This window comes from Lichenostomus cassidix, chromosome 1, assembly GCF_008360975.1.
Source record: "Lichenostomus cassidix isolate B80296 chromosome 1, HeHo_3.0, whole genome shotgun sequence".
NCBI classification, from domain to species: Eukaryota; Metazoa; Chordata; class Aves; order Passeriformes; family Meliphagidae; genus Lichenostomus; species Lichenostomus cassidix.
Window position 1 is genome coordinate 4,033,009 of NC_139479.1, and position 134,326 is coordinate 4,167,334.

A 134,326-nucleotide genomic window follows, 5' to 3' on the forward strand; every position below is an offset into this window, starting at 1 on the left:
TGAAGTGAGTTGAGTTCTCCAGACAAAAAATAATGCATCTGTCAGATCATCTCCAGAGGGAAAATGAACACATTTATGTTGCCTTTTATCCACTGATGGGATTTTGTCATTAACAGCTATCCCAAAAAGCAACTTCAACCCATAAACCGAAGAGACACATATCTTGGGGCTTCACCAAGAGGATTCCAGTCAAATTTGGACTCTGTTTGCTCCATTTTACAAAACAAAGCCAAACGGATTGGTTCAAAGCAAGCACAGAACGATCTGTTCCAGGAGAAGAATCCCACAAACTGCCTTATTATCCTTCAGCTTTTCATCAGTGGAGGCTCTGCTCCTTCCCTCCCCGGCTCTGAATGGCATGCAGAGCAAACACAGCCCATAGTTTAGCCCTTACTCAAACCATCCCGGCATCTGCTATGAAAGGCTGGCCATGGAATGTGGCTTCTCCAATACAGCCAAGGGCAGGACATCACCTTTGAAGCCACGACAGTAATTTCAGCACAAGAGGTGGCTTGGAATACAGAGAATGCATTAAAAATGCTCTTTCTTACCACAGAGTTGGGGAAAACTGGGGCAGGAGGTGTGTTTGCCTTGATTTGAGCAGAAGGGAGAGCAAACTCACCATGAAATGTTATTGTGAGGGTGACAGCCCTGATCCTGACTGGTAGAAATAAGTGAAAAATGGAATGGTTTATGAATTCTCACCCACAAGCAGAATCATTGGGAAACCCAACCCTGCTCAACTCCCAGTTAGTCTGAGGTGAGAATTGGCTGTGGATGACAGGAATTATTCTGCTTAAATCATGGTGCCCATGAATTAGAAATGTTTTTGCAACTGTTTTGGATAGGTGAAGAATTACCTGAAGATCTCTCACAAGTTCCTATGCAACAAAGAGCACTAAGTGAATTTTACAAGAAAACTATGTGAAATACTTTTTGAGATAGTATAGTTAAATTTTTTATGAACTATCTTTCCAGGGACAATAAACAACTTTTTTTTTTTTATTTGTAACAGTTTCTTCCTCCATATCACAGGCATGAAGAGCAACATGTTCATAAAACCACAGTGGATTACTGAAGGTAACCTAAAACCAAAATAGAAGCATGGAGAAGACAAGACAGCTTTGGCAGGAAATCAAGTGACAGCAACATAGAATTAAGTGTTTTTAAAAACCGAACAGACACCAGTAAATATTGCAGTAACATTTAATTAACTCACTCCAACACAGAGACAATTACATCAACTCCAAAAATGCAGAACATTTTGCAGTATTCACAACACAAACCAGGCCCTGAGTTTTCACCCACCATCTCATAATTGAAAAGTCTGTCTAGACTAATTGAGTGAATGCTCCTCATTCTTTGGGGCAGGGATGTGTCTGTTCATGTGTTTCTGTTGGTTTATTTCTCTGTATATTTTCACCTTGTCCCCTCCCTTCTGCTCCTGCAGGGAATTCCAACAGAAACAGGAAGGCTGCACAGTGATTAAACTGAATTAAGTGTCAGGATTATGTGACATGGGGGAACTAAACCAGAATTAGCCTTTGCCCACAAAAAATCCACCCCTGGGAGTGAAAGTGGGCTGCACATTGCATTTTCTGTGATATGAAATGGGTCATTCAGCAGCACACTGTCAGCAGTCCAAATTCCAAGTGCTCCTCTCAGTTCCCAAAAATCTGAGCTTTAGTTCCTCTGCTGTGCTGGCACAGCTTTGTAAGGCTGCACGTGGAATTTGGGACAAGGAATTTCAGCCAAATCAAACACTGGGCACAGGAAATGGAAATAGGTGAAACAGGTGACACTCCTTAGCTTGATAATTACAATTGATTAGAATGTAAACATCATTCAGGCAATTTAAAGAAAAATATATACATTTTAAAACCCCATTTGATTTAGGCTCACCTGGTTTTAGTCACTCTCATCTTAGCAGAGTGGGTTGAACGAAAATGCTGAGAATTCTGTGTGCAGAGCAGAGCATTCCCACAAGGAGTTAATGCATTTTAAATTCATACCCCGGTGTATTTCACAATAGCTCCCTGAGGGAGACAAGCCCTTATTTCCTCGGAAGGGCTTGAAACAGGATCTGAGGAATCCAAGGTCCTGTGTGTATGGAAACACAGGCACAGAACGGTGAGTCAACTAAAATACTGAGCTAGACATGGAAATCCACTTCACTCCTCAGTCAGAGCAACCATATGGGGCTTAAACCCATTTAAATCCATTTGTTGGCACCAAAACTTTGAGTGTTTCACCAGAACTTTCTTAAATTTTCTTTCTATGCAACCAGGAGAGAAGTTTTTGGGGCTTTTGCCTGAGTCAGGAGCTTCACCTGTGGGGAAAGTGAACCTGACAGAGTGAGAGGTTCCACAAGTGTCGGGGGAAGCTGCATGGGTGATTTTCAAAGGGAATTATATTCATAACTGTGGGAACATACTTGCAGGAGGGTGGGAAAGGTAAGCAGTTTTCCCTGCCCTCAAAGCTCTCCTCTTTCACAGTGTGCCCTACCCCACCTTCTGGGGCTGGTGGAGCCTGACTAACTGAGTTGGGAAACATTCTTTTAATTAATAAAATTCACTACATAGTTGGAACTTGAGAAAACACATATAAAAAAGATTTAGCAAAATTCCACAGACTCAAGGAGTCCATCAGCCTGAACTGCCCACCTACAAAAACAAAAAAAAAATGGAACATGAAATCAATTAGCTGGGTTTGAAGAATGTTTTTCAGGCAAAGACTGTGCTTACTGACAGAGACAGCAAAGTAAAATTTGGAGGGCTTGGAACTTTTTCTGAACTTTTTTCTGAACTTTTTCTGAATCTTCTTCATTTTTAAAATAAATAAACTAATTATGGCAGTATGTGAGTAAAGGCTGATTGGTATGTATTAGAAGGCATTGGCATCAAAAATAACTCCTGCAAGAAATATGACTCCTGTAAGATATGAGACATAACGGCAACAAGGTTTGTTTGTAATCAAACTATGCAGACAATTCAATAGTTAATCATAAATAGTGATTTGTATTACATGCTTGGGCTTATAGCAAAAAGCAAAGAATGGGGCATTACATGTATAATCCACTTGTAAATAAAAATTTTTATTTAGAGGTTCTCACAGATTGATGGATTAACAACAGAACTACCTCTCTCTAAAAACAGAATTTGTTATTTCTTATTCCAAGTAAGGAAAAATTAATAAAAAGAGATGTATGAGAGCATTAGGTGAATATAGATGTTCTAAATTTAGAGTCAAAAGGGACAAATGGATATTTCTAGATATCCTATCTGAAATGTTAAGAGGAAGCTGGAAATTATTTTAGACCTAGTAAGGCAAAGATTAGCAAAGCTTGGCTTGTAGGCACCATCAGAAAACAAATGTGACTTCACTCCATCACTGCAGGATATTTACTCCAATAAATACTGATAATAAATACTCCAATACACACTGATTCTAATTCTAGTATGATGCACATGAGGGATAAAATATCTTTGCAAAGCACCACCCTTTGGTCTGACATTCCCTTGCATGGAAATATTTTCATCCTCGTTAATGTTTGTTCTTAACTTCAAAAAGACAGTTTATGTCATAAAATTTATCACAAACTTTGACATGAAAAAAATCATAGATAATAGAGAGATGGGATTTAAGGATAATAATCCATGAATCTTTGAACAGCATAGAGAGACATAAGGAAAAAAGGATCAAAGGCTTCTGAAAAACAAAGTTTTTGTATTGATTTGTAGTTCGCCATTAGCAAACCTACCTCAGATTTGCCCATATGAGGTTTGCAAAATTGTTTCATTTTACAGTTTTTCAGTACCTCAGTTCAGTTGTTTATTCTTCACCAATATTTTGTTTTCAGTTATATCATTTAAATGAAACAGCAAAACTCATATGACACGAAAAAATTAACGTAGACCAGATAAATAATTTTCCTGCATTCTTTTTTTTTCCTCTAAGAACTGTCTTGCTCAAAAGTCCCACCAAAGGAGAGGGTAAGGAAATGTCATCACACTCATGGGTGCAAAGCTCATGCTCACTGGCCATAAATAACAGCTGAGCTTCTGAGGCCAGGAGAGCCAGAAGATGCTTCCCCATATCAATATGGAGCCACTTTTGATCAGGAATGAACACCCTCAAGATGTAAAAAAAAAAATTATCTAGGCAGGAGTATTTATGCTAACATTGTTAAAAAAAGATAGCAACTGCTCTTGTTTTGGTTAACTTGATATAGAAATAGCACAGTCAGAACGGAATGGATAAATGATTTTATTTAACACAGGAGACCAAAAAGTGGTCAAGATACAAACCATTTTTAGTTGAAGCTAATTTTGGCACTGTTTGAACATTAAACTTGCATGAACAGCTTGTTGCAAATGTCTGATTTCTATGTGAGTAGAGGAAAAATCCCAAACATTTCCAACCAGCAAAGGAAACATCAAATTTTGTTGCCTTTTTTCAGACCAACAATAAACACTCTGGCTCTGGCTACAAACTACAAATTTATCATAAAACTGGCTGTATTGAAGTTTTTCATATATGCTCTCCAAACACAAGAGAAGTTGCATTTTTCTCAAAAAGATCATTTTAATCCCCACTTTAAAATCCCCATTTTAATCCCAATTAAAAGAGAAAAAAAACTTCATTTCAAGGTCACAAGTGTTATGGAAATATCCCAGGATGGGTCAGGCTGGGAGGGACCACAGTGGCTCATCTGGTGCCACCTCCCTGCTCCAGCAGGGCCATCCCAGAGCACAGGATATTGTCCAGACAGTTCTGGAATATCCCCAGTGAGGGAGCTCCACACCCTCTCTGGGTGATCTTTTCCAGTGGTTTTAGTTTTTGTCGTTGCTAATATAATAATCATGTGTGACTTAGATAGTGGGACGTGTTGTTCAGGGGTAAGACTGAGCAAAAACTCCCCATGGTGAGTCAAATCCAAAGAATGATGAAGTTGGGAAAGGGAAAAAAATGCCAATATCAATGCCAATATCACTTACATCACAATTCTGCAACAAACTCCTCCCAAGTGTAGTAACTTCATACTCGGTGAGTAACCTTAGCAGAGAAGCTGGTAATTGCTATCTACTGATAATGCACTAAATAAAACTTGCAAATCTCTGTGACAAACTGATTTTCCAATGTCTCACAGCTGCAGCAACACCAGAGTGTTTCAGACCTTAAAGCACAACTTTTTACACAAAGGCACTTCACAGATTCAACAGGAAAATTCTGTGAAAATAAGTATTTTCTTAGGTATATTCTATGACACTTTTGGGCTTAGGTCATTGTCAGAGACATTGTTAATGTTGGTCCAATTCTACTTTTTTCACCTTTAATTAAAACTCATTCACCTTTAATTAAAATGTCTACACCTGTAATTACACTTGATTACAGTGTTAAGAATAAAGAGCAGGATACACAAGAGCCAAACCAGCTATATTAAAAAGTCTGGTGTATTATTGCTATTACATCCACAGAGTCTGCCTGTAATTTTCTGCAGAATTGGATTTTTTTGTTTTCCTTTTGAATACATTTGATACTATTTAAAAACTGTGAAATACAATATCCATCATAATAACACCAATGTGTTAAGGCAAACACCATAGAAATAATAGAAGTTTCCCCTTTTTCTGTAAAGATTCATACAAATCCTAATTTAAACTTAAAATTCAAGAAAGGGAAGAAAACTCTGCCGTGAAAAACAAATAGTCAAAATCTGCACCTGCTGAGGCCCTAAGCTTAGAAAAGAAAACCTCAGCAGAAGTTCTCATGACATCACCTCTTCACTCTCTTTCCATATCAGTAAGAGCTGTCAATACAAACAAAAATCCAGGATAATCAGGAATGAGGAAAAAACCCTAAATGAAGAAAAAAAGGTACAAACCCTTGTTTTAAGGGCTTCCTGCAGCTGGGGCTTATCAAAGCTCCAGGTAAACTGAGGTCAGTGCTGTTTTCCAGGTAAATTGAATTCAGAATTACCTTCTGGTCTTGGAATAACCTCCCAAAGTGCCACAGCATCTGTGTGAAAGGTGAGACAGAAATGCCCTGCTGTTCCCAGCAGGTTCTCATTGGAGTGTTCCAGGGTGTGATTGCAAAATTCCTCCATGCATTTCCCTACAAAGGAGCATTCTTTCCGTTCACACCTGGCAGGATCAATTCAGTGCTCTTAAACTTGCTTCCTGGGGCCATTGCCTAAGAGGTTTATTATATAACATTGCTGTGAATTTCTCTTGTAAAAAATCGTGGTCAAGATTCCAGTCTCCTCAATGACACAAACTTATTTTAAAGCATCTAAGGGCGAATTTTGCACTAAACAAAACCTGCAAATCTCAGTGGCAAACTGATTTTCCACTGCCTCACAGCTGCAGCAACACCAGAGTGTTTTATACCTTAAAGCACCACTTTTTACTCAACGATATTTCATAGATTTAACAGGAAAATTTTGTGAAAATAAGTATTTTCAAGCACACCTTGCCAGAAGCCACAAGTTGGTAACATTTTCATTACAACCACACAGTGAGAGTCCTATGATCACCATCCCAAACATCTGCTGAGGATGCCTTAACTGGAATTTAACTCCACAGCAGGGCTGTAAAAACCTCTTTCCAGACAGAAAGCCAAAGCAACCATGACCAGGAGTGGAATTCCAGTCACTCCAGCCTGACACCAGCCTGGGATCCCACTGACCAGGGCTGATTGCACTTTCTTGCTCTTCCCAAGATCCAGCTCTGGAATTGGCACAGCTGATAAACTGATGAGAAAATTGATGGGGATAAAAGAAAAAAAAAGGATTTGTAGGTGAAAGCTGGTTCTTGGGGGGAATGATAGAGGGATAAATCAGTTTTCTGCTCAAGTGGCTGCATGTTTGTGTAAAGGAAGCTGCAGGAATGTAAAAATGAGAAACAGTTCCGCTGGTGGTTTTTTGGTGGATCTGTATCCCTGAACAGATACAACAGCAGCAAACTTCATTAAAAAAATCCTACAGGCCTGTTCTCCGTGGTTTCCCACCTCCCTCCTGTTCTCTGTGTTCCCAGCTCAAAAGATCTGCCAGATCAGCTGCTCTGGGAACCACTCCCTGCCCTGCTTCATTCCCAGCGCTCTGGGTGAGTTTTGAGGGTTCCTAGAGGCTCTGAGCAGATCAGCTGACGGAGCTCAGGCAGAATTCGGGAGCAGGATGGCAACAGCAGCCTGGCAGGAGGAGGTTCTTCATCTCCTCATCAGCACATGCAGATCTGGAGCACAAGCTCTGCCCAGTAGCCTCAAGCATGAGCGTGACTGTGTCTGCCCTGGTGCTCGTGCTGATCCTGCTGATTAAAAAACTTGGGTGCTGACATCATTCTGGGCTGGAAAAACTGAGTGTGTGAGTGGGGAAAGTGTAGGATTCTCTGGATTTACCATCCACACAACTGGCTTTGGACTCTGTATTTCCATCTACTCAAAATGCCCCTCTAGAAGGGTTCCCTGACCAGGAAAGGAATTACTGGAAAGCTTCCCAGAGAAATGATGGTCTGGTATCCCAAGTGGGACTCTCCTCACACTGTAACAGTTCAATCCAAACTGCTCCAACCAACCTTTTCCCCGAAGCAGGAAATCCTGGCATCCCTAAAGACAGGCAGAGAGGCAGGAAGAGTAGGGTTTGTGCTGCACACTAAATAATCCGTGGTCAAGCAACTTTATTAAAGTTATTCCAGCCATGGTATTAATACCACTGGAACAAAATATTTCAAGTTATAATTATTCTAATTGACCAATGCCAGTATCCACAATATCCCAACGACTAGAGGCAAAAACCACCAGAGGGAAAACTGTGGGAGAGGCTTTGAAATCCTCCTGTCCACAATGGCATTGCTCCTCCTGATCTCCACATCCCACCTGAACCTCCCACATCCCCTTTCCTTGTCCCTACATCCCACCTGAACGCTCACAACTCTCCCCCTTCTCTCTACACCCACCCCACCCACCCTCTAATCCTTCTGCTTGTAGTGCTCTTAGTTTAGGCTCAACCCCACTATTTTTAATATCCTTCACACCAAACACAGGCACCTTTAAGGCAGTGGAGATTTGGAAGGATTTGTAGCCAAGCACAGACCACACACATTCATTTGCTGCTTCCAGGCTGATAAATGTCCTGTGCAACCAGAATTTGTGATTTCTTGGAAGCATTAATTGATAACAGCAAGTTCTTGCTCTACTTGAATAACTCCTTAAACCACTCTTCATTTTGATAAAATGCTTACAACTTAATTTCTAGACACTTTTCCAAGTAGGCAGACTCAGAAACATTGGCTGTAGTGTGAGAAGACCAAGTAAATTAAGAAGGAAATATGTGTTTTGTATAATTAGAATGATATCTATCCCTTTTACTACCTACAAATGCTCTCAGGGGTGAGTGCATGGCTTTAAAACAGCAGCAGTAACCAGAGCTCTTTTTTCCAAGACCTTCCTGCCTGGAACACCTCATATCTCTCTATTCAACCCACTTCTTACTTAAATAACCACACAGGTATATCATGCCTGGAGGAAAACTTAGTGCATGTTGGGATTTGCATGTATTTCATGGGAAAAAAGTAGTGAAAACAGGAGGAGGGTGAATGAGAAGTAGGTGCATTTGCCTTCAGGACAAAGTTTCCAATTTTTCTCTTTGGTTATGCAACAGAAGATCTCCTTTTTTTGCCTCTTTAAAAATGGTGCTTTGTCACTGATTCCAGTCTCTTGGGCAAAAATCTTCTGTTTGTGTCAGCACAGACTTCACAGGAGGGCAACAAAGCAACTATTCCTTACTTTTAAAGATACACAGAGCCCCAACAAGAACTCCCTCCTGCCCAAGTATCCCCAGCCTATGTACCCATATTTGCAATTCAGCAGTCCTGAATTTTACCCCCTAAAAATTTTGGCCCCTTGGCCCTTGGGCACAAATGCCATCTGTGTGTCAGTCAGACTAAGACAAACATTTATCCCTTTGAAGGCTCAGATCAGTCTTAACACAGGGATTGCTGTGGAGAGGAGGGGAAAAGAGTGTGAGTATGTAGTTTATTTATTATTTATCTACCAGCCAGTATAACAGACTGAGATTCTTTTTTATCTCCCTTGGCAGAGCAAGGATCTAGGGTTAACACCTCCCCACCCTTTCCTGCAATGAGCTGATTTGATTTTTAGGGGTTTTTTTAATTGCAAAGCATCCCTTTCCCCCAGTGTCACCCCCTTGCAAACTCTCCTGTGCCTGACTTGCATGCAAGCACCACAGAGGTTTGTCCTGTGCGTGAGAAAGGACAATCACTCCTGAGAAAAGGCTGCTCTCAACCTCATTTCCACAATTCCCAAAAGCCCTGAAACGTGGGCCTTCCTCACTCTCTTATCACTGGGCATCTCCCTGCTGGGTTTCTGCATGTTGCTGCACATGACACACCGAGCGTGTGAATCCAAAGCTTGGAGTTTAATTTGTGGTGAACTGAGCACTCTGCCCTGTGCAGGCAGCAGGACACAGATTCTGTGCAATAATCACTAATTAGTGAGCAGCCCTGCAGCCTGCCAGCAGTTCAGCACAGCAGGCTGAGTTTGTATTCTCTCACCTATTTTTTAGCTGCACTTCCAGTGTGCCTCGTTGCCCCCCAGGTCCCTCTTTCCCTCCAATTTTGAATGCATTTCTTGGTGCTGAGGATGTTGGGGATGTTCAGCCTGGAGAGAAGGTTGTGTGGAGACCTCAGAGCATCTTCCAGTGCCTGAAGGGCTGCAGGGAAGCTGGAGAGGGACAATTCATCTGGAACTGGAATGACAGGACAAGGGGGGAAGGATGCAAACTGAAACACAGCAGGGTTAGATTGGATATTAGGTAGGAACCTGAGGCTCAGGTGGGCAGGAGAAGGGTGGGAATCTGTAGGAAATAAGCATCATTAGTTCTCCTAATTTTAGCTCCTCCTTCTGCTATTACTACACTTTTTTCTTTTGCTTTTTTTTTTTTGGTTTTTTTGCTACACTTCCAGGATACCTCAGAAACCTTTTAGAATCGAAACCTGCAAGTAAACTGAAAAATACAGGAAAGCACTCAAGTAACAGCAAAAAGATGTTAGGACTGAAAGACTTGGCCTTTGATGAAATAAACCCCCAAACTCAGTAGTTTTTATTGCTTTTCATATCAGCTGCTCTACAGACACTGAACCCAATAATCAGCTTTTTAAAAATGTTAGAGACTGACCAGGCACTGTAACTGGCCAACACAGCTCCTGCCATGTACAGTTCAAAATCAATACTGAAGAAAATCAAGACGAGTTGATGAGAAACATGATGGAAATACTCTTTTTCCTTCATCCTGCTGCCATGATGAGACTTTGGGTTTGCTGTAGGGCAAAAGCCCCTGTGTGGAAACAAACTTTGGTAACTAATCTGAGAGATTCAAGTCACTTGGCTGCATGTCTGTCTCCAAAACTGCTTTTCAAGCAGAGCTTTGAAAAGGATTTTCACCACATCCTGGTGTGGATGAGCAACACCCTCCTCCCATCTTCTTCTCCTTTTACACCAGGTAAGGCCAACACAGTACTGTGAAAGGGCCAAAAATACAAGGGTTAAAGAGTTTCCAAAGGTATTCCAAAATCAGTAATAAATGTCAGGCCAGAAGAAATCAGGAGTGACATTGTTATTGCTGTAAATAGCGCCAAGGAAATCTCATTGCTGACCAAGAATTCACAGAGGTATTTTTACCCCAATTACCTATAGATTGTGTATGACTGTTGCTTGGATGGGTGGTATTTATTCCATTCCTGGTTTTCCAGGTGGGAAATTGAGAAATCTTTGTGTATGCAGAACAAATCCCTGACAAACTGGCTTGGAATTCAGTTCTTGAAATAAATCCAACTGTTACCTGGCTGTTAACTTCAATCAATCTCTGGAACAATAAAAGAGTACAGAAATGTGGCTGGTTAGACTGGCAGGAGACTGGCTGGTGGGTTTCTGCAAAAATACTCACTTTTCATAGTGACATGGTTAAAAAAAAAAAAAATTAGTTTTAGAAAGTGTAATAACACTTGATACAGTCGATTCTCCTGAGAGAACTCAGCAGAGAAACCATGAAGGATTAAATCTCTTCTGCTTCCTGTTATTACCTAGCAACAAGCTATAAAATAAATATTTTAGAACGCTACCCTATGCTTCTGTAAGTGGGGATGTACAAAGTTCCAGGAGATGAGGGTTAAATCTTACTGCTTTTGGGGCAAGTCTGTGAGATTTGAAGGGAAAAAAAAAGGCTTGATACCTTAATTAAGGAACAGAAAATAATAACACTGGGAGAGAAAAGGTTCTGTACCTCGATGCTCCTTTACTTCAGAGCCTCTGTGCCACAGACAGCATTCAATTAAATAATAATCTTAGCAATAAACAATGACAATACACAGAACACCACACAACATCACTCCTTTGGCTCAAAGTAATTCCAGTTGGTGACTGAACAGTTGTTATGCAAAACCTCCAACACGTGGCTGAAAACAACAAAACCTTCACATCCTACAGCTGAAAAGGCAGGGGAGACAAATTGGCACAGGAAATTTAGATTGCACATCCCTTATGCAGTAGTTTTATTTCTTGTGCAGTTTGAAAACAGCATCAGTACAACTTTGGTATTTGCCTGGAAAAGGCTTAGTTGGGAGAGCAGTCGCTGCTTGATCAAGGAAAGCTCTGTCTGAAAAGGCAGCAATTTCCAACATCTCCAAACAAAACAATTTGAAACAAAAGCAAACAGAGTAATTTGTTCTGGATTTTTTTTTTTCACGGTGCAGCACACCCAAGATACAGTTGTTTTCTCATAGGGATGTTAATAACAGTAGTAATAACAAAATCATGCTGGGAGATGATGAGGTACCACAGCAAGGGTTGTGGTGAAAAGTCATGATCCTGTCTCAAGGAAACAGGGGAAATCTCTGGGAAAATCAGCTTTTAGAGAGCTTTCTATTGTCTGGCCTAACCAAAGCCCTTCCAGTGGTTTTATTTCCCCCTCCTGAGTATTATTTAAGGTAATTTTCACAGTAAGAACAATCACCCACTGGAACAGCCTTCCCAGAGATGTGTCACTGGAGGTTTTAAAGATGTGATCAGACAGGATGCTGGTTAATGATGATTTTATGATTCCATCACCTCACCTATGCTCCCTTTCCCCCCAAAAAAGCTGAACCAGATCATCTTCTGAGGTGCCTCCCAGCCTGGACTGTTCTATGATTTTAGGGATACTGAGAGACTGAAGAGAGGCATTTCTATGTGAGCACCAACCTGCAGGATCACAGCAGGATCATTCCTTCTAAAATCACCTGAAAGGCAAGATCCTATTGCCTGGATGGGGAGATGGAGGCCAGGTGGCAAGGGGGAGATGCCAGGCCTCACAAGAGTGCAGAAAACCAGGGGACCACATCAGGATAAAGAGATTTGGTGAAGCCAGAGAGGTCTCTGATGGTTGGTTCCCTGTGAGTGGAATTCTTATCAAACAGTCAATTATGGGTTAAAATGATACAAGGTGATTCCATGCAGCACAAATTCTTCTGTCAGTACTATCAACACAGAGCAGATGGACTCTGCTAAGGCAAAAAGCCTCTTCCTCCCCAATCAAAAGCTTAATCACCATTTATAGGTCTCTCAACAAAACTTTCATCTTGCAGAAATTCTATATTTACCAAAATAACAACCTAGGAGCTCTCCATTTGCTTTCCTTCCCTTTTCTTCCTCCCTTTTTTTTCCTCCTTTCTCCCAAGTACCCTGCCAAAAGATAATGTGCCTTTGCCAATTAGGCACCAAACACAGGGGAAAAAAGTTTCAAGCACATAAACAATTATTTCATAAATAAAACCGGGCTTCCTCTTGCCCAGTGGGTTTGGTGTGAAACTGAAGCATTAGTGAACAGGACAGCTGACACAGACAAAAATGTACCTAGCTCAAGCCAGTGGTGAAATAATCCAGGAACTGTACTCAGGACATTGAGGCTAAAAAATTACAGGATCTCATGGTATTTGTGTGACAAGTACCTAAGGAAGGCAGAAGTGAGCAGGGAATGAAAAATTCTCTTTCCCACACTGCCAAAAGGTATCTTCTCTGTCTGATGTGCATCCTTGTCTCATCAAATACTGGTCCCTCCCATGCAGGTATTTTATAGACCTGTTGACATTTAAATTAAAGTAGTTCTGCTCCTCTGACACACAAAATCTGTCACCAGAAACCCTTTTCCTATCCATGTCCTGCAGCTTTACACAGAGCCTGGCATACCAAGCTCTAGACACAGCCATGGCACCAAGAAAACCACTGGAGGTTAATTTTAATATCCAGACATTTATACTTTGGGAGAATGTGTTGTAGAGATTATAAGGCATCCTTTAGGGGTCAAGTAGTCCATGTTAATAGAGACTTTCAAAGCTGAGGTCATTCCTACTCATATTTCTGCTAAACATAGAACTTTTTCATAAATACCATAGGCACAGACAGGATTTTTACAACCACCAATCCATCCTCACTGTCAGACACAGCAGCTGCTTTATCCTCAGGACAAAAAAAAACCTTCAGCACAGTTCTGTGGCTCATTCTGCTGCCCCAATGGACCTTGTTCTTCAGTCACAGCTGGGTTTGCCTTTCAGGATTCCAAGCAACAGCATTATATATATATACATATGTATGCATATATACATATCTATATATATATTCTTTTTATCAGCTCATTTTCCCTATGGGAATAACACTATCTTCTTGACATGCAAAAGTCCAGACTGCACATCCATGAATGGAGAATGGAATGAAGGTGCACTGTCAGCAAAATGTGTTTGACCCAACCCACTATTTGCATCCCCAATAGTCATGCAAACCTCACCCCTTATACACTGGGGCACACTGACTCCCTGTGGCAGGACACAGAATATGCTTCAGACATTCCTTTTTCTTGCACTTCACACAATCTTGTGTGCGGCTGTGAACTTTGGAAATAAGTTTTGGAAACAGAAGGAACGGAATCCCTACGTTATTTCCACGAGAAAGGGCAACATGGGGATGAAAAAGGTAATTATTCGTATTGGTAACAGTGTTTTTCACACAAATACTCACCAGGAACACACAGTAAAGTACAAAGGCTATATATATATATATGTATGTGTATATATATATAAAAAGAATGCTTTCTCAAATGTTTATTACACGATGAAATAAGTCTAATTGAAAAAAATTCACATCCTGAACTTCATCAAAAGGGACTGATTGCTCTTCAGGCCTATTAGCTGAAAGCAAGATTGAAAGAGCAGGGTTAAAAAATTACATAAAACTGTATCACATTCTTTTTTCAGTTTGTAATTGGTTTGATTGAAACTTGACTAGAAGACCATAAAAGTTTGCTTCAGCATTAGCCCAGCTCTCTGGCTCAAGTAGCACTAACACTGTGTGATGGGTACAGGGTTTTTCCCATGACTAAAATGGAAATAATTGGTAATATTTTCTTCCACACCACGCTCATGCCCACCCCAAAACCCCAAATTCCACCTACTTTACCGAGGTTGTTAGATACAAGACCTAAAGAAGGTAAGAAACAAAGACAATGCTTGTTTTGCCCATTTGTGTCTTCACATTTCAGTCTCTACCAGGTGACCACAAGTACATTCCACCCACTGTGAACAAGGTCTTCAGATATCATTTCCAGACTTGGAAAGAAGTGACATGGTATGGCTGAAAGGGTTTTTCTACATCACAAGTGCCGTAAAATTTAGGATTTCCCTGCTTTGGTTAAGGTGTGTGATGATACACCTGTCAAATCTCAATCTTACTGCACAACTTCAAGGGGCTGCTAAATTTGTGGTGAGATTCTTTTTTTTTTTTTTCTTTTCTGTTGTGTTTTAAGACAGTGCAAGGTCTGGAGACAGCGTGAGAATCTCAGACCGGGGGTGTTGCAGGGCGATCTGCCAATTTCAGCTTAAATTTCATTGTATAAACATTTCCCCATCTCCGTTTGGTATCCAGCAAACAATCCCATTAGAAATTTTCCAAAGGTCTGTGTGTTTTTTGTCTCTGAGTACTGTCCACGCCAGCACTTTCCCAAGTATAAATTAGTAGCTGTACATCTGCTGCTGCTGCTGCTCTGTCTGAACGGGCTGCTGGCCGGGCTGCTGCGGCGTGGCCGGCGCCGGGGGCTGCAGGACATCAGTCTGGGGCACTGACCTCCAGCTCAGGGGGTGCTGTTCTGTGATCTGGTTGCCCAGGGGAGCAATGGAGTTCACCAGGGTGGTGAGGTTTATAAAATGAGCCACGGATTGAGGGTTGGGCGCCTCGGGCTGCGGCGGCAGCTGGACGTCGCTCTGGCGGTTGTGCAGCATGGCCGAGCCGCTGACCGTGTCGAAGGTGACGGTCAGGATGGAGTTGTCCAGCTGCAGCTGGCGCTCCGGGGCGCTCAGGTGACCCACGGCCACGGGCTGCAGGTTGGTGAACTGGGTGCCAGCTGCTGTGGTGATGGGGGTGACGGTGATGTTGGTGAGCCCCACGGAGCTCGAGGGCGCTGTGACGTTCGGGTCACCGAGGGTCACCACCACCTGAGGAGAGACGCGAAGAAATCTCAGCCTCGTGGCTTCTAAGTGACCACCAAATAGCAGGGAAGTGCTGCTGGGCTCACTTAAGAGAAGTCACACACAGATGGGAATGTAGGGAACTTGGAATATAACAACTTAATGGGAATGGGAGAGAGGGATATGCAACATTCAGAACAAGCGGCCAAATTAACTTTCACTCTTTTAATCACAGCTTCAGGCAGTTAGTGATACCTGGCAAACAAGTTGATGTTAACACCAGAGGAAATGAAAACAAATATGAGAAGCTTATTGGTCCATCTTCTTGGTTTTTTAAACTCTCTATTCATCTTTGTATTACCACAATTTATCCAACCAGCTCCAAACGTTCCAATCCCTCTTTTATGATATTTTTAAACCATAAGAATGGTTATCTATCTAAGCAGTGCCACCCATCACCCTCCTCCTGCAGCTCACCTGTTGGATGCTCTGTACAGCTGAATTTGTTTCATCTCCAACATTCCCTGTGAATTCACCTTCCTTCTCTGTGTATTCAGTGAACGCAGGGTCCTCAGGCACTTGAGCTTCCTCCTCCTCCCCTGACTTTTGTTTTCGCTTCTGGCCACGTTTAGGAGCTTTTATGTGCTGCTTCCCTTCTGGTAATTCACCCTGTTCCAAGGCTAATTCCGGCTGGAGCAACACATTTCCAAAGAAAACATCAAGTCCTTTTGCTTAGTGAGGTTCCAAGTAACAGACAATCACCTGAAGCTGTTTACTGTCAATTCTCAAGCAAAGAAACAAACTTTAGCAAAATCCTGACTCCAGGGGCTGAGACCTCACCCTGTAATTACATTTTCCCAGCACCCCTGTTATACAACCGAGCAGATCAGCAGCTTGTGGCTGCTTGGACATGTTCCACTGGGGCTGAGTGTCTAAAAAAGCACATTCCTCACCCATCAGCCCACGCCCAGCTATGCTATGTACCCAAAAAGTGATGTCCCACCTCACCCTCCAGCAGGCCTGGAACATACCTGAACAATCCCAATTGAAGAGGCATCAATGGTCGTGGTCTCTGGCAGAGGCTCTAAATCATCAATCCTCACTGAAAGAATCTGAACACAGAGAGGTGTCAGCTGGTGAACTGCAGCAGTGCAAAGCACAGTCAAACAATACAAAAATGAAACAATTTCCCTAATAAACCCTGTCACCGAGCAAAAATGGTGTAATCTAACATTTTACACATAGCATTTAATACAGAGAACTGTGGCTTTTTAAAAAATAACCTTTAGGCATATCATCTTCTCCTTCTTGCTGAAATCCAGCAAAATTTAAACACAGTAAAACATGTCTATTTTCATATTTTCGAAAGAACACAACTCACTGGAAGTAATGAATTCTACAGAAAACACCATGTTGGGAAAAAAAAAGTATTATATTAGCATTTCAATTTATAAACCTATCAGCTGTGTCCTACTTCATTATTTTCAGATGAATCTCACATCTCAGCTCATCAAAGGATAGAGACAAATTGCCCTCCAGATTTCAGACATGTAGCTGCATTTTAAATCCCCAAATCAATAAACAAAGCATTTTGTTGATTTTCTTCACAGTCATCATGATAAAATAGCAAAGCAATGTTAATGATAAATTGGTAGTTAAAAAAACAGAGAAAGCCTCAAAGGGAACAGACAAGCCTCAGTGAAACCTAAACATGAAATGCTGAGGAGAAACACAATAGCTATTCAGAAATTTAGAACACAGAGAAAACCCCGTTGGGGTCAGACAAAACATCCCTCTAATCCAGATTCTCTCCACTCAGCATTCATCTTTGATACTGAGAATAGTTTTGTATCATCAGCAGATGCTGCCATCACCTCTCTATTCACCAGTTCTTTCAGATCATTTCTGAATACAGAGAACACAATGGGGAAAAAAGAATCCATTATACTCACTAATGGATGGAGACAAAACATGAAAAAACATATATTTAAGCCGAGGCAGAAAAGGAAAAGATACTTAAATAATCAAACGAGCTTCATTTTTAGGGACTGACGATCAGATATATTTACTACTAAAACATAACAGTAAAATGGCTGATTCAGTCAAGTTTTTCTGCTTCATTGGGCCCAATGGAGCAGAAAAAAAAGAGAGAAAAGAAAGTAATTCCTTTTAAATCACTGAAGGCCATAAACATTTATAAAAAAATAAAGAATCCACAATCCACCAGCCAAACTCCCTCACCTCAGGGTGTTTACGCCTCATGTGTCGACTCATGGACGCCCTGGTAGAAACCTTCGTCCCACACAGCTGACAGCTCTGGGCTTCCACCTTGTCATGGGTGAGCTGGATGTGCTTCTGCAGCATGTAATCAGTGACATACTTCTTGTCACACACTGAACATGTCCACTGTTTTCCTACTGGTGGCAGAAGGAAGGAAGGAAACCCAATGGATGAGCATCGCATTGCCAACGCCTCAACGAGAGGAACAATTTATGTTTGGTAACAGGATGGGCAACACTAGTTCCAAGACTTGGCCAGTCTGAAGCAAAATTAAGGAACAAAATTAAGATATTGTTGCTGGGTACTGCTTTTTAGAGGGTTTACCTGTGTGAATCAACTTGTGAGTCTCCATTGTGTTTCTCTCACTGAATGTCTTGCCACAGAGCTCACACATGAAATCTTTGATTCCTGCAAGAAAAGCACATTTGGCACCTGTGAAAGCAGCCTAAAGGTGTGTGGGACAATTCTGAGTTTTGTATTAGTAACTTAAAATTAAAAAAAAAATAAAAATCACAGACAAAAAGCTAGAAGAAACCCAGCTTCACCAGCTGTTTATCTGAGCCATTCCACTATATCAGGTAGAAAGTAAATACAAGAAAAACTGACGTGGGAGGTAAAATTTTGGTTTGGGAAATGAACACCTGAAGACTACCTTAAAACAAACCCAACACTCTAGACCTACCCTAGACCTAGAACCAAAAAAGGTAAAACTTGAAACCAACTCAACTGCATTTATTTACAGAACAAGTGGCCCTGGCTGAGGATGGGACAAAAATCTTACTTTTCAAAGAGCAAAATATGCATATTATATTACTTTTCCTTATACTCTCTGACTGTTCTAGGTAAGAATTCTCATTTAACTGATTCAGGGGGCAACTTTTGCCCATCTCTGGAGTCCTCACCTGTGTGTCTTTTGTAATGCTTCAGCATGTTGACTTTCTGTGCAAATTTTCGGTGACATTCCTTGCACTCGTATTCCTTAATCCCTTTGTGAAGCTTCATGTGGTGACGAAGGGCATGTTTTGTCTTCATTCCTGTGAGGCAAAAGGTACAGGACACTTAATCCATCACTCCCACCTTCAGGGGAGAACTCAGGATGATCACATTGTTAACCAACAGCTCTAGTTTATGTCTGCTGCAAGTCCACATTGCGTATTTTTAATTGTTTATGTAGCAATGCACATTATCATTATTATTTTAACAACAGAAAAAAGCTCTGGTAAAATCTGAGTAACCATTGATGAAGAAGCAAAACAGCAGGGACTAGCAAGGACAAAGCAGCATTAGAGTTGTCAGACTTACTACTGCCTTCCACTAAAATACCAGCTCAGATTTGTTCAAGTCATAACACCAGCAATTAAAAAAGTCAGAGCTACTTTGACTCTTAAGGCCCTTAACAGAGAGAAATTACTCTATTTCTTAAGCCTGTAAACAGCCCAGAATGGAAAAAAAAATCAACTTAAATTCACTTTTGTGCTGCAAATCAGGCATTCCTAACCTGACAGAAGTAAATGCTACTAAAACCAGTGCTGTCTTATAGGCTATGAAACCAAATTGTACAAAATTAGGGTAGCTCATGTAATCAGAAGGCTCCTTATTAATACAGTTTCTACCTCTCAAAAATGCAGGATTTACAGCTCTCCCAATACTCTCAGCATGGAAGTTGTCTCAATTCAGATATTCACCTGCTACTCAGTATCACAATGAATGGAAAACAAGGCATCAGACATACCTTTGCCACATTCTGCACACAAGTATTCTCGGATATTATCATGGACTCGCATATGTTCTTTTAACATGTCTTTTCTAGCAAATGATTTGCCACATTGCTCACAAGCATGACTTTTTACACCTTGAAAATAAATTTAAAAGACAACGTAAACAAAAAAAAAAATGTTAATGAATAATGTGCATCTCCTAAAAATTGATTAAAGTGGGGAGTTAGAGGGCAACAGCCCAGCTGTGCTGACAACCACACCTTTCATGCATATTGTAGCCCAAACTAAATTAGAAGACTTTGAAGAGAGAGAAAAGCTGGCTCTTTGTGTGAGAAAAAAAGAGATAAAGCCTGAGGTAGGAAAAGACTGAATAGCATGAAATAGTAATGAGGTGTTAAAAATGATTTTGCAATAGCAGGTTTCAGCCTGTGTAATGGTGAGGTGGCATGGATAAGAATTTGGGGAAGAACAGAATACAGAATTAGGTGAATCCTGCAACACATTAACTAGGAATTTGGACTGTGTGTCCAGATCCAATCTCTTCATTAATATTACCTGCATTAGAAAACTGGTTTAGTCTAAAAGAATAGATTTAATATTTATCTTATTGTAACATAAGACTGCAAATCCTCTAAAAAAAAATAAGGCAGGCACTGGCAACAGAAGTATAGATAGTATTGGTAATAATAAAGAAATACAACATTTTTACCTGTATGTATAAGCTTATGTCTTTCCAGATTTCCTATACTGTTAAAAATCCTCCCACAGATTTCACATGGATGGATGTATCTGAAACCAAAGAGACCAAAAACTGTGATTCTTTTCCTGAGGCAGAGGTGATTCTCAGGCATCTCTGTCAGTAAGTGTATTTCATTGGCTAATACTAATTACTCTAAAAGTTCCTTGAAGCACAAGTATTTTTCTAAATGAGCCTTAAGTAGCCTGTAAATTGTCTGCAATCTTAGAGCAGTCTGGCACTGCTATACACTCAAAGATTTTAAAAAATATTTATCAAAATCATTGATTTCCACTTTGCAAAGCCCAGACTGATTGTTTCATCAACCTGTGCGAAGTCCATCCCTACCGACACGCATTTCAAGCCTTTAACAAACATTTTAACCCCCATTACACACTTATTTTAGCACAGCCAAACTCTCTAAAAGCACCCCAGGTGGCAGAACCACTAGAACTCCACACAGACAGCTCTCCTCAGTGGAAGAAGCCTTACTTCTGCACGTTGGGGTCGGGCAGGTTCTCCCTGTGGATGACCATGTGTGCGTGGTACGTGGCCTTCAAGGCGAAGCGCCGGTTGCAGATGCTGCAGCCATAACCCTTCTCCTTGTGCACCTCCATGATGTGCTTCAGGTACTCCTTCCCTCTGCCAAAGGTCAGCTGGGGAATGAATAAATAGTGAATGGAAGAGGGCAAACACTCCTTGGGCACAGCAACGACACACTGCTGGGGTCTGGAGTCGGTGTGAGCAGATATCAACATCCTATTTATCCCTAAAATATCCTGGATGAAAAATCAGTGAGAGCTGGATTTAGGCCTGAACCTCTGTGGTCATTACAAGCACACTGCTACAGGACATCAATCCCCTCTTTTAGAAAACCAGCTGGAGGTGGTGTCTCCACTTCTTCACTGCACAAGAAGGGGACGTCAGGTTGGTTGTGCACTGAGGAACAGCCTTGGGGAGAGACATTTCTAACTTCCACCAGCTCACCTTGAGTACTGTGAGCAGTTTTGGTCAACACAATATAAGGAAGATATTGAACTATTAGAGTGTCCAGATGAGGGCTACAAAGATGGTGAAGGGTCTGGAGGGGAGGCTATCTGAGGAGAGGCTGAGGGCACTTGGTCTGCTCACCCTGGAGCAGAGGAGATCTCATTGCAGTCACAACTTCATTGTGAAGGGGCAGAGGAGGGGCACACACTGATATCTGCTCTGTGGTGACAGTGACAGGACCTGAGGGAATGGCCTGGAGCTGTGTCAGAGGAGGTTTAGGCTGGATATCAGGGAAAGGTTCTTCCCCCAGAGGGTGGCTGGACACTGAACAGCTCCCAGGGCAGTGGGCACAGCACCAGGCTGACAGAGCTCAGGGAGTGTTTGGACAGAGCTCTCAGCCACAAGGTGACTTTTGGGGATGGTTATGTGCAGGGCCAGGAGCTGGATGTGATGAACCTTGAGGAGCCCTTCCAACTCAGTATTCTGTGATAACAAGGACATCACAACATAAGGAAAAAACATCTGCTGGGCTCTAGGGGCATGGTGAGCTCCTCTCTGCACAGTCAGCTTTGGCAGCAGCTCCAGAGGGTTGGAATTTCCAGGCACTGCAGGGCAGTGACTCTGGCTCAGCTCCTGGAAGTGCTGCAGCTACAACAGACTGAGCTCCAGATCTGCCCATCCATGTGTGCTCCAGCATATCCATAAATGCTCCAGCCAGGCAGGGTGAAGTGCCATCATGACATGATCTTTAATTCTGGAACTAGTCAGGGTACTTCTGGCAGCGCTGCACACCTTGGTGAAGATGTACTTGGGGATCAGAAAAAACATAGAATCTTAGGAGCTCAGAAGGGAGATTTCTGCAGGACTCATCTGTATTTGTTCTCCCTTTGGCTGTGCAGTGTCCCCAACTCCTCACATCAAATCCCATTTTCCACAGCTGTTCCCTTACACAACTGTTTGCTTCCCAAACACCTGCAAAAGCACTACAAAACCCCAGCTTCCAAAAAGAGCTTTCTGGTTCGAATTGCCCAACTTCCCTCACTTGGAAGCCCACAATTTTATATAGTTTATGTACCTGTGAAGTATCAGGCAAGAAAATCAGCTCAATGAAAGCAAGCACATAATGAACTGCTGAGACATTTACTGACATAAGCTTCAAATCAATTTGCCCGTAAAACCAGCTCCCAGATAAGAACAGAAACCTGAAATACTATCTCCAGCTCTTAAAATGAAGATAAAGTAAGAACTTTCACCACATTAAGTGTGGACTGTGAAATAAGCTCTGATTTCCAAGGGTCAAGTCAGTGGCTTAACTATCAAAAATCCTCTGTCCCTGTGTCAGTTTTGCTGCTCTCACTGCCTGGTTTTGCACCCCACCTGCCCTAGCACAGTGTGCTCTTATTTCTTTACAAACTGGCAAAAGCCATGCAGTGAGAGGTTTAAAAAGTCCTCCTCTCTCAGCTGACAACTAAGTAAACTGCATTCCAGCAGCACTTCCAACAGCATCCTGTTAGCAATGAAGTAGGGCAAGAATAAGCAGTCACACTGAGCATAAGCAGCAGTCTTACTCCTCCAAACTGGATATCCACTAGAGGACCTTCTGACCTCATCAAAATTAATCAATTTGTGGACAGCATCAATCACAAGTGCTGTAACCATGTTAAGTTGCACATAATTAAAAGACAGTCCAAGAGGTGAGTGTTCCTGTATTGATCCTAACCTCCAGTTTTGCTTGTTCCCTTCCACACAGGAAAGTGAATGTATCTGTAATTCCCTTTTCAAGTGTTTAGCATCTCCCTCACTGGACACCACCTCAAAACAGCCTCACTTCACAGATGAGAGGTAAAAAGCACTGCAGAACACAGCAGACCTGTGGACTGGCCTTCCCTTTGAGAACCCCTAATGTTATTTAAAATTCTGAATGATTTATAGACACCTCCACTCCCACCCCCATCCCAAAAAAAGTTAATTTGAAAGTATTTAAAGCTACCTGGCACCTTTTGCAGCTATACTTGTGAGGCTCAGAATCTGCACTTTCATCAGAGTTGTCGTCGTTTTCCTCTGATGAGATTCCAATTTTACCAATGAATTCTTCCCTCTGGTGATCATCCATTAGGGCTATGTCCTGTGGAGAGTGGGAAAGAATATTTTATTTTAATAGATTAAATTTCTTCAAAAGGTAATCCCTGGTCACCTTTTGTTGCCATGCAAACTGCTTTACTTTAACAATTACTATAATATTATTTTTTTAAGTTCAATACAGTTTCTCTGACAATGATCACACAAGGAATAACTGTTTATTCAAACAATTAATATTAATTTTTTTTGCATATAAAAGTCTCTTTAATGTAAAGAGACTCAGCTGGCACAACATTACATCTATAAAAGCATCTTTATGAGCACCACTGAGTGATACAATTCCCTTTTAATTGAATTCCTTACAATTCAGTGTTGCCAAAGCAATTTGCCTTTTCTAATTGATTACTAACACAATACCTTAAAATGGACATGAATATGATCTCTCAACACATCCACCCTGAAAAATTTACGTCCACAGATCTCACACGTGTATTTCTTGTCTCCATGTGTTAGAAGGTGTTTGTTCATATTGCTTCTACATGAAAATACCTAAAAGGAGAAGAGAAGGAAGGAAGGATTTTTGGATGATGTCCAGGAGGGCTAAAGTTCTTTGCAGCTTATTCATTGGGAAGCACAGAACACATTTACTGTCATTTTTTATTCATTCTGGCCAGAAACATGCAGGAGCTCCTGTTAGCCAGCCAGCAGGCTGCCTCAGGAACTGCTGGCATGGCAAAATCCATGGGCACAGTTCCAAGGAACTGACTGAAACTGGCCATTCATCAGAGGTGGACTTCCAAAAAAAGCTGCAGCAGAATTACACAGGGCAGAACTTGAAATATTTAGACAGTGTCTATTGAATCATGAACATCCCACCTATCCCTAAAAAGATATAACCACAAAATCTACCTTGACTGATATAAAATACATCCAAAGCATCAAACCTAGACATCTACACACCAGCTTAAGAGTGCTTGAGTACCTTTTCCACCATGAATCATTAAACATTTCTAAAATCACCAGTTAAACCCCCACTCTTTGTGATAACAGCAACTTAAGATCATGAGTGTTCCACATTCAGATGCAACCATGCCGTGACTATGCCATGAATTCACTTTTATCCCTGTTGGGAAAGGATTTCCAATGCACACAGCCAACTCCAGCTGTTTACAAGCAGACAGAAAAAGTCCACTTTATATCACATAAGCCATGAGATTCCACTGACACACAGAGTGGACATGTGCTGCATGTCCTGAGAAAAATTCTAGCCTGAACTGCAGTTTTGTTCCTGTCTTTGTCCTAACAGCTCCCACCATCCATGGCCACAGTGGGCTTGGATAAATAATGGATGTTTAAATGGGTGTTTAAAGAGGAATGTCTTCACTGAACTCCACACCCTCCCTGGGCAGCTGTTCCAGGGCCCTGCCATCCTCAGTGTGAGGAATCTCTTTGCCACGTTGAGGTGGAACTTCTTGTGTTTTATTTCATGACCATTGCTCCTTGTGCTGCCACTGGGCACCACTAAAAAGTCTGGCAGCATCCTCTGACACTCCCTGGAGATATTTAAATGCATGGATGAATCCCCTCAGTCTTTTCCCCCTCACATTGAACTGCAGCAGCCCTGGAGCTCCCCTGGCACTTGTGGCACAAACTCCTACCTTCCCACACACAGGGCACCCCGAGGGCTCCTTCTTGTAGCGAACCATGTTCTCCGTGCTGTGCTCAAAGTCTTCTCTCTTCACACGCCTCACCCCTTCACACAGCAGTCCCCATCAAAAAAAAGCAAAACAAGAAATAAACCATGGCTTTCCACTCCAATCTGCATGCTTTTTCAGGAGGAGACTGGGAAAGAAGAGTGAAATGCTGGGAAGGGCCTCAATGAAGGGTTTCATTGCTAACCTAAGGGTAATTTCTAAATTAAAACATTGTCTTAAGAATATAGCAGTCTGCCAAAGTGATATATTATGGCTTATTGGTTATTAAACCAACTGCAAAGTGTCTGAAAACACTTTTGTCGAAAACATTTTTGTCAACACCAGGAAACAAGCAGATCTAGTAGGCCTTGGCACCTCAGTCTGGTATCTGGCCCAGAAATCCCCCCTCACTAAGAAAGGAGGAGAGGAGAAAGAGTCTTTAAGGAGAGATGGAACCATCCAGCATCAGCTTTAATGCTCAGAGAGGATTCCAGACCCCTTTCTCTGCTACTTTCAGGAGGGCAGAGGGCTCCTGCTCTTCTGTGACAGCTGAAAATGAGACACTGCCAGGTGTCATGCAGCCCCTTGTCCTCTGGCTCATGACACTAATCAGACAATCTGGCTGCTTTTTTTTTTTTTTTAATCACCTTTGGTTTTAACATCTAGGTCACTAAAGGCATTCTAATACATATTTAGCAATTTACCAACTTTTTCCACTTTTTGAGTATCTGCAACACCCTTAGATGCTTGAGATTTTGAACAGTAAACTCTCATAATCTTATTTTCATAATTTTCGAAGTGTTTGAAAGGCAACATCCCACAGCATTCCATTGACACTATATTTATATAGTAGTCACTTTCAGCTGTACATGGCAAGTTAACTCTCTGCCTTCAGATTTTCAAGTCAGCACACAGATTTTAAAAAAGGAAGAACAGAATGCAAAGGAAGAAAAAAGATATCATTAAAATCAGCCAGTCTAAACTGCTGCATATTAAGCCATGCAACTTTCACATGACTGTTCACAGCACTGGGCCCACTACTGTTACTTTTCATAAATGTCACGTTTTGCTGAAACTTGCAACTTTTGATCAGATAACTCATGAGAATAATAATAATAATAATAATAATAATAATAATAATAATAATAATATACAGCTATCATCCAGAACACAATCATTTCCTTAACCTGCCACCTGTACTGCTGTTTCAAGAGCAATAGTTAGGTTGATCTGCAGTAAACTTACCTTCCAAGTGACGTCTTTGATGGTCCAGCATGACATCTTTCCTGTAGAACATCTTGTTGCAGATCTCACATGCAAACTTCTTATCCCCGTGCTTTTTCTTGTGTTTTGAAAGGTTGCTGTTTGTAGAGAAGAATCTGAAACACATCTCACACTGGAATGTCTTGTCATCTGTAAGCAAGAGAAACCATGCAGCTCTTTACAGGTGAAAACAGGTTTTTTATGTGGGTGAGACAAGTGGTTCTTTTGTTGGATTTGGATTTTAACATGTAATCCATCATTATGCTCTAAGGGCAATTACCTGGGTGATTCTGGACTGAATGTTATTGTGGGGCCATAAAGGTAACCAAGATGTCATTTTCTAAGGATAAGATCATTCAGCATAAATAATGTGAGTAACCACAAGGGATGGCTATGGGAGAAAAGGACAGGTTGTAGTGATACAAGAAAAAAAGCATTTACAGACTATTGCAAGTATAAAGCAGGAGAAGGCTGAAGAAAACTGTAATCCCAGAAAATACAAACTATCAGTGATACTGGTATTCTTTCCAGTTCCTCTGTTTCAGAGGAATGAGGTGGAACTCAGCTTCAGGGAAAAAAATTAGAGATAATGACATATTATTTGTGAACAAATAAAACACCTGTGAGGATATTTCTCAGGTGAGCAGGAGATACTGAAAAACCCAATTCCTAAACTGATGTCTTGCTCTATGGATTATTGGTTACTCTTATAAAAAAACCAGGTTGCTTCTTATCATCATGACAAAAATCTAAATCCTTACTCCCCTCCTGTAGTTTCTCTGCTGAGGCAGATTTGGGGACATCTTCCCAGAATGCCAGAGGAACAGTTATCCATTCTCACCTGTCCTGCAGTTGTGGAATTCCAATGCACTCTCTATCCGAAATGCCTTTTCACAGGTGGTGCACTTGTATCTGTACTCACTGTCCACCTGAGGATCACAAACAGGAAAAGCAAAGTCATGTCTGGCAGAGAAATTCTAAATCCCAAATACTCCTTCTGTTTCCTTTCCAATTTTTATTCCTTCAAGGTGGCATTTAAATACACATTGGTGCAAAATTGTGATGTTGTATCATCCTGCCATGTTTCTACAGCTGAGCTATAAAAAAACTCATGCATCTGTGTGGATGTAATATATTCTGATGTTCCCCTGGTCCAACACAGAGACAGAATGTTTGAGAATTAGGATGTGATCTGACTCATCCTCCAGAAGAGATGGCAGCAATGTGAGAGCTAAGGACCTTGGTGCCAAGCAACAATGGAAATCTTCACTAATCAGGTGTCATTATGGATGTGTTTAATATTTCTATGGCAGCAGCATCAAAAGGCAGAGTTCAGACATTACAGGAATGATAGGTGGGGATAAATGAAACAGCACAAGCAAACAAGACTGGAACAATCCTATTTAGCAGCACAACTCAAGTCAGATCTCACCTCTGTATCATGCAGGTCCAGCTAATTCCAGCTGGAACTGATTCCTGAAAGCAATTTTCTACAGGAAAAGGGCTTGCATGTGCTCAAAAGCATTTTGTAATTCATCAGTTATTCCAAGACATGATGTTACCTCTGCCTCTCTGTCCTTTCTCACTCACATGGGATATCTGCTCACACCTGGAATCTCCCTGTCCTTTCCACACAAACCCTGCAAGGGCCTGAGAGCCATTTGCACTCACTTCATTCCTGCTGTGCTTGTAGGACACATGCTGCTTCAAGCTCTCCTTCCTGCTGAACAGCTTTGCACATTCCTCACATTTAAACAGTTTGTCACCTGAGGGGATCAATCAAGACAAAAGGGAAGTAGTCAGTGATTGATAATAACCAACTCCAGGCAGGACAGGGGAAACCAAAGCACAAGCAACTGCAAACAAACAGGCTAGTGATGAAAAATTTAGTAATTCAGGAGACCTAAATAGTGGGGTTTAACCATTTCCAACAAATTTGTTTAGTTCCCCACTCTTTTTCAGTGATTTTTCATGGAACCCTTAGAATAGAACACAGATCCCTGGAACTGCAGATCACAGGTGGAAACACACCCAGCTGACATTTACACAGTTATGTTACCCCTGTGCCTGGGAAGGTGGGGGTGATATTTATGTCTCTGTTTAAAGGCAAGAATAGCTTTGGAAAAAACATCACACCTTTGCCCTCATTCCAAAGACGTACCTAATCCAAATTTTAAATACTCATACTTCAACTTTCCACCGTTACCTTCTCATGCTTTGGTCTGAAACATTATAATAGTTTCCTAGAGAGAGTTAAAAGAAAGAAAAAAAGCAAAACCAGTTCTCTTATAAATATGTATCCTGGTATCTAAAACGAGCCCTGCTGTTTAACTCCAAGGTGGAACCAAGACACAAAATCTTGGCAAGGGAAAAGCCAACCCACCATGAGAACGGATGTGCCTGCTGAGGTTGCTGCTGTTCTGGAAGATCTTACTGCAGATGCTGCACTGATAGACCCTCTTGTGCTCCCCCAGCTGCTTTATCAGCTTCCGCCGAATTCCGTGTCTACTGGAGAGAATTAAACTTCTTTTGAGGGACATGGTGTTTTGGTGATGAGCAAACCTACTGGATTAGAGAAAAAGGCAGGGACTGAAAGCTATCCCACAGGTTGCAACAGAGTTCCACCAGCTGGCAAAAGCTAGAGGAGTGTTAAGCTCAGCTCCTGGCAGGAGGGAGAGTGCCTGGATGTCCCCCTGGCCACCCCCTGGAAGCTGCAGATGTCCCTCACCCCAAATTATCCAGACCCAGCACCAACGAGGCAAAAAGCAGCAGCAGAGATTCTCTTTGCAGGCCCCTCAGAGGAACAGAAAGGATCTGTTCTGCTCATCCTCTGAAAACATCAGCACTGTTTTAGCTCAGGAAGCTTGGCAGCCCCCGTACAAAAGGCATATTTGAGCAGAGGGCAGCAGGGTGTCAAGCAGCAGCACTGTGCTATTTCCCAGCACAACCACCTGCTGAAATGCCTTTTTGATGGCTCTGTGTCTGCTAAGGACTTCAATATATACCATTACTAGCTAATTCTGAGAAATTGAGTGCTCTATTATACAAAAAAAACCCTACAAAAGGCCAATTTTACCGAGACAAAAAGACATAAAAGAATCTGAATTAATCAAGTGATACTTAAGAGTCTCCCTGAGGTTCTGTTATACTGAAATTCTCCCCTCCCACTGCTCTAAACCCGAAGTATCACATGCAAAATCAACATGAAGTCATTCATGAGTTAAGATGACAAGTGAGACTGAATAATAATAATGATTAACATATTCTTTAAGAAAAAATCTCTTTTACTCCCATTGAATGTTAGTGATAACACAGGCAATTTCACCTTGCAGCTGCAGGAGGCTTTTGGAAACACACTGAATAAAAGCAGTACCACAATGACAACTGAGAATCTCATTTATGCTCCTCTACCACCAATATTTCCCCATCTTCCAGTGCACAAGCCATCTTTGTGGCACTGAAAATCACCTCTTGCAGCAGCAGCATCACATGATTCTATGCTGATGAAAAAGAGCATCTGTGGGCCCAGAAGTTGAGCAGAACTGTTGCATGCTATATAATCTTATCTAAGAGGAAATTCTGCATCCCAGAACACTTACTTTGTCACTGAGCTGATGCTGTTTGTGGTGCTGGGCATCTTTCCTAAAACCAAATCCATAATCCTCTCTTCTGGAGCTGGAGGCAGGGCCACCTCCTCTGGAGGAACCTCAGGGACAGGGTCAGCCACACGTTCCACTGCAAACACACCACAGAATCACACAGGTAATGTATAGCTGGAAGTAAAACCTCAAATGCAGAATTTAATGTAATAAGAAGTGGCACTGGATGAATTAATTGTCTACAAACACATTTACAGAATCACAGAACAGTGTGGGCTGGAAGGGGCTCTTAAAAAGTCACCTAACCCAACCCCCTGCCATGGGTAAGGACATCTCACCTTCTAACTTCTTACCTTTCCAAGCTATTACTGAAGGGTCAGTTGCCCATGCATCATGAAAATTCCTATTAGAACATCCCTTCAAGGAAGGTAAAGGCCTTTCTAGACTAAACCTTAAAGTAGAGAGAGAAAGACATCCCCTCTTGAGAGGAAGGATGCTTCCTCTGCTGTGCCTTCTTGTAGTTCTCATAACCACTGCCCTGTGTTTCTCTGGGGCTCTTTACAAACTAGCACAGCAGAATGCAAGTGATCTGAGTGTAGGTGCTGCAACAAGGCCCTCAGAAATAGTTAACAAAACTTGTCAATTGTCAACTTTAGTGATCTAACTAAAAACCTCCATCTTGTCTCTGCTGCTCTTCAGGCCTTTCTGCGAAGGCATCAACACAGATGTATAAGCAGACACATTGCTTAGCATTTTCTAGATTTCTGTTTTACCTGCAGAATCTTTCTCTTCATCAATGACAAGAGGTGTTTCTACTTTTGCTGTCTTGGCCTTTCTTCCCCTCCTGGCCTTTCTCCTCGAGTCTGTGCTGGCACTGGCTGCATCACTCACCACCGGCTGATCTGCCGGTGCAGCCTCTGCCACTTTCTCTGCTTTCTCAGCATCATTTTGGCTGCTTTGGGGGGCACCTTTGGCTTGCTCCAGGTGGCTCAGCAAGTGCTCTGGGTAGACAGGGAAGAACAGGAGAGTAAGGAAGGAGCCATCCTTAAAATACTCAAATGGAACCAACTGAAGCCCATCTATCAGGTCCATCTCACTTTGCAGAGACTCACTTCGAATTATTTCAAAAGCTGTCACAATACCTTCATGAATCAAAGCATACAGTTTATTAAACAGTCATAAGAACTGAATTTTAAAGGAGATTTGTAAGATATCACAGGAAAAAGTTTGTGTTTCTAATCATGGGTACGTTTTTCTAAATGCCCAAGTTATTTACCAGCCTAAGTCTCCTTTTCAAAAGTGATTCATCAAATGGCCAAAGCTTCTGAATATTTTAAGTTCTCCTGAAAACTGCATAAAATAGCTGCAAATGAAATGCAGAAAAAAATGTACTTCATTACCTTTACTAAATCTGTGCCATAAATACCAGATGGACAATATCATTAAGTATAACCTGGCATCACTGACCTTTACACTACTCATGCAGCTCCCACTATCCTTGATTTTCCTGACAGTCACATCATTTTCTTGACAACAGTTTTGTTCCTTCTAGATTCAACACCACAGTTGTTTGTCCAGACACTGACCACTGCCATGGTCAAAATATCAAAAATATCCCTGTTCTACCTTCCCTACTACTCTTTTCCTTAAAGGAACACAAAATTTAAACCTTTTATCTCACTGCACCATGAATGGTGTGTGGCTTCACAGCTGTGGAAGAGCAGAAATCTGCTGATGATTCTCAGTGCTCTCCCACGAATTTCTAGCACTTCCTACCTGTCAGCAGCTGGGGCTCTTGGAAAGTAGATGAACACACTTTACACGTCCAGTGGTTGGGCTTTGCTTCTGCTGTTCCACTGCCTTCTGGAGTGTTCACTAAATCACAACAAGAAATACTGAAAAGCTTTGAAAATGGGAAGGTGGTAAACCCCTGCAGCTTTGTTTATCTTGCAATAACTCCCTGAGTATCACAAGGTACAATTTAAGCAGCAAGAGGTCCTTAGGAGTAGCTGGAACCACTTCAGGATTTTCCAAACATGAAGAGTTTAAACATCAGAAGATATAAATGATGCCAGGAGAGAGTATCAATGCTCTTGTAAAGGCCTGAGGGTTCCTTTATCACTTTCTTAAGAACTGTGCTCATAAAAGGAACATAAAGCAATTTTTAGCACCTTTAAAACCAGAGTTACCAGTCTTCTTCTGGGTCAACTTGGGAGAGAAGCAGGAGAAGCCTCCTTGCTCTCTGTGAAGGGCATTGCAGAGTAAGAACATTTGGATTAATGGAAGTAAGGGTGAGGACAGTGAAAATCTGGGTTTGAGAAGTTTCAGTAATTAGATGTGTTATGAAATCACCATATTAATACTTTAATTAACATACCAACTCAAGAAAGGTAAAGAAAATAAAGAAAAAATTAGGGCAAAAATGGAACTGGAATAAAAAAAAAAAAATAAAAGAGGCAAAATTACTCTTCACGGTCCTTTGCACATTAGTCCTTGAATGATTTGTTTGAATTTGTAAGAGCATCTGATAAATCTGAACTGATTCAGAGATTTTTTCTGGCACCCAAAAAGCTGAATATTCCACAGAGTACAAGACTCCTCCAGAGGAAGAGGATGACACTGAAGTCAGGGTAGGTGAATAGCAGCACAGGGAATTCAAACTGTGCCTCAGTTTGTGCCACAGATTTCCTGGATCATGGATTACATGTCAGTTTATCTCTCTCTGCCTAAGGATCCCATCTATAAAGGGACAATAAAGTTCTTCCTTCTCTTCAGTATTAAACCAAAATACAGGATTGTCTGAGGCAGAGGTTGTTCCCTGCTACAAGCTACATTCAACACTCTGCACTACAGAGGTGTGATCTCATCCATGCTGCTATAAATAAATAAATAAGAAATGCCTTGGCAACACAGCAACAGAAATTCCTTCTTCACAGGCTACATAAAGAACTTCTTGAGGTCTCTGTCCAGGAGGACAAAAGCAGCAAACCAAGATTCTGCCTAAGTTAATTGTCCCTGACTCTGCACTTCCCTTGCTCCTTAGCTGCTCCTTCCACTGGTTTGTCAGGAAGATTCAGGTCCTTTTTAAGTTCCCACTCCCTCAGGCTTCCAGGGCAGCTGCAGGGCAACCTGGCTGAGCTGGAACCACAGATCTGACAGCTGGCAACTGCTTTGTATGACTTGGGGCAAGCAGGATCAAAAGAACATTTTGTTTTGGAAGCACATTTCAGGGCTCCCAAAATATAATAGGCAGCATTTTGTTTCTACTGGAGTTGGACTTTCAGGGAGTAGGGTGAAAGGATGTGGGAGGGACTGTTCCAATTCTTCATTTTACCCCCAAAAAAATCAATAATGCCACACTGAAAGACAACTCCCCAGTCAACTTCACAGTTTAGCTGAGACAGAATCCAAGGACAAATGGATCTTCTGATAAATTGCTCTGTACACATCTGCAACAACTCCCCTCCTCTCCTCCTAGCTACTTTTACTATTAATAAGCAAAATTTAGGAAAATAAACTCTGAAAGAGCAGACCTAGCATCATTTTCTTTTGATCCTGTGAACTCTGACTGCACTTTTTGAAATTTGTGTTAAGTGGCTTCTTAATTTCACCGTTCCACTTAGCAGAGACCAGGAGGGGGGAGAACTGCTTCATAAGGAATCCTTGGGACAGAGTTCCTGTGACACCACTAGGTATTTCCTCAGCCACATGTTCTTTGCCATGAGGATATGTATTGCTTGTAAGCTTATTTAAATTGGAACTTCTCTGATCTAGAATAGTCTGAACTCCAATAGTGGTATATACTGTGGTATTACTGTAATTTGGGGATGGCCAGTGTTCTTGTCATTTCCAGACATTTGCCCACAGCCTCATGTTTTCTTCTAGAACCTGACCTGATCATTTGAATCATTACATTTTGCACAGGCAGAATGAAGATTTTCTTTGGGATTGCCCCCACCCCAACACTAACCACCTCCAACGTCAGGAGCAGTTATGGTTTCCATGAAAATCATCTGCCTAAAAGTTTATTGGCCTGTCACTTTTTAAAGTGTGTTATGTATTTTAAGCACTGTGCCCATGAAAATTAAAAGCAAAATCCAGACTTTCAAATCCTCCCTAAATTAGTATTTGCCAAAAGTTATCCATAATACATGTGTTACACCAAACAGCTCTGTAGCCCTGTACCTGTGTCCTCTATCTCCCTTAAAAACACTGTGATTTTTGCATACCTGCTGGATCAGCTGCTAGTATGCTGGATTTCTTGGTTTTTTTATGGGGTAAGACAGCAGATGAAGGTTTTGAAGAGACCTTATTATTGCCTTCTTTATCAGATTCCATCGCTGCCAAGGATGTATCTGTGAAGAGGAAAAACAGTTCATCTTCTTTACTTTCCAGACCCTTTGACTCTTGCTCTGTGCTGAGGGCAGCAACCATGGTCAAAGACTTTTATTCTTCAACAGGCTTGAAAACAACATTGTCACATAAAATTTTAACCAAGAAATTCTTATACCTGAATCTCACCCAATTTGCCTTAAATATTCTGGAGTGTACAGTGAAAGTGCTGAACAGAGAGAGCAGGACATACTTAAACAGTATTTTTAACTACCCATAACCACACAAAAATACATGAACAGGTTAAACTAAAGAAGAATAAGACAAAACCTCTCAATTAATACCAACTGGAGACATCTCAGAGTTCAGAAATCTGTTAACTGCATTGGTTCAGCTGTAGCATTTGAGACTCTCCTTATGATCTAGGTCAGCCCTAGAGCTGACACTGGTGGCAATGGCCTCTCCCCAAGCATTTGTCACCCCAAATTATACCCAGCAGAGCAGTAATGACATCCAGGGAGAGCAGTAATAACTCCCAGCTCAAGAGCAGGACAAAAACACCCTTGCAATGCCAAAGGATCTTGCCTTTCCGCTGTAGAAATGGAAAAGCAGGAGAAAGCTAAGGGGCAAAGAACAACAGAGTTGTGGCAAATCTAATTCAGATTCTAAAATATCTGCTGCCTTTCTTTCCAATGCATAGCCACAGGGATCTTATTCTAGTGGGTCCCATGTGAGGCTGCTTAAGAGAAATGTAGTTTTCCAGAACTGTGTAACAGTTCTGTGCAAAACCAAAACCTCTTCACTGCAACTGAAGATTGGCTTTTTAGCAAATCTGCATAGATTTCTCTGATACCTGAGCTCCTTCACTGTTCTACCCAGAAATGTTTTTGATACAACCACCAATTCTTTAGTTAAGGACTATTTAATCAGTTTATTTACTCTGAAGAGGCTAAACCATTACCTAGGCCCCCTGTTTTTAAAAACCTGGCTATGTTACAGTGAAGAATCTACCCTTTCCTCTTGCAGGGCACCCACGTGTGCAGGCTGGCCTGACTCTGCAGGATAAGAGCCTACTGGATAAACAGCACTGTCAACTCCAACAGCCAGGGACTATCAGTCCCTGCCAGCACTGGGCCCTTAGGAAGGAAGAAAGGCCCCCACACATACCATTGGCAACACTAGTGACCTGCTTCAGCACTGGCTTTTCCATTTTTTTGGCGTAAAAAGCTGCATACCACACTCGCAGCTCAGTTCCCGGGGGGATGTCCTGGCTGGTGGTGAAGTAAATGTCATTGTCATGCTGGAAGGCAGTTAAGTTTTGATGCTCATACTCGGTGGCTGGGCGAACCATCATCATCCAGTTGCAATCATCTTCGTTTGTGGTGTCAAAATACACCAGGGGCCCTTCCTTCTGGAATACCTGCCAAGCAAAATGTGCATAGAATAAAACCTCTAAGAAATAATACAAAGTTAAAGGGAAAATCTTTATTTTCTGCTTTTGCAGTGGTTTTTTTTTCAGTGTACATCAGGGACAAAGCAAGCCTCAAGTCCTGCATCAGGCATGTTTCACCTAGTCACACCTTCAGATGAGTAAGGCTGAGACAGACAAGATGGGAACAAACTGAACTCCTATTCCAAGAATCCTTGCTACAGCCACCAGTTTCTCAAAGAATTACAGGACACATGAGAATGGAATCCAAACAGTCATCAGCTGAGGTCACATTTCTAAATCTTTACTTCTGAGTTAGGTATTAGTGAAAACTAAGACAGAATTTCATTTTTAATGTAATGTTTTTCCTACCAAAACTTGTCAAGAGAGGAGTAAAAACAACGCAAGACAGAAAAAAACCCCATTTATTCTGCATATTCCATAAAGCTAATGCACATGTGGCTCATTAGGCAAATTCAATCAAATTGAAGAGACTCATTAACAGAACTGAGCTTCTAGTTTGGTTCTTCTGTTCCTTGCGTAGATAATTAGCTCATCTCTTACACAGCACACCTAAAAGATGTTCCAAATAACCCCCCTACACACATCTTTCTTTCCATAGTGTTAGACAGCATTAATTCATCACAGGCAAAACTGACCTGTGTGATTGCTTTTCATGCTCTGTGCCTTACCTTGAGGGGAAAAACTGATTCTTTCTCCAGCTTGAGAACTCTCTTGGATTCAAAGGGGCCAAACTGGGTACGCTTCACCAGCTGAGTCAAAGCAAACACTCCCTCAGTCCCATCCTCCAGTTGTCTTATCTCCAAGTTAGAAGGCAGAGATGATCTAAATAAGTTAAGAGAGAATTGAGACAAAAAAAAATAAATCACAGAATTGATTAGGTTGGAAAAGACTTCTGAGATCATCAAGTCCAACCTTTGGCTGAACAACACCTTATCCAGCAATAGTTATGCACTGGACAACAGTGCAGGAAGAAAGAAGTCAACATTGATTTCTCCAGTCTCTAGTAACAGCAAAGCTTTCTGATCAATACACCCTAACTTCTGTGAGGATTTATAAATAGAGGGAAACAACTACCAGCAGGGGAGGAGGAGGCCCAAAACAGGGATTACTTGAGAAAGCTCAATCCTGATATCTAAACCCACTCTCTTTCAGTTTAAGGCCATTCCCCCTTGTCCTGTCACTCCAGTTCCTGATGAAAGGTTCCTCTCCAGCCCTCTAAACACTCTGAAAGGCTGCTGCAAATTCTCCCTGAAGCCTTCTCTTCTCCAGGAAAGCACATCAAAATGAAAAAAACGAGCAGTTCAGCATGGATGTTAGCTCTCACTGGAACACCCTGAGGCCTCTTCTAAAACAAATTATCCTCTGACTCTACAGATCTTTGGTTGTGATCATGCCTATTTTAAAAAATAACCTATCTCCCTCCCCAGAATAACACTTTGGGAACTTACACAGATCATAGTCCTTAAAATGGAAGCCCTGGAAGTTACCCCTCTGTCTTGTAGCTCCCTTATTACAAACACTGACACAGATCACAAGTGCTTCTGTGCTCCCAGCCTCTCTCTTTTCCCAAACGAGCTTCTGGGAAGAACTACATGTAGTAAATATTACAGTATCTTCCCAAAAAATCACATGACTGGCCCCACCATATCGGTTTTACAGACCAAACGCAATTCTGTTTTTTCAGGTCTGTGCTAACAGATGAAAAGCTAAATATAATCAGACAGGCTATGGTGTATAAGTTGACACTGGCAGAACTGCTTTATTGCCTAGATAAACAGAAATACAAAAAAATGCAATCATAGTGATAAGCAAATGAATTGAAAAAAAATGCTTTCAGTTTGAAACATAGGATATGCAGTGTCAGAGACAGAGAAGTTGAGGAGATGTTTCTCAACATTTCTAACCATAAAGCAACCATTTTATCTTTTCAGTAAGACAGAGGGAACAACAAACATGTGGTTAAGCAAGTAGACTGTTTTTAAAAGATTCATATCCAGTTTGTGGTTAAACTTGCCCTCAACCTCAGATAACTCACTTCCAGCTACTGTTCCCCAGATGTAAAATAAAGGCTGCAATTTTATTTCTTCTTTCCTTTTCTTATCTTACCTGATTTCAGCTGTAAACTCCTCAGAAAATAAACACATTTATCTGTAAAATGGTCAATTTTAAATTCTGCTTTCAAGCCTACAGTTCAGCAGCCCACACTTCCACTAGGGAAAACTTAGCATTTGCATGTCAAAAGAAGACTGAAAACCAGTGCAAGCACCATGTTTGCAAACATTCCCAGTTGGAACATATGGACACTATGGTAATTTTCCACCATACAAACAAGTGAGAGCACTAAATTGCAAGGCAAAAAAACCACCAACAACAAAAAAGTAGGAAATAATAGTTTAATTTGTCATTGAATCTGTGTAGTACAGGCTAGAGACTCACTGCAGTGCCTAGTGCATAAGAAAAACACCTCCATTCCCAACTTCTATTACTCTAAGGGGTATTTTTAAATTACCCCTGTTAGTGTCAGGGCTGTTAACCATTAACAGGAGATCATCCAGGGCAGGTTTCCAGGCACAGGCAGGCAATGCCTGCCAGGAACTGCAGGGAAATTCCTCTTGTAGAAGTCCCAGAAAGGCAGGGACAGCCTAAATTGTTACCAAATTCTCCTGGGAATACACAGCATGGCCTACATAGGCAGGATGTGCCAGACTTGCTGCCCACATGCCTGTTTTCTGCCTGTGACTTCCCAAGGAGAAATATGGAAGCCCTGCACACATTATATATATAACACACGAAGCCATCTGAACACTTCCCTATTTGGATCTGTACTGTATCTTCACAATAGTTGGTTCTTTTCCTTAGCCTTACATTTTGCACCTTAATATGAATTTTGCTGACAGTGCCTGATTGTCTTTCCCTGTAAAAACCACTGTTCAGTGCTATTTCCTTCCAACTAGATTGAGTCTATTTGTTTCTTTTGGCAAACATGAGTGTTTCTGCTGCACTGTCACAGATTTGCTGACAGAACTATTAGCCCTAATCATTTGCAAAAACCCTCAATAATGTGAACAACTTGTTTTGCTTCTAAGTGGAGGAATTACAGAGTTCATAGCAAGCAGGAAGACACAACCATTCACATGAATGAGGAATCCTCACACACTTGTCTGAAACTAATAGGGTGTATCTGAGGGGGATAAAAGTGGCAGGTACTAAACCATGACAGAAATCATCACCCCATCTGGCATCACCTGACTTCTTGCCAGAAACCTCAGCAAAGAAACCCAGCCCTGATGAGCAGCAAGTTATTTTTTTGGCTTCAATTCAGTACAGCACTTAAGTGTGTGCATCAATTTTTCTATTTAATCAAGGCCATGTGCTTTTCATAGATTTCTGTAGTCTGCTGGGACTTCACTTTCCAGCTGTCAGCATGACATCCACTGAGCAGCAAATCTGCTTCATAAAGGACTAACATGGGTGTTGGGTTAGTCAGGATTAACACAAACACTTCTTACCTTGCCCTGCTCAACACAAAGGAGTCTTTGACTGTCACCACTGGGCCCAGCTCAGGACACTCTGAATCGTGGTACTGCCCACAGTCCTCACACCCTGCAAGGAAGCAGACAGGGAAGGTTGATAGAAAACACTCTCCTAAGACAGTTTTCTCCCTCTCTCAAGAGGAACCTAGCAGCAGGCAAAATATATACGTGGAGAGGCAGATGTTTGCTTATATTGCTTAAAAGAACATGAATAATTGAACACCAAGCTGGTAGCTGGCACCTGCATAGGTGAGATAACACACACTGTGATCAGCACCATCACAAGACAATTGTTTAAATCCTCTCTCAAAGGAAAATAATTGCCTTACATCCACGGTAAATATTCTGCTTAAAGGTGACATTATTCTTCAGATAAAGTGCTGGAACACGTAGCAGCTAAAGAAAACCACATCACTGCCTTCCCCAGGAGCTAGGCTGTCATCAACAGCTTGGGCAGCATGGTGTTTCCAGTGACAGGAGCACAAACCCAGCCCCAGCAGCAGAACTGGCACAGAGCAGAGCACCAGCATGTTCTGAGAGGCCAGCTCTGCTTGGCCACACACATTTCTCACCCACAGGGCAGGACAGAGATCTCCCAGGTACCTCTTGGTGCCTTTCCAAACAAGTCAGCTGGCTGCAAAACACACTCTGGCCACTTAATTCACTGTCAGCTTACCTAAATTAACTTTTAGTTTAAGTGGCTGTAAATTACCCTGAACTGAGTGGTTCCTAAGAAACAATTTTCAGACGAGGATAATTTGAGGCTTTCTAAAATAAGCTAACTTAACAGGATTCCAAATGCTTATACATTGCTTCACTGGGAAAAAAATAGCTGTCAAACTGCCCTGCCTGGTCAGCTGCTGACACAGCTTCAGAGATCATCACACAGGGGTTATATTGCTCTGGTGCCTTTTCCATCTCAGCTCCACACTTACAAGGGCACCCAGAAAAGGTGGAAAGTAGAGGATCATTTCATGTTTTTTTGGGAAGACATGACAAAAACCATGTCATTCCAAGGTATCTCCCCTCTGGTAAAGCTACTCTGTGCTCCTAACTGGAAGGCTCTCCCCCCAGGTGAACAAAAGGACTTCTAAAACAAGGCATCTCAAATTGTTTCATGTTTTTTCTGGGACCAGACCAGCCTAGCAGTGAAAATCCACATGTATTTGACAAACAGCACTTCTGGCTGGTGCAACCCCCAAGCCTGGTCACTGCCTCCTGTAGAGCTGTTTGTGCTGCCTTCTGGTGAGCCAAGCAACAACACAATCAGCTCTTCCCATCATTTTTCAGCAGAATGAACTTCCCATTCTGGCTTTCAGTACAGCACCACACAGCTGTTGTATCAAAGGATCCATGAGCAAGAGCTACCCACAGAGCACCAGCACCAAAGCTCAGCCTACAGCTGTCCTGTTTACTGCACCATATTCCTTAATTCTCTTGGCTATGAAACACATATTTGAGGATGTTCATTATGGGAGTGCACAGTGTCATTTGTAACAATTCACTTTTTCAGAACGTAAGCAGTCCCTGTATCTCATGGGAAAAACTAATTACAGAGAGCAAAACAAAAAGATTAAGATATTCAGTGACCACAATCTCCACTGGAAGGGAGACTATCATGTTGTGTGACACCTTCTATCTAATTAGGGAATGGCATCACATCCCCATTCTTTTTGCTGTCCACCAGAATCTTTTTATGAAGGGACAGGTAAGGTAACTACTGTTGGTATCTGCATCTCAGTAAAAATGTCCAACAGTCAACACTATTTTTGAAGGAATCTGTGGTGGAGGGAGAAGTAGAACTTTCTGACAGTTGCCATAAATGCAGCTGTGGTGCCATCAGAGGTCAAATACTGTGATCCAAAAACCAAGGGCATGTGCTCTATTCTGCACTGCCCTGGCTGGATCCACCATATCTGGGCCCCCTCTGCTCACACAAGGAGGTAAATGGACTCTACACCCTTTAACTCTTTTCCACAGTGACACCAGGTCCTGCACTGCCAGGCTGGTGACAAAGGTGAGAGCTAAAGTGGCATCCAAGCCTGCCAGCCAAGGTCCAGCAAGCATGGGACACTGCCCAGCCTGGGCACACCACTGCTGCAGCCTTCCCTCACCCACCACAATGCCAGGTCACAGAGCCCAGCCTGGCACTCAGGGTTACAGAGAGGGCAGAGCAAGCAGCACAGGCAGTGAATGCCACAAGTGACACTTGCCAGGGCAGTTGCTGCATCTCAAACTGGGCTTATCCTGAAAGAATTATGAGTCTGCCTCCCCCTCCTGTGGAAGTGCAGATTCCTAAGTCAGGCCAGAGGTCAGAGATATCCCCAGACACCCCTGGCTGCTGAAGCTGGTTGAATAAACAAACAGCTTACATGAGTGCTAGACCTTCCATCTCACTCACTTCAGCCATGAAAAAGCTGTCCTGCTAACTCACATTCAGAGCTTTCATTGTGTGTTTGCCAACAGCATCAGAATGTGGATGCTTAAATTACACAACCTTCTCTTTATTCATCCATTAGCTGTTTGAACCTCCTTTACATAAAGTATTGTTCTAAATAAAATCTTATGTCTGTTTTGGTCTTTAATTTCAAGCATTCTGAGTAGACAAGTCACACACTGTGAGAGTTAGATCCTTTTCCTAATACTTACAAATAAACATAATCTCATCACTGCCATCTTCAGCCATTTTTTTAAACCTGCCAAAATACAAAAGACGAAGTTAGTTCTGAATGACTTTTACTTTCCACGTTATACAAACATCCCTTTGTGAAGTAATGATGCTGACTGACCCAGAGCACACCCAAACACATTACTGACCCTGCAGGAGTACCAATGGACAGTCAAAGAAATTAAAGCTGTTAAAACCCCCAGTGACTGCTGTATCATTACATGTTGCAGACATCACTATCAGGCCTCACTGTCTGTGTGTTCTCAGGCATTTCTCTCTGAGGCAATGCTGTCTCCTGCTGTTCCCCATCCCTCCTCTCACCAACTTCCAGCCATTCCTGTGTCCCCTGCTAAAAAGCTCCTGTGGAGCCTCAGAACACACAGGGCCAGAGGATAATCCAGGTCAGCAGCAACCACTGCAGGAACAAGGCCCAGTGCAATATTTTATTGAATTATAGCTTAAAAAAATTATTTCTGAAAGGCAAATTACTTATTTAATAAACACAGTAATTTTAAGAACCTAAAAACTGCAGATACAGTTGCAGATCTGTACCAGAGGCAAAGGTATATTGTGGTACTGAGCACAAGAAAACTTGGGAAATAAAATTCTGCCTCTGTCACTGGCCTTCCATGAAATGGTAACTCACCAATTTGATTTCACAGTTAAATAAGGTTAATCTGTATTCACTTCATTAGTGTCAGTCTGTATTAAAAAGTTGCATGAATGCCATCTATTGCCCCTCAATAATTAAATTACAGCTGGCAAAAAGTCTGATAATGTATGGCCAAGACCACAACACGAGGATGACCTAGAAGTTTTCCCTTTTCTAACCAAAAAAACACTCTCCTCCTCAAATAAGCAATTTTCCCAATGCCCCAGTGAGAGGCAAAGCAACATGAAGATCACAACCCAAGTCTGAAAGAGATGAGGCTGCAGAAACAGCAAGTGTGTTGGCTAAGAGAAGAGAAAGGAGTAAGAGCCTGAATCTGTGAGAGCGACAGCAAACACAACACACCAAACTAGCAGAGCCCTGTCTGAAAACAGACAAAGCATTTGCTACTACAGCAAAAAAAGCCAAGCCAAAGAGATGAGGGAGCACAGACATTACTCAGATCAGGATTCCTCAAGCACTGCCCTCCCCAGCCCCACCTGCCTAGAAGGATCCCTAACACTCACTGCTCTAAGGGGCCAACTCTCCCCATCCATGGCACAAGCTGGGCCTCTCTTGGCTATGGCTTTTCGGGACTAAGCTCAAGTAACAAAACAAACATTTCTACAAAAGCCCAATACTGAGCACAAACAGCAATTCAGGAACTTTCCCCAAAAGCTCTTATCTTGAAAGCAAGGTAAGCAATGCAACAGGTATTTAGGGGAGTCCAAAGCACAACGCTGCAAAACAAGTGTTGTAGGTTGATGTCAAAAACCGTTTGTTTACCTTTTTAACCAACACTTTTTTGGGATGCTTTGCACTATTTCAAGAGGATACACCCAGCTGTTTTTAGATAGCTTGTGTCCTGACAAGATTTTAACCCTAAATATGGCTGAATTAACAAATAATGGTCAATGGTTCAGGAGTGCAGTGCAGCCAGACCACCAAAGGCATTTGCCCTCCAGGATGTTGCTGTGTCACATCCTTGGTAAACAGCAGACTGGGGACAAGTGACATTACAGGAGCAGCAACTCAGTCTTGTTCCAGGGCCCTCAGATGAGAATAGCAACCAAGGGGAGGAGAAATCATCAGCGCTGTTGAAGGTGATGGGGAGGAAGCGTGAAGGGCTCTCAGGTGCCTCACGCAGCGGATGAGGATAGACACCTCAGCGATCTGCATTAGCGCAGTTCCCATCCCTGCAGCAAGGACTTTCCGTGTTCTGCACGTCACAACATCCCTGATCCGTCATCCCTCGCTCCCCTGCTCGGCACAGCGCTCCAAAATAAACACTGCTACCTGCTTCACAATGCTGATTTACACACTGCTCACCCACAGCCTTCCAAGCTCCTCCTCCCAGATCTCAGCTGTATTTCCCAGGAGTTTCTGAAATAAATGACAAGATGCCACCCGCTCCGGCTGGTAAACAGAGTCACGATGTGCCACGCAGGCTCACATGATGCCACTGAAGACAGGCACCAGAATTTTTTTTTGCCCTCATCTGCTGTTGCTCTGGGCTGTGGCTGATTTGTTTTTTTTCTTTTCAAATATTTGTACCAGAAAAATACTCCGTGAAATCACTCGTCCTACTGCTCCTAATTCTGCTCTCGTCTTGCAGGGATAATCAAAGCTTCTGGGAGTTGCAGGTATTTTTTATACAAAATAGAGAGAAGCCATTAGCAGTGAACAATCACGAGAAAAGCCACGCTGAGGAAATTAGACCAGGTACAAAGCCTAATTCTGACGGCAGTAAAAGAGTAGAAAACCACTTTTTTTTTTTGCTTGGATAATTAGATGAGTGACTTTATGCCTGAGAGTAGAGCACAGATATGAAGAAAAATTCCAGCTGCAACACAGGTCTCTGAACACATCTGGAACTTGAGGGAACCCAAATGAATGTGATGTGCACAGAGACTGTCAGGGAACCACTTGAGCTGTAAAAATTTAAGAATTTATGTAAAAACACACTTTCCCCTTATAAACTGCTGAAGAAATCAGGCTCTGGTGCTGAGCCATTTCCATCTTGCTAATGGATTTTTTTTTTTTAAAGTAGGTCAGAAAAATTAGCTGAATGCCTAAAAATCTGTGTGTGAACTTAATGACCAACAAGGTAAAAATTAAAGTTACCCTTTCTACAGTTTGAGAATGCACTTCTAGCAGTGTGAATGACTTGAAAACACAAGCAGATGGGTGCTGCAGACACATATGTGAGAGGATGCACTTAAAACTGCAGTTTTCCTCATGATGTAGTAGACAGAACTTGTTCATGCTCCTGCTCAAAGGAACTGCAGAACATCTGGTAAACTACAGCGAGGCTTCGTATTTCTGAAAAAATGAGGGCCATTCTATCAATTATTGTTGAGGAGGAAGACAGGGACGATTTGTACTCCAGTCAGGGAGGCTCGAGGAACACTGGGGGCTCTGTGCCACCTGCCCTTCCCACGCTCATGTGAATAAACTCCATGCAAAGTTTAATGGCCCCGAGCAGACACCGAGCGGAGCGCAGGCAATTCCCGTGTGCGAAGCCCCGCGGCTCTCGTCCTTTTGTCTCCTCGGGCGCCCAGCGCACCTCCTCCCTCGCTCCCTCCCTCCCTCAGCGGGGCACAGGCCGGGCAGGGCACGATCCCCGCACCTCCCTCACCATCACGCCCTCGCACCTGGCGGCCCGCAGCTCCCCCTCCATCCCCAGCCCCCTGCGGCCGCTCCCCGCTCGCTGCTCCCCGTGCCCTGCCCGCCCGGCCCGCGGGGATCGCCCCGTCCCGCCCCACAGGGACCGCGCCGCCGCCACCGCCCGCAGCCCAGCGGGGCCCGGGATCCGGGAGCGGCTCCGCCGGGTTTTGCCTCGGACCCGCCTCGCCCCCTCCGCTACCGCCCTCCCGGCCGCTGTAACAAAGAACAGGCGGCCTGGAGGAGGCGGCGGCGGCGGAGGAGGAGGAGGAGGCGGCGGGGCCGCATTCGCCGCCGCCGCCCCGGGAGCGCTCCGAGCGGCCGCCGCGCCCGCCCCGGCCTCTCCGCGAGTCCCGGGGAGCGGCGGGAGGAGCGGCGGCGGGGCGGGCGCGGGGGATCCCGGGCGGGGGTGCCGCGGAGGGCGCGGGGTGCGGCGGGAGGAGCGCGGGGAGCCGGCGTTACCTGCCCCGGGAATGGCCAGACCCGGATCGGATCCGCGCTCCGGGTTCCGATCCGCTCCGGAAACCACGCGCCAGCGGAAGCCGGCGCGGCCGGGCGCGGAGCAGGGCGGGAAGTGTAGTGCGGCGGGGCGGGCCGGCCCTGACCCCGGCCGTGGCTGTGGCTGTGGCTGTGTGTGTGTGTCCCCGGCCGTGTCGCTGCCCCACCGCCCAGGCTGCCGCCTCACGGGTCCTCTCCCGGGCCCGAGCCCCCGGAGCCCTCGGCGGTGGCCGGGCCGGGCTGGAGGCGGGCGGTGCCGCGCTGAAGGTGGCGGAGCAGCCGGGTGGCTCTGCTGTCCCCTCACGGGCAGTGCCGGCCGCGGGGAGGCGGGAGGGTTGGCAGGAACAGATCACAGGATCGGTGAGGTTGGAAAGGACCTCCGAGATCAGCCAGTCCTGCTATGACCCAGCAGCACCCTGTCGATCGGACCATGGCAACGAGTGCCACGTCCAGTGTTTCCTTAAACACAGCCAGCGATGGAGATTCACCACATCCCTGAGCAGCCCGGTGCAATGTTTAACCACATCTGTGGAGAAACTCTTCCTGCTGTCCAGCCTGAGCCTCCCGTGGCACAGCTAGAAATTTCCCTGTCCCTGTTCCCTGGGAGCAGAGCCCGATTCCCACCTGGCTGCACCCTCCTGTCAGGGAATTGTACAGAACAATAGCATCATCCCTGAGCCTCCTTTTCTCCAGGCTCAGCCCCAGCTCCCTCAGCTGCTCCTCACAGGACTTCTCCTCCAGACCCTTCCCCAGCTTTGCTGCCTTTCTCTGGATAAAAGCCACTTCAGGCACTCTTGGATGAGAGGACACAGTCTCAAGCTGTACCAGGGGAGGTTCAGGTTGGGCATTAGGAGGAATTTCTTCACTGAAAGGGTGATTAGACATTGGAACAGTTTGCCCACAGGTGTTTGGAGTCCCCATCTGTTCAGGTGTCCAAGAAACACCTGTATGTGGCACTCAGTGCTCTGGGCTGGGTGACAAGGTGAGCATTGGTTGTGGGTTGGACTCAATGGTCCTGGAGGTCTTTTACAACCTAAACGATTCTGTGATTCCCAAGTTTCCTCAAGTCTGGCATTACCAGGATCTATCAGAGCCCAGCTGTACCTGACATGGTTCAGAAATCTAACCAGCAATGACTATTTTTTTAAATAACTCAGTCCATGGCCACCACTGAGTCCTTGCGCCCAGGAAACAAAAAGAGTGCCCTTCTTGCTCCAGGGGTTTTAAACCTTCAGTTCAGGCTACTTCACCACTCAGCCACTGGCCAGGGCAAGAAGCATGCAGGCTTTTTGCATTCAAGCAAGATGCCCCAAGTTTTTGCTCTGCTGAGAAGTGTTGCTCACAATGGAGTCCCCCTAAAGCCTTATCCAGTGTTCTGTGTCACCATGGTGAGACTGGCCAGCCTTCACTGTAAGAGCACCACTGGAGATCAAAAGGTGGTGGAAAGCAGGCACAAGCTCCATCCTCTTGAGGGAATGTGCTCTTCTCATATCTGGCTACATCTGATGTGAGCTGGAAAAAGTCAGGGCCTTTCTTGAGTCAAAACAGGTGGCAAAACTCAGGGCCTTTCTCGATTCTCAGCCACCCCACAAGCCCTTCTGCACAAGTATCAGTTTCAAAAGAGGTGACTAGTGTGTTCTGAGAATGAGTCAGGCTGGAAGGGACCACAGTGGGTCACCAGGTCCAATCTCCCAGCTCCAGCAGGGCCATCCCAGAGCACATGGCACAGGATTATGTCCAGATGGTTCTGGAATATCTCCAGTGAGGGAGACTCCACACCCTCTTTGGACAATCTGTTCCAGTGCTGGGTCACTGCACAGGGAAGAAGTTCTGCCTTGTGGTCAGGAGGAAATGCTCTTCCTGATGGATCCCAAGGCACCATTCACTGGCCATAGTGTGACTGTCTTGTCAGGTGCTTGGGTAAACTGAAACAATGCAGCATTTGAATTTTGACATTATTGTGCTTGGCAAAACAGCATTGATTTCAGGATGGGGAGCCATTTATTCTTTCAAAATGACTCCCCAGCAGTTTTCAATGACTACAGGAGTAGCAAGGGGGGTTTTTTCAAGGATCTAACTGCATGTACAAATAATTTGTTTTTTCAATGACTGAAGCTGACTGGTAGTTTTTGTATAGTCTGCTTTTACTTATTTGCCCTGTATATCTCAGTGCGTACTATATGGATTTCTGCCTGGTTTTCTGCAGCATCCAGCACATGAGTGTTGTGTATCCTACTTGCAGTGCATTGACTTTGTCAGGGTAAGTATAAACTAATTCAGAATGGTTATCTGTGTGTTTACAATGCATGTTAGTCTGGATCCTGCAGCTCCAACATGACTTTTTTCAGCATTAACATGTGAAGCTGCATCTTAAGCCAGGCTCACCTGGGTAGAGAGGTAAAAAATGGAGAATCCTTTACATTTATTGTTTAAGAATGATGAACTGAAGAATATGGTGCCACACTTCAAGCTACATCCATTTCTGCTCTCCCTCTGACAGCTCTTGTCATTTTTGCTAATTACAGGAATGGCATCAGACAAGGCAAAAAATCTGAGCCCAGATTAGAGCAGGAAGGGAAAGGATGAAGGTTTGTTAATAGGAGACTATTAGGAGAGTTCAGCTAAGCACTTCAAGAATATGAAATAAACAGGCATGTAAATGTGGGCAGTGACTCCCAGTAAGGGAACATAACATTTCCTTGTAAAAGAGTGGACAGCCCTCAGCTTTGGAAGGGAAATAGAAACATTACTGTGGCCATTTCCACAGGAATGCCTGTTATTTGTTTTGTTGGGTTTTTTGTTGTTGTTGTGGTTTTAATGTTGGGGTTGGGTGTTTTTCCCCTCAGTCTGGTAGGGCTTTGTGGCAACTCTGATTTATAGCATCATCTTTTCAATAAAATCATCCCAAGAGAACCTAATTCCCAGGCTGTGCTCATGTTAGTACTGGTGTCTTCCCCACAGGATCCAGGCCCTAACACTCCTTCCCCTTTGCCCCCTAATTCAGGATATTACAACATAACTGAAAGAAAAAAAATAATGAGTAACCACAATGAGCTCCACAATTCCTTCTGCCATTAGATTCCCACCCAATCCATGTTTCAGGTGATTTCTCAAGCAACAAGAGGCTACCTGATAGGCCAGGGTTATCAGGAACAACCCACAGAGTCAGCTTGGTGGAGGTGGAGAACTCTGCTCCTGAACAAACACGTCAATGGTCTGTGTTAAGCAACAGGTCAAATTAGTGAAGGAGAGTGGAAAACCATCTGTTACACCTGGCTGAGTGGGTATGTAGGACAGCACAGCACACCACACAGAGACAATTGGCTTTTATTGTATGTACAGCAGGAGTTCTTTAAAAAATCCTCTTAGGTTTTTGTAGCAATAAAATAAATCTGTACATCATAGATTTCATAATCGCACCAACTTAAGTTTATGTATGCACAGAAGAAAAAAAAACACACCACAGAGGAAGTTCCTATGACAGTTGATGCTGGAAAAAAATGTTTTACCCCACCTGGAATAATACAGAGCATAATACATCATTGGGAAATACAGAGTTATAGTACTGGAAAGACCTCAGATCCATCCTTCCCAGTTATTTTCCCACCATGCCAGCACCTTGCATAGTAGCACTTTGGATATCCTGAGTGAAGTGATATTATTCACCCTTAACTTAAAGTAATCACCCTTGTTACATAATTAATCTGGAGTTGTTTGTCACCACGGCTGAGGCTTAGCAATGTGCAGAAGCATATGCTGACTTTAAACACATGAATAAATCCACTTAGATCCTGTGGAGGTCAAAGCATGAGGTCAGCTGTTCCCACTCACAGCAGGAATGTCTTAGCCTGGAGCTATGGCATACTTAATTCTGCACCAGGATAAGCACTTGTCTCAAACTTCAGCTCTCCAGTTCAAATCCTGCAATAAACTCAACTGAAAAATCCAGGCAGCTCTCACCTTGCTCCTTGTAATACCCAGAGCAAGCAGACCTGAAAAAGGTGTTAAAACAAGAGCAAGGTTCTTATTTTGCTTCTCCATCCACACTTGGTAGCATTTTATGCAGTCAATTTTGGTTTTTCCTATGATATTTTGCACATCAAGAACACCAAAACTCTGCGAGAAATACACAGCAGAAAGTTCTCACTTGAAAAACACCTAGAACCAGCAAGGAGATGCAGTACCAGGAAATGCTGTGAAATTCCACTGATCCCCAAAACTGATATAATTGCCGGGCAATTTCATCAAAAAAGCAGCACTGTAAGTCCAGTCCTCTCAAAAGCACGACAGTAACAAGGTCTGCATGGCCTGCAGCCCCAGGCTGCCTCCCAAAGAAAGAGAGAGAAAATCTGTCAGAAAGCATAAGAATAAAACCCATATTTATGCCTGCACAGTGAATGACCTGTCCATTAAGTTGAAGAGGTTTGGCAAAGGTATTTTGCTTTCAAAATTAACTTTTTTTCCACCCTGGCATTTCCTCTGGCTCAGATTCACAAGTTTCATACATTGTTAGGAGCGAAATTACTGTAATTTCTTCCTGGGCAAGTAGGATATGAAATACCAATGAGCTAGGGATGGACTACTCCTCTCCTCTTGAAAGTGACTTTGAAAGTGATCTCAATAACCTTGTATTCCTACTGGAGATATTAGGTAGTTTTATTGTTTGCATCTACAAAGAGCAATTTAAATCTTGTTGTATTTTCTCATTCAAAATTCACACTAAAGCCAAGGTGAATCTTGGTTAGGTGAGGATAGGGGTTGTCTCCATTGAGGCAAATTTGAACACCATAAAGCAAAACAAACCACAGATTAAGAAGTTTCAGCTATGGGCAGAAAAATTCTTTGGAAAGGAAAAGCCAGCCTTCATCTCTTAGACCTCATAAAATAAATACCATGCCTTGTTTGCTGTACAGGACACCCAGAAACACAAAAGTGTGAGAAAAGGGACAAAGAGGAAGGAATATTTCACAGAATTTTTTTTTCCAATCTGCTGTTCTGACATCATTAAATTGCAAGGCATTAAACAAGTTTTCAGTGTAGTAATATCATGTAAAGATTTTATCTACTGTTCAAGTGGGTAGTTATTTTTTATAATTTTAATATCTAACCATTTGAACAGTCGATCAAATTACAGAACACAGAAGATGATTCCCTCTGGCATCCTTCACAAAACTGCACAGGATCCATCACAGTGTTACTTGTGCCCGTTGACAAATGCAGTCTTTCTGACCCAAACCTGCAGCATGGATCCAGCTCACACTGACCAAAGTACACAAAAAATGTACATCCTCAGATCTTCTGATTTTAAATGACAGCCTAAGGGGGGAATGGGATTCAATATTGTGGGTCTTTGGGGTTGTCACAACTGAGCAACTCAATTGTCACTTGGTGTTTAGTGCCTTAGCTTGTTTTAAAGCAGGACATAAATTATTTGCAGAGCAGTAAGAAGAGGTGAGGAACACACCAGCCAGATAGAGAGATCCAACATCAAACCAAATTATGTTTATTTTCCTGAGGAGTAACGGCAAATAAAAACCAAGATTCCCTTTTTACACCAAATACCTTGTTCTCCTCATCTGAAGAATTCATTCTCTCTCAACACATGTGAGCCCAACCCTTCACACAGTTTGCAGTAAAGAATGTTCTTCATTCCCACCACCAAGACAAGCATTTGAGTGATCATCAAGACCTTAAGATGAACCAAAACCCCATTTTCTCATGTGTATCTGTTCTACTGAGGTAAGTTACAAACAAATCCTAGTCCTGTACCCTGCAAGTTATTGGGTGTTATTTCACCCCACTCTACAGCACGTGCTAAAGCTTCTGTAAATTAAAATCCCAGCTCAGTAATTTAATAATTCAAGTGGTGTTATGTGTTGCTTCTACATTCCCAATTCCACAGCTCTTTTAGTGTATGGATGTGCTACCCATGGAGCTGTTTCACTTGGATTTGTTGAACTCAGTGACCAGTTGTGGTTTCCTCCCTCAGCAACCAAGACAGAGCATTTTAAGATGGCAGGGACTTGACCTCTATCCTGCCCTGTAACACAGAGTGCTCCCACTGAAATCAAGGAAAAAAGTATCTGTTGAGAGAACATGACATCAGGGTTTTTAATGCTCACATCACAAACCACTGTAGAACAAATAAAAGAAATAAAACTTCTACTTTGTATTAAATTAGAAATAAACTGTTCAGGCACATTCAAGCTGGACAAACCTGTATTACTGAACTGGGATTTCCAAGTACATTACAGCTCTAGAAGATTCATTTGTAACCAATTTTCAAAATGCAGAACATTAAAATGCCTTCAAGTGTTTTCATAACAAGCAGCATGCTTAAATGTACAACTGTTTGATAGTCTGGTCTACTGTACTTCCACAGTGATCTTAGGAGGTTACACATAAACAGTATTTTTAAACAGTTAAAAGATTTTGATAGTTCAGTTCAAATATTTCCTTGGTAAAAAAAGAAATCAACCCCCATCTACTTTGATATGGATTTATCAGGGAATCTTGAGTCCATCAAAAGTTTTGAAATCTGTTTCTGTTCTTCAGTGATTTTCTATTTTTGATGAATGCTTTAAGTTGAAAGCCCAAATATCTGCCAAGTGTTGGACAGCTTAAAGGGAGAAAAGGGGCCAGGGGGAATAAAATCACTGTTGGCGAAGTAGGCACAAGTCTATCATCCATTCACATCAGTAATTTAGTTGGAATGAATGGATGTTTTTCTTGGCTGAGGAGAACAGGCTTGTTCCTTTGTCCTCAGCAGGAATGCAGAGGATGGAAAAGTACAGGTAAGCATGAAAGATGGTACCTGTGAAATACTGACATTTTAGTCTTCTTAATAGCCAAAATGAGAGCTATGTCTTTACTTCCATCAGTTTTTCATTTTAGACTAAAGGAGCCAGCTGCAGTATTTAACAAGGAAAAAAGGTTAAAAAAACTCATCTGACCAACCACTCAGCACATGATAACACTGGTAGTTCTAGAAACTGAAAGGGAGCTAAGGGAATTACTGTTTTTTCAAAAGCTTTCTTCACAACTGTGTTTTTTAAGATCTCAGTAAATGTTTGGCAAGTAAGACAAGCTGTTCAATGAAAAGCACTGTAGGGTTAACTATGCTCTATTCACCATTTATTGCTCCTAGCTTTGCATTTGATATGATGGTTTAGGTACTTGTCTAACAAGCACTTGGGAGAAGGAACTAAGAGCCCCTAAGATAAGGTTTTGCATCAGCAATACAGTTTCTCACACAGGGAAGAAAAGTTACACCTAAGACTTTGCAAATACTTTGTTTGCAAGTAGACTCAAGTAGATTTAAAAAAAAAACCCCAAGTTCTGTTTTTTCAAGCATAACTTTTTTAAAGCAGAACATTAAACAATATGCTAGTGTTGATATTTGCATAATTTATTGATTTATGGCTAATATCAAAGGCATCTCTCCACCTACACAGGCTGAGCAGTGATTACAGCAGGCTACAGTTATTACAGTAGGATATCTGAGTCAGCTTTTTCCTTCTGCTTCTGAGCACTTACCCTGTTCCAAATTACAACACAAACTGGATCTGGGCCTCCTTTTTTTCCTCCCTTTTCAGCCTGACTAGAAAGATCAGTTGCTGCTGTTGCAGGCTGCAGTGATGGAGCACAGTGGAGTCTTTCTCTCTGCAGAGGTTCAGTCACACAAACCAGGTGTGATGTTGCAGTTCTGAGCTCTCTGTTAATGTAAACCAGGTGGTCATGTTTGGGTCCTCCCTACAGGATCAGTCAGGCTGGCAGTCACAGTGGGGTCAGCTGGTGCCACCTCCCTGCTCCAGCAGGGTCATCCCAGAGCACGTGGCACAGGGTTGTGTCCAGAGGGCTCTGAATATCCTCAGGGAGGACACTCCACATCCTCTCTGGTGTCTGTGCAGGGCTTGGTCACTCCCAACACAAAGCTGTGCCTCCTGTGCAGTGGAGCTCCCTGGGCTCAGTCCCTGCCGTTCCTCTGGTGCCATTGCTGCCCCCGGAGCAGAGCCTGGCCCTGGCTGAGCTCCCTGCAGCCAGGAACAGCCAGGGCTGAGGGCTGCTCTCAGCTGGGCTCCTCTGGAGGCTGAGCAGCCCCAGCTCCCTCAGCCTTTGCTGGGCACCGAGCTGCTCCAGGCGTTCCTCCCTGCACAGCCTCTGCTCCAGGAGCTCTGTCCCTGCTGTCCTGAGGAGCCCAGAGCTGCACACAGCACTCCAGATGTGCCCTCAGGGCTGAGCAGAAGGGCATTACCTGCTGGAAATACTCTTCCCAGTGCACCCCAGAACACCAGCTGCCTTCTTGGTGCCCACCTGCACCATTCCCCATCCTCCCTCCTCTTCCACAAGAAACCACACACTCCTCCAGAAGCTGTCAGGATGCATTCAGCACTGCTCGTATTTGGAGGAGCAACTTCATCATCAGAGAGAAAAAGCATTTTGGAAAAATAAACCAAAAAGACCACTGTTAATAGTGAACATCCTTTTATGCAAGTCATCAGCCACATTTGTATTCTCTAGTACTGCTCTGTAAACAAGTGCTCAAGAGGTGAGCGAGGATCCCATCGCAGAGGGTTCAGGTATGTTTATAGGTATGGTTCCCCCGAAGCACCGTTCAGTTTGCTCTTGCTCTTGTTCCTGGCAAGGAGCTTCCTGCTCAGAATCCTGGACAGTGTTCCCCCCTTCTTGCGGCTCTCCTCTGCCAGAGGCTGCTGCAGGTACACCAGGTCGTTGTGTGACTGGCTCATTCCCGGGTCCTTCTGGTGATGCTGCCGGCGGAAAAACAGCTTCGCGCTTTTCTTCAAAATCCCACCTGAGGGGGGAAAGAGGTGCAGGACACTTTAGACAGAACAGGCTGCTGTCCTACTGAAGCTCAGCTTTAACTGCAGCACGACTGAGAAAAGCTGATCATCTGGTTTAAGCCAATCTTGTGGAAGTCTCCTTCCTTACACTTCTTTAGCTCCAGATGCTTTCTGGAGGCCACGCTGGTGGTGAGACACACATGCACAGCGACTGGTGTGGGTTGTACACTGGGCTCTCACGTGTCAAAGAGGCACAGCCAATCTTTCCAACCAATAAAAGTAGAAAGGACTTTATAAAAAGAATGAAAGAGAGGAAGTAATGCTACTCTTTGTTGTTTCAGAGATCAAAGGAGGTAAAGACCAGCCCGTGAGGCACCACGTGAAGGCGGCATTTTAATTTGAGGTGCAGGACAACAGTAGCTGGCAGTAAACCTGCGTGCAGTGGTTCTGAACAAGCCAGGCAGCAGGTGTTCTATACAAATTGGGCAGCACCACCCAGAGTTAACACTCACAAAGCATTTGCTATTTTAAAATCCTGTTAGGAATTGCAACACACATCAAGCAGATTAAAAATAATATTACATCTGCTTCCAACAGGTTCAGAAGTCTGCCCAAATCCCTCCTGTGGTAAATTAAGTTGCTTTATTTTGCTGTGTTCCTTCCCTTGACCCCATGTCAAACCCAGCATGCAGCCAAGGCAATTGCAGCTGTCATCTCACCAGGGACTCATGTTGCCAACAGCAGCTATCAAGACTCCTCTCTTTGCAAGCTTGGGTTGTTTTTGCAGCCATTCTGCCAAATTCCACCCTCCCTCTCCATGTGTGCCCATGTGCCTGGTGTGCAGCTGGCAGGGACACTGCTCCAGGATACAGCAACACTCAGCCTGCTGTTGGGACATCAGCACTGTGTTAAAACAGCAACACTTTGGTATAGAATTGGGCATGGTGGTGTCCCAGGTGGCAGAAGCCAGTTTGAACAGAGCAGGACCCAGGTGACAAGCCAGCACCGGAGCTTCTGGCAGTCAGACTCTATGTGGGGACAGTCACCTCCCTGGCAAAGCTTCCACACCTCCTTCCTGCACCACTATCAGGTTTCCTGATCCTTTCTCAGTTCAGCTATTAACTCCTGTCATGGCAAGGTCTTGATTCTGCTTTTCCTCCCACTGCAAAGGGACACAAAAAGCAACACAGAGCAGTTCTTTCATGGGACACTGCCACAGCTGGAATGAAATGTTTGTCCCCCAAGGACCTGACATGGGCTGTGTGTCACTTTGCACAGTGACAGCTGCAGAACAGGTATTTCATGGCAGCCAGATGCTGCTTTGTACAGACTAAAGCAGTCACAAACATGTACTTGGGTTTATTACTTTGTACTTCCAGGACTAAGCACTCGGCACCTGGGAGGATATTCCAGCATGTTTATTCTGGCAGCTGCTGAGACTCTTCTCACAGGGCACAATGGGATGGAAGCAGCAACCAGCTGAAAGCAACCAGAACGCATGGATTTGAATCTTGACTGCTCTCCCATCAGCCTCTGATTGATCTTTTTGGCAACGCAGCACCAATTCAAGCTGTTGTCAGCAGCATGAAAGAAACAGTGTTCCACCCCAGGACACTGACAGTTGTTGATGTGCAAAGGCTGGGGGGATGCAGAGGCCTCGCTGCTGGGCAGCTCCTGTTTGAGCAGGCAGCTGTTCTGCCCAGCAGCTCTGGCAGCTGCAGCTGAAGCTGTGCCAGCAGCAGTAGGACACAAGGGTTTATCCCTAAGCAGATTTTTAGTCCCATCCATTCTGTGATTCAGACTGATCTGCCACACCAGGAAAACAAAACTGAACCAAAACCACTGCAAAAATTGTGCCGACGGGCTGGGACAACTCCCTGCAGCTGAAAAATCGTGGGCAGCACTTCCCTGAGAGCAGCACAGGGCACAAGCTGCAGCCCCAAAGCTCCCTGTGTGTTCAGTCACTGCTGCCTGGAAGCTTGCCACGTCCCCAGCAGTCTGCAGCCAGTTTGGAGTGTGCTGCCTGGCAGTGGCTCCAGCTGCTGTGGAGACATGCAGACCTGGGAGGGAGGGAGGGAGGGCAGGGCAGGGCAGGGCAGCGCAGCAGCCTGGCAGTGCTCGTGCTGGTTGATGTGCTGGTTTTGTGCTCTTTGCATGCTTATGCCTCCAGTTCAACAGGATCCATGTGCCAGCCCTGCCCCCAGCAGCAGGAGATGAGCAGAGAGCACTGCACCAACTCACTGAGGCTTCTCTGCACTGCTTAGGGTGTTCTGGAAATGCTCGTGGGGGTGGGATCACTTCTGAATCTCATCTGTGCTAATGAAGGGAGATTTCTTTACACATCTATAAGGATATGAAGAGAGATTGCTTTCCATTCCTTCCCAACTTCCAAAACAGTTTTTATACAGGTGGTTTTGTAAATACCTGAGATGCTGGTAGCTCTACAAGTTAGGCTAGAAAAGCTCCATCTAAAAAACTGCCATCAGCAGGCTTTAAAATAAATTTTGTGCATTATCTATATCCAGTTATGGGGTCACACATGGTTTGCATAAGCAGATTTTGGCTGATGACCAGATACTACAGCAATGGGCATGATGGAGGGAGATTGGGAATGTAGAGCATCCCTCCAAGCCTTCCTTGTTGCCATCTCTGTGTGACCCTCCTGGACAGCACAACCACCAGAAGGATGACTTGTCACAGCAGACTGGTCTGCTAAGACATCTGAGCACAGAAGGTAATTTTGGAAGGAGAAAAGAAATGGATGGGGGAAGAAGGAAGTGGGTGCCAAACTAATTTTTGCTTCAGTTTTTACAATGAGTGTCCCATTGTAAAGCTACATTTTCTTAGGGATTTAAAAAAAAAAAAAAAGAGACAAAACCAACTTACTGTGTAGGTAATTAATTCTGGCTGGCATAGGAGTCATCTTAAGTTTATAAAAGGGAGCGGGTAAGAAAGAGGAAGTCAGAAAGGTAAAAAAACAAACAAACAAAAATATGCAAGAGTAAAAAAAAAGTGCTTTAAGACATTAATACACACACAAGGCTTTTCAAAGCAGAAGGGATTTTGTTTGGGTTTTTTGTTGTGTTTGGGTTTTTTGTGGTTACATTTGTGGTTTTACTTGTAGTAGGGGTTTTTTGTTGTTTGTTTTTTTGTTGTTGACAAACAGAAGCCTTGAACTATTCACAGCTCACTGAAGGCAGGGGGGTTGAAATGTTTTCCTATCTCACTCCATAAAAGCTACTCAGCTGTGACAAAGCAGAGATTCAAGACTTCCACAAAGACATCTCTGTATAACGAAAGGGACCTGAGCCAGTTTTTTTCAAGTATTTTTTCAAGATGATACGACTCTCAAATTAGAGATATTTTGCAGTTTTTAGCAATCTTACCCTGCATTGTGTGCAAAGGATCTTTAGAAGCCTGATCTCTTTGCACAGGGAAACCCAAAACTAGACAACAACTCACATACAAACTTCCACTTGCTTGTTTTAGAGTAACATGTTAAAGAAGAGGTTTTGCAGTTTCTCCTACAGCTTCCTAAATATTTCCAGGCTCCAAAACGAGACAAATCCCTTCACAACTAACCAATCCCCCTCACCCCAAACACACCCAAGGCTTTCCAGTGCCTGAGCATGTGTGTGACAGGGATTGTTGCTGTACCCTCCTGATCTCTCATGTGGAGCAGCACAGCTGTGGGAAGGCCAGAGAACTCGAAGGGAGGATCCTGACAAAGAGCTCCAGTGTCTGCCCTGGGTGGGGGTGATAATCCAGGAAAATAGGGAGGTTTTGTACTGAGCCGTTTTCCAGGATCTCCGGGTGAGGGAAGAATAGAAAATAATAAAGCAAAAGAGGGATGGATATGGGTGAAAAGCACGGTATTTTTTGCAACTTCAAGGTGCAACCTGTGTGCCTGTTTGAGGCACAGCCCAGTGCACTGGCCCTTTTGTAAGAATTCCTAAATAACCCCCCTGTTTACCACACAGCCACAGACCACTGCTCAGAGGTTAATGGATGGAAACACAAAGGAAACACAAAGAACCCTAAGACATTTTCAAACTGCAGATATTCAGGTGTGTAACTACCTAAGCAGAATGATCTGATGAATAAGTAAATACCTTATTTACTTATTAAATCACCTTTTATTCCATTCTCTTTAGCAAACTACATATTAATGACATCAGTGGAAAGGGAGAATCTGTTCACCAGGCAGTTTGTGCTTCAGCTGTGGTGCTTCCTGACACACACTTTAGTGAGTGTGAGGAGGAGAAGGAATATATTGGAAAGCAACTGTGAAACCCTGTAATTTCCAGCTTGGTAATGGGGCTGCCAATATAGGACAAGTCCTTGTTTGCAAGGACACAGTTTTCACTGAGGAACTGACAGGGTGACAGGCCAAATAACTGAGCTGGGCTTAGTGAGCTGTCCTTTAACTTGTAAGGATGAACCCTTCTGCTTCCTGAAGGAGAGCCTGAGCTGGCTCAGAGAGCTGCAAGTGAAACAGCTTCAGCCAACACCACAATCACAAGGAAGGTTAAGGACAAAAAAAATCAATAAGAAAGGATGAACTACTGCAGCCAATTACGCAGAGAAAGCAGTCCCTGAAGTGGAAGTGAGGATCACGTACCTTTGGATTTTTTCATGCTCCCAGTTTCTGAAACACTTAATGAGCTCCCAGATATTTCTTCAGAGGTCTGGTCTAAGAGTGTGCTGGTGTCCCACTGCTGGCTGCCATTCTCCAAACCCCAGGCCTTGTGGGTGCTTTGCTGTGGGTTGGTATCAGGGACTATTTCTGAAGCACCTGACGACAGCTTTTCATCAGAGGTGATTTTTTCAACAGCTTCCTCCACAGTGGGTGGATCTGCTTCCCTGCAGGAGCTGTCCATGGCTGCAGCATAGTCCAGCATCAGTGAGGCTTCACTGTCCTGAGATAAAGAGGTCTGCCCAGTGGAAATAAGAGACAACACTGACACAGTCATTCTGCTGAAGAAGAATGAGCCTTCCTGCAAAAGTTATTTTACCCTCTTTACACTCAGACTTGTATTGCTCAGGACCATCAGAAAGCCACCTGAAACTTCCTTAGCCCTACTAAAGGAGTATTTAGTAAAGTTTTAATCATGTTGTTAAGGCCAAATGAGTGAAAAAAAGAATTAAGTACATGTCTTCCACCTATCCTTGGCACCACTACAAGTAACAGGACCCCCCTATTTGTGCTGCTGTAATGAAGTGTCAGCATACACAGAGAATGTTGGTCCTTTTATGAAAATCAACATCAAAGCATTTCATCTTGTCTCCTTGTTTGCCCTCCCTCTGGAACAGAGACCAGAGAACCAGAGGTTTTTCAGAGGGTTTTAACAGCTTTGAAAAAAACAGAGAAATCTTTCATACTTCTTCTGTGCATCTTCACTACATGGGTAAAACACAGAGAAGGATTTCCTATCCTCTCTTCTCACCTAAATTGATTTTCCCAAATCCCTAACACCACTCCTATCCAAAGCACACCGTGCATTTTAGGCTGTCAAATCTAACAATCAGAACCCAACACTCTGATTTGGCTTAACTTCAAACAGTTACAGAAATAACCTGGCAAGCACAAGTAGATTCTGCAGAGAGAGAAGCCATGAGAATGCTGCAGTCAGTGCAGCAGAGGCTTTACTGTAATTTACTTTTTACCAAGCATTAACTGTAAGTGTTGTTTTTGGCTCTACCTTGGACACCCCTGATATGATAATGGTGCTTTTCTTTCGAGGAGATTTCAGTTTCTGCTTTGCAGATTCGCTCAACTGCCGAATGGCTGCTTCTGCCACAGGGTCAGTGCCATTCAGTACCAGCAGCTCTGAAAAGAAAGGATTATTTCAGAGGGGAGAAGGAAACACAGGAAAAAACAGAGCAGAGAGGCGGGGTTTGTCCTTGAGTTAAAATTCACAGAACTGGCATAAACACCATGAACATCTTCCAATTCACCACCCGGTGCTCAGGTCCTGTCTTTCCCTTTTGTCACCCATTTTTGGAGAAAAGGTACCAAAGTGGCATTACAAACCATACCCATGAGAAAAAAGAAGGTTCTGGAAGCCTGGACAAAACATCCCGTTATTTCAATACATTGCTACCCTGTGGTGACAGTGGGGACATCATGAGTTATCAGAGTCATGAAGAACCATAGCTCTAACATGGTACAAGGCTGACATGATGCCACTTCCTCAGGTAGCTGTTTTGTTATTTTGCTCCTTTTCCAGACATCTCTGCTCAGTATTTCCAGATTTGCTATGGCAATGTGATAGGATGGGGAAAGCAAAGTGGCTGCTTCAAAATCCTGTAAAGTCCACCTCCTTTTCCCCTTCAACCACTGCACAGGAATAAAAAAATCTTCTGTATAAAATGCTCTTTAGTGACAAACATGAGTTTATTTTTAAGCACAGCCCTTTCTGGCATGTGGCACACAGCAAATATACACTAATCAAATTCATCAAGCTCAGGAACAAACAAGATTAAGGAAGTCAACAAGACAAAATTCCCCTTGTTTAATTGCCTGAGGTGGACTTTTCTGGCAAGAGTTTTAACAACAAAAGAATAAAGGCAGGAGTAGCACCAGTGTTAAATAAATTGAACAGTGCCTTTTGTTACTGTGACATTACTGTAATAAAAGAGGAGGACTGGAATTTAGGAATAGGTGTGCACAAGGGGTGTGCATGTCTGCATCCTCATCATAAACCTTGACTTTTTCCATCTCCCCAGCCCCTGCATTAATTCTTATTGTTGTCATCACCTAGAACTATGGCACAGACAATCTTTTCCAGATTGCTTGCTGCTATTTTACCATCATGTTTGCAATAACTTTTACCTAAGTTACTGCCATACCAAAAGCTTCTTTGTATTTCTTTCACTTGGCTTTTGTTCTAATGAGTAGTTCTTCCTGCAATAAACACTTCACAGAAATTCCCCTGCACTCCCAATGAAAACATTGTCTGTAACAATAGGGGCTGAGCTGTCTTCAGATGAGTTTTCCAGTAAGTGTTTTGTATCTTTAATATCATAAACACTTAAGAGAGTCAACTCAGAAGTCTTGCACTATGCTAACATTTCCCAAATTGATGTAGTAATACCTCACTGCTTCATGATGAAAGAGTATTTCTTATCCTAGAGATAGGAAAAGATCCAAGTGCTGTTACAGCACATTCATGGTTACTTCATGCCCTTCCCCATCTTTGTTGGCCAATTCATTCCTGTCTCTCAGAAACCTCCTGAGTGTGCCAGGAGCAGCCCAGATCACCTCCAGGGTGTCCCATCCCCACTCAGATGGGTACAAAGCCAACTGGCAGCCACACTGGGTCACATCTTTCACTGCTGCTGCCCACAGAGCTACTGGAAGGTTCAGTGGTGATCACACACTGAACTGAAAAATATGCTGAAGATTTAGAGCTGTAACTTGAAAAGGTAAAAGAGGAGTCAAAACCAGGTTTTATATAGAATTCAAAGTGGATTTATAATTAAAGTTATTGTCAATGTCACCTGATGCTGTGAAGGCACTTCAGCTGTATGCCAGGTGACTTAGGAAGGTGGACAAATGGCACAGCAAGCCCAAAAAAGCCCAGTGGCAGGACTAGGAAGAGAATTCAGTTGTCCTTAGATCAGTCCAGCCTCTGCCTTCTCTTCAGACAGAGAGGATTTAAGAGTCATGTGTCCCAGGATTTTAATTTAGTGCAGCATCCCCATGCCTTTATGAAAGGAGGCATCTTTCATCCAAATGTAAGAAAAAAGACTTACTTTTGGCTTTTCTGCAGTCACCCCTCTGCTCCAAACCACAGCTCATTGTCATTTATTCAAAAGCAGTAATTGAAATTGCCAATTAAAACCAGACTTTTACTGCAAGACTGCCATACCCCAAACCACAGCGCTTTAGAACATAAACACCCCAGTGCTGCTGACAGGCAGTAGCCATATGGGTTGGCTGTTATTTTTACAGGATCACACTATTCCCACATGCAGAAGACAGAAATGTTCTCATCGCCAGCTTCAAACATTTTTATTACCTGTATCTGAAGATGACAAAGTTTTGCTGACTGGAGCACCATGAGAATGGAGGGCTTCAACAGTGAAATCCTTTTCAGTCACCTTTACTTTCACTGGAGTTTTCACAGGAGAATCTGAGGACCAAGTTTTTCTGGTTATTTCAACTGGTCAAGATATTTTTTATTTCATTTATAAGAATTTATTATACCTGTTATGCCTGTTCATATCATAAGTTTGAGAAAATTGTTTAATAAAAATTCTCAGCTCATGTTCTGTGGTAAACTTGACCTCAAAAAGCCAGTGAAGTGTAGGAATTCATTGTTTTTAAAGATTCTACTGTAATATGCTAGACAACACCCACTTAAGTAAAAGATCTGCTTTAACAACTTAAAAGAATGCAGATCTTTGTGAGCCTTCCCACCACGGTTTTACTTTTATACTTATTCCAAGAAGTGGAAAAGCTACTCCTGGAGGACATGCTGAGAAGTCCTTTGTCACCAAGTAGCACCAATCTCCATCAGAGATAATGATAATACAGATCAAGGCACAGGATGGTCTGTCATCAGCAAACATCCTGAGAGTGATACATTTGTCATGTGAAAAACCATGATAAATGGGTATCACACCATTGTGAAGATTTACAGCATGTATTACAAGAAACATTAACTGTTCCTCTTGTTAAGAAACAAGTTTCCATAGAAATTAAAAACCTGATTCTGGAGAATACAAACAACACTTTCACATGTCTGAGAACTCTGGAAAACAGAGCCTTTCCTGACATCCCACTCCTCAGTGCTTCTCCTGGTGCCCATGGATAGCTCTGTGAGGGAACACAGGAAGGTCTGGACTTGCTGACCTGTGCTCAGGGGGGATGATCTCCCTTCCAGCCGAGGTTTGGTCCTCACAGCAGTGACAGTGGTGACCACAGTACCACAGGGCATCACAGTGCGATCCTTTTCGATCTTGGTGGCCAGCACTGGAGAGGAGACTTGCCTTGCCTTCAGCTCACTGGGTTCTATAAAAGAGAACTGAGGAGACACCAAAACAGCACCTCAGAAGCACAGTCAGGCAAGAAGGACACTATTTCTAGCTGTAACCTCTTCAAAGTTTTTGCTGAGGTAAACTCAAGAGTTAATTCTTTTGATAAAACACAACTACAGTGCAATCAGAAGAGGCTGCTCTGACTCCACAAGTCCAAAGAATGACAAGAGCATTCACAAGCACTTCTTGAAGTAAAAGCTCCACCCCACACCCCCTCAAAGCCCAGCAGTACCTCTGCAGTGATGGATTCCAGCCCAGGCCCTGGCTCCCAGCTGCTCTCCCTGGCCCCACTGCTCAGTGCAAAGCTGTGCTGGCCAGAGGGCTGTTTCCTGAACAGGTCTAGAGGTACAGTCACCTTCCCGGATAAAGGACCTGCAAGGAGAAAAGCAGCAAGATCAACCCACATCTAAGCTATCAGGATGGGTGAGGGAGAGAAGATGGGAAAGGAGGAGGAAAATTCAAGCAGAAAATTGCAGAATTGGTTCTATACCATGGGGCAGAGAAATGGTATTTCACAGTTTTCTTTTAATTTTATGATTATTCCTCAGCCTGGCCTAATACTGCGTATCAGGGAAGAATGGAGCCATGAAATATTACTTATTTACTATTGTTTCTGGCCATTATTTTTCCCTTTAAATGCAGAATGTCTAGGGAAAAAAAGAAAACTATTAGGTTCTTGGACAATCTCCATAACCAACTTCCAGCATCTTTCATTTCAGAGGATGATGTGGATTTCTGGTAAACTGGAGCATCACAACAATAGTCTTTTCTAATTTGAACTTCAGTAAAACTTCAGCAGTTCTCTTGCTCCTCCTCTAGACTGGAACAAACTATTAGCAAAGGTATGGTACCATTCCAAAGATGAAATCCTAGTGTTTTGTGAAAAGCAGAATGTTTAAAAACAATGAATTCCTACACTTCACTGTATTTTTGGGGTCAGGCTACCACAGAACGTGTGTTGAGAATCTGTATTAAACAATTTTCTCAAACATTTATGATTTGAGGCACAATAGGTATAATAAACTCTTGTATTTTCCAAGTAGGGATCTACATTATAGTCACATGAATATGATTCTAATTTGAGTCTTCTATTCAATTTTTTTTTTGAGAAGAACAGCTAAGCTGGTATGGAGGGGCAGAGGGGGAGGAAGAGAATTATCAGTGCAACCCACTGGGACCTTTTTCTTCAGAAAATCAGGTTGAATGTTTCACTCTCAGTAGGAGGCAGAACAATCTTGGTGTTGTTTGGAAGACTAAAGATGCTTAGGTACCACCAAGACTAAACTTTGTCCAAGAAACAATACACATTTCTTGACTCCATATAAATTCCACATTTTTATTAAAAATTAAAAACAGCATCCATATCAGAGAAATTTTGTAAAGCTTTTCCCTACATCTGACTTTCCAATCCCTCCAATAACCACAGATCATAAGCAAGGTACTGCACAACTTTGTATATGCAATATAATCACAATTGGTGTGTTTTACACCTGATTGCGATTTTTCTACCTGAATTGTTAGGCAGCCTCTGGGACTTGAATAGGAAGGACTTAGGATTAACTCCTATGACTCCCCTACAGCCACAAAAAGAACTCAAAAGTTTAACTTGAAACCAAAAAGGTTCACAGTGGATCTCTGAGATGTTTAGAAGGCTGAAAAATATAGGATATCAGTACCTGGATGACTCAGTATGTTGACAATCTAGAAAAACTCAAAGATTCTCTGTAACCTTAACCCAGAGCATGAGAGAGGCACCTGATCAGTGTTTTCTCTCTTCCATCCATGATTACTGATGGATCTGACCATTTTTCTATGGCCACCCAGAAATAAAAGGGAACTTAGGTCAACACTCAGCAAAGCTCACACGCTGAACATGCACAATAATTCAGTCTTAATACTTACTATCCAACTTCCCATCTTCTACTACTTGCAGTTGCAATGCTTTTGATTTGGCACTTAGTTCACTGTGAAGGAAATGAAACTATGTTAGGTCCTTGCAGACCAAGCAGATTTTCCTTCCCACGCAGTTTCCCCCCTTTCCCTAGCTTTTCTCAGGTTTCTCCAAGCCAAACTCTGCACCTTGCAGGTGGGTAAGACTGACCAAAGGCAAACCATGGCCTGGCTCCCTCCACCACTGCTGCACAGGTTCAATTTGTTAAATTTCAGAGGCTTTTCTTCTCCCCAGGAGCTGCCAAATGCTGCCCTCCAAACTGAGGCTGCTCCCTAGTCTGACTGCTACATCACAGCACCAAGAAGCTTTGTTTCTCCTGGCAGGATCAAATTTGTAAGTGAAGATGGTGGAACAGGTCTGATCAACATCCCTGTCAAAGCAGGAAAGTGTCCTGCAAAAACAGGACAGATGCAAGGAAACAAAAGTAGTTACACCTTTAAATGAGAAGAGCCAATATCACTTTTCCAAAATAAGACTCAAGGGTGCTGCAAGACTACAAGAGTGAGTTTCTGTGTGACCAAACCAGTGTGAACTATCCACAGAATTACACATGTGGTACTTTCTAACATGGACTAGACAACACATACAAAACCTTTCCTCTGACTGAGACAGAGAGGCAAACTGGGCAACTACTGAGGAACCCTCCAGTAAAATTTTATTTTATAACCTTCTCAGCAGGTGTTCTGCCAAAAACCCTAAGGGCATGCAAACATGTATTTTATTTTGGTATGTCACCGTTTCAGGATGATGTGATCCTGGCTGCAGACACCCCACCTCCATTTCATGCTGTGGGACATCATCTATGCAGATTTTAACTTCTTCCCTGCCATTCCCACACCTCCTGCACCCCAAAACTTGGAAAGGAGCACCTTGATGGTACTCTTGCTGCTTTGCCATGAAGCTAAAGCAGAGCCTGATATTGTAATTTGTACACTGGTGTTCAGACTGGGGGATATTTTTGGCTCTGAAGAAAGAAAAGGGCAGAGGTTCGTGTGTGTGAACTTGAAAGAAGTTCAAAAAACCCTGCCAAAATCCTAATCTTTTATCTGCAAAAGCCCCCAGTTACACCTCATGCACTTCTGAAAAGCAGTGTGGAAACCCCAGCATTATTCCTAGTATCAAGGCCAAATTCCAGTCCAGTTAATCACATCCTGCCTGCCCTCTCTCAGCCCTTTCAGTTGGAAAAGGGTATTATTCTTACAAACTTCCTGTCCAAAACTGCTGGGAACTTGTCTGCTCTGCAACTCTAAACAAGTGCTGTTCCACCAACAGATGGCTGAAGTGATTCACAGACCCACTGCCTGCAGCACCTTGTGGTACTTCAGGAAAGAAAGCTCATCAGTGAATCCCAAACACCCCAAACTCAAACACCACAGAAGCCATCAGGTATTTTTGCTCTGCTGTTAGAAAGTGAAAATGAAAATAGTTTTAGAACTGTTCAATTTTGACCTTATTTACGGAAGCTTTGTGAATCACAATACTGTGTAGGTTGCCCGAAAGTCCTTTTTTTTGTTCTACAGGAGGAAAGAAAATCTAGATAAAGTTTTACACTCCCTTTTTAGTCATAGCCACCATTCCTTTAGGTGGTCAATTGTTTTTGCACATTTGCTTTTTCCACTCAGGGGAGGGAATGCAGAGACATTAGATTCCCTCAAATGCAGTCTTCACACTAAAGTGACTTCAGAACCTTGCTAACACTTCTTTTTTTGGCACTGTACGAAAGCACAAGGTGATTTATTATGCCTGTTACTGCTGTCATCTACTAGAATCATGGATCTACCATGGAACATCTAGAGACCTGGATCTCATATCCATGCAGAGGGTAATTAGATATCCTGAAGTCTCTACCAGCTCCAGATTTCTCTGAGGCCATGCAGAGCAAGGCCAAGAATGAATCTATTTCAAAATGCCATTCTTCTCTCACACAGTTCCAGTAAAAAAAAAGATGCCTTATTGCAAAAGTATTCTCAGGAGGTAAGTTACTTACAAGATAAACTCTTCCTTCCAAAAGGGATGTGCAGCATTTTTGGCTACAGAGCTGGAAAACTTCTGCATAGGGTCATTCAACTGAACTATACACACAAGGTCTGTGCTGCCTGTAAGAGCAAGAAAAATCAATATCCAGTTATTAATTCTCCATCACCAAGAGGCCACTTACTGAAAAGAAACCCCCTTCCTTGCACACTGCACTTTTAAATAGACTTTTGCAGACACTTTCTCATCCTCCCACAGGATAAATGCTTTCCCTCAGTTTGCAGACTGAGGATATTAATGACAAAGGTCAATATTGCATCACTGTTGTCTCAGGCATTGTCCTACATGAAACATGACAACCCAATTTAAATCCTGGCATGAAGCAACCAAGTGCAGGCACAAAACGATCCCAAAAGATGGGGAGACAACAGTAAGCAGGTGATGGTGTGGGTGTGAGGCAGGGAGGGAGTAAAGTTGCTTTCAGCTGCTTTAAAGAAAACAGAAGTTTTCTAAGTTCCTCCTGGCCAAAGTCACAGTGGTTCATTTGGACATGAAAATAAGCTTTTTCTGCTGGCAAGGGACTGACGACAACAGTGCTAATTCACCACGGTTTTGTGGACTGTGGTTTTTAACAAGTTCATGACATTTTAAAGTACTGCTGCAGACTTATCTCTGCCTTGATCTTGGAATTTGATAATGTTGCAAATTGGCATATTATATTGCTGCTCCAAGGGGAAATAGTTTGCCAGATGTGTTCCTCTTCAGTTTCTTTAATATGGGTTCACAACGTCAGAAATAATTCAAACCCACACTTCCAAAAGATCAAGGAAAGCAGCAAAAAGCTCAGTACTGACTGTGTGCAAAGCAAACAGAAGATGCTGCCCCCAGTTCCCCAGGAGAATCTCGGTTTGTATTTGCTATCCCCAGCTCCCAGTTGTCCTGTGGGGATGCTCTGGGGCTGTGGATCAGCACAGAGACAGCCTGGGCCTGGCAAGGTGATTAGAGGAGACAAAGCACTGTGTACACACAGCTTATTTGGGATCCAAGCTGACCCTGGAGTAAGTAGTTGAGCTGCTTTCCCAGCTGGCTGAGCCTGAGCTGATGACCCTGGGCTGGTTTCTGCTCACACAGCCATGTGTCTGCAGCCTGTTCCTGCTGCCAGCTCCCCAGCCCAGGGCAGAGACCCTGCACAGCCCTGCCTGAACCACACCTGAGCCACAGACCCACTGTACCCAACCGGCTATTGCAGCTTTTCTGCCCTGGACACCCTGCTGGAAACAATCACCTACTTTTTCCTTACCAGCAGAAATCACTTTGGCCCTAAATGATTCCCTGTAGACCTTGTAGTACAAAATCTAAGGTGATCTTTGTTTACCACCTAAGGAGGTAAAAACAGGCACAGCCCTGCAGAGACCAGTTCTGCTACTGGGTATTCACCAGCTGAACTAAGATATCTACAGAGGAGCCATGAGCTCTCATAAACCCTGTCAGCATCCATCAATCATCCAGGGATCCTTCAGCACAGACAAAGTGCTCCTCCCCAGCCCCAGTGTACCTGAGCAGGTTAGCCTGCAATACTGCACACTCATGGAGCCTGAGTTCCAATGGGATAATTCATTATTGCATGAGAAGGCAGGAAAAGGGAAGGGAATATTAATTAAAAGCCAGCAAGTTATGTCCAGAAACCAGGACCTTCCCAGCTGTGCAGTATTCTCACTGGATTTCAAGTGTACCAGTTAAACCCCATTATGAAGCTTTATTTATCATTCTCAGTTCCAGATATTTATTTACACTCCAGGAGCTGCTGGGGAACCAGCAAAATTCCCTCCATCTCCTGTTAGAATAGGGAATGGGGATTTTGCGTCCCAACATTTGTGTTCCAAGAGCAGAGCACATAAATTGTCTCTTCTCCCTGTTATTTTTAGGGAAGGTGCAGAGATTCTCAGAAGGTGAATCTGCTATTCTATGCTCTCTATGCACACAAAGTTACCTCATCTCATGACTTTTAAAGGCAGGCAAAATCACTCAGTCTTTTAGGAACTTTAGTTTGCACTACAAAATTGTAGAGTGATAACAAATCATAGAACGGTTTGGGTTGGAAGGGACCTTAAAGATAATTTCATTCCAAACCCCCTGCTGTGGGCTGGGACACTTTCCACTAGACTGGGTTGTAGTTGCCAGCACAGTTTTATTTATATAAGTCATTTCACAGCCAACAGTTCCAGAATTGCTTCAAAAATAAGTTGTTTTTTTTTTTTTTTAAAAAAAGCTCTGCAGAGATTTTTAGGGGAATCACTTCCAACCAGGATGAGCAAAGCAGCATTATGCAAGACTCTAGGGCAGAAAACTATTACATCTAACTGAAAAAAGGAGCACAGCAAGAAGGATATACTTATCCCAAACTAGTGCCTTGCCCAATTTAGCAGCCACAAGCTCCCATTAAAAATACTGTTAGGGAATTGTTTAGTGGCCGTATATAACAGAGCTTCCAATCTGTATTTCCGCTGACAAAATCTGCAATGTGCCTGCTCATGCCTCAATCAGTGACAGAGATGTGCCTGCACTTGGAGAAATCTAAATACTTGCAAGACAGGCCTGGTGCTGCTTTCCAAACCCAACACAACCTCCACTAGGCAGTGATCTCTTTTTTGGCTTCATTCTCCACTTGCAAGAGGTAACTCCTCCCTCACCTGCAGAGGGACTTCCTCAGGGGCAAAAATCCCTGACAACCAAAGACCACCTTTGAGGAGTTTATATACAGGAGGAGAGTTTTAGATCAGTCTGCAAATTGCTTAAAAGTAAAGAAAAATGCCTGTGAAAATAAGGTGACACTGAATCAAGCCAATGTCATTGCCAGCAGTTAATGGAGAGTTGGATGTGAGCCCCTCATCTTGGGTACAGCCAATTTAGAAATTAAAACTAAAATCCAGAAAATAATCAGCCAGCTTTATACACATGGTCATTTTAATCTAGTTTCAGCAATGATGGATTTCTGTACAAGAAGAACAAGATGTTTAAATACTCAAATAAACTAAAACATACATTAAGTCAGCACTGGCACAGGCTGCCCAGAGAAGCTGTGGCTGCCCCTGGATCCCTGGCAGTGTCCAAGGTCAGGCTGGACAGGGCTTGGAGCAGCCTGGGATAGTGGAAGGTGGCCCTGCCCACGGCAGAGTAAAATGAGATGAGCTTTAAGGTCCCTTCCAACACAAATCACTCTGTGATTCTATGAAGTCTGTTTCTCAGAATACAGCAATTTCTTACATTTTCTTTCGAGAGCAGGCAGAAACCCAGAACTTCCACATTCTTTCACCTGACAGGAAAGTAAAAAAACCCACCCCAGCCCTGCCTGATTTGGAGCAGCAGTGCCTCTTTCATTACCTGCAGCACGGAGATCACTCAGCTTCACCGCGATGTTCCTCACCAGCAGCTTGAGGTCGTGAGCCCTTGGAGGTTTGGGAGGACTGGTGCCCTGAGGGAGAAGGCTTGTGTTCTGTACATTCTGCAAAAGGCATCCAGGACAAGGGGCATTGTGCACAGGCAAACACCAAATCCTTGTGTCCCATGGGCACAGGGAAGCAGAGGTGAGCTGGGCTGGAACACCAGCAAGGAGCCCCACGGGAGGGGTGAGCACAGAGCCTGCACTGCCCCAGGCTATGTTGTTCCAAAGATGTGTCCCAGTTGTTTCTCATCACTGAACACTTTAAACTTACTCCTTTGTGGGTCACAAATATATAATAAAAGTGCCAAGCAGAAGGACAGTTCCCTAAAGGTTTTGGAAGGAATGAGACTTACCTGAACCTCCTTTGTATCTGCAGGCCTCACACTCAACACTACAGAGGGAGAAGCTGAGCTGAAGAGGTTCTTCAAGACATCTTTGAGTGTTTCAGGTATTGCACATGTCCCCTCTGTCTGTCCCTATGAGGAAACAAACAATCAAACATCTCAAAACTCAGAAGTTAAGCCAAAATTAATTTGGTATATACCTAAACCACCAAAGCCATCAAGCATTAGCTTTGTCACAGAGAGATGGCTTCTGTTGCCAACAACACAATTTAACAGATCATGCAAAGAATTACTTAAATTTCTCCATTATGCATTAAAGGAAAGCTGGAATTAAACACAGAAAAAGTTACAAGCTGTTCTGAGAGTTAGGAAGACACAGCCATTATCCAAAATAACCAGAAGTTTCATTAACAGTTTTAATCTTAGGATGGTGTTTTAAAGATTCTGAACTGCTCTGCACTCCCCTGAGAGAGCAGATCAGGTCATCAGATAAGCAGATCGGCACCATTCCAGTGATTTAATGGGAGTTATGCCAGCTTGCAGCAGCTGAGAAGAAACTAATCCTGTGCTGCACTGAAAAAAAAATATTATAGCATCTCCTGGAGGCCTTCAACCTTGCTGAAAAGTGCAGTGTATGGACAGAGAGTTGTGCTGCTCTGGGGCACTGAGCTGTAGTTTGCCCATTCAAAAATATGGCCATCTGTGCTACACAGCACAACCACTGAGGGGTCAGAACACACCACACATTTTGCTTACACACACAGAGCTTCACGTGATTAATTCTAGGTGTATGGAGAGTGTGAACTGCCCCTGCCCTCCCTGTGCTCCTGGAGAATGCCTGCTTCCCACAGCATGCTCCTCAGGAGTTTTCTTCTGCTCAGCTACCTACAGGGCAGAGATTTTTTAATGAAGCTATCCCAGGAAGGACAGTCTGACACCCAACAGCTCTGAGGGAGGAATCTCAGTAAGGTTTGTTTCCTAAAGAAAATATTGAAGCAGGAGACAAAGATCTGATCTAAAACCAGAGAACTCATCCATCTCTTCTCATCTGATACCACACTGAGAGACTTTACTGATGTGCACCTTGCACAGCAGGCTGAACAGATAGTAGCAGCCCTTTCCCAACTACCCAGGTGTTACAGAAACATACAGGGTGTTTCACAAAAAATCCCAGGAATGCTGTGTGCAGAAATCCTGTTTTATTGCCTTCTTACCTAACTGGCCTTTGATGACAGGTTCAGAACACACAACAGCACTGGCCAGTCCCACAGAAACTCTGCTGTATTCACAGTGTGCCCTCAAATAACCACCAAGGAAACAGGCACTGGCACATCTCTGCAACTTGCAGATAATTAATAACCATTCACTTTAAAAAAAAGATTAAAGTAAATTAGGCTGTTTAAAACCTCAGTTTCAGCATTTTCATTGCTTAGGTTACTCAAATAAGCAGATAAATTGTGGTTAGTCTTCACTGTTTTAGAGGCAATTTCCCTCCCCTGCTCTTATGTAAATTGTGAAATCCCAGTTGCCTCTCGTGCTTTGCCATCAGCCTAACCTGACATCTGTTATTTAACAGTACCAACAGCAACCACAGTCACTGTGAAAATACCTACTCATAGGTATTTTCTGTTGTTTCCATAGTTATTTGGAAAGGAGATTGATTAAACAGCCTCCTGTCAGCTCAGCCTCATTTTTTAGCCATCCTTTTTTTGGAAAGTAACTCTCCACCACAACAACCTCGACAAAACAAGCCATAATAGCTTAACTGCCATCCCAAAATGATGAAGACAAGAGGTTTCACTTGGGGTTTGACTTGGGCTAGGGGTGCAGAGCCACCTCAGCCAGCCTGGGGACATCAGCACATGGAGTCACCTTGTGCCAATCCAAGCCTTACCAGTCATCCAGGCTGCTTTAAACACAACTCAGGTTCACCCAGCCATTACCAACAGAAAATGGGTTATTACACCCAGCTAATGTGTTGACAAAACCACTGTGGAGATAATCACAAGTAATTAAAGGTATTTATTTGTACACACAGTATTGCTTCCGAAAGAGGAAAAAAACAAGACACAAAAGCTGACATTGAAGTTTAGGAGCTGAAGGAATTTATAAGGTGTAGGTTGGTCACTGGTTTGAGCCCTTTGTTTATTGCCTCTCCTCTTCTACAAGTGCTAATAGAGACTTCAAAGTGAAAAAAAAGCCCTCTAACTATTAAAGAATTTAACAGGCTCATTCTAAAAATGCAGCCAAAGCATAACAAGTGCAACTCTGCAATGCTGCACTTGGGCACCTCTCAAAAAGCCGGTTGGGAAGTCCAGTGCCTGCACCAGAGTCATCTGTGTTTGTCAGTAAGGATTTAATATTTAATGATTGTTCCAATGTGGATAATCAACATGCCACCCCAGCATGTGAAGGTCATTTATGGTGCTACGTGAGCACAGTAAAACCTACATTAAAACACACTTCAAAAGGCTGGTCTGTCTTTAGTTAGGAGTTTCACATTTTTATGAACAAAAGCCATGGTAATAAATGATTATGCTTGTAGCTCACTCAGTACAGATCTTCAGAAGCAGCTCTACAATAAACTTAATTTTTAGCAAGGCTGTCAGTTGGGAAACCAACCACACAAAACACAACCCACTGTTGTAAGAAGGGGTTAAGTCACCACATTTGTGCCAAAAAAAAAAGTAATTGTGAAGGGTCAAAGGCAGAAGAGAGCCCCAGTCAAGAGTAAACTCTTTCAGGGGATGTCCCAACAAAAAAATCCCCAACGAATCAGTGCTTATATAGAAGGTGCAATTCCAAAAGCATCCAAGTATTTTTAGATCATCCATCATTTCCTTCAAGTAACCGTATTTTTCACAGCTGTTTCTGAACTATTGTTGCCAGATTTCAAAACTGATTTAAATTAAGGAAGGACCAATTTTGTAATTGCTTTGGTGGGAATATCATTACAACTGCATTTTTTTATTATTTTGGAAGTGTTCTGAGAGATGGTATTTAGGAACAGACAATTTTCACACCTTTGAATTTGGATGAAAAATGTTTGCAAAGTCATTTGTTTATCAAATACAGACTAATTTTGACAGATGCTGCTGGATTTCAGAGATGTAGGGGTTTGTTGGATGAGCCATGGCAGATGCTTTACACCACATTTTGGACCAGGGGGATGGAGACCCATCTTCTCCACCATTACAACAAATAAAACTTATTGACTGACCTCCTGCACTGCTGGCTGGATTTCAAAGTTGATTTCATTGGTGTTAATGAGGAACCACTCAACTTTGACATCTTCTCCTTTGTCTTTCACATAGAGCTGAAGCTGTGGACAGGAAAACAGTTACTGGAGAGTGTCCTGCTGTCCTGCAAAGCAGGTCAATCTCCATGCTAAGGTTCAGCACCAGAAAAATGACAGTTTCTAAGCAGGTAACTTCAAAATGACACTCTAAGAAGGCAGAAGTTGCTTAAGCTTTGAGAGTGCATGCCAGTTACAAAAGGGAATTGCTCTATACATCCAAGTACTCTACCCAACATGTTATTTATCCCCAGTCTCCTGAAGAGGCACCTTAATTCCTGTATTTACCACTTGCCCCAGAGGGAAACAAAAGGAGGAGAAGAGAGAACAACACTGAAGACTTTACCTGCAGATGGACTGGGGACAGTGTCACACTGTAGGACTGAGCTTCGGCAGCTGCAGGTGGAGGGGCTGAGACAGTGATGAGGAATTTAACAGAATCTCCCACAACATTGCAAGAAACCACCTGGAGAAAGGGAGAAGGTGAGGGGAAACGAAGGGAAAAACAAATTAGTCTTCAGAAGGGTTGGTGAAGGCAAGAAAGAAAATATAAAGGAATTTCAGCTAGCAGAATTATGCTAAATTCCACGGGTGGGAAATTTTTAAGCTATTTCACTCATTGTCCCTACCTCTTTCTGTAAAACACATAGTTCAAGTGTTCAGTTCTGTATATGAAATTTAATACCTGCAAATTATGATGTTTCCCCAAATTTCTTTTGTATTGTTACCTAATTCAAAAGTAACTCCTTGCCTGACAAGGACTCCTTTCCATTTCATGTTATCTATGTATTAAAAGCTCAAAGAAGGCAACTTTTCATAAAGGAGACAAAGATGTTTGCTCTTCCTCCCCTTCTACTCTGACCTATGTAGACTAAAACAGGACAGCTGATTTACCAAACAATCTTTAGTTTAGTGGTATCCTACAAATGTGAAACCTTCGGTTGCTACAAAAGAGAATTTTGTCTGAGTAATTTCAGTTCTTGGTGGGATAAGAAACAGCAGGAGCCTCTAAAAGTTTATTCAAGCCTTTGACCACACCAAGAAGTGCCCTGAAATGTGGTGACAAAGCTAAATGGCTGGGAAAAGTCTGTGTGCCACTTGACTGCAATACACTTTTACGAGCAGCAATTTAGCTTCTTATCACACTGAGTTTGTAAACACCAGACAGTTTCTCCTCCCTCTCCCCTGCAAAGTGAGATGCCTGAGCTGCCATGCAGAATTCTTGGAGTGTGCAGAAATTCCTGGAGTGTTCCTTGTGGCACAGGAAAGCCCATGGGGTGGAAGTCAGAAATTATTCATCACACCACAGAGACATGTTTATTTTGCAAACAGATGTGCTGGTTGAGGAGAGCTGCTTGTCTCTGTCCCTCTGTGGTTATTGTCCCCACAGCTCCACTGGAAAAGACAGCTGGGCCCTGGGAACCAGGTCAATGCAATGCACAGACAAATCATTCCCTGCAAGGTTTTTCTGACAAAAACTCTGCATGGTGCTATTAAATTGTGTTTGTGCACTTACTGCTCCACTTACGGGCACTGGAATTGAAGCTGAAAGCTTTGAAAGGAATCATGTAGCTCTGGGAAGATCCTTATCAGTCACTCCTTAAATACATTTCATCTCCCTGGGCTCTCTAGGGTACATTTTAAGGATGGCCGGGGCATTATCAAGGGCCTGAGTACATCCATTAAGGTAGAGACTTAATTACAAAGGAGCAGGGGTGGGAGGTGGATATGACAAATAAAAATCCCAACCACACCCACAAGCAATAAGATTTGCCTTTTCAGGTATGTCTTCTGCAAATTATAGTTTAGAAGTGGACAAATGAGTTTCCCTCACCTCTCCTCTTTCCCAAAGTCTAAATTCCTTCAGAAGTGATTTCTGACCTTAATCCCACACAAACAACACTAACACCCAGTATTATGGTGAAATAAAAAGGATTTTTAATAGCTAACAAGAACAAAGAGCCCAGCTGCTTATTTTACTAGTAGCTGAGTTGAAAGATAGCATCACTTCTTCCATTCAAAGTAATGGACTGACACGGTGATTCTTTAAAGACTTTAAAAATTAAAAGGTTCTTCTCTCTTTTTTGGGGGAAGGGGAGGAGAAAGGACAGGTCTGATGCAAAAACTGCTGATATCTCCATATCCTAAATGCAGTGTTTTATCATCCATACATGTTTTCCTTACACATCCATAGGAAGTTCAGTGCATTCAGAACAAGTTGGACTTGCTGCACATATGATGCAGAGCCATTCATCTGGAATTTCTGGATGTCCAGGAGCCAAGATTGCCAGGTATGTGGTTGATTAATGTTTTTAAAAAAAAATAAAGTGTGGCCAGAGAGTCAGTAGATGAATTAATGTGCCACTTGTTTCTTAATAGTGTTTAATTCCAAGTAAAGAACAAAAACAGACACTGCAGGTGGTGGCACTTTCATTCTTCTCTCTACATTTTGTCATGAGATGCTAAATTGGTTTTTCATATATATTTTTACCTTTAATTTCAAAGCCCAGACCAGTGGAGTTTGAACTTTTAGTCTCCTTGATTAATTTATTTTCTGCCAACGTCATCCACTAAGCCCTACTCCCCTTCTGCCCTCACTTTTACTAAAATAACTGTTGTATTCAGGTACAGACACCTGTCAATTTTTAATCCAGTCATCAAAAGGAGTGGTTCCATGTTTGTAAATGGAAAATAATATGTCTTTATGTCAGGTGAATCCCTTTGTTCTCAGAGCAGGATGGATGATGGAGTCAGAATACTGAGAGAAAGCAGAATTCTGGGCTAGAGTTTGAAGAGAAAGCAGCTTTGTTTTCATCTGAGATGCTGCCACAAGTGGTGAGAAGGTGATTAAAGAGACTGCAAGTGCTGCTTCGCTTGCTGAGTGACATTCCTTTAGAAGTGTAGCAGGTGATTCTGATGGACCAGAGCAGAAATATGTAGGCCATTTCCCCCATGACAGTCACACAAAGAAAAATACTGAAGCTTCCCATGCTCCACTCCTCTCCTCCCTGCCTCTTTCCAATCTGCTTCCTCAAATTTGTTTTCTCTGCATGGATGAAAACCTGGAGAAGGGAGGGCCAGGCAAAGCACCCCTTTCTGACTGGCAGGTTGAGAAAGAGGAAGGATAGGTGTCCCCAAGAAAACAAGAGGAGCCTGGACTGATGCAAAGAGAGTTCCCCTTCAATTTCATTTATGTTCCTCATTCTCTCTCCCACCCCCCTTACCACAGACATCTCCAGCATCAACACTTTTGTGTTTTAGAGTCTAGAATGATCTGTCACTTTTATAACAAATTGTTAATTTATAACAAATTGACAAAAGTCAAGCCCTGCACAGCAGCTGGGACCAGCTAACTCTGGACTCCCAGAGGGGTCACCCCCCAGCCCTTTTTTGTGATCCTAAATCTAGGCAAGACAGAACTCCTAAATTACCAGAAAGAGGGTGAGGTAAAGTAGTAGCACAAAGAAACCAGGACCAAAGTATTTTCTCCCTCCAGCACCTCCCCTGGCACAAACACCCCTCTCTCTGTGTGCTTTGGGGATGTCTCAGGAAGGGGCTCCCATCCTTTCCTCAGCTATCTGTGTGTCCCTACTCCTCCTCAGTCCTCTGCCATCTCTCCCCACACACAGCTGGCACTTCATCACCCCAATTCCAGGGTTATTCCTGCTGTTTCCAGCCTCTGCTCTTCATCCCTGACCACTGCAGCCCACAATTGGGTGAGTGTGAGCTGCAGTGGCCAAAACTCCCTGACCTGGCTGGGCTCAGTTCCCCCATATTCCCAACAGTGGCACTCAGCTCCACTGAGCTGCAGATACTGTAATATAGCTTGCCTACATGTGTCTAAAATTGTGAGTACAATTATCCTAAAAACAATTCTCTTCCAGATAAACAACTGCAGGAACAAAGGAGACTGAAAAATCACTGCACTTTGAGCAAGACTATTTTTCTAGAAAGTCAAGCATCCAAACTTGTGTACTCAAAGCTATTAAAACCTTTCCCCTGCTCTGTCCTCCCTCTCTATATCCAGACCTTTTCCCTTTGCAACTTTTCCCCTTTTTCCTCTGTACAGAGCTGCAAAATTTCAGGTTTTTCCTTCCTGAAGTAGCAGCAGAAGCTGCATCTCAAGAAGCACCGTGGTGCCTCTGCTCCTCACACGCGGCGTCCTCTTGCCTTGAGGTTTCAGTTTTGGCACTGGCACCCCATTAATTTGTGCATTACACATTCCCTTCTCTTTATTCTTCCCTCCCCAAGTGCAGCAGCAGGTTCCCTCCCTGAGCTGAAGAGCTGTGACTTCAGGGGGAAGTTCTGACAGCCCTGATGGGGAAGATTTTCTTCACCTTCCCCAGGCCCTGACCACACCACATGTGTGTGTAAAACCCTCAGCAGTACAGGCCTTGACTGCCTTTTTCTGTTTGTTTGCTGGAAGGAAATTAGTTTTACTGCATTTGGTATTTACTTCCAGAAAGAGCAGGTTACTTGAGGTTACCCAGTAGTATGTAAGTAATACAAATATTTAACATGTTCACAAGAAAATTAGAATTCCCCATAAGGCAGCCACACACTGCAAGTTGCCTTGATCTCACTGTAAGATTTAGCACCCTCACAATTTTCCATATTTTTCCCCAGAGTACTACTATAAGAAAGGTCTTTTTTTGGCATGGAAAACTTATCTTGTCAATGCCACACAGACAGTTTGTGTGCTCAGCTTAAAATCTCACCACAAGAAAATTTTTCAAGTCAAAACTTCTGCCTTTTGACAGTTATTAACACTCAGCTGTTCAGAAGAATTACATGATCTTCTTGGTTACCAGAGCCAATTCCTTATTTTCTTGAGGGGGTTTCTCCAGCTTCTTCTCCACCCCCTCTTCACCCAAACAACAGACCAAGTGACCAAAGCAAATGAAGGGGAGATGACAAATGCAATGTCTACCCCAGGCCCAGGTAGGCATAGATTTTTAGGAGCCAATATCAAGTAAATTTGCCTGTAAATACGGTGAAAACCTCAGACCACTCTTCCAAATGGTGGTAAACACCACAGTGAAGGCAGGGTGAGGGATGGACTCAGTGCAGGAGAGAGCTTCAATGTCAGCAACAGAAACAAAGCAGAAGTTGATAGAACGTGTGAATTTATCCACTCCTTTGAGACCAACACATTCAAATTCAAATAGGTGGGGAAAAAAGGGGGGAGAGGATTAAACAAACAAGCAGAGAGTGCAAGGAGACATGACAGGAAGAATTTTCAATCCACCTAACAAGTTCAGTGAATATCAAAGGGTGCAAGGACAGGAAGCAGTACTTTTATTTCAGAAGGGGGAAAATAAATCAATACCAGAACTTGACTTGCTAGTTTGGCCTCACTGTTGTGCAAGTCTTTACAAAGCATCTGAGAAACACAGCACAGCTGAAGACACAGAGACCAAGAGGAGACAGAGAACCGCAGGAGAGGTTTGCCAGTTAGTGCTGCAGTAGCTTGGAGAGCGATTCACTGCAGAGACACAATTCCCCTGTATCAGGGTGCTAAGGCTTCCCTGATCCCTGTGCCAAGCTGGCAGACGTGGCACAAGCCTATAGGAGGCTCACACACATCTGTAGTAGCAGCTGGAAGACAGGCAGTGCCAAAGCCAGGATCATGTCCAGTGAAGCAAACAAACCCCCACCCCAATGGCTTCCTCTAACAAGGCACTCAGTTCTGAAGGTTAGATCATAATGTTGTCTTGTTTAACTCTGTAGGCTCACCTCACTAATAATTAAGCTTTACTCCATCATTCCCCCATTAAGGTGGACTGGGATGTTTGAAAGGGAGAGGACAGTACAGTAGGGTAGAGTACAGGGAGGTGAAAGCTGGAAACAGGTTATGAAAGAGTCTTTCAGGCACCAAACCTATTGCACGGTAAAGTCCAAAATATCTCAGGATAAACCTGAAAGAAAATGTGATGCTCAGGAAAACAAACTGGGAAGCAGCAACATAAAGGAAGATTAGGTCATCACACAGGAAAGCTGAAAGACCTTGAAATGTAGGAGAGGAATGCAACACAAAATACGTTGTGTGTGTGTGTGTGTGTGTGTAAGAATTAACAACTGCTGCTCACACAAAGGACAGCTTATCACCGGGAGAACACCTCAGGGAGAGAAACCTTGATGCAACAAGGCACTCACAGCATGAAGCAGCCACAGGAGAGGCAGACTGAAGCCTAAAACCCCTCAAGGAAGTACTTTCAGAGACAAAAAGAAGCTGCCTCCTTGTTTGGTGAGGTCTCACCTGTAGGGCTGTATGTCCCATGGATTTAATTGGAGCTGCTGCTGAGAATGGGTGCATAGGAGAGAGACTCAGGAGCCAGGACAGCATTGTGAAAGCAGACTTAAGGAACAACTTATGGAGGCAAGCTAAGCAAAAGAAATATAATCCTTTCATAATACATTTACTGACGGCAAGCGCCATGGAAGAAGAGTAAACACATTAAGGATAAAGGATTGTATTAGTGCAGAAACTAAAAAAAGCCAAGGAAGAATCTTCATGGGTCATAATTCCATCTAGGCTTGTAAAAAAACCCCTGTCATTGAACCCAGCAAAAAACCCAAAAAACGCAGCAAAGCTCTGGGATGGCTTTTGAAACAAAACAGGGAGTTAAAAGACAACAGGAACTGTACAGCGTGGTCTGGGCAGTTCACCCCACCAAAAATAATCAGAAATAAACACACGTACGTAACTAGGAATGACCCCAGTTAGGAGTGCAGAAGTGACATTAAAGGAATGACTGAAGGAATTTTATCCCTTTCCATTTAAGTATGAAGTAGAAAAAGAAGGGAGACTTCTGTCATAGCATGCTCCATCCAAACCCTCTGTGCCAAGTTCCCAGCAAGAGAATCCTCTTTTCTGTTGCCTTTTTTGTTGCTGCTTCTGTTGTGAAGTTCAAGTTCTCTGGAAATAGACTGCACTAATGCAAAGGCTGGCAGAAAAAGCTAAGACTAAGAATATTTCTGATGTTTACTTTATTAAACAAAACAACCAACACCACACAATGAAAACAGGCCATTTCATTCTATATATTTAGGCTCTGGCCCAAAATTGGAGTGAAGGCAACACATAAATAGAGGCTTTATCAAGGAGCAGTGTGGTGTAACCTTCAGCCACAGAGCAGCTCTGTTCCTATCATCACAGCTTTGGCCAAACTGAGGAGCAGCAGCATTCCAACCATGTCTGCAGCACTGCACTGTGGAGCACACACCAATTTTTGCCAGAAGTTTGAGTTTGGGCAAGCTGCAGAGAGAGATTTCAATTTCACATGCAAACATTAAGAGTTTGAAGAGCAAGGAGGAAAAGAAAACACCAACCCTCCCCCAGAAAAAACAAACACCAGCTTGGGACCCTTGGTATTACCTGAGGAATATGAAAGAGATAATTATCATATAAGAAAACTCCTGAGGTGTTTAGAGAAAGGTATGCATTTAAAGAAGAAGGAAAAGTAGCTACCAGACTGCCACTCTAAGGTTATTATACCCTCTAATTCAAATAACTATTCAGGTTGTACCTTAACTGAAGGAGTAAGAATGATTCAGAGAGTGTTTTCCAGCAGCTGTGCACAAGACTATGGAAATGGGTTTTAGCACAGTTTAGAAGAACCCAAACACTTCCCAAGAAGTGTACAAAAGGAAACCTGTTTTATTCCAATACATTTTAAAATGTCCTTCTACTGGTTTAAGCTGTTTTGAAACCATGTTAGATTTCTGTCTGTAGTGCAACAGCTTGATTAAGATGCTGAAATGGCTCAAGCCAGCCCTGCCTATCCTTTCCAGCAACGTTTTAGACACTGCACTGCAAGCCATCAGTTTTTTGTGCTGTTATTTGCCAGCTTTTACTTGCAGCAGCTCTCCCTCAGGTCCTGGCTTCACACATGACACAGCACATCACTTTCAGACCTAGCAGTGCCCTCTCCTTACAATTTCCCATCGTGGTATCTTCCAGCAGCACAGAGTAATACTTGTGCCAACCCTACAGCCCTACCAAGCCCAGTCTCTCCAGCCCCACTGCCGGGGCAGTGGTACTGAAATTTAATTTCAGTACTGAAATTAAAAAAAAAAAAAAAAAAGAGAGAGAAAATAAGTACACAAACAGCTTCACATGTTAACAATCCCCAGCTGCCACCAGCCAGGGTGTGCCTCTAAGTTGTGTATCAGGCAGATAAGCATGCATAGTTTGCAAAGGAATCATAGTAGAGCTGCTTAGCATCTAAATCAGATGAGCAAAGCAAAATAACAAAGCAAAACGAAAAGCAAAGCACTAGGGTAATTTGATGCAGGTGCCTAAAGCTGAGCACCAGTCCAAATGTAACTAGTACTTACAGTCACTAGGACAAAAATGCAGCAGCTATCACTGCTAATAAACATATACAGATTTTTTTCCCCTTTTAATGCATTTTACTCTTCCAAGAGCTACATTCCGCCTTATTTTAATTTCATATCCACTGAACCACCTTGCAGTATGTGCAGTGGGAGAGGAGGAAAGAAATCACTTGCTCCTCACTGAATACAGGCTTCAGCAGAGTCAACACTTCACCCTCAGGACTCTGCACTTGCTCCACTGATCCTTACTCAGCTCCCACTTAGGAAGCAAACCTGTCATCAGCCACAAAAACAGCAAGAGGCAGACAAAGATGTTTGCCTGTCCCAGAACAGAAATTCCTTTCTTCTCTGTGAAATCCCCACCACACACTTCAGCAATAGATGGGGAAGCATCATCAGGACTGTGGAGGTGGGGGACAGGGCTTCTCCATGAGCTCATTGAGGGTGTAGCTATAAACTTGGCATAATCGTGGTTATTGTGCATTTGGTGGAAGCCCTGGAGCACATTATGCTCATGACTTGCAAAAGAAGTGAATCAATGCAGAGAGTTTGCACAGGTCCATTAGAGAGGCAGCCTCTTACCTGCCTTGACAAACACAGGTCAAGGGTACAGATCTATTGACAAATAAAACTTCCACTGATACTAATAAAACGTTTCCTGACCCAAAGTACACTGAAAGGCAACAAATCCAAAGTTTACCTTCTCTTCAGCTGACTTTACAACACTAGTAACTTCTTTAACTGCTAGCTCAAGTGGTTCTGCTGGGTCATCTTCCTCAAATGTGAGCAACTGAGAATCCTAAATAAGAAGAAAAAAAAAGAAGCATCATTAGGTGATGAAGCCATCACTTGAAAACAAGTGATAAAAACACACTGCCAGTCAAGTTCCTGGAATTGGAAACGTATGTCAAAACTTCCATGTATTAATTGCATGACACCTCACTACATAATACAGGGTAGAGCCTGAAAACATATACTCAGGACATAACTATGGGCCTAATCATAACTCATCTTGCCCTGTAGTAGAATATCAAGGTACACAGTGCAGAGCCACGTCTGTGAACAGCAACAGGGTTCAGTGAAAATGCTGTTCTTCAGCAAAGATTTATCAGTGCTGTAGTTTGAATAGGCCTGTTTGGTTTGGCCTAGGAATACAGCTGCAGTAGGCTATGCCAAAACTAAGAAATCCCAAATATCATCTTGCAGAGGTGAGGAAAGAAGCCTTCCCCTGCCCAGCCCTCCTCATCAGTGTCGGCAGACAGTGATGACAGCCACTCAGTCTTCACACAGACAGCAAAGAGAAGGCAGCCTTTGGGCACTGAGGTCATACTTGCAGAAGCACCAGCACTGCATTCTCCACCTGCTACCCAAACAGAGCACTCAGCCTCGCTTCCCTCATCACCCGAGGTTGTTTTGCAGGCAGGAATTTCATTAGCTTCGTGCTGCTGACATTGTCTGGGGAGGCTGACAGCGGGAGCAACGCCACGCCGCAGTGCCAGGCGCTGAACTCCTGGCTCCAGCTGCTCACCCAGGCAGGGAGGGTGTGTGTGTGTCCCTGTCCAAGGGGCTTTGCCCTCTGCTCAGGGACGGGAAGCTGCCACTTGTGTCTGGTTACTTTCATTTCCCAGCACCTGTGCTCAAAAGTAAAGGGCAAACCTTCATTTCTTAACACAACCCAGTCTTTTCTCAACTGCACTGTGCAATTTGAAAGGGCGGATGAAATATTTTCTTTCCGCTGCCCAACTTACAATGATATTTGCAAAGTGTTAATTTTTATTTCTTATCTTTCACCCACACATGTTGCCACACTCTTCCTTCTTCCCCAGCCTGCTCCCTGACACGTAAGAAGGAACCTCCTAGTCTAAGAGGTCTCCCCTAGGGAGAGGGCTGCACGCAAATTCAGAGACCTGGAGACACGCCACTTCCTAGACAGTTCATCCACAGAATTTTGCACTGACACAACACGGGTTTAGTCCTCAGGACAAGGAAATCAGCTTGCCACAGCCTCACCTAACCTCCTCACCTCTTAGACCCAGGCATACCGTTACACATCAACCAGCAGGATGCCACACTGTGCCTTTTTCAGGAAGGGCAGGTTGGGATGGGAAGGAATGCCACGTTTCGTGCATCCTCCCTGCCCCAGGTTACAGGCAAACTGACCAAACCCTGAGCATCCCACCCACCATCCAGCGGGTTCGGAGGACACCAGCCCTTGGAGTTACACGCGGGTTCAGCAGGGCCTGAGGCATCACGGGGGAAGCCCAGCTCTGGGAATTATTTGCCGAAGGACGGGCCGCAGGCCCAGGCCAGGAAGTTTCCATTGTTTCCTCCTCCCCACGCCCGAACAATGTTATCGGCGGAGCGAACCCCTGCCAGGGGCTGCGGGGGTCGGGGCTTTCCTTCCTCCCCATCCTTCCCTGCTCCCACGCGTGCGCCCACTCCGTGCCTCCGGCCAGCTCCTTCCTGCAAACCCCTGCCAAGCAGCCGCCAAACACACACGTGTAGATATACAAACACACATACACACACACGGAGGGGCAGGAACACACCCGCTATATCCCCGCAGCAAGTCGCAGCATTCCTACAGCCGCTGCTCGCGGCGGGGAGCGCCCGGAGCCACGTCCCGCACCGATGCCCCACGGCCGGGAGGCGCCGGCCCCATGCCGGCGGGTATTCCCCGTTCCTTCCCTCCCTCGCTCCCGCCGCCCATCCATCACCTGCATCCCGGCACTCACCGCCCGCTCCGCCGCCTCGGCTCGGAGTGCCGCCACCCAGGCCCGCCGCCACTGCCGCCTCCAGCTGCCCCGCGACAGCGCCCAGGCCAGCACCGAGCCGCCCTCCTCCAGCAGCTCGTCCCGCCGCGCCGGGGCAGCGGGGGCAGGCGGCGGCGGTGGGCGGCCCCTCCGCAGCGCCAGCAGCGCGTACTGCACCAGGTACACGGCCAGCGTGGCCAGCGCCGCCACGAAGAGGGCGACCAGCGCGCCCCAGCGCAGCTCGGCCAGCCCGCCCGGCAGCCACGCCATGGCTGACCATAATGGGGCCGCGACTCCGGACCCCTCCAAGGCGCGCCCGGCGGGGAGCGGCGGCCGCAGCCCCGCGCAGCGCTGGCTCGACCCGCGGGCGCCGGCGCAGGGACCGGCGCTGCCCTGGGACGCCGCGCTGCCCCGCCCGCCCACGGCGCAGTCCCCGCCCCGGGGCGGTGGAGGGGGGGCCCGGCCCCGGCCACAGGCACGGCCCCGGCGCCGGCTCTGGCTCCTGCCCAGCGCTGCCGGCGTAGGGGCTGCTGCCGGGCTGGCTCGGCCAGCGGTGTCCCGCAGCGTGGGGGTGACGGGCGCCTGGTGCCCCGGGGGCAGAAGGGTGTAGAGGGGCTTGAGGTGAGCACCTGGTGCCCCCGGGGTTAGAGGGGCTTGTGATGAGCATCTGGTGCCCCTGGGGATAAGACAAGCTCATGGTGGGCTCCTGATACCCTGGGGTAAAGAGGATAGAGAGGCTCGGGATGGACACCTGGTACCCTTTGGTAGAGAGGGTAATGGGGCCCGGGTGAGCTCCTTGTGCGCCTGAAGGCAGAGGAGTTCAGGGTGGGCTCTCGGTGCCCTCGGGGTAAAACGACTCGGGATGGGCGCCTGGTGCCCGGGGATAGAGGGACAGAGTGATGTCCGGTGCCTCGGAGGGCATGGGAGCACGGAGGGGGCACCCAGTTGCCCGGGGATAGAGGGGCTCGGTGTGACTATGGGGCGGGTGCCCTCTCTTTTTCTTTCCTAGTGTCTGTCTTTACCCCTGGCATCTCCCAGCCAAAGACCCTCCCAGATTTTTTTCCCAATCCACGTGCTAAAACAACCCTTGATTAAATTATGAAGGCTGGTCGTGAAATGTCGTTTTAAGATCTTGTTCTGCTTAGCTTTCGGCCCCTTCAGAGCTTTGCCTTAAAGGGTAGGAAGAGCTTTTCCTAGCTGCAGACTGAATTCCAGACCCTTGCACTGTGTGCCATGGATCACACAGGGCAATTCCCGAGGCTCCCGGGGCGCTGGCTCTGCCGTGCCTCACAAGGGAGCTGTGCAAGTGCAGCTGACAAGGTCCCCAAGCCCTGGGGGCTCCCAGGAGAGCAGACAGCAAAGGCTTCTTTGCTGCACATTTCCAAGCACATTCCCAGCTCCAAGCAGAGGCAAGAAGGGAAGCGAGCAGCTGACAGAATCGTGGAATGCTGGAAGGGACCTCTGCCACCTCTGCCCAGGTGTTTGGATCCCATGAGGGAGAGATGCCTCTGCCCCAACGAAGGTGCAAAGGAGACCATATGATGACAGCATGTGGATTTCATTTAACATGGATTTTATTTAACAAGAAAGGGGAGGTGGAGAGGTAGAAAGAACTAGGAAAGAGGTCTCAGAAAGAGAGAGAGGAGAAGATGATCAGTGGGAGCAAGATGACCTTTGAGGTCCTTCCCTTCATTCTGTGATTCTCGAAGATGTGCGGATGTGTATTTTAATTTGCGATTATTATTTACTACTATAACTATTTCATCTTCTTAATTTTCTTCTTCTTTACTACTACTACTATTTTTCATCTTAGTCTTCTTCTTATAGCTTTTCCTATTATTAATTGTTCTTGTTCTTCTTGTAACTCTTATTCCACTTATCATTCTTCTTCTTTTACTTGTTATTATTACTATTTCTTACTACTATTTCTTCCTCTTCATCATTTTATTCTTCTTATTTTTATTCTTATTCTTATTTACTGCTACTACTACTATTTCTTCTTGTTTATCTCCTTGTTCTTCTTATTCTTTTTCTACTTCTTATTTTTATGCTTTTTCTTCTTATTATTTAATACTATTTCTTCATCATCTTATGATTCTTATTCCTATTCCTAATCCTTTTTTTTTTGGGGGGAGGGGGTGTGGAGGCTTGGGGGGGTTGTGGCTATTTTTTCTTACTACAACTGTTTCTTAAAGCCAACCTTCACTGTTTTGGAAGAATCATTTGTGTCACAGTCCTGCAGTGATGTTCCTGGAGCAACTCCTCCCATTTGTGCCCATTCCTCATGGATACAATCCTGAAGGACCAGCAAGTGATCCTTTCAGGATGAGAGAAAATGGCCTTCCATTCCACCAGGGGAGGTTCAGATTAAATATTAGAAATAAGTTTTCCCTCACACAGTGGTCAGGTATAGGGAGAAGTTGCCCAGGGAGGTGGTGGAGTTGCTGCCTCTGGAATTGTTGGAGAGTCATTCAGCTGTTGCACTTGGGGACATAGTCTTTGGGTGATGATGGTGGTGCCAGGGTGCCAGTGGGACTGCATGATCATCATGGTCTCTTCCCACCTTGATGATTCCCTGGGATTCACCCCTGAACCACTTGGCACCAGCTGTCCCCCGTGGCTGCTTTGAGGCTGGCTAGAGTTTTGGCCTTGGGGAGATGCCCTTGGGATGGTGCAAAGCAGCCAGGGATTGCAGAGCCTGGATGGACACCTGCAGCCAAAGGCAGCCCAGCCCATGTGGCTCCCTCAGGACGCCAGGCAGGCTCTGGGCCAGTGGCACCTGGCAGTGGGCACTACAGCTCCAGCCATGCCCTCAGGCAGGGGCAGCAGATCAGGCAGCTCAGCGCCCGCAGCACCCGCCTGACGCAGGATGGACGTTTCTTAGGGGCAGCTGGCCACTGCCTGAGGACCTGGACTCCCTGCTGGGAAAAGCATGAAAAGCTGCTGAGCCAGGCAGGCACCAGGCTCTGTTTGCCTGCCTCTGGCACCTGCTCCTCGAAGGTGGGAGAAGCCCTGTGCTCAACCCAGGCCTCCCGAGGAACAGGCACAGGGAGCCTTTCTTCTGCAAAAGCTCCCAGTCTTTGCTCTGTGTCTTCTTCTTCTTCTTCACTGAGCCCTAAGCAGCTCAGTTTGTCCCACACGTCCTCCTCTGGCAGCAAGGGCTTCACCCCAATGCTGTGGGAGCTCACGTGTTCCCAACTGCCCTGCATGAGCTCTTTGTCACTATAATGTGCCTGACTGGGCTGCACAGAGGGTCTGCAACCACTGCCTTGGGACAACTCTTGGCCAACAGAGTCTTCCTCTTTGGAAAGCTCTTGGCCAATGGAGTCGTCCCAGTCAGACAGTTTTGGGGATCTACCAGCTTTTCCTTGGGACAGCCCTTGTTCCATGCATTCTTCCCAGTCAGAGAATTCTTGGTAGCTAAAGGCTTCTCCCTGGGACAGCTCTTGCTTGGTGCACTCATCCCAGTTGGAGAGTTCTTCAGGGCTATTGACATCTCCTTGGGAGAGCTCTCGCTCAAGAGATTCTTCCCAGTCGGAGACCTCTTGGTTGCTCCAAGCATCTCCCCACGAGGAACGCTCATGATCCACATCCAATTCCCACTCTTCTTTCTCATTCTGTGACAGGGACAGGACTGAGCCACCCACTGCCCCCACCAAGTGCCCACTGAAGGCCTGGTCTTTTGGCCAGCTGGGCAAGGGGCTGGGTGGCTGGGAGTTGGGGTTCACTTTGTCCTCTTCCATCTCTGTTTTGCTCCAGTGCACAGGGATCCCGGGAGCTGCTTCCTCAGGAGTGAGTGGTTCTCCTGGGACTGAGCACCCCAGGGCTCTGCTCCCCTCATAAAGCCCTTGAGCAGGGGCTCTGCCATGTCACAAAGGCCTCTGGGCACCATGATGTCCCACATCACCCAGGGTCCTGATGCCACGTGCCTGTGGTGTCACAAAGGGCCACACCTGGCACCCCTCCAAGAGCTGACCCCACTGGAAGTGGCATGGAGCTGACCCAGACTTGGGCACTTGCAGCCCCTGCTGTGCCACAGCCCTGAGAGGCTTTGGGCACAATCCCACACAACAGCCTGAGCCCCACCACTGCAGAGCCCTGGCTTTGGAAGGTGAGCTATTCGGGGCACAAGGCATTGGCCAGATGGACACAGCCAGGGAGCTGTGGGCAGTGGCTCCATGTCCAGCTGCAGGCTGGGAATGAAGGATGTCCCTCAGGGCTCTGCCTTGGCCCCAGGGCTCTTGAATGGCTTCCCCAGTGACACAAACAGTGGATCCACAAACTGTGGATCCAGCTCACCCTCAGCACGTTTGCAGGGGATGGGAAGCTGAGCAGGGCAGGGACACCATGGAAGGATGGGGCCATGCACAGGGACCTGGACAAGCTTGACAAGTGGGAGCACGAGAACCTCCCGAGGTTCAACAAGGCCGAGGGCCAAGGTGCTGCAGCTGGGTCGGAGCAATCCCTGAACCCCGGATTGATCAAGGTCGCCAGAGACCTTCAAATGCCTCAGATTAGCACTGCCTGCCCGGCCGCTCCCGCATCTCCAGAAGCAGTGCTTGGCTGTGCTCGGGGCTTTGCCGTGCCCGTCCCCACTGGCAGCAGGGCTGGCCCGAGGGCAGCACCGCAGCCTTTGCCTCTGCTCCCCAGCGCCTCTGGGCAGGCTGTCCGGCCGCCCTGGGCAGCTGCGGTGGGGAATGTCCTTCCAGCCTCCAGTGGAGGAGAAAGCCCAGGGCCACAGAGTCTCTGCCCTGCAGGCATTGCTTGTTGAGGGCTGAGCAACAGCTGGAGCCCGGCATTCGCTTGTAGCAGGCAGGGGCGAGCCCCGCGCTGGGTGGAGAAAGGGGCTCCGGGCTGAGGGCGATGGCGCCCGGGCGTCTCCCGCTGGGTCCTGCCGCCTGCGCGGCGTCCTGGGGACAGAGCTGAGGGCGAGGCTCGGTCCTTCCTGCCACAAGGGCACCCCGGGGACAGAGCTGGGGGCTCGGCTCGCTCTCTCCTGCCACAAGGGTGCTGCCGGGGTCTGAGGGGATGCCATCGCCCGCTCCAGCCCCTTGTCCCGGCCCCATCTCGAGCAGGGCACCCAGAGCCGCTTGTGCAGCACTACGTCCGCAGTGATGGCTTTTGAACATCTCCTTGGGCTCTACAGCCTCTCTGAGCAACCCATTCCAGTGCTTGCTCACCCTACCAGTGAAAAGCTGTTTTTCCTCCTGCTCAGAGGGAACCTCCCGTGTCTCAGTTTTTGCCCCTTGTGCCTTGTTCTGTCTCTTGGGCACCAGTGCCAAGAGCCTGGCTCTGTCCTCTTGGCACCCTCCCTTCAGACATTTCTATATGCTGATCAATTTCCCCCGGAGACTTCTGTAGCCTCTCCCCGCCCAGTTCCCTCAGCTTTTCTTTCTCTAAGAGATGCTCCAGCCTCAGCTGTGGCCTCCCCAGTGCTGAGGAGAGGGCAGGGATTCCTTCCCTTAGCCTACCGACAACACTCCTAACACTCAAATATTTTCCTTTCTTTTGCACTTATGCACCCGGACTAGCCCTTGTGAACATTCAGGACCTTAGCCATGAAAGCATTAATTTTTCATATCTCCATGTACTTTGAGCGTGGGAACTGACTTGTTCCTAGTCTCTGCTATGTGCTGTTTTTTTATTAAAGAACTTCTGTATTTTCCAAATTCCAGCTTTCTTTTTCATTTGCAAGTATATATCTATCTCAGTGATGGCTGCAATTAAGTTTTAAAAGCGTAAAGTGAGGGAGATTGATACAGAGGGGATTTTACAATGGTTTTGGGTCAAGGCAGTTATAAATGCATCATTCCTCAGGGTTACCTCACATGTCTGGTTTTGGTTCTTTAAAGTATGAATTTTGTTAACTGTTTCCCTCCGTGTTGGAGAGACAAGAAGAAAACTGCAAACCTGGAGCTTTCTTTGACCTAGAATGATGTCAGAGTAGTTAAAAAATGTTTTGCTGGTAGAGCTACCCAAGGCACATGAGCATCTAGAAACATCTCACCTGTCAGCTAGTGCTGCCGGGTTCTGCATCTGCTCTGGATGCTCTTTTTCACCTCATAGACAGAATCAGGGCAGAATTTTAGGGCCTTGACTATGGGTTTGAGGTTTCAGATTTTCTGCAGGTGGGTGGAATGGTGGCTTAGACTTGACACAGATAAATGTGTATGACAGGGTGGGACATGGCAAGGTGTACACTCTGATTTAGCATCTGGAAAGTGTTGGATCTGAGATTACCCCAAGTCCCATGTTACAGAAATAAGTCTCATAGCTTATAGTTATTCATAGTTATTTAATCAATTTAATTATAATTATTTTTAAAAATTCATTTTTAAAGCTCTGAACACAACAATTTACAAGAGAAAAGGAGTATGTTCAGTCACTGCAATTACAGTAACAAATATGAAAACATGCACAATGCACAGAGATAAAATCAATATTAACCTTCCCCACTAATTCTCTGCCTCTGAGCTCCAGAGTCTCCTCTGAGCTCCTACACATGAAAGGAAGAGGAGGTTCATAAGAAGCCATACATACAGTCTAACATGAAGTTTGAAAGAAGTGCCTCGTCAGGAGAATGTAACATTGTAAAATATGCTTAGTTTGTCAAAACTACACTTTGGCCAGCAGAGCTTTTTGCAGCATCCCAGGACTCTGTGTGATGCCACCTTTACCTGTGAGGTGGCTGTAACCATGTCTTCATTGAGATTTTATAGCCTCAGCCCGAGGTGCTACCACTGCACACTCCTCACTGCCAGTTCTGCTGGCAGACGCAGACCTGGTAATCTTCATGCCTGAAATGTGATCCCTCAGCATGTTACTCCTCACAGAAGAGGGGATCATTTCCCCTTTTCACATGTAGCATTTCAGCCTTTCTCTCAATTTTATCTGCTGTTCCTGAGGCAGGTCACAGCCCTGTCCTTCTGCCTGCTGACTGTGGCAGGTTTGCTCAGTTGTGGGGCCAGGAGAGGCACAAAGCCAAAGCCAGAACAAGTGTCCCCTCCTTGGTCCTGCCCTCATGCACACTCTCCAGCCTGTTTTCTGTAGCCCCTTTCCAGGTGACACTCAGCCCGTGTGACACATCCCATCCCTTCTGAGTCAACACTTGTGAGTCTTTGTGCCAGCTGTGTGAGGAGGAGGGTGACAGACGTGCAAAGACGTGGAGCAAAGGCCAGCTGGGGTGCCCAGAGAAGCCTCTTTGGAAGGTGCTCAGCAGCCTGGCACCAAGGACATGCCACCAAGCAAGCTTCCATGACTTGGAGCTGCCATGGGGACAAGGAGGCTGGAACACATCTGGCTCTTGATCTGGAATAACCCTCCCAACTTGTGTCTTCCACAGAACATCCTCTTCTTAAGAGGGTCTTGCTCCATAGAAAAGAAAAGCTCAGAGGTGATGACATCATTAGATCTCCAGCTCTCATTTTCAGTTCATTTGCAAAATCAGGAGATATCTGATCTATCCAAACACCAATCTCTGTAGAAGAAAAAGTAACGTGTCCACCATGACCTCATAGTAGAAAAACTGCAATTCATTTAAGGTCATTTAGTTCTTCTTTGCCCAAATGCCTACATCTCATAATTGCTTAAGAACACACACTGCCAGGAGCTGAGTGTTTCACTAGATCAGAAATTAGCTTTGTTATTAAAATACAGACCTGGTCCTAAAAATGTCTGGAAAAAACAACCGTGCCCCATGAATATAATTGTTGACAAATTGGCTAAGTTTCAAAGCAAATGGGTCACAATGTTTTATTTTGTCCAATCATAGTTTTGAATTATGTATTTGGATATCAAGTAAAGCTGCAGAGCCATGTTGCAATTCTATTAGAATTGACCCAGGTTGGTTCACTCGGGATACTTGTACTCACTTTTAAAGCACTTCATGCACAAAAATACAGCCTATCATGGGGTTGTAGTTTAAACCCAAAATCAGAACACAAGGAAAAAGAATAACACGAGAAAGCAGACAAAAAATGGCACCCTGGTGTTTGTATTAATAGCATCCCATCAGTATTCCACCCACTAATTTTATAAGTGTCATAATTTGTAAGTGTCATTGTTTTGTCATCACAATTTTGCTTTTCCTTGTAGGACCACATTTTCCCCTTTCTTCAAATCTGGCTTCAAACTGAAAGAGAGTAGGTTTACATTATATTTTAGAAAGCAATTCTTCCCTGTAAGGGTGGGGAGGCCCTGGCACAGGCTGCCCAGAGAAGCTGTGGCTGCCCCTGGATCCCTGGCTAGGCTGGATGCGGCTTGGAGCAGCCTGGGATAGTGGAAGGTGTCCCTGCCCATGGCAGGGGGTGGCACTGGGATGAGCTTTAAGGTCTCTTCCAACCCAAACCATCCTGTGATTCCATATCTGGTAAATAATCTATTCCTGAGTGGCCACAATTTTGCAAAAGGCACAAAGGCTAACATGAGACATTTTGCTTGGAATATATCTAGCACTGCAATGGAAAAAATAAAACTATTTTGGGGACTATTATTTTTTCTGTGATGATGGCTCTTCAAAAATACATTTACCAAAGCTTCGGTGAAACACCCTAAGTTTTGTGAGACTAAAACACGCCAAGCTGCCTTTTTTTTTCTTTTTTCACTGCTAGCTCCGATTCTTTTCTGTCCACCAGAGAGCGCCAGGCGGCTGCTGCCCGGGAGGTGGGGACTTCCCAGGGATGTGCGCTTCTAACACTCGTGTGCTCCTCACTCGGAACAGCTGGATTTGGGAATGTAGGGCATCAAAAAGAAGAAGGGACGACTTGGTAAATAGCAAAAGGCATTTTCGCGGTTTAGACTGAGAGCAGCAGCACTTCAAGGAATCCTGTAGGAAATCAACAGGCTTTGAAAAATGCCATCATCCAGAAGACCAGTGAAAATGCACCAATTCAGCTGGCCAGAGAAGAAAGTCCAAGGACCTGTGCATATATATAGAGAGAGCTTCACGTTCAGTGTGATGCTTTTGAGGGTGGCTGTGATGGTGCAGTCTTTTGTTTCTGGCTCCTCCTAAAGCCTGTACACAGCATTAGAGGCACAGAATAGATTATGGAATCATCTCCATAAAGCAGAGATTCTATGTGATTCTCCCTCTCTTAAGCCTTGCACTAAATACTTGGTAAAAAATACCCAATTTCAAATCTCAGTATGTGTGAATCTCCTCCAGACTTAGAGAATTTGGTGTTTTTACACATTTTTTTCTCATGCATTTAAAAATTCATTTACATGCCTTTACATACCTCTGTCAAATTTCTCCTGAAACAAATAACCTGAATGTGAGCTAAGAAAGCAAAGTTTTCTTCTTGTGGCATTTGACTGCTCAGATGATTGATGAGTAAAGAAGCAGCAGCAGAAAATATTGCACAGTTGTAGTTGTCACACCTGGGGAAGCCCTCAGGATTTGAAGTTTTCAAAACCTGTCCCAAGAGCACCAAAACTTTCCTCAGTGTAAGACTGTAGAGGAAATATCATTAAATATATTTTGGGAAGTTTTTTTCCCTTAAAATGTTTAATAGACTTTATAGCATAAATTAATGGATGACAGGAGTAATGGATGCAGTTTCTGTCAGCCAAAAAGGGTTAGAGGTGTCACACCCCAGCAACACCTCATTCATTAGGGAAGAAAGGAATAAGTGGGAACCAAAAAGAGCCATATTAATCACAAATGACACCATAAAATAGAGGCTGGTTTTTTCTTGCTGTTGTTTTTGGCAGGGCCACAGTGTGCTCTCTTCTATATCTTACATTCTTCAGCTGTTGTCATTGTACTTTCTCTGACCTCTTCTTCTGGCTTGTTGCCCTTTTTACCTTCAGCCACCTGCCTGCAGAGCCTGCAAACCTCAGCATGGTCTCTTCCTTCCAGCAGAAACATCCCTGCATGTCAATAATCCCAGCATGTTGTTTTAACACCAGTGGACTTCACTGGAGAGCTGCACATGGCTGGATGAGAGCCTGAGCCCTCAACTGCAACCAAGGCTCCATGACACTGAAGAGCTGAATCCATCCCAAATCCTGGACTGACAAGACATGAATAAATTGTTAAGGGTTTGTCAAAACTACAGAGGCGATTTAAAGCAAATTCTTTGTCAGCAGAAAGTAACTTTCAATGTACTCTTTCAACACACATAAAAGGAAGGGGAAATAAAAGTTGTGTGTGTTGCTTCATTGCAGCCAACACCTTGAAAATTTTTATTGCCAGAGTATTTCAGGACTGGAAACAGAAATATTATCCATGTTGGTCTAATATTGGGGATATTGCTGTTAGTGTTTGTATATTAACAGTGATAGATGGAAATATCCTATGAATGGAAAAGTAAACAATACTGGATTTGTTTGCAGACCAACTGTCTTAGAAGGGGACAGCTGGAATTAGAACAAAAATAACCACAAAAACAGGTGCAATGTTCATGGCATTATCAGTAACTTTTTATCATTTTGATTTGTTTCTTGAATTTTATGTCAAACACAAGCTGTATGATCTCTGGAGCATTTTCTGTGAACCATTCAAGCAGAGGTCAGTCTGTGCTGAAACAGTGATGGAGAGACTGTGTGTCAGTATTAACTGGATGCAGAAAGAGCTGGAGGAGCTCCTATCTGAAAGGAGAGAGCCAGATCTTTGGGGATTTGAGACTTGAACGGGTGAGAGAACAGCTCTCTGCCCTCTCTTTGCCTTTCCCACAGCTCCCCTAAGCTGTGAGGAGCAGAGATACCCCAGAGAGGGACAGGCCAGGAGCCCCTTGCCCCCCTTTTTAAGAAGAGGCCCAAATCCTCGTGAGCTCAGAGTGCCTTTTCAACCCCTGATCCAACCATTTGGCTGAGCTGGTCCTTCATTTCTGCCCTGTGCTCCAGCTGAGCTATGGCCCCACTCCCTCTGACAAGTCAGTGCACACACACAGTGACAAGTGCTGCAGGAAAGTGCTCAGCACCTCCTCTGTGGAAATCTTATCCTTCCCACTGACACCATTTCTTGACACCCCACCAGTGATTTGTGTGAAACCTGTGGGACATTGAGACCTTGTCTCCTCTGTTAAACGTGGGTGAAACTGGTCAGTGGGTCCAACCACACTGCACAAGGCAAGAATGGCAAAGGACAGGCAATGGGGAGCCCAAGAAGTGAAGAAAACTGGCTTAAGTGTTCTCCAAGATAGGTCACACCTAGACTGAAGAGAGGAACTGAGTAAACTGTTCCCAAAAGATGAAAAGAACATTCTCTGCATCCTGGGAATCCATACACGACATTCCCATACACAGGTTTTGAAGAGGGAAATTCATGCAACAAAACTGCTTTGGATGAGAGCACTGCAAAACTCAGAAACATTCCTGTGTCTTTTCAAACATCTGGCTCAGTCCAGTTGTAGACAGAGACACTTCCTTCCACAAACTCCCCCTTTAATCACTGCCTGCACATGAAACAGGATTTGGGCTGTGCTCAACTTTTTAAGAGATTGTCTACAGCAGTTGGTTTCCCTGTATTTTCCACTAAAAGGTTCAGTGAGGCATTTACTAAAACAAACAAACCTCCGTTATTTTAGTAATGTAAAAGTAGCACTTAGATCCAACAAACAGAACAAAAGATGCTCTTTTACAAACACACTTCCCACCCCGCAGACACAATGGTTTGTACAATAACACCACCCTCTGCCAAGAGATTCCAGTGGAAGACACAGCGACTCAAAAGAAACAGTGTAAGTTTATTGGACGTCAACATTTCTTAGTCAAGATCTAAGTAAAGAAAACACACAGTAGAAAAAGTTGTACAAAGCAGCAATGGATTTACATTACATTAAAGAAAAAAGTTACCTTAAGCTATTAAGTCCCAGTCCTAAAAAAAGTAAAAACCCATTCTGGTGTATTGAACAGATATAGAATGTGTAAGGTATACAGGATTATAAACCCAGAATTGCTTGTCTTACCTCTACAATCCTTTAAAATGACAAGTGATTTTGTGTAACTAACTGGAAAACTCTCTAGAAAATATATTGGATAATTCCAATTTCTAGTAGGAACGTATTCCCTGTACCCAAGCACTTAAAGTGATCCCATTTTCCTGCTTTTTAAAAAGGAACGCTATCAAGAATAAGCCTTAGAAGATGTACTTCATGTGTATTTTGCACTTAATTCTGCAAAAGAGGTTTTGTTCTGGTTTTATGTACATATTTGAATTAAAGGTGCTGCTGCAATAGTGGGAAGCTGGTGCCTTTAAAAGGTAATGTGTACCACTGAGAGACTGGAAAAGGAAAAAGATGATTGAGTCCTTTATTCTGGAATAGTGAGAGCAAAAGCAACATGAAAAATCAGCTCAACCCACAGAACTCAAATACATTTTTCAGGCATCCTTGCAACAACTGAGGCTGCCTGTAATAGCATTTTCATGCCCAAGCAGCTCAAGTGCTATGACTCAATTTCTTTTAAAATTCTTCAATATTATTAATATCAAGTATTTCTAATATAGGTAAATCCATTTCCTGTATCCAACCTTTCTCTTGATAGTGTCCCTTTTTGTAGAGCAGTTACAGTACAGTTTTTCACAAGTCATTTTAAATAAACGAGAATCAATAACATTAAAAATACTATCAGGCTGTGTTCAGCAACAACAGAAAAAAGATTTTAACACTGATTCAATAACAGCAACACTAAAAAAAACCCCAGCCGAAACAAACAAACAAAAAAAAATCTCCAACAAAAAACAACCCCCTAAGCTTGTTTTCATTTTTATCTAAATCTTCTGGTAGGAAAATGTAAACAATTTTATTGAACAGTATAGGCACACGCCAGATTACAGGCTCATGCCAGATATTTGCACCCTCACTGTTAGAGCCAAGAAATTAGGCATAGTCTGTCCTTATCCCATGGGAGGAACTCGTTTTAACACTGGAAGCTTGGAACAGAAACAGAGAACATGAAGAGCTTTGGAGCAAACCCACATGCCCTACTTGGGGAAAAACAAACAAAATCAGGCAAAAAACCCTCCTGGACATTCCTGCCTAAACAGGAAACACAGGAAAAACCTCTTACAGCTGTTTGGGGTCACAGATAAGGCAACATCTCATTTTTGAAACACCCCAGACGAACTCTGGTGTCACTCACTTCACCAGGTTATCTCCTCCATCACCTGTCACAGGGTGTTTTGTTCTCCCTTACCAAAAAAACCAAAAATACAGACAGTTTTGATACTGGTTTGTGGATTTTGCTGCCATTGCTCACTCTCAAGGCTGGTCATGGTCCCAATTCAGCAAAGAACTTAAGCACATTTAAAAAAAAAATTAAGACTGATCTTAACGGACTTAAGATAGGCTTAGAGGCTTTGCCAACACAGTGCCTGAAAGGAAAAAAAGTCCCAAACCAAAATACATTTCATGGCTCAACCCTGCTCCCCTGAAATGCAACACAAGTTTCCACTCCCACTGAAGCAGGATAGTTCTCTGAGATTTATCTGACAGGTTATAAAAATAGCAAAAAAAAGGACAGAAGTATAGATTCTAATCTATATATTAAAACATCTGCACATTCCTGTCACAAATTTTAGAAAAAAAAGCAAAACACTTTTTATATTTTACAAGAGCTCTAACTTTGTGTCACTTCAGTACACAGCTATAAAATTAAACAAAATATGATGAAGACAGGCTTTTGTATCAATAAATTTGCCTTTTATTTTGGCTGTGGCCAAACTAGACACTCTTCAAAAGACCTTTATTTATAAACAAGCAACTAACATTTTTTTTTCCATAATTTAAATTTTAAGACATATATTAAAGTTATATAAGTGGAAGCATATTTATTCCGTATCCTCCAAAATAAACACTTCTATCAAGGGCTTTTTAAGATACTGTATAAAAGCTAATAGAAAACCAGAACTGCTATATAAACATCTCATATTTAAATTTTAGAGATCCTGAATTCCTTTACTAAACAACAGGAACAAAATGGAAAAAAAAAAATCACACAGAACACGCTCAAAGTGGAAAATAAAACTTTAAAAACCCCCCAAAAACCAAAGCAACTGAAGAAAAACTTAGGAGGCTACTTAGACCAAAAATATTTTATGGATTCTTTACAACACCTAGTACACTAGAAAAAAGGTCAGGGTTTCTTCAAAGATGATGCACAAGGTTTTGATTTAAAGTGTGTAGAATTTCTCATCATATCACAGAGCAGAATCCCAGCTGGAAGTGAGATGGCTGTGACCCAGCTGAGCTGGCTGCCACCTTCCTTCAGAAAGAACACTGAATTTTAAAAGGCTGCAGCTCAACTTTCAGGCTGTTGTGCAGAGGAATCAGTGGGGAAAACTTAGGAACCATTCTACAAAAACGTGTTCATATTTTATACACACAGATTTCTTAAATACATATAAAGGGTATTTAGCAAGGCTTTATGTTTTTCTGATTTTTTAAAACCAGGTTTAAGTGCAATAACCATTTTATTCTGAAATTGTTTCTGGTAAGAAAGAAATTTATAGTCTTATTAGGTGGAGTAAAAAAGTCAGTAACTGGAAATGTCACTATTAAGCAAGTACCTTGTTTTAACTGCAATGCCACTGAAAGAGTAACTGATACTCAAGCAAATTAGCTGAATCACACTCAGCCCCAGTTTGCCTGAAAGAGGACAAAAAAGAACGACATATTACTTTTAGAAGTGTCTAGTAGCAATTTTAGATTGTAGTAAAGACGAAGCAGAAGAGGCTTGAAACTAACATTACAATTTTTTTGGTAGCTGAAAAAAAGTCAGGGGTCCATCCTGAGCTAATTCTTTCAAACTTCACTTACAAGAAAAATAATTAAAAATCTGTTGGGAAAAAAATGGTGGCACACTTGGCTTTCACTGAGAAAAATCCACTCTGGTGTGTGCCTAAGGGTGCCAATCCTCAGATTCTTAGGAGTTACACTTGTGCTTGATTTTGCTGAATCTCAGCATCAGCTTGCAATTCTTCTAACCTTTGAGCCTGGGATACTGAAAGAAGTCACACACATGGTTACACAGAGAATTCAAGCCTCACTCCTGCTCCCCCTGAAATCGATGACCAAACTCGTGCTGGTTTCAGTGGACACAGATTGGGCTCTGACTCAGCAGTGTGGAATTACAACCCCCTCGGCCAACCCTGCAGGGGGAAAGTTGGTCAGGATCATAAACACTGTTTGCATCGTTTATGTTCACTCTAATCCATCACCCCTCCATTAGGGTTAAATTCGAGCAGAAGAATTTCTCACTGTTGGTTCACCTCCTACTTCTGGGAAAATATTTCCTTTACTTACAGAAAAAATTGGACCCTTACTATAGCTCCTGGTAAATATGTGTGATCCTACTTACACTAAATGCTCCAGTTGCCATTTGAGGTAAAATAATGGAACCACACAAGAGTATCTGCAGCCCATTATTACCACAATTTTCAACAAATCGGAAAATTGCAACACAGTATCACATACGATAGAAAGCGGCAGAAAGAACTACTCTATGCATTGTATCCATAAAATGCAGTGATTGTAGTGTGATTTTCTCCTCTGCTTTGAGCTGGATATGTACGCTTAATACAAATTTCAAATACATACTTCTTCATTTATACAGGTGTCTATATAAATATTTACATTTTTAGGTTTTGTTAAAACATATCTTTGTACTCATGGCCGAGCTTATTACTTGTGTTTAGAAACACAATTCATCTTCTGTCCCTTAATGAGCTCTCTCTTGTTGATTCAATAGTTATACATTCCTTTGTAGTTAGAATTACAAACAATTGTACAAATAGTGGAAACAAAATTATGAAACTTGTCTGACATCCATTCAACCTCAGTTCATGTTGTAAACAGTACCATTTGCATTATGATGGCTGTTACACAATAACTTCAGCTACCCCAGTATCCATAGGAAATTAGTCTTTGGGACATTATAGAAAGCAAAGTACCCCCTCTCTCAATTTTCCTTAGAAAGTTATAATTAAATGGCTGAAAGCAGGCTTGCTGCTACTTCTTATATAAAATCTTAGTAATAATATTGCTGACTTTAGATTCTATTTTAATTTGCACAAGTTCCATACAACAAAACAATTCTGTGTTCCCTTAAAATAGCAAACATTCGTATCCAATAACATCAGGATTACTCAAACTTGAGGTTTATTTGTTATTGCTAAAGGTTTCTAAGACCTAAGTCAATACAGCAAGACACTCCATCCACGTCCTCCCTAACTGCCAGTGCATGGCAACCACTTTTATGGAGCTTGTGTGTGTTGGTTTCTTTTTTAAAAACAAATTAATGACGTTGGTTACAGTATTTCACTACTATAAGCTCACAGTTAGAATCCAAATTGTTGTTTCTCTTTCATTTAATATATAACTTTATATATAATACACACGCACACACCAACATCACGGGATGAAGATCCATGCATACAATCCAGATGCAATTGTATTTCAGTGTCAAATGAAACAAAATAAAATTTATTCTGTCACTATTAGATCCCAGACCACAGTATTTTAAATTACTCTGATTTCTACCTACAAACCAAGTTAGTTTTCCCTAATCTTCAAATCCAAGCAGCATCACAAATTCCAGATTTTCCATCATTGTTTTGATCCTCTCAAATTTGTAGTCTATGTGGCAAACCTCTGAGATCCTGAACACAGCCCCCCCAAACCAGCTTTGCAAGGGTTCTCTTAAAGCTAATTGTGTGTCTGTTCATGGCTCCAGAGACTGAAAGCCGTCTTGAAAGTCCTGTGGCAGAGTTTGCACATGTATTGTCTCTTGAAGGTGATTGCCGAGAGCGGCGGCGCGTGGTAGAAGAGAGTGTCCGACTCCTGCGGCACAAACAGCTTCTCAGTAGTACTGGAGCTCTCCGGCAAGCCCGTGGGGCTGTCGGGCTCCAAAGGCTGGATTTTGGGGAGTGGAGGGGGTGGGGGTAAGGGTGGTGGGGATGGGGAATTAGCTGGTGGACATATCTCAGGCTCCTTATTCGTGGACTCCTCTGCAGCCTGGGACATGTGAGACTGGAAGTGGCTCCAGAGCCGGAAATTCGTTCGGAAGGCCTTGTTGCACACATGGCAAATAAAGGGCTTCACGGAGCACAGCAGCTCCTGGTGACGCTCCAGCTGTTTGCGTAAGGTGAAAATCTTCCCACACTTTTCACAGGGCCACAAACTGGGATCTTTCTTGGAGACTACTTCCTTAGGTTCCCTGCTTGTTTCGGTGACCTCGTCCTCTATATCATCTGCAGGCTCTTCTTTGATCTGGATTTTAAACTGCTTGGAAACACTTAAGTCTTCAGGCAGGCAAGAGGAGTCTTCAGAATCAAAATTGATTTGTTCTGACGAATCACTGAACACGCCGTCCTCCTTTGCAGCAACAAAATTGTTCATTTTATTGGATTCCGACTGCGCAGGCAGCCGTGACGAACTGGTGATTTCTCCATTGTGGTCCATGAGAGGTAAAGAAAAGTTCTCTGATGGAGCCATTGTGTTTTGATTGTGAACTTCAACCTGATGACGCCAGATACTGAAGGATGATTTGAAGGTGCGCATACACTCAAGGCAAGTCAGCTTCTTGTACTCACACTTGCTTTCATGCTCGTGCTTCAGCTCTGGAGAAGAAAACCTAAGGCTGCAGTAAGGACAGACAGTGGCGTTTCTACAGAGTCGCTCATGGTTTCCCTGTTCAATAAGTGAGGAGAGCTTGGCATTGCAGAGACGGCACTGATAAACCTCCTTGTTTTCCACTGGGTTTTCAATATGAATGTGATCTTTCTGCTTAGGAGCCTTATTGCCTCCAATGGGTTTCTCCCCTGGGTGCATTTTTATGTGCTGTTTGAATTGGGAGAGGAAGCGATAAGCTTTCCCACAGTAGGTACAAATATAGGCTCCTTTGGTTCTCGACCTCAAATTCCTTTTGATGACTTGTTGTGCTTGTGTAGCAGACTGGCCCGGAAAGCTCTGCTTGCCACGTCTTAATTTCACAATCAGAGCTTTTTTGATTTCTCTCTCCCTCACTATATCGATCAGTTTTCTTTGGAATTTTTCATCCAAAAGGGCATGTGAACTGGAAGCTGGTGAGGGATTCTTCACGATTCCATGTTGTGTCTGGCAGTGCGTCCACACTTTGAAATTGGTGTGGAATCTCTTGTGGCATATGTCACAAGCATAGGGCTTCTCTGGGTTGTGATACATGTTAACATGGCGATGAAGACCTGCTGTTGATCTGAAAATTTTAAGGCAGTGTTTACATTTAAATTTTTTATTTGGTCTTGCTTCTTCCATCTCACTGTATTCATCTTTGCTCACATCAGAATCAGGAAAATCGGCATCAAGGTGTGTGGGGCTTGAGCCTTCCTCAAAGTTCTCTTCTGAGGCAGGAGAACCCTGCTCATCTGCCTTCAGTTTCTTAAACGGGAGCCTTCTATCATCCTGGAACCTCCTTTTCACGGGAAGTCTGCTTGCTTCCTTATGGTCATCCTCAGTTTTAAAAGCAAAGTCTTTGTTTGCCGCTGCTGAAGCATCACCCACTGTAACTCTGATGATTTCGGCAGGATCTGAAAGGGGACTGCTGGGCTCAGTTTTTATCCGCACCTCCGACAGAGGGGAAGCAACCTCCCGATCCATTGACTGAGAGGCACTGAAGGACCTAAGGCGATGTGGGTGTATTAGCTGTGGCTTTTCATCCAAGGCTGACTTCTCTGATGAATCTTTCAAGGATGACTTTTGGGATACGACATTAAATGTCTTCTGGGAATCGTTAGTTCCCGGTGAGGAGGATGAGGATACCTGTGCAGGTTTCAGGTCTACAGAAGGTGAGTAAATAGGAACCTGGCTGTCCATGGACAGTGACCTTCGAAGAAGACTTTTTACAAGAGGCCCACTTCTGTCAATACTTTGGTTTTCTGGGCCAGACCCACTGGATGGGATTACCAGCCCTAACTTGGAGTAGTAGAGCAAATTCCTGTCTTCCCCTTGGCCGTTTCCTTTTCCTGCCTCTCGGTACAAAAACGTGGATTCCGCTGCCCCACGCAGAGACAAGACTGGTGGACGTGGTCTTTTCAATGACATCTCTGCCACTCTTCCTCTCAGAAGCAGAGCACTGCTTCCTGGCTCACCGCCTGCCATTTCTTTCTCTGCTAAAGACATCTGAGGCAGCACCATGTTCCTTTTCACTAAAGCACCTCTGCTCTGATCCTCCACAGTTCCAGAAGTTTCATGAACCTTTGTATAGCTCACAGGGCCTTCTTTCAGCCACCTCCTTTCGGTCAGTGCTAGGCTGTGAAGGGTTTCAGTTGGTTTTGTTACCTGTGGTCTGCTGCTAGCTTTGACAGCCACAGAGGGTGAAGGTTTAGGAGTATGGCTTAAGTCATGTTGTGTTTGATTTACGCTTTTCGCTTGTGCTTCAATTCTGTTCTGACAGACGATGACACTTCTCTTCTGAGAACTACTTTCATCTTCATCTTGATAGAGTGTTTTTTTAATAGGACAAGCAGGAAAAGGAGCTTGAGGACTCTTGGAAACAATGTTTGTAAGAAAAGATATTCCAAGACTGTAGCCCAGCTCTTGCACAGCTGCAAGACTGCCTTTCTCAATGAACAAGGATGAAGAATAAATGTAGTTCAACACATTATCAAAAGCATCTGGCTCACAAAAGTCGAGCTGAAACACTGACTGAGACTCATTCTCCTTATTTGTGAACAGAGTCTGGAAGTATTCACTGCTGGCAGCCAGAACATTCTTGTGAGCTCGGAATTTCTGGTCTCCTACGATCAGCACAACGTCACACAGCTGTCCCTTGAGACGCTCCTCGTTCAGGGTGCTTAGGAGGGAAATGGCATGTGCTGGATTTATGTAATGCAAGAGCCCCTCCATGATTCTGGTGTCCCTGAAAAAGAACAACAACAAAGTTGTAGGTTGCTTTATATGAACTGTTAGAGACAAAATAAACATTGCTCCTGTACTTTGTAAACTGGCTAAACCACCACATAGGGATTAAGAGAACAGTTTGTGTGGAGGAAAGGTATGGGAATGAAAACACCACTGTTGGCTCCAACAGATTCACAGGCATGGGAAGAACCAGCTCACTTTCAATACCCCTTTAACTGATGTGATCTTACACCAAGAATGTTACACCCAACTAACTGGAGGATGGATGGATGGATGGATGGATGGATGGATGGGCAGGCTGTGTTATCTTCCTGTAATACACCTCTCCACAGGGAGGAACAGTTCAGTCATTTCCCTCTTGATCATCTCTTTCTCTGCTTCAGCTTTATGAAGATCTATCTTGACAACTGCACTGATAAACTTTTGGATCAGGTATCTAAAGCTTATGATTGCTACTCACCTTTCTGAGGCTAAGCAGCCCTGACAGTCTCCTGCTGACTAGACAAATTAAGGGGGTTTTGTTGTCACTTTGAATAAGATGATGGAAAGGGCATTAATACTGGGAAGGGAGAAGGAAACAGGATTATTGTCTGTAATCTAAGTTCACCATGTTTACTTATGCTTAATGAGTGCTGTTAATATCTACTTCTAGCTACATGTGTCACTTAAAACTGCACTGGCAGGATGTGGTTTCTGGGAAATGTCACAGTTTTCAATGAAGTAGCAGCCCTGCATTGCTTTGCTCAGGCTGAAAAGCAATCAGAGAACAGAAGTCCCCGTTTTATTCATTAGCAGAAGAGCACTTTATGCCCAAGACCCATACATTTGAGGAGCAGTTACCCTTGGCTGCATCCAAGAGTACAATAAGCACAAATTAAGCTGCAGTGCAGAAATTTCCATGGTCCATATGCTTCAAAACGCAGCCCACTCCATACTGCAGGATGTCTCAATAACTCAATATGCTGCTCCTGATTAGAGCTTAACAAAAGAAGATAACCAGGGTTTAAGTTAGTTTGAACAAAGAACTTCAGTGGCAGCAGTTGAAATTTATATATCTGTGCACAAGAACACAGAGAAATCAACAATATTCAATTTTCTTATTTTTTCAGTTGAAATTTATATATCTGTGCACAAGAACACAGAGAAATCAACAATATTCAATTTTCTTATTTTTTCAGGGACACTCTCAACACTACTTTCCTCCATGGTAGTAGTAAAACAAGTCAATGATGTGTCTGTTAAAAACTATTCTCTATTTTTACAGCAAATTTGAGAAACTACTTTTTAGTTTCATTTGTACATGATGTATGCAACTAAAACAAAAATATTTCACTGTTTATCAGCTTACAAGCAAAACTGTAAAGTTTATAAAAATAAAAAAACAATACTAAGAAGCTATAACTCCATGATTAATAAATGAGGATGGTAAGTCTTACAACTAATGGATATAAATAACTGATCAAAGTCTAAATTGGTATTATTGAGAAATTACTTAAAGGAAGCTACATACAGTCTCAGAGCATTGATCATATCAAGGACTGAACTACCACTTCTACACCTAAAAATACCAAATGAGTTAATAGTGTCATGGCAATAGCTAAAGCAAAATTCTGTTTCCTCACCAGATCAGTTTTACTGAGTATTTCAGTGTCTTGCAGTGTCATTTCATAAACACTAATTTATCCTTAATTCACCGCAGATAGTTATAATGCACAATTCCCCCACACCTCCATCTAAAAAAAGCAGTGCAGTCAATCTTAATTTGAGAAACCAATCTGGTTTGGTTTGCTTTCTATGTTTTGCTGAAAGATACTGGGAGGATGGAGGTGGGGGTGTGAGGATGGTGGTTCACTACCTCACTCCTTTGTGGATGCCACTGCAATTTAAAATGGCACAGTCTGACTGGCCCTAATCCAGTTTCATGGTCTGAGCACCCATTAACACCCACAGTTATCAGAGCAAATGTTTCAGGAAGGCATCTTTCCTCAGCTTCACCTGGAAGAAAGTGAGTTTGCAAAATCAAGTGATTCACCTGGGATGCAAATTGCAGAAGGTACAAGGAGGTAACAGATCAACAGAGCTTAGGAAACTCTTAACTGTGGCATGGAGACGCACAACAGAAGGTGCTGCATAACCCACACTTCAAGGACACAGTGGAAATGGAGTGTATTAGTCAGATGTTTTGAAAAATTTTAAGATCTTTCATTTTAATCTGCTTTGCCCAGGCCTTGTGTTTTCAAGACTCACACAATAAACACCATGTAATTACTATATGTCCCTCTGTCCATTATCAGAGCAGTGCAGTGTAACCAGCAGGGACTGGTGCAAAATCTGTACATCAAAAGCGGAATCCAACAGTCACCCATCCTCCTGGCCACAGACTCCTCCTTCATTCCTACAACACATTTTTCATCACATGTAACACGACAGACATAAGCATCCCTCCCTTTCATGCTCAGAGCACAGTGAAGGAGGCTCTGGTGCAATGTAACTCTGTCGCTTTAACAGTAACCAAGGCTGCAATGTACACAAATGGCAAGGGACCAAATTAATCCTCCAAAGGCAGCTTTAATCCTGGCATTTCCTAATTCAAGTGCTTGACTTTCAGCTTAATAGCCTTTAGACACAACAAGCAGAACTTAAACAAACAGTACCAAGAAACACACCAGAACTGTTTTGCAGAACCATTTCAGGACATTTACCCAGATCATGGGAAAGCCTGAAATACTTAGAAGTAGAAAAAAAAAAAATCAACGCAAAGAATACCTGAGTCAATGTACAATGTGTTAGAATTTCACTACATGAACACTTTTCAGGAACAAAGTTGATCCAAGTCATCCCTGCTCTCTTGTGTTCATCCTACCTGCACACTGCAGGTCACTCCTCCTTCAGCTGTGCCAATACAAATATTTGCAGGTCTCTATGACGCAGCAGAACAGACAATAAATAAACCCCCAACATTATTTCTTTTCAAATGCTGGTCATTTTTATAGTAAACCACATGATGAACTATTGCATTGGCATAACTGAAGAGGCAGCAACAGGAACAGCCAAAGAAGGACAAGAACTCTTGTCCCCAAAGCCAGTGCTTGGCTGACTCTGCTTGGCCCCACACAAAAGCCTGCTTGGCACAGTGTGTAGATACAGAACTCTGTCAGTCTCCTGTAATACCAGATTCGGTTCCAGGTGTTTGAGGACTCTTATTCTCAGCTCAAGATTGTTTTGTGATTAGCTGCCTAAGCTCTTTCCTCCAGATAATTTGCTTCTGTTCTCTCTAACCCTTTTTTCCAGCCACCTTCACTACTGACTGGAAACAAAGCTCTTTCTTCTTTTCTTCCATGATGTTTGAGCAACATCATGGAAACAGCAGGAGCACATCAGAAAACCTCCCATGGTCTGTGTGCAGATGCCACATGGCACAGCAGCTGCTGGTCCTCAGAAGGAACAGTGACATTTAGACTCCAAACTCAGGAAGAGCCAGTGCAGCAGGAACCTCCAGGAGGCCAAGAAGAGATTTTAGGGTCAGTATTCACAGAATCACAGAATGGGTCAGACTAGCAGGGACTACTGTTGCCCATCTGGTGCCACCTCCCTGCTCAAGCAGGGTCACCCCAGAGCACAGGATTGTGTCCAGATGGTTCTGGAATATCTCCAGTGAGGGAGACTCCATAACCTCTCTGGGCAACCCAGTCCAGTGCTGGCTCACTGCACAGGGAAGTTTTTCCTCATGTTCAGGTGGAATATCCTGGCCATCGTTTCTGCCCATTGCCTCTTGTCCTGTTGCTGAGCACCACTGAGCACAGCCTGGTCCATCCTCCTGGTCCCTCCCCCTTTAGACATTTATACACATTAATGAGGTTCCCTCTCAGTCACTTCTTCTCCAGGTTGAATAGGCCCAGTTCCCTCAGCCTTCCCTCATAAGAGAGATGCTCCAGTCCCCCAATTCCCTCCTTCAATAGCCCTCCACTGATCTCAGAAAACTAGATTTCAGAAGCCTAAGTATCATACTTGGTACAAGATTGTTTTTATTTTATATTTTGAACAAGGATAGAAAAAGATGCCTCTACTTTTTGCAAAAAAAAGAGACATATCAGGAAAGGTCTTTACAAGGAAAAGGTAAAAAAAGGTTAATCTTTGGCCCAACTGTTTCTTGATCTTCAACAGCAACCTCCCTCTGAAGTGGTAGCTCCCCCTTCCTTTCCTCTGTTCCTGACTCTCACATCTCCTCCTCCCAGCCCTGTGGTATCCTCCCTTTCCTTTCAGCAGCTCTGCTGCTCATCTGATCTTCCAGTGAGTTGATTCAACTCTGTAAAATTAAGCAGGAAACAAACAAACAAGCAAGCAAAATCAATCCATCTTTTTAGATATGTCTGCTATTTTCTAGCACAGGGAGCTTAATCACCTCACTGAGAAATCAAATGAACATCAGGGGTCCGGCAAGAGAAGCCATGAACCTGCCCATGCTTTGTCAGGAGGTTGTTCCATCAGCTTCCTCCATCTGAAATTTCACCTTTAGAAATTACAGAGCCACTGATTTTACAGCTGAAACTTTACAGATAGAATCCAGCAGACATACATGTGAGAATTCAGTGTAACAACTACACCCTCAAATAATAAACAACTAAGAGATGTTGATGTTGCCTTCTGAGTTCCATGATAAGGACATCACTGTCAGCTAAAGCTCCATAAACACAGCGTGTTGGAGGTGGCAGTGGGAAAGAGGATGTTCTGAAATCCTTAAAGAGATGCAATATTGCAGCAAGGAGGTGCCAGGGCTGTGAGAAAGTGCAGCTGGAAGCAGAGAATACGAGGATGGAGGAGAAAACACACAGAGAAGACAGAGACTGAACAGGGGTTTAAACAGGGAAAACACACAAGAAGTGTGGCAGGGACAAACCCACTAAAGAGAGCAAAGAAATGTGGATTATAAAACTCAGCCAAAAAATACAAGTGACTTGCTGGGGCATACCCCAGAAAATTCAGGAATGTTGCACTCAGTTGAGTGCTCTGCAGAGGATCTGATGGCTCTGACAATTCTGGTGCTGTTTCAGACACAAGAAGGGTAAAAAGTCCTCTTACTTGTCACAAGTCCAGATGAAAAAGGAACCTACACTGCTTAAGCTTCTAGTCAAGGACCTTATGCTGGATTTTATGATTTGACAACAGTTTATAAAATGTCTCATTTCCCATCAACAGCCTTTGCAAAACAGATACTCTCCCACAGTACATATAGATTTACACATCCCCCTATATGCCCCCAAAAGCTCTAAGTAAAAGCTGCAAACCTGCACAGAAACAGTGTTTGCACTTCTATAATCTTCTTCTATCTAAATAAATAACGTCTTTCTGCAAGTTTGGGAATCCTGTCATCCTGGATTTAATGAAATGAGATTTCACTGCTATTGCTGTTTTCCACTGCAGACAACACTGTGACCTTTCTTCATGAAGACAAATGTTTTTCATTTCCAATAGGTCAGCAGCATGGAGAGACTCACTGGTATGAAGACATGCATAAAATCAGATACATAACATGCTTGCTAGTGTGTGAAATTGGTGGACTAATTTCTACCTTATTATCTTCCCCACATACAAAAATGTGAGGAGAGGAAAAGAAGAAATTTTATAATCATATAATCATAAAATCACAGAATGGTTTGGGAAGGGATCTTAAGGATCATCCAGTCCCAAGCCCCCTGCCATAGGAAGGAACACCTTCTACTTAGAATAGGCTCAGAGCCCCATCCAGCCTGGCCCTGAACACTTCCAGGGATGGGGCAACCTGTGCCAGTGCCTCACCACCCTCACAGTAAAGAATCTGTTTCTAATATCTAATCTAAACCTACTCTCAGTTTGAATATTCTGCATTCTATTTCGGCCTACATTATAGACAAATAATTAGCAGTTACCCTGATACAGACATGAAATTCACTTAGACATTAGAGGCTACTTTTCCCATTCAGATCATACCCTCAGTTTCACATTCTGACGCTTCAAATAGCTCCTCCTGACAGTGCAGCAAACTACAGAATGTCAGAATACAAAGCTCCTCTTGTCATTCCCGTTCTTGTTTACAACCCAGCACCAGCTCAGGGTGCAATTTCATCTTACTCTCAGTCCAGTCTAACGAGGGATTGCTGCTGCAAGGAGCAGCCTGTGTTTCCTCCTGTCTGGGGAAGGATTGCCTTGTGCCAGAGCAGTGAGCAGATCCAGCTGACCACGGCATTGAACAGCTACAGGATGGAAGAGAGAGGGCAGGGAAGTGCTGGCTGGGAGCTCTCCCACTTCCTCCTGAAACAGTCAATGAAGATTAAACCAACACAATAATTGGCCTGGCCTCCACGCCTCGACTGAAAGATGTGTAACTCATCCTTTAAATTGCTGTAAACTTAATCAAAATATTAAAAAATCTACAAACACCTACCCTTAAGGAGTTCTTCAGCTTTCATTCCCTTGAGCTTTGTAATGTTGCGACTAAACTCTCTGATGAGACAAGTCTGGAAGGCTTGATGGCCATGTAATTTAAACACCTACAGAAATCTCACCCACAAAAAATTTTTGAATCATGTTTTTGGTAAGAGATGCATGAAATGTGAAGAAGGGGAGATGTATGCTACATGTGCACACATGTACTCTTTCTACAGGTTGACTTTATTGTTTTATTGACAATGCTGAGATATAGTTATCAAACTTAATATTCAGTCATCTGGTTTACTAGATGAGATACTTTAACTGGCCTAATTCACAATCAAAACTTGTCTACATACTGCTTTTAGTTTTGCTGGTGTATTCAAAATGACAAATCCTAGTTGTGGATGCATTATAATGGTGCTTTTTACAGGCACAGTGTATTTTGGATGGGAAGAAAAGCCACTTATACCCATATAAGGTACTTTTCCATCAAGAGAAGATTGTTTACAATAAGGTTTCTTTAAGAAAATGAGGGGGAAAGGTCATACATTTCATCTGAAAAATGCAGAACTAATATAAAAGCTGTCTAAAAAACTGCCAAGTGAGAAAGTTATGATTCAGGGAACGCAGGTATCTTCCTCCCACTGAAAGGAGCCAAAGAAAACATAATACAACCATCACTGATTATGGCCAAGATGCTGGGAAGATGACACAGAATAGTGTAAAAGGGAAAAGACAACAGCAGTTTTACATGAGTTTTATCCTAAGAGATTTACAAGGTCATGAATAGCATGTGGGAATTTCCAGTTTACTCCAAGTCTACAAGCAGCTGAAGGTAGGCTATGTCTTATAGAGTTGAAAAAATTAATTTAATAATCCGGCTCCATGAACAAAAGCACTGTATTTTCTTCATTCCTCAAACTTATTTATGAGAAAGGAGATGGTCATATTTTTACTGAACTTCCAGGGAATTTGGCCCTTACCCTCAACAGCTGAAGGACTGTACTCAGTTATGTCCTGGTACAGCATAAACAAATTCCTTTTGGTTATGACAGATTGAGTGGGGTAGTGATTAGAAATCACTCTAATTCTGCTGCTTTTCCTTCAGTGTCTCTTAATTTACATTAAAAGGTGCATATTTACAGTAACAACTTCACTCCTTTTTAGAAGTTCCCTGAAGATACTCACAAATGTGTCCAGACCACAGTGTGAGGGGGTGGAGGGGACACTCACTGTGCCTTCTGTCAGAACTGTCCCTGCACTAACCACAACTTGTCAAAGAGATGGATGAGAATGAATTGCAACTTAAAGTTTACTCACACTGTCCAGTGCCAAAGTGGGATAAACCTTGGATAAGGAGATTAATGGTTTAAAACAAAAAAATGTACAATATTTCTTCCCTTCCCAAAGAATGATAGTAAATTGTATACAATTAAATTTCAAAGGCAAGGTTTCATAGCATTTTAAGAAAAATTATCTGGCCAACGGATTTTTCATATCTTTTCATCACAGACTGCATGGAAAGTATCTGCACAAGAAAGATGTGGTGTTTCACTACATCTCAGAAGGAAAACCCCCTCAACAATCAGGACATGGGACAGCAAAAGTGATTAACTGACGGTGGTAGAGATGGAAGAAGCTTAGGAAGGTTGAAGATTTGCTCAACACTTTCTTTTCTTGTTCATAAAATATGCCTGAACTGTTCCAGAACAGCAAAATACATAAAATAGTCAATAAGCAAGGACAACAAATTTCTTTTTATTTCACTGCTGATTGAAAGAAAATATAAGAGAACTGATGTCTTTAATATTATCAGTAAGGGAAAAAAAATTGAAGTATTACAGTGCAAAGACTAATATTAAACCACAACAAATATTTGGGAAGGAAACCTCCCCTGCACAGAACACCTATTTGAAAGCAAGGCATACTGCAGTCTTTCCACTTGTAGCAAATGACTTTGCTACTTCTAAAGACTCTTCTTGCTTTGTGACCATCTCAGATCACTACATGTGACAGATTTCAAAACGACAGAGCTCAGTTGCTCAAAAGTTTAATGAGAGCTGCAATTGTTGCAACTGCAGCATGTGACTCACAGCGTAGCCCCTCCCAGCGCAGACCAAACCATGTGCTGATTACAGCCCAACTTCCTCTCCCCTCTGAGTCCACACTTGGTCATACACTGAAGTTATCACTGTTTTGCAGATAAAGTGAATTTCAAAACCCTGAAAGCTACAGTGAGAAATGACTTGGTTTTTAACAGTAACTGCTCCTGAAGTTCAAAACAAAACAACTTCAATACAGGAAGAAAGCTCAAGGCTTTCTGCAAAGTTGTCATTTTAAACCCAAATGCTGACCTGCCCCTAACTAGTATCAAGGAAAGTGTGATCAGCCATCCATGAAAAGATGATCAGAGCACTTAATTCTCTGTGTGCAAGTATTCTCTATCATCACATACACAAAAAACCAAAACCCATGAGCCTACAAAACCTTATTTCCTAGTAATATTCAGCTTCTAGTGATCCATAGGGTTCCCAGTGTGAGAAGGATGTGGCAGGCTATCACCCTGGCACTTGAAACCTACACAGTAGGAACATGAGGCACATATGTTCATATTTATCACTAAATGTACAGCACAAAAAGGACTTTGGGAACTTCTTAAAAGCTGCTTCCTCTTTTATATTACATAAGAGTGCTAATAGGTGCTAATGGATAAGTTACCTTGAACATTAAAGCCGAATCGGGGAGCTCACAAGTGATGAAATCCCCAAGGAATGCTGGTCTGGGACACACTGTTGTAGCTGAAAACTCTAGAGGTTCTAATCTGTGATATTTCCCTGTGAGTCCCTACTGAGAACATGTAAATGACAGCTCTTTAAATGGTCACAGTCCACTCAGGATGGGTGGACTTTCCACAGGTAAACAAAATATTCTTCAGAAATTACAACTCCACAGCATGTGGGTGAAACCCAGTTCTGAGAGAGAAGGATGTCGCATCCCCTTCCACCCAAGAGATGGACACATCATTTGGTACCTTTTGCAAACAAGGTTCATAAAAACAGTTGCTTAAATTTACTCAAAACTTGCCCTCAAGGAGATCAGCACAACGCTGGTGGAAAATTTTAGTCAGAGAAGTTAGTTTGTCAGTTTGAGCAAAGTCAGAACAGAACACTAAACCTACACATTAACCAGTACTAGATTTACCTGTAGTATGTATTTACTACTCCTGATTTAATACCAAAACCCTTCCTGTACAACAATGCATTTAAAAAAATCTGTTTTCATATTATCTAAGGATAAAATATTAACTTTCATTTAACTACAGATCTTCAACATATTCACAAAAAGTTGTGTGATTGTGTAATTCATCACAATCTCTTCTTGTATGTACAGCCTACCTACCTCTTACTTCCACTGGGAGTCCAACTACAAAAAAAAAATGAAGAGCTACTAAAGCAATTGCTATTTAATTATTCAGATGAGCTTACTCAGCACACATACAGTCCACAATTATTTCCGGTCTAATAGTAACTCCTTTAAGTTTTTCTGCTGTTTATTTACACGAGCCTCATCCAAATAACATCGGCTTGGACTTCAGGAAGGATTATAGTAAAGCTCTCCCTGACAGCTGTGACCAGGTAAAACACCTTCCACAACTTTCTGCAAAAGGCACAGCCCAGCACTGAGGATTTCCACACCTGGCTGTGAGATGTACTTCATACTGAGTAAATGATGAATAAATCCAACCCAGGAGCACTCAAACCAGCAAAGCTACACTTTGTTGACAGAATCCCAGAATAGGTCAGGCTGGAAGGGACCACAGTAGGGTCATTTGGTCCAACCTCCCTGCTCCAGCAGGGTCATCCCGGAGCGCATGGCACAGGACTGTGTCCAGACGGTTCTGGAGTATCTCCAGTGAGGGAGCCTCTGGACAATCTGTTCAGTACTCGGTCACTGCACAGTGAAGTTCTTCCTCATGTTCAGTGGAACGTCTGAGCATCAGGTTCTGCCCTTTGCCTCCTGTCCTGTTGCTGGACACCACCGAGCAGAGCCTGGTCCCTGCTCTGACACCTCCCTTTCCATACTGACACACACTGACAAGCTTTGGTACCTGCCTGCACTGACCCGCGGGGAGCTCGACTGGGGGGGAGGCGAAACGCGCTCTCCCTTCCAGACACACAGGGGAGCGGCCGTGTCCCGAGTCACGGCGCTCCCGGAGCCTCTCGTGAGTTAGACTCCGGAGCGGAGCCGGGAGCCGCCGGCTGAGGGGGGAGCGCCCGACCGCCGCTCCGTCACACCCCTCAGGCCGCCGGGCCGTCACACCATGGCTCCCCGCTATCCCTCACGCCACCGGTCCCTCACGCCCCGGGGCGGCCGGACCCTCGCGGCCCCCAGCCCGTTGCAGCGGGTAACGGGCTCCCGAGGCGCCGCAGCCCGGGCAAGCCGCAGGCCGGCGCGCCGCTTCCCGCTCCCCCCGCTCCGCTCCCGGCCCGCCTCTCCCCGTTCCTCTCCCCGCCCTCCATCCCTCCCGGCCGCGCTCATGCGCCCTGGGCGCTTCCCCCGCGCCTCCCCCTCGGGGCTCGGGCCCAGGCGGGGCGGGCGATGTGGCGGCGGCCGCGGGCACCTCCCGCCCGCTCGGGGCGCCTGCGCCCAGCGCCGCCAGCGCAGGGGGGGGAAGAGTTTCGTAACCGGCGCATGCGCGCGGCAGCCGCATCCCCGCTCGGTGGAGGAAGGAGGGGGGGAAGGAGGAAAGAGGAAAAAAAAAAAAAAAAAAAAGCAGAGAAAAAAAAAAAACCACCTCAGAGTTACGTCAGGAAAAGACGGATTTGTGCGCGGGGAGACCCGCGCGGCGCGGGCAGCCCCCGGGACGGGCGCGACACGCGGGCGCTACTCACCCTGTCCGCCGCCCCCCCCTGCTCGCCCCCCTCGGCGCCTCCGCTCAGGGCTCAGCCCGCGCTGCCGCCGCCGCCGCCGTGATTCCATCCATCTTGAATTTGACGTCATCCCACAACCGAGGGATGAGGTCATCGCGGGGAGCGCTCGTCACGTGCGCGGCGCCGCGATTGGCCGGGCCGGGGGGGAGCGGGGGGCGAGGGGGCGGCGCGGCGGGGGGGGAGGACGGCGGAACGGCGGCGGGCACGGCAGGGGGATCCCCCCGCCCGCCGCGGGCAGTGCGCGCCCGGCCGCCGCCCTCAGCGCTCGGCACGGCCCGGCACGGGGAAACTGAGGCAGCGGCCGCGCATGTGGGGGCGGCACGGCACGGGGGGGACACACGGGGGGACAGCTCTCTGTGGTGTGTCCCGGCACGGGGGGACACACGGAGGGACAGGTCCCGGTGGTGTGTCCCCGCCGGTGGCGGGGCAGTGGGGTTTGGGAGGTGCCGCGGTGGGAACCCCGCCGGGCCTGAGCGCTGCGCTGTGAGGAGAACCCGCGGGCAGCGTCAGCCTGCGATTCACCGAAATCTGGAGTTGTTTCGTCGCGGGTTTTTATTGCGATGATTGTTATTATTGATCTCCATGCTGTGTGGTTTTTTTTTTTTAAGTGTAGGGGGAAGGCCCGGTGTGGTTTGTGAAGAAGCAGGGTGCCCAATGTCACCCACTGTCCCTCACAAGCCACCCAGTCCCCCTCACAAGCCACCGCCTGACAAGCCATCTCTGTCCCCCTCCCAAGCCACCTCAGTCCCCCCAAAAAAACACCCCTGTGCCACTGAAAAGCCACCGACTCACTCCCCCAAGCCACCCATTTTTATATTTCCCCTTCACAAGCCACCCACTGAACCCCTCACAAGACACCCCCAGACCCCTCACAGGCATCCCCTGTCCCCCTCAAAAGCCACCTCCATTCCCCTCACAAGCCACCCCCTGTTCCCTTCCCAAGCCAGCCCACCTCCCTCTGTTACCATCAGGGAGACGCAAGCCCAGATCCTGGTGGGTTTTGGCTCAGGCTCTTTTTAACTGCTCTACTCCCTCATCTCGATGCAATTTGAAAAAAAATTACAATGTCCTTTATCATGGCTTTAGGCTGGCTTCTCGTCGTGATTATCCGCTTTGAATTAAATACCTGAATGGGGCTTTATGTGTCAAAATGCAAGCATTAAAATAGAAATTAGAATTACAAGATTTCTCTTGTTTTTGTCGAGGGCTAATCTGGTGCGTTATCTTTTCATTAAGGGCAGTTTTAGAGATTAGCATCTAATCCCATACATGTTTTCAGTGTGCTTTTCGACATCCCACCTAAGTCACAAATACTCCGAAGCAGCTGTCGAATTCCTGGACTGTGTTTAGTGATGCATTTAAATTTTATTGCCAGGGTTTTGTTGCAAATGGGTTTAAACCCATGTCAGGGAAGGCAATGTACCTTAGTGGGTCTGGCTTCTTTTTTTCCTCTCCACATCTTGGGGTTTTTTTTGTCATTGCTGGCTCTTCTGGTAGTTTTGGAAACTTGGGAAGCTGCTTGTGAAAGGAGTGGGATTTTTTTTTTTACTCAGGGATTTGTGCCCTGACGTGAGTGTGGCTTTGTGAGCCAACACAAAAAACCCCAGCGAGCTCTCTGGTGCTGTCTGGAAGAGTTCCCTGCTCTGGTTTGCTGCACGAGTGTGGAGACAACTGCTCTGGCACAGGGGCCTGCTGTGGTGATGGGAACAAACAACTGGGAAAGCAGTTGCATGTGTTCCCATAAACCAGTTTGTGCAGTGACGCTGGCTGTGCTGCCAGAGAAGGATTTGGGGAACAAACCCGAGTTTGGAAATCAAGGCCCTGGTAACTTTTTCTTTCTTTTTTATTTTTTTTTTTCTCATGTGTACTCACTTATTTCTCCGCCAAGCAGAAACTGGTCTTGCATAATTTCTCATCCATACTTTTCCAAAAGGGCCTGTGGCACAGATGGAGGATCTCTGTCCTAGAATTACCCTGCTGAAAGGTGTTTTTACACACGTCTGTGTATCTTGCTGTGCAGGTATTTATTATCAGTATTTTTAATTTGTCATGTTCCCTAGTGAAAGTGCAGCCAGTAGAGCAGAGCCTATGTAGTGGCTTGTATAATTTTGTTGGAGCGAGTCCAGGAGAGGCCACAAAGCTGATAAGAGGGCTGGGGCACCTCCCCTCTGGAGACAGGCTGGGAAAGCTGAGGTGTTCGGCCAGGAGAGGAGAAGGTTGTGTGGAGACCTCAAAACACCTTTCAGAATCTCAAGAGACCTACAGGGAGGCTGTAGAGGAGCTCTTAATCAGGAACTGTAGTGACAGGACAAAGAGGAATGGGTACAAATTGAAAAGGGGGTAATTTAGGTTAGAAATTAGGAAGAAATTTTTTACTTTGAGGGTGGTGAGGCACTGGAACAGGTTGCCCAGAGAAGCTGTGGCTGTCCTATCCCTGGAAATGTTTAGTGCCAGGCTGGATAGGGCTTGGAGCAACCTGGTCCAGTGGGAGGTGTCCCTGCCCATGGCAGGGGGGTGGAATGAGATGATCTCTCTTCCAACCCTTAACATTCTATGATTCTATAGTTCTGTAGTTCTTAAAAACAGATGATTTGAGGAAATTTTGAATGCAATCCTCCAAGTTGTTGTGATTCAAAAAGACGTAAGATTTAAGCAGACTGTATTTCTTGATCAAGTCTGATTGACTTGATGTTATTAAAGTTTATGGATGCCTCAATTCCCTGTAAATCAGATTTTTCTTGATCCTAATAAATCTAGGCAAGGAGTTCATTCTGTAGAATTTTTTAGGGTTTAAGTTGTCTCTAAGTAGGTTAGTTTTGTCAAATGCACCATTCAGAATTATTTGAATGTGTTCTGGTCCTTCAAGATTAGCTTGTTTATGAACATATTTTCCAACATTTCTAATTTTAGATGCTTTGATGGAGGGCTTAGTTTGATGTATTTTTCATCTATATGTGTGGCTGCAGCTGTTATTACCACATGAATGTTTGTTAAGTATAAGGTTTGTTCTCCATTTGGAGTATCCAATAACTTCTCAGATTAACTTTGGATCATACTTGCCAACAAGTTTAATCACTGGAATTTTGTTAAAAACTGAGCCCCTTCAAAATGTAGAATGTAAAGACACTAAAATTAAAAAAAAGATGATTATACATGGACTTTGTGAGCAAATTAACGTGTGAAAACTAAAATGGTTGCATTGGTTATAAGTGTGAGAATTACAGTTTTTTGTAGTGTAAATATTGCACTAAAGGGCAAATTTGTGTACTCTGAATAGTTCAGTGTTTTTAACACTAACATTTTCAATATAAAAATAGTTGGAATAAAGTCACATCCTGGAGCTAATCTGTCTTTTTTTAGAATCTGTAGCTTCAGCTCTTTTACAGGTAGAGACCCTAATTATTTTTTTTTAAATGATGATTTGGACCTTGTGTGATTAATTTATATCTAATGACGTCAGGTTCTTTTCTAGTAGAGAGCCTTGAAGTATCTCAGATACCCTCAGGCACTCCTCTCTTAACAGCTGAGAAAGAATTTTGCAGAGAAAAGCTTGGTTTTGAGCTGAGAGAGAGGATAAGGAAAGAAGACCACACCTCTGGAGCTGCTTCGTTTCAGTGAGGGAACCTTGACTAGATGGAGATGCTAAAACTTTGCATCTTGGTGAATTTTCTTCAAGTCTTCTGTCCATGTAGAGAGATCTGCTCTGTACTTTGGTGGCTTTAGGAGTGTACCTTGCTGCAGCATCCCTTCTTCCTTGGCAGTGTGGCTTTCCCAGCTCCAAGGATCTCCCATAGCCTCTGGAAAAGCAGAAATCCAAAACCCCAGGCACAGGGTTATGTCTTTCTTGTTTCCCACCAAACTCTCTGGAACTGACTATTGCCAAAGACATATTGCAGAGGGAGATAATTAATCTCTGAGAAACTGCCTTCTCTCTCAGTTGGCCCTGAAATTCTCATCAGTGGAGCAAATGCTGTGGCTGTTATGCCATTCCAGCTTCTATCTCAGAACCCCTGGGACATGGAGCACACTTACTTGGGATCACAGAACACACTTGAATGAACTCATTTCTCTGAATGCAGCAGATGTTCCTGAGAACTCCTGAGGTCTAGCTTTATTGACTCCAAATATTCTGCCAAAAATTAATGACTTGCCAAAATGCAAACACAGAATTTTCCACCAATTTCTCATGGCTGACAGCTGTGCATGGAAAAGGGTGCCTGGATTTTTATTTATTTCTTCTATTTCTCATGTGTTCAAATGACACTTCCTGTAACAAATACTAGCAGGGAAGTAAGGAATTTTACTTTTTCTAGTTAAAACCTCTCACTTATCTTTTCATAAAAGTACAGACAGTTTCCAGTATTCAGAGGGACAACCAGGCAGTGAGATGCACAATGTGAATATTACAAAAATTGCAGTATTTCCATTACTGGCATTACACAAGGCATACAGACAAGACCCTTCCTGAAGATTTAAATTTCCTACCAGGAAAATAACTATAATAGAGAATAATGTAAAACTGCCTTCATTCGTGGTATTGAAGCTTCTGAATGCCACGACTTGAGCTTTTTTAGCTGTTTTTAGCTGTCACCCTCATTCTTCTGCAAATAGCACAATCTAGTTAATATTTTCCACTCAGAGCCCACATGCAGCAGCTCGGACAGTTTCAGATAAATGGTGCCAGACAGTGTCAAGCTGGGTGGCAATATGAACACAGAAAGTTGTTAAGTAGCAGGAAACACATACCTACTTAAAAAGGGTGATTGTTCCACAGGTTGGATAATGATTCAGAGATAAATGTGCCACAGGTATTGGTGCATATTTTCTCTAAGTGGGCAGATGGTCATGGGTTACTATGCTTAAAGCATAAAAAAAAATCTTCATTTGCATCTAGTAGGGGATTGCAAATTTGTGGGTATTTCTAAAAAACACTTTGATGAAAAGCTGCAGGAGCAACTGAAATAGAAAATCTGTCACAGCACAGCAGATACAGTGCAATTTTGTGTTAGCAGCTCTCCCAGCTCTGTGTAATTTCAGCTGGAGTTTGGTGTCTGAGCCTTCTAAAATTAAAATCCTGAGTATTCTGATTACAGTGGAAGTGTGTAAGAATATTAAAAAGTAGCTTTGGTTTCCTAGTTACAAATGTGTTCATCCCAGCTCATTGTGTATGTAAAGAAATTCAGGAAAAAAACAAATGGAGAGATGGATGATATGGCAAGCATTTTCTGTAATTCTGTCCAGACAATAAATCCAAGAAAGGAAAAGCAAGAAAAATTAATTACCTGGTGCTAATTATAAAAAAAAAAAAAAAGAAAAAAAAAGAAGGCTTATGTTTTTGTTCATGTTTAACAAAGTTTATTTTCAGAAGGAACAAGCTGAATGATGGTGCAAATTTTTGCATTAGTACAATAATTCTGTTATTGTCCTGCTTTCCTGTAAATGTGGCTTTAGGGATCGAGTTTCTTGGCAGAAAGCAGCGTGGCTGTAGCCTCAGTTCTCGAGAAGGTTTATGTAAGTGAATCAGAGGGAGCACCAAAGAGCTATTAGTGCTATGGTATACTGGAAAAGTGAGCTTGATGCTTTCATTCCTCAGTATCATTCAGACAGTTTGGCCTCAAATGACAACCTTCTGGGGGTTAGAGATTCCACAGAGATGGACAGCAATTTCCAGAATTTCAGCGAGTCCATTTGTGTTTGTGCATTGCTGAGATGCTGGAAAAATGTGATGTATGTGGGGTAGATTATTTTTCTTTTTAGCAGTTGTGTCCAAGTGTTAGAGGTGATTTGTGCTAAATTCTTATCAAGTAAAAAGTGCAAAAGTTAGGAAATAAAGGTATTGGCTTGCTGAAAAAATGTGTTTTCATTTCTTTGTTTCATCAAGTAGTGCCAGGATGCTGTTGTGTCACTAATTTTGTAGATGATGTTAACATACTGGTTCTTGGACAACAGAATGTGTATCTCAAGGAGAATTTGCAATTTATAACAACTTTAAACTTATTCTCTGCCTTTCTGTGCACTACAAAGATGTGCCCATGGTGTGAGATGAGGAACTAAAACATGCTTTGAGGTCATGAACAGAAGTTCTGCCCTGTGACAGCTGAGGGTCAGCTTTGCATTTCTATGGCTTGGGCAGCCTGACTGATGTCATCTCCACATGGATTTATTCATTACTGAGTGGAAAGCTCAAGTGGCGTAGCAAAAATAGCCAAGAATTATTGATGTCTTCATGTTCAGGCTACTGACTGAATTTATTGTCGATTCTGGACTGTGAAATTACATTCTTTGCATGATGAATTCAGCCCCCCAAACAGAATGGGGAATTATTTAGTAAGTGTTGCTTTGCAGTTCTGAACGACAGAAGCAGTGCACTGGAAGAGGCCTTTTCGCCTGACCTGCTTTTCTGTCAATTTAACACTCTTTGCCCCAGTTCCCTGTGGCAGTTCATTACATAGAAGTCAGTGATATATGGACAGGGGAGAGGCTGATTGCCCCTCCAGTACCAGCATCCTGCTGGGGACCAAAATGTTTATATTCCAGGGATTTGGTAGCTACATGAGCTTACACAGCCCTATGTGGACATGTAATTTTGAATGCTGAATGTGAAGAGGCAGAATTTGTCTGTGCCATGACACAGTTAGCTTCCTCTCTCTCAGTTATACAAATGACATCTCTTGAATGTCTTTCTCTTAGTTTTCTTCACAGAGGTCACAGCTCTCAGTCACATGTGACCACTATGACTGGAATATGTCCTGGAGAACCACAGCACAGGTGTTTCTGTCTGAAAACAGCCCTGATGGTAAAATCCCACACATGAGCTGCACTGTTTTGTTTGCCAGACCCTTCACAGTCTGATGATTTCTTACAGCATCTCCCTCAGTATTGTCCTGGACCTTCTTGAGGGAAAAAAACTCATAACCTTTGAAAAAAAAAAAAGGTATTAACGGGCAGAACTACCCAGATCTACTGAGAGCTAATCAGAATAATTGCACAAAGGATAAAGATATGTGGATAAATCTGGCTTTAAGCTTTTTTTTATTTTTGTACTTTGTGGTGTTTGTGTGTCTGAAGCATTATTGTCTGTACTGCACATAAAAGAAGACATTTCACTAGGTATGATGGCTGATGACTCAGGACTAGAAAAAACTTATGTTGACATTGGGCCTTGGGTTGAAATTGCCTTCAAGGTTATGCAGGTGTATTTTGGTGCTGGGTGAAAAGATTATGGCACTTATCTGGCCAATTAATGGCTAATTAAAGCACAGAAAAAACAAGAGTCTCAAAGTGGCATAGAGGGAGCCAGCTGTGGTATTTCAGTGGATGTGGCTGTTCTTTCTGCTCTTGAGGTCTCCTTCTATTTCCAAAGTAGCACAAAGTATTAGTAAACTTGTCTTTAAATACAAAAGAGAAGTTCCCTCTTGGAGAGGACATGGTGAAAATGCAAATTACCCTTTGTATATGGACGATGAATTGGGAAAAGGCAGAGGGTGTCGTGCTGCAAGGATGGCAAAGGGGAATTACAGCTGGAACCTGACACACTCGCAGGAGAGATTAGCATTTTCCAGGCTCATCTAGAGTAGTTGAGGAATCTGACCCCTGCAGTCTTGTCAAGGGACTCTTCAGTTATTGAAGGGGCATATTTTTCCCAATAATCTCAGAAATGTGTGATGTAGAACAGAAATTCTCTCCTCTCCCCTCTGACAGGCTACTCAGCTGCCTGGGATATGGGGTTTTCTCCCCTTAAGCAGGAGATTTTTTTTTTCATTTAAATTAGCACTGTAAAAGTTCTGTGAATATGTGAATTCTCTTCATTGGTAACTTTTTCCCCATTGTTTCCCAACTGCTGCAGACCTGAGAGCTGCTCTGGTCTCATTTTATTTATTAGGACTACACTGGAAGAGAGAAAGTGGGAGTGGGATCTGTAATTCATGGCGTATTTGACACCCTATTTTAAAAAGATGATAAATTGATTTTTTATTGGTTTTATACCATTGACTGGCAGTGTCACTCTTGCAGATGGGCTGGCATGTGTGGTACTTCGGGTGTTGCCTGGCTTTTGTGTCTGAGCCCTGCAGAAGGGCAAACCTGTCCATTTTAGCTTGTAATTGATAAATTTTCCACTGTACCTGCATAAAGACCAACACTGTCTTATAGTTTCTGTTGGCCAAATATTTCTGAGAGATTATGTCTGGAATTATTTTGCTCTAAAAGCTAAAATGACACACTTTGTTCCCTTATATGTTTCATCATTCCCTCTATTTTAGGTCAGATGATTCATCTCTGCATTACTGGTTCTGCATTTCCATTGCCTTAATTGGGTCTTTCAGAGTCATCACAGTCTGTATAGAATTGTCAATGCTATTTCTAACAACATACAGATTTGCTCCCTCCCTTCATTCCTCCCTTCCATGGCAGGGGATGTTAGAATTAGATGACCTTTAAGGTCCCTTCCAGTGCAAACCATTCTGTGATTCTGCTCTTCCTTCCTCTTTTCTCTGCTTTCCCCGATTCCCCCTCCTCACCTTCAGTCCCAGGTGGTTTCTTTCCTTCTGTCTTTGCTGCACCACCCCTTTCCCCTTTTCAGGGAGTGAGCTGGATTTTACTCACTCTCCTGCTGAAAGGTGACTTGTTTTCCTTAGCCACAGCTAAACTCTTCATGCTGTTTTAAGGTACAACCAGGTACCTGCAAAAATCCTTGCAGGTAAAGGATGTCAGGAGGTGCCCTGGACCAGCACGTTTATTATTTCAGATACATCAGCAGATATTGATTCTCATTTTTAGCAGCAGGTCCCAGTGCATGGGGGCAGATATGCTTGCTTTTCTTCTCACCTTTCCCCACCAAGGTGCTTCCAGACAGCAAGAACAGCCCTCACCCCAGTGTTTGCCAGCACAGGGCAGCACTTGGTTCTCCTGTACAGTGATTAAGAGCTGGGCTCAACCTAACTGCACCTCCATATGTCAGTGAGGTGCAGCTGGGAGGTGTGGAGAGGCCATTGCAAGTGCTGTGCTTAACCACATTTTAACAGATTATCACTGGCCACCTAAACTGAAAAATCTGGCTGGAAATATGATTTTAGCCAGTGGTGGGCAGAATAAAAATATTAAGAATAGTGTTTCATATTTGGAAGTGCCATCCATGAGGCCTAATTTTTCTTAGATTTTGTGTTCCAAGGCAGTGTGTTGCAATCGAAAGGAAGCATTTGAAAAGGAAGCAATTTGTCATTACTACTCACAGAGAAACTTTCTGGTTTGGATTTTAAAAATATGAAGTTAAAGAGGATGATTAATTACAATCATATAATACACCTCTGCATGTAAATAGGCCTCATTAACCCTACACTAAATTTATAGCTTCTGATAGAGCTGTGCCTTTTCTGCTCGCTTGAAAGACTTGAACCTTTCAAAATCATCTTCTCTCCCGTTAAAATTTAGGAAAGAATGAGCATTTGCTCTCAAAATATTTTAAGCAAAAAAGGTAATTAGTGTTAAAGTTTCCAGGACTGGGAGCTATAAATTCAGGAAAGAAGGAAAAGGAGAGTTATTTTAACAGTGAGGATTATTAAGCACTGGAAAATTTTGCTGAGGGATGTGGTGGCTTCCCTGTCACCGAGACTGGGTTCCTGTGGAGGTTGTGCCAGAGCTGCTGCATGCACCCAGCATGTTCCCCAGCTGTGGTATTATGTCCAAAGCCTGTGGGAATATTTCAGCAGGGAGTTTCCCCCCCAGATCTCCCTGAAGCTCCAAATGGGGTAGCCTTTCAGGTAAAGCTCAGATAATATTTCAGGGTAGTGTTGGGTGGGCACAGCCAAACCCTCAATTCCTGCTAAGCTGCCTACAGGTTGTTGTCACTCAATAGCTACAGGGTTTAGTGAACTAAAGGGATTGGAGGTTTTAAAACTGCTGAAATTTCTGGACATCTGTTTAGCGTCAATATTGGGCTCACTGGAATAAAACCTGGGCGAAACTTTGCATTTTGTCACTAACAGATGACCTAAAAATAATAAATTCAGGGCATTCTCTCAAGATATAGCAATAATTTTCTGTTGCCTGGCAATGTCTCTGGCGCTGAATACAGAACTGGGAGTTTATTTTATGATGCTGTGCAGAAAAATTTGTTTACAGTTTTCCACTGTGATTCCCCCAAGAGGAAGAACCCATGGCTCATACAGAGAGAGCAAACATTAATGACACCTTCTATTCATCTTGGCAAATTTATGACCAAGTTTCCATTCCTCCTTCTATATTTCCAGATATATTTACACAGAGCCTTGAGTTTTCTCAAATTCATCCCACTTATTTTCAGTGGGAATTAGTTTGAACTTACTCTGAACAGCTTATTGTAGCATAATTTAAATTTTAGTTGATTTTTATGTACTCCTTTTTTAATAATCCTGTCCCCACATGGCAAGCAAAAATATTTTCTCATTTTTTCGTGGAAGACTAAAGAACTTTCTAGTGGATTTCTAAATTACATTTTATTACCCATACAGTGTGTCAGGTATGGTTTGAAGGGAATCTTACACACCCACAATGTCCTGTGCTTGACAGAAGAATGCGAAGACCCAAATTTCCTGATATCCTGCAGGCAGGTAAGCTGCTGCATCCCCCGCTGAACAACAGTATTTACTATCACTTGTAGGACTGGGATATTTTTGTGGGATATTTTTGTGACTCAGTTAAGCCCCAGCAAAAAAAAGATGAATTGAATGCCTTTTTTTTTTTGGGTTTTTTTTTTCCTTCTGGAATATACTGCTAAGAGGAGGACAAAAACCTCCATGGTTTCTTGGGCTGGGGTAAGTTTTTCCTATGACCTGGGATAGACCCTGAATTTTTGGGGGAATACATTAGCACTGGAAAGAGGCTTGTATGAACCGACTCCACGAAGAAGATCATGAAATAAATCATGCAGAGCTGTTCTGATGACAATCACCTATTACACATTTAGAAAGCAAATGCCTGCTAAAATCAACAGTTTCAAATACTTGAAGTTTCTTCTCTCCGTTGGTATTTTAACATTTGGTCAATCCCTCTGATAACTGTAACCCCCAAATCTCCTTTTATGGTCAATTCCATTCGAGAGGATCCTGCTGATGAAGGGAGAGCTGATCAAAATTAGGCTTGGCTGGTGATGAGCTCAACAGAGCCAGTGAGATTTTGTTCTTGTTTTTCTTTTGTTTACATGGTAACTGTCTCTTTCCTCTTCCCATGCAAATGAATGTCATGGAGCACAGCAGAGATGTTCTGCCCTTTGCTTGCCAGCAGAAGTTTCTAATAATTGAATCACTTGAATGCTGAAATTTTGAGGCAAGACTTTACAAAGGAAAAAATATGAATATGCTACCAGTTGAACTTTGTGGCATGTCAAGACCACCCTGTCACTCCTACGTCTTAAAAATAATTAATTCTTTTCTTCTTGTGGGAAAGTTGATGAAGTTGTCTAAATCATCAAAATTCACTGCTCGAGTCATAGAGTTTTTTGCAGCATCTTTATGGTTTTAGGCATAAACCTCAGCAGCAGCTTCTTTTCATGGTGCAGGAAAAATAGTTCAGACATCAAACTGATTCTAACTCAATCTGTTAAATACTTTTTGGAGAGGACAGATTTTGAACTGCTCCTTCAACATGGGAAAACAAGATAAGTTTCATTTGTTTTCATAGTGGCTAATTGCATAATGTGATTTAGCTTGAATGCAGAGGGCTGGGAAGAATAAACAACTTAATAAGGTGCTGTGGGACTTGCCTTTATGATGCACATGTAAAGACTTGTTGAGGATAGAGGCTTAAAGTAAACTGAGAGATAAAAGCTTCAAGAGGGTGTTAACAACATCCAGCTCAAGCTCCCAATGTGCAGGGAGCATTTCCCTCCTCATGGACTGCACACAGTTACAGCTCACTGTTTCTATTTATTTATTTTCTTTTCTTTTCACCCTTATCACATTTGCTATCTGTAAAAAATGTGATGCTTAAAGAGTGTAATAATTGTGGTTGAAAAATGGGGTTTGCAAGATCAAGTTTCAACAGGTTGATGCAGTTCCATAATTTTAAACTTAAATATTAAGTATTGAATCAAACCCAATTCTGCTTTCAAGGGTTGTATCTTTGCACAGATGTGTTTATCCACTTATATATATGCTTTTTAGTGCCTGCATGTAGTTGTTTATATATACAAAGCACATATGTTTGTGTGTCTATATATACACATATAGACATGCATGTATATAAAAATAAATGTATATAATGGCAGAGACATGTTAAGGAATAAATCTAAGCAAAACATTAATCAGCATTTAGTATGCAGACTGATAGAAATGTAAAAAGGGGGAAGGCAGAAGAGGACCTAAGAGTGAATTGCATGAAAAAGATCTTTCTGTTTAGATAATCATTAGTGCTGCTCCTAGGAATGCGGAAGAGATTTTCCAAGAGGACACTGAGTTATGTGCATAACCCTTGCCCTTTGGGGAAAACAATCCTCTCAAATTTATTTTTAGGCAAGTCTAGGTTGAAAACTAGCCCATTTCATTAGGGGACAAGCTAGTTGCATAAGATAGGCACATGATTTTTCAAAATGTGGATGTTTGCTTTTAAAAAAAGAGGCTGGGCTTCCCGTTTTTGTTGTTGGTGCAGCAGGAGGAAAGGGAATACAAGTATTAGTGGAATTTGACTTTGCCTACTCTTGATCATGTCTGCCTCGGAGGGTGTTTCAGCAGCATCTGACAAGCAAAAATGTTCTGACTAATCCTTCTTTTCTCTGCCTCAATGATCAGAGAATTACACAGATTTTTTCAGGTGTACATCATCCTTTGTTCTGCATTAAACTCCAGGTAATTTGCTGAGCTTTTGGCTGCTTGCTGGCACTCGCTGCAGCTCTTCACAGTGCAAAACTGCCTCAGCCATGCCATTTTTGACATGGAAATGTGGGTTTAATTGTGAATCATACGATAGATCCTTTCTTACTGGACCCCTGTTATCCATAACGACATCCTTGTTCCCATGAGGATGCTTTTCTGTGTCCTTCCACAGCGTGAGGTTTCCACCTGGCTGGTAAGGAAACATCCTCACCACATCCTGAGGAAGCATCAAATACCGGCACTGACATCAGGGTGATTTTGTCAGACTGATGATTAAGGTTCTACCCATCTGCTGCTGTTTATAAGCCCTCAGGGCTCATCCTGTGAACTTTTCCAGTGCCTAAAGTTGTCGTAAGTATTTTTGTCCCTTCTTCTTCTGGAGGGACAAGGTCAGTCAAAACCAGATCTTTTGCAAGCAGGGAATGATGTTGCCTTTCAATGTTTTTCCTTTTGGTTAGAAACAAGGGCATATAGGCAAAGTTTTCATTTATTCTCATCATCAGATAAGCTTTTGCATTCTTATTTTAGAAACAGATTGCAGCAAAGGCCTGGAAGTTTTGTAGATTCTCCTAAACTTGTAGATTCTCCTAAAGGCTTTTGTGACTTTGCCAGTGAGTCCCACCATCCCATCAGATCTCTGAGAAGAACAGGGAACCAAACAAAAATGTGGTCGATTCAAACTTATTCCATTTGCCTCCCACTTTTTAAGACATGCACACACGTTCTCTTATCTCTCATTAAAGGGATTTTACTGATGCAGGTAATTAAATCAGCAGTGGTGCCTTTTGGGAGAGGCTGACACACCCTTGGCTCCCATCTTTCCATAAGAATTTGAGGCCTTAGATCAGTTTGTGAACTCTGTCTCTCACATAGGACAATATTGAGTAGTTTTTAGAATATGATAGAAACTAATAACAAAAATGGAGAGTGATGAAATATGTGTGCTGATATTTATGCTTGGCATTTTAGTGATAAATGGATGTTAATCACAACAACAATCATATTCTCATTATCCTTCAGTGGCAGCATTAGCATTATTGTATCCATAAACTGAAATTCCTATCATTTTCAGCAGCAAATAACGAAGAAAATCCTCCCTGTCCCAGAGCTCTTCCAGTCCAAATATCACAAAGGACAGGGTTATGTTCCTCCTTAACCAAAGCCAGATGTTTGATTTCAAGGAGGGAATTAAAAATCCATTTCCACCAGGGTTTTTTTCTCATGCAGAAGGTCAGCTTGGGAGAAAGCACACAGGAAGTTTCCCTACTGGCATTTGTGCTAATTAAGGGTGCAGAACAGAGTCAGTAAATAACCCACTGCTTTCTCAAGCCAATAAGCATTTTGAAAATCATCTCCTTGTGAGCTTTAAATATCAGCTCTCAATATCTGGCAAAATATGTTTTGTTGTGGGATTTTTTTTTTCTTTGAGTTAAATAGAGTGAGATAATTTCAGTTGGGTTTTTTTTTGTGGAGAGAAAAATCACGAAAATTCTTTTCCTCCTGTTTTACAGTGCATGACCACATATTTCTCTTCACCTGAGAATGCCAAAACCTGGTGTGAAGTCTCTTTGCACTCCAGACATTGAATTCCTTGCCAGGCATGGATCAGAATTCAATCAACTCCTTTCTCCTGATTAGATTTGCAAAAAAGGTGATCGATGGTTTCTTTTCTAGGTTACCAAGCCAGTGGTGCAATATACAGTTTTTATTCCAAACCATTTGCATTTCTGCTTCTCCTTTCAGCACCCTGGTATCATAAGGAAGCTGCCAAAGTTTGTGTCAGCACTTGATGCTGTTAGGAGGTAGGAATGATTTTCTTTTCCTGGAAAATCCAGCAGTGCTGCCTAACTGAGGCAGGGGCTGCACGTTGGAGAGGGTGTGGAAAGAGCAGTTTCCCTGGCATCAGAAGTGGAAATATCAGTGCTGAGAAACTCCTGGGAGACAGAGGCTCTTCCCCAGTGTGGTGTGAAACTCCTGCTGCGAGGATGGAGCCGCAGGGCCCCGGAGGTGCTTCCCTTAGTGAGAGACCTGCAGGATGAAATTGGACTTCCACTCTTCCCATTGCTTAATTCCCAGCTGCTGATGGAATAAACCCTGCTGGGGAGCCTTGGAGCTCTGCTCTCCTCTGTTCCAGCAGCAGCTTCAGCTCAACAGATGCTCCAGAGAGCTTTGGTGGGTGAAACCATGGCAAATGTGTCAAAATGCAGAGTCAGAGCAGCGGCGAGGAGCTCCTGCTGAGCAATTCCGAGGGCGGATTAGCCCGGCAATGCCTTCTGGGCAAGTCTGGGTTGTTGTTCAGATTTGGCTTGTTCCTGACACACACCTGGGGTTCTTACAAGGAGGCTGCAGTCTTTATTTGGGGGAAGGGTATGAGCAAGGCCATGGAAAACCCAGAGATGCTTTGATTTTAATCGCATGGATGATTTAGTATCAGTCTAAAAAAAAAATTTAAAAAAAAATTCAAAGCAACAGTTAGACTTGAGCGCCAGCCAGGATTTTCTTTTTCTAAAAGAGAGAAGAAAAAAAAGAAAGCATTTCCTTGCTGTGTACAGTGAGATCTATGAAACCACCTGTGAGTTTTCTGTTTGTTCAGAATCCCTCAGAGACACAGGTATGGGTTCATAATTTTTCTGTCATTACATTTTGGCAGACAGATTAAAACGTTTATTCTTTTTCTTGCAGCCCAAGTTTCCCTGTAGTTCAAACTTCCATTTCATATTGGTTTTAATCATTTGTTGTTTCAGTCATCTCGTGCTTTTCTGCCCACTTAAAAAGCTCCCCACCTCCTTTGTACTGAGTAATCCAGTGTTTGTTCTGGGTCAGTCACAATTACAGGCATTAACAGGGAGGAAAAAAGAAACAATACACCTCCCCCAAACAACTTACTTTGTTCCTTCTTCTAAACAAATCCATTTCAGTGTTTGTGTCTCATAAGCAGGTTAAAATGTCCTGGTTTTTGCAAACCTTACCGAATTCCTTACTCAGTATTCACACAGTAAGAGCAGGATGACATCCCATACCTTGTCTGTATCTTAGGTTCCCTAAATTCAGTGCTTCTGCTTTGCAAGGCTTCTCCTCCTTCACGAGCTGCTCTGCTTTTAATTGAGCTGGCTCAGGAGCACACACAGCAATGTGCCTGTAGGTCCTTCAAAGTGACAAGCTTCCTGTAAACAGTTAAATTTAATGCATCGGGAGAAGCTCTTACACAAATTGTGAAACAGGCTTGGAGTATAGATTTGCCTCTGAAACAATTTAGGAAAATCTCTCATCAGAAGGGTGTACCTGAGTCTGTGTTTATGTCTCTGTAACTCTCAGCTGGCAGTGAGGGTTGTCTCTTATGCTGACCAACAGCAAAAAGGTTGTGTGTTTTGGTTGGTTTATTTTTTGCTTCAAATCTGCTGAACAGAGGCAGGGTTTGCATCTGTGAGCAAGAGATGGATTCACATGTGGAATTTCCAGTTGCATGCACAGTGCTCTGTCCTTCCCATCCGTATCTCAGCTGTGTGTCAGATGGGGTTTGGAGGGATAAAAAAGGTGAAGTCATCCTTTTTCCAAGAGAAGCAGCAGATGCCTTCAGTCAGAAACATGTTCCAGGCAGCAGCAAGGGCACAACCAGGGAAGCAGGGCCAAAACTTTGGGCTGGTCAGTGGTGTTGGCTGTTTCTGAGCCCTGTGGCATCGAGTGAGCAAGAAAGTGTAGGATTGGTGTCCGTGCCATTCCCAAACCTTTGCTGCAGGGATCTGATGGCTCAGCCAGCCAGGCAGAGTGAGGAGGAACTCAGTCCCATCAGCAGGAGCTGACACAGCCCAGAGCCCCTCCTGGATGGCTGGATTGGCCCTTGTAACCCATGGGGGATGCTGAGCAGGAGACCTTCTGACTCTTCTCCCAAATAAACCTCCATGGCAAAGGGCCATTCCCACCTCCCTGGCTGCTTTCCTTCAAAAACTCCTGGGTTTAGAGTCAAAAACAAGAAGCAGGCTACAAAACATCTCAGATGGGTTTTACTCCCCTGCAGCACCGCTAAATCATGCATGAGGGGTGATCAAGTCTCATTTGGGATGGGATTCTGCCCTTGCAGTGCCAGAGGGAACAAGAGCTTCCCTGTGCTGAGACTGCACAACCTCCTCTGGCTGAGGAGCAGGGCTAGGCTGAGGTTCAGCGTGACCTCTGCCTGACTCATATTTTTTCCTCCTGTTACCAATAAGAACATTTTCCCCATGAGTCACTTGCAAACAGTTTCTGCGTGTTCAGGGACAAAAAAACAAAAGCTGAAGATTTTCCTGAGGAACGGTTTGTTGGTGAGACAGAACAAATCACTGGGTACTGTCAGGGGCTGTTCTGCCTGCACAGTTCAGTTAATGAGCTCTTAGAGCTGTCAGTGATCTTTTTTATAATTGTCATTTTATTTGTGTGTGTCCATTCACTTTAATGCTTTCTTCTCTGAAATGCAACAGTGAAAAACACAAGTGCTACTCTTCCACTTTTTGGATGCCTGAAGCTCAGGGAAACAATGACCCCTTCAAAAAATGTCCAGTTTAGCTGTGTCCATCCTAACACAGACCTAAAACGTGCTGGCAAAACAGTGCTTTTTCTCTTCTACTTTCTTCTCAGGCAACATAAGCAGAAACATATTTATAGTATTGTATCTGTGACCCCTACAAGGTCTGAAATACTGGGATTTCTGTCCCTTCCCATCCCCA

General features: G+C 43.6%; 3 protein-coding genes across 16 annotated transcripts; all 3 read right to left on the reverse strand.

Moving 5' to 3' along the window:
• Window positions 1–11,288: 11,288 nt before the first annotated feature.
• On the reverse strand, window positions 11,289–45,715 carry PRDM15 (PR/SET domain 15). 9 transcript variants are annotated; one of them, XM_085041330.1, is made up of 25 exons: window positions 45,624–45,715; window positions 41,830–41,876; window positions 39,157–39,250; window positions 36,316–36,469; window positions 35,362–35,614; window positions 34,092–34,217; window positions 31,639–31,737; window positions 30,636–30,863; window positions 29,863–29,998; window positions 28,647–28,771; window positions 27,935–28,029; window positions 27,105–27,192; window positions 26,246–26,413; window positions 24,965–25,059; window positions 23,724–23,855; window positions 23,218–23,352; window positions 20,730–20,893; window positions 20,211–20,290; window positions 19,516–19,635; window positions 18,686–18,817; window positions 18,108–18,191; window positions 17,745–17,920; window positions 16,535–16,615; window positions 15,981–16,193; window positions 11,289–15,530 (listed from the first exon to the last, which is right to left on the reverse strand). In XM_085041330.1, exons 2-25 carry the CDS (start codon window positions 41,864–41,866, stop codon window positions 15,051–15,053), a joined length of 3,495 nt encoding a protein of 1,164 aa, XP_084897456.1. In that variant the 5' UTR covers window positions 41,867–41,876; window positions 45,624–45,715; the 3' UTR covers window positions 11,289–15,050. The 9 variants fall into 9 exon arrangements, with proteins under 9 accessions (XP_084897456.1, XP_084897298.1, XP_084897388.1 ...); XM_085041172.1 differs by having other exon boundaries at window positions 28,647–28,825; XM_085041262.1 differs by having other exon boundaries at window positions 17,745–17,917; window positions 28,647–28,828.
• A 5,431-nt stretch (window positions 45,716–51,146) lies between these two features.
• On the reverse strand, window positions 51,147–86,007 carry C2CD2 (C2 calcium dependent domain containing 2). Of its 2 annotated transcripts, none has more exons than XM_085041555.1 (14): window positions 85,587–86,007; window positions 83,552–83,650; window positions 74,858–74,977; window positions 74,437–74,538; window positions 71,226–71,348; window positions 70,812–70,902; window positions 67,444–67,552; window positions 65,408–65,469; window positions 63,738–63,877; window positions 63,321–63,492; window positions 62,485–62,598; window positions 60,163–60,290; window positions 59,082–59,394; window positions 51,147–54,471 (listed from the first exon to the last, which is right to left on the reverse strand). In XM_085041555.1, exons 1-14 carry the CDS (start codon window positions 85,872–85,874, stop codon window positions 54,245–54,247), a joined length of 2,088 nt encoding a protein of 695 aa, XP_084897681.1. In that variant the 5' UTR covers window positions 85,875–86,007; the 3' UTR covers window positions 51,147–54,244. The 2 variants fall into 2 exon arrangements, with proteins under 2 accessions (XP_084897681.1, XP_084897638.1); XM_085041512.1 differs by having other exon boundaries at window positions 70,812–70,932.
• An 11,264-nt stretch (window positions 86,008–97,271) lies between these two features.
• On the reverse strand, window positions 97,272–116,941 carry ZBTB21 (zinc finger and BTB domain containing 21). 5 transcript variants are annotated; one of them, XM_085041874.1, is made up of 3 exons: window positions 116,739–116,941; window positions 110,579–110,584; window positions 97,272–105,431 (listed from the first exon to the last, which is right to left on the reverse strand). In XM_085041874.1, the coding sequence occupies exons 1-3, from the start codon at window positions 116,873–116,875 to the stop codon at window positions 102,251–102,253; spliced, it is 3,324 nt and encodes a 1,107-aa protein (XP_084898000.1). In that variant the 5' UTR covers window positions 116,876–116,941; the 3' UTR covers window positions 97,272–102,250. The 5 variants fall into 5 exon arrangements, with proteins under 5 accessions (XP_084898000.1, XP_084897838.1, XP_084897919.1 ...); XM_085041712.1 differs by lacking the exon at window positions 110,579–110,584 and having other exon boundaries at window positions 97,272–105,440; window positions 116,743–116,852; XM_085041793.1 differs by lacking the exons at window positions 110,579–110,584; window positions 116,739–116,941 and adding an exon at window positions 115,959–116,327 and having other exon boundaries at window positions 97,272–105,440.
• Window positions 116,942–134,326: the final 17,385 nt, after the last annotated feature.

Bases quoted from the DNA above. Each gene is read 5' to 3' on its own strand.
- PRDM15 (XM_085040927.1), bottom strand. From the start codon at position 41,866: ATGGCTGAAGATGGCAGTGATGAGATTATGTTTATTT. The intron at 28,829-29,862 runs GTAAGTGTTCTG...TCTCTAATCCAG, and splicing joins AGCATCAGCTCAGTGACAAA to TAGGTTTGCTCATCACCAAA. The intron at 16,616-17,744 runs GTGAGGGAGTTT...CTCTGTGTTCAG, and splicing joins TGAGGCGTAAACACCCTGAG to ATTCTTTCAGTGAGGATTGA.
- C2CD2 (XM_085041512.1), bottom strand. From the start codon at position 85,874: ATGGCGTGGCTGCCGGGCGGGCTGGCCGAGCTGCGCTGGGGCGCGCTG. The intron at 83,651-85,586 runs GTGAGTGCCGGG...CTTCTTATTTAG, and splicing joins CCGAGGCGGCGGAGCGGGCG to GATTCTCAGTTGCTCACATT. The intron at 60,291-62,484 runs GTAATAAAAATG...CTTTCTTTTCAG, and splicing joins TTTGTCATCTTCAGATACAG to AGCTGCTGGTACTGAATGGC.
- ZBTB21 (XM_085041874.1), bottom strand. From the start codon at position 116,875: ATGACCTCATCCCTCGGTTGTGGGATGACGTCAAATTCAAGATGGATG.